This window comes from Nyctereutes procyonoides, unplaced genomic scaffold (genome assembly GCF_905146905.1).
Source record: "Nyctereutes procyonoides isolate TBG_1078 unplaced genomic scaffold, NYPRO_anot_genome, whole genome shotgun sequence".
NCBI classification, from domain to species: domain Eukaryota; kingdom Metazoa; phylum Chordata; class Mammalia; order Carnivora; family Canidae; genus Nyctereutes; species Nyctereutes procyonoides.
Window position 1 is genome coordinate 70,067,721 of NW_026575049.1, and position 139,321 is coordinate 70,207,041.

The following is a 139,321-nucleotide window of genomic DNA, read 5'->3' on the forward strand; positions in this document are numbered from 1 at the left end:
CAGATACGGGCACTGTGGCTCCGAGGCGTCAAGGGGCCACCCAAGGGCGCAGGGCGCGGGCTCAGCTGCTGGGGGCCGGGTGGGGCCCGGGGAGGGGAGGCCAGGACGGGGGCAGGGGGGGGGCGCCTGCTGGCGTCGGGGCAGCAGAGGGGGCAACGCCGCCTCCTGGCTCATCCTCCAGGGTCTATAGGGCCGTCCCCCGGGAGCTGCCCCATTTGGTGGTACTTTAGGGGAACACGGCGTGTGTTACACCGTCTTAGCTGGACCCCCTGCACCTCTTATTGTTACTTTCCCGCTCAGTGATTGGAAGCTCCAGCGCCTTTTAATGGAAATCACGCCCACGTGTTCCACGGCTCCTCCGCGGTCACGGCCTCGCGTGCAGGTGAACCGCTGCTCCCGCAGGGACGACCTGGGAACGGCCGACGCACCACATCCTCTCACCGGTGTCCCTCGCAGTCTCCGTCTCTCCCGCCCCCACACGTGCCTGTGCCGGGGCCTGCTTTTATTTTTTTTTATTATATTTTTATTTATTTATTTATGGAACTGCTTTCTTAAGCTTCGGGTTTCTTAAATTGATCGTGAAAAACTAGACGTGGCTGCAGACTTCTTTAACGGCTCACTACCATGTTGTATTTTTTTTATTTTTTAATTAATTAATCAATTAATTTTTTTTTACTGCCATGTTTTAATTCCGTGTTTCCTCCTTTCTCGAGTTTCTTACTTGTATTGATTTTCCAACCAACCGGAGGCGTGACCTGCTAATTTTTTCGCCGTGGCGGGCTCGGGATCCGCACGTGAGTAAACGTGCCTCGCGTGCTCCCCTCCTCTCAACGGCATCGAGCCTGCGGTTGACAGTCGGTGCCTCGTTTTAAAATAGGACATTTTCCAAAAAAAAAATAATAATAATAAAATAGGATGTTTTCCACTTGATGGGATGAGCACTGGGTGTTATGCTGTATGTCGGCAAATTGAACTCCAATAAAAAGAAATAAAAAAATAAAAATAAAATATGATGTTTTCCATCACCAAAAAGCCATTTTATTTCTCTATTTGAAGTACCCCCTTTTCACAAGCGGCTGGTGCCGGTAAACGGATGTTAACGGAGGTTCTCACCTCCCTCCCGCTCCCGGCAGTGACTCTGCTCCACGGGGGAGCCGGTCCCCCAACTTGTCAGGCTCGTCTCCTGCTTTGGAACCGCGGAGTCTCTACCGTGTTATTTGCTGGCAGCGGGCGCTCGCGTCAGCCTAAGCGTGGCACCTGCCGGACGGGTGTGGGTCCACGTGCAGAGGCCCAAGGGGACAGGGAAGGGAAGAGTCCTGTGTCTGCTGGTCACGCGGCGTCAGGTTAGAGGGCGGGCACGAGGCCGTGGGGGCAGCCGCCGCGCTGGGCCGAGTCCCCTGCTGCAGCTCGCGTCAGGGCGGCAGGACGGGCGGGCTCCAGGGTCCCCCCCCCAACGCCTGTCCGACCCCGGGGTCCCCCCCCAACGCCTGGCTGATCCCGGGGTCCCCCCCCCGACGCCTGCCTGGCTCCTGGTGCCGAGGCATCCCCCCCCGTGCACCTTGCAAACAGGGCTGCCAACAGCACCCTGGCACCGTGGCCTGCCAGTCAGCCCAGGCCCTGCACCCACTCCCCGGAGGGCCCGGCCCCTCGCTGCGCTCAGTGCTCTCCGGGGGAAGCTGCACCCGCTGCCACGCCCCTGCTTCTGGCCTGGCTGCCCCCCTTCCCCGCGGGGCGCTGCGGGGCCCTGGCCTGGTCTCTGCGCCAAGCGGCCCCGGCATTTCTAGAGGGCGCACGGCCCTCAGCTGCTGCCTTTGTGTGCCCCACGCGGAGTGGAGCGAGGGGGCTGTGGGCCGGGCCGGACGGGGTGATGGGGGTGGGGTCCCCCGTGAGGCAGGGCTCCCCCGCTGACCTAGAGCCGGCTTCCTCCTCTGTGTGGGTGGTGACGGGAGCACCAAGGGGGTCCATGGGGTTTACCCGAGGTGCCGCGGAGGGGACACGAGGCCCGACACATGCGGGCAGGCACTCAGCAGCTCCTGGGCCGTCCCCTCGTGAAGCTCAGGATGGGGGGCTCCTTCATCCTCTCGCCCCCCCAGCGCCCCTGCCCCTTCACCCCGTGGCCTCTGCCCCTGCTGCCCCGTGGGCACCACCCTTGTGTGTTCTCGTGGCCCCTCCCCGCCCCGTGCGTCCAGGCTGATCTTCCTTGACGAGCTGTGTGCAGGTGCATGTGGCTGTCGCCTCCCGGGGTCCCCGCGCCCGTCACCTCCCGGGGTCCCCGTGCTCGCCACCTCCCGGCCCTGCCAGAGCTCAGGCACACGCTCAGCTCCTCCCCCCGTGCAAGGGCTGGTCTCAAAGGCAGGACGTCCCCGTGTGGCTGGAAGTCTCTACACGAGCCGCCCTGGGGGCAGGGAGGTCAGGGGCCGGGCCATGGTCGCACACTGGGAGCGTTTACCAGGGTGAGTCCGCAGGTGAGACAACAGCAGGGACAGAGGTCCACCCGCCCCACAGACACGGGGGGGGGGGGCACGCGGCTTCGGAAAGTTCTCCTGAAAATCCAAGGGCAGCTTTGGTGCTCAGAGATTCAAACAGAAAACTGCACAAAACCACCCCGTAAATACATATAATAGATGTGTGTGCGCGTGTGTGTGCGCGCGTGTGTGCGTAAAGTCCCAAGATAAAAGCCCAGGAAGCTGACGGTCAGTCTGCGCATCAGCGGCTCGGGAAGCTCCCCTCTGAGGGGACAGCGAGGCCCGGGGATGGCACCCCGGGGACCGCACGGACGGGGCACCCAGGAGACACATGTCACCGCCCCCCACCAGCCGGTCCCGGCCTCGCGCCCCCTGCACACGTGCCCTCGGGGGACAGGAGCGCGGTGGGGGCCCCAGCGGCTGCGGCACGGACACCAGGGACTCGAGGAGTCCCGGGCCTTAGAGGTCAAGCCGCCACCCCGACGTCGGCCCCCGGGCATGGCTGCAAGGGATCCCCCAACGCGGTCCCGGCTGTGAGAGCTCTGACGTTCGCGGACGGACCCCTGCGTCCTGGGTGCAAGTGCTGCCGCCCGGCCGACTCCCTCAGAACGAGGTCTGGGGGCCGCGGGGGACGATGGCGGGCGGGAGCGCCGCGGGGACCCTCTGAGCTCTTCTCCCGCCGCCCCAGCCCCCACACTCCTCCTGCCCCCTGGGGGCCGCCGGGCGAGGACAGTGCGGAGCCAGCCCGGCCCGCTCACGACGGCCCCGTCTGCCCCACACGCAGGCCCCGTTCCCTCAGCGCCGGCCCGGCCTCGGGGACGTCCTCCGGCGCCGAACGCCGACTTGGCGAAACCCCCGTGCAGGCCGGTACGAGCCATGACTCCCGCACCCCAAGGCAATCCTCGGCGGGGCGGAGCGACCAGGGCTCTCCAGCAGGGGACACCCCCCCCCCCCGTGTCCACACAGCCCGCGGGACGGTGCTCACAGCCAACACGGGGCCCGCACGCCCTGGGGAGGTTGGCCAGCCGGTGTCCCGCTCGCCTCCCGCGACAGCTGGAACAGGTAAGTCGCCGACCGCGCGCGCTCCTTCAGGGGCCGCTCAGGGCCCCGGGTATCGGGCTCACGTGTGGCTTTAGGAGCAGACGGCGAGCAACCGTGGGGGCCCGTCCCCCCGTGGGGTGGAAAGCGAGCGTCTCCGCCACCTGACGCCGCTCGGCCTCTGCGGGGCTGCTGAGACTCGGGGGCACGACAGCTGCGTCCCCGGTGCTCGCGGGCGGCTCACGGGCTGGTGCGTGTGCGACACGAGCGGGGCCACGTGCTCTCCCAGGTGCTCAGCAGTGGAGGACGGCGCGCCCCCGACCCGGAGCCACAGCGGGCCGACGGGCGACCCCCGCAAGCCTCACGCAGCAACCCACACTCGGGGTTGATCTCTTCGGCGTCCGGGAGTCAGTCACGCCGCCGGGTGGTTCGCTCAGCCCCAGGGTCAGCGGCGCAGCGGCCTCGGGGGGGGTGGGCGCACGGTGGGGACGGCGCGGGCTGCCCGATGGCCCCGCCACCTCCGGACGCCGGGCGAGGGCTGCTCAGCTGTTCCCGGCGCGGCCCTGACTACACCGGCTCCTTCCCTAACCCTGCAGGCTTCTGAGGAAGGACCCGGGGGTGCCCGGGGCTCGGTGGGCGCCTGCCCTCGGCTCAGCTCGTGATCCAGGTCCCGGGGTCGGGCCCCACATCGGGCTCCCCGCTCAGCGGGGTCCTGCCTGTCCCTCCCTCTCCCTGCACGCGGCCCCCTCGCGCTCCGTCAGGTAAATAAGATCTTAAAGCAAGAACCTCTGTCTGCGGAGGAAGATCCCCATCTTCACTCTGGACTGCTGGGGGAGGCTGATTCTTCAAGGATTTATTTATTTTAGAGAGAGGGAGGGCGGGAGGGCGGGCGAGCGCGAGGGGCGCAGAGGGAGGGGGGAGGCTCTCAAGCAGACTCTGAGCAGGGAGCCCGAGGCGCTGCTCGACCCGGACCCCAGGCCACGAGCTGAGCGGAAACCGCGCCGTGGCCCTGGAGGGTGGTCGCCGCTGGCTGCGTGGGACCCGGTGGGAGGGCGGGGACTTGGGCCAGGGCAGCACGGGGCCGCCTCCCGCAGAGCTCGGCCAAGCTGCAGAGCAGGTGACAGGGAGGGACGGCTCTGTGCCCCCCGCCCCCCCGTGACCGCAGGCTGGCCCCGAGCTCCGTCCCCGGGAGCCCACGTGCCCAGCTCTATGCAGCCCCCTCCTCCCCGCAGACACCGGCCGAGGTCCGCAGCCCCCTCCACCCGGACCCCGAGGAGAAGCCCCAGCCCCCCGAGCCCGTGCTCTCGCGTGGACCACGCCCCCCAGCACCCAGCGCTGGCCTCCGAGGTGCCACCCTGCATGTGGGCGGGGAAGGGCCCGTCCCGGTGCCTCGGGGCCTCTGTGCACCCTGCCCTCAGCGCGGACACCCACCGACCCCCCGTCCTCCTGGAGGGTCCCTGTTTGCCTGCAAACCTAACTCCATCGTCACGTCCTCCAGGAGAGTCCCTCCGGCCCAGAGGACAGGAAGTCCTCACGTCCCTGTTGACCCCGCCCCTTGCCCTCCTGGCAACGCGTCTAGGCGCCTCCTGTCCTTGGACACCCGTGTGGGCAGGGGCCGCCTGCTACCCCACGACCCAGCTCTCGGGTTTGCCGTGGCGGCCGCTTGTTGGACCGCGTGGCAGGAGCACAGGGACACATACGGCGGACCCGTGGCTTGAGGTCCAGGGACGATGCTCTGGCAAGGCTCTGGCATTTGCACCCCACGAGGCCTCACGGTTGGGAAGGGAATAAAGAGAATTTGCTGAGCACAGAGCCCGTCGACGTCCCCTCGGAGCTGCAGCCACCGGCACGGGCAGCCGCGTCCTCCTGTGTCTGGTCGCTCCAGCCACAGCGAGGCAATGCCCGCCGCCCAGGGGCGCTTGACAAACACGGCGGGGACCAAAGAATGAACGTGAGATCTATTTTTTCAGAGAAGGCATCAAAGGATCGGCTTTTAAAGGCATTTCCCACATCACAGATTTTTTTTTTTTTTTTGAGGCAGCGATGCCCGCGGCCACTGGGTGGCCATCACAGGGAAGAGCGGGGCGGGGGCGGGGGCGGCAGGGAGGGTGGGCAGGACGGTCACGGTCCGTCCCCAGGGGCAGCCCGCGCTCCGGCCCGCGGCGCCCTCGTCACAGGGCAGCCTGGCCCCACCCCGGTCCCTGGTCCTCAAGACCTTCGCGTGCACGGACGGGGGAGCACACGGGGGCTCCTGCCTTCACTCCACGGTGCAGACCGGGCGGCGGCGAGGTCCTGGGCTGAAACCACCCCCCTCGGGGATTTGCACGTCGTCTAGTCATCATGACTGAAGAACAAAGGCTCCGGACCTTCCTGGAGCAAGTCGGTCGTCCTTCTGGGGCTTGGCTCCCCTTCGCGTCAGGCGGGGTTGGCATGACGCCCGAGGGTGCGACGCACGGAAAGCTGCAGGGTCTCCACGTGGAAAGTGAGGGCTCACACGGGGGACACGGGGATCGAGAACTTTCGCAAGTGCTTTCACGATCATCAGGACACGGAGGAAAAATACTCTTTGAAGACGCTGTGCTGTGAAGAGTGTGGATTGTCTGCTTCTCAGGAGCCAGCAACGCTCATTAATCGATGCCCCGCGGGAGGACGTGACAACGGCGCCAGCACCTGCGACGACGGCTGCGGCCGTCACGAGGCCCCAGACGGACAGAGAGTGACGGGCAAGGGCGCTCAGGCTCCATCTGACCCTGGCCCGAGAGCACTGATCCCGAGGGCTCACCTCATTCTCCTCTGCTGGCCCCCGAGGGAGGGCCGGACCCCAAAGCGGCCACGGGTTCGCTGCTGGTTCCCGTCGGTCTGGAGGACGGGCCGGGGACACGTGACTGCACGGGAGCGAAACAGGTGCAGCCGCATTGCTCCCGCGTCATGCAAAGCCCGGAGGCGCGGCGCTTCCCATCTCGCGCTGATCCTCTCGCGCAACCCAAGGCCGACAAGAGGATCTAACTCCCCCTGATTTCTGCCCTGAGCGTGAGACCACGTTTACCCTAAGCTAAATTTGGTTTCAGTTTTGTAGCGCCTGAGATGCGCGACTCAAACGGGCCGGTTCCCGGCTGTTGACACCCATCAAACCCTTCGCGAGCCCGCGGCGGCCTTGGGTGGCCCTCCCGCCGGCCGCTCCCCGGGTCCTTCGTCGTCCGCCGTCCAGGGGCCCGTGAAGACAGCTTGGGGTTAGCGGCTGGGGAAGTGCAAGCGAAGCCGTCAGCCCTTGGGAACAAAGATTAACTTCTGCTGGGGGGGGGGGCGGCAATGTGTCTGCTGAGTGTGCGCGGCCGGGCGGGGACCCCACGGGGAGAGATCTCTGGTTGGGGCAGCTCCGTGGGCGGGAGGCCACATGCCTGCGGGGAGGACCTGGCTCCTCGGGAGAGTCGGGCCCTGCCTGGGCTGGTCCGAGGCTGTGGGCGCCTGCAGCCCCCTCCGGCCTTCCGCCCGGGGCTCGGCGCGGTGCACGGCGTCCCCACGGGGGCGGCGCACAGCCAGGCAGTGGCGGTGGCGAGAGCACTGGGCCGGGCGGGCGCCCAGCAGACCCACGCTCCGGTGCAGGCTTCGCCACCAGCGAGCCGCGCGGCCGTGGGGGAGTCTCCTGATTTCTCCGGGGCAGCCGTAGACGGAGGGCTTGGTCGCGCGATCTCCAAGTTCGCCCTCAGAGGGTGGTCCAGGGTCCTCGCCTACCCCTCCTTGGCCCTGCGCCTCCGGGGACAGAGATGGGAGAAGGGAAGGGGTGAGGGGAGAGGGTGCGGATGGGAGCCGAAGCTGCTACCAATCAGGACTCCACCTTCTCCTTCTTTTTGCTCTTTTTCAGGAAGGACGGGGTTCGGAATTTCTTCTTCTTTTTGGAGGGAGACTTGGAGGGTGAGCCCTCCGGGGACATGGGGCCGCTGGTGACCGACTCGGTTTTGTCCTTAGAGGTGTCGACATCCGTGTCGGCCGTGGTGGTCATCTGGCTCAAGCCCTTGCTGAGGATGTCCTCTGGGGTCGGCTCGTCCTCCCTGCCATTGACCACCACTCCTTCCGGCTGCGTTGCTTCAGGCTCTGCGGTGCCTTCGCTTGTTTCCGTCTTCGCACCTTCTAGAAAAAGACCAAAAGATACGACCCATGAGAGTTCGATCGGGTGGGAGTTTCCACGCGGGGTTAACAGAAGCATTTCTAGGCGACTCTATAAAATAAGTCTAGAGCCACGGGAGGGACGGGCCGACGCCGTAGGGCCGAGGGCTGGGCAGGGTTCTCGCCCACCCCCGGGCCCCGGGCAGCTCTGACACTCTGGGGTCGCGTCTACAAACGGACACAGGTAACGGGGTCCGGAGGTGACGGGGGCCCCGCTTTCCTAGGCACAAAGTGAGGGGACAGACCCAGGTGAGGAGAGAGGCCCCAGGACCGCGGAGAGCAACTAAGAATCGCTGTGAGCGGTTCACGTTCACCAGTGAAAATACAGAAATGGCATTTTTAAAAAGCTTTCGCTTAAATTCCGGTTAGTTGAAATGAAAACGCCGGGTTTTCGTACCCGTTTCACGTCCTAGGCCAGGGAGGGACTTTTGGACAAATGGAGAGCGTCTCCCCAGGTGGCCCAGAGGGGAAGGCAGAGGGAGGATGGGAGTCCCCGCCACGCGGACCCGCGTCCCGAAGGGGAGATGCCGGTCGGCCCACCCCAGCAGCCGCCTGGCGGGCTCCGTGGATCGCGGCCGTGCTCAGAGCCGGAGCTGCTCAGACCCGAAATGGAGCTCCCGCCCGCCCTCCCCGTTCCCAGTGTCCCCTCACTCTGCTTCCCTGGAGCTTTGAAGTGTCTGGGTGGGGAGGGAGCGTGGGGGTGCACGACTGGAGAGCGGAGGAGCTGCCTGATGGGATGGGGTGGGGGTGCACCCGCCGCGCCCCTGGGGTGGGGGCACTGGATGAGATGACGCAGGAGGAATGAAGGGCTGACGGGAGGACTTCCAGGAAAATCAGGATTCTCAGGGGTAAAGGCTGGAGAAATGTGTGGTTACCTGGGACGCGGGGCAACGAGTGTCTGTCTGGGGGCAGGTGGGATGGGCTAGTTTGACTGGCACGGCCTCCCCACCCGGTGAAAGCCAGCGCCCCCGATGGCTCCCTCTCAGCCCCGACACGGGTCCTGGCCCCTGTAGGGCCGACCCCAGCCGCTCCCTCCAGGCCCCGGACGCCAGCGGCCGTGCCCCCGCCCTTCCCACCGTGGGCTCCCACGCCCCCACCCACCGGCTGTCCTCAGCGGCCCTCCGGTCGGCCCCAAGCAGACCCTGACCCCTGACCCTGAGCTTGACCGGCCCTAAATCTACTGCCAATTTACCCATTTTTCACTTTCATGTGTCATTTTTTTTAAGAGGACAGAACTGTTTGTGGTCCCCCGCAGCTCCGAGGAAGTCCACGGAGTGGCCGCAGGCGGGGGAGCTGGAGGAGGCCCAGGAGCTTCTGCTCCAAGGGTCTGGGGAGCCGCACTCCTGCGCCCTGGGCGGCGGCACACACAGGCGGTGCTCCGGCCACGTGGACGTGGAGACAGGGAGCGACTCCGCCACCCCGTGTCCCAGGGGCCCGCAGCCTCCCTGCCGGGCACCTGCCGAGCACGCCACCCTGGACGCTCCAACCGGGCACGGCCACCCAGCGGACCCCGCGGCCCAGGGTGCCGAGGTCTGGGGAGCAGCTCCCCCGCGCCCCGGGACCCAGTGTCATCCACCCCGCGGAGCGACCCACGCCTGCTGCGTGACGCGGGCCCGTAGCCTCTCACGCCGAGCGCAGCCCGGGAGGGCGACACACTCACGGGGCCAGGGCCGTTCCGGGATCATGGCTCTGCTGAGCCCAGGGACAATGCTCTGGATGGGCCCGCAAGGACCCGGGGTGGCGGCCCCCACGCCGCAGGCTCTCTAGGTGACTCATCTGTGATGGCAAAATAGTAGGCGACGGAGCCCGTGTGACACTGATGCTGGGCTGACCCTCAGGAGGCGCAGGACGTGCTCTGGACGGGCCACGGGGACAGGGGGTCAGCAGGACAGGGGCGGCCCGGCAGGTGGGGGGAGGGGGGACGGACACGCCCGACACAGAGGAAGAGGCTGGGACGGAGCGTCCTTCACGGAGGCCGAGGGGCGGGACACAGATGGGGGACACTGAGGGGTCAGCTGGGGGACATAGACGGAGGACACTGAGGGGTCAGCTGGGGGACACAGACGGGGGACACTGAGGGGTCAGCTGGGGGGACAGAGACGGGGGACACTGAGGGGTCAGCTGGGGGGACACAGACGGGAGACACTGAGGGGTCAGCTGGGGGGACACAGACGGGGGCACTGAGGGGTCAGCTGGGGGGACACAGATGGGGGAATACTGAGGGGTCAGCGGGGGGACACAGACGGGGGACACTGAGGGGTCAGCTGGGGGGACACAGATGGGGGACACTGAGGGGTCAGCTGGGGGACACAGACGGGGGACACTGAGGGGTCAGCTGGGGGACACAGACGGGGGACACGGAGGGGTCAGCTGGGGGGACACAGACGGGGGCACTGAGGGGTCAGCTGGGGGGACACAGATGGGGGAATACTGAGGGGTCAGCGGGGGTACACAGACGGGGGACACTGAGGGGTCAGCTGGGCGGGCACAGACGGGGGACACTGACGGGTCAGCTGGGGGACAGAGATGTGGGGACACTGAGGGGTCAGCTGGGGGGACACAGACGGGGGGCACTGAGGGGTCAGCTGGGGGACAGAGATGTGGGGACACTGAGGGGTCAGCTGGGGGGACACAGACGGGGGCACTGAGGGGTCAGCTGGGGGACAGAGATGTGGGGACACTGAGGGGTCAGCTGGGGGACAGAGATGTGGGGACACTGAGGGGTCAGCTGGGGGACAGAGATGTGGGGACACTGAGGGGTCAGCTGGGGGGACACAGACGGGGGGCACTGAGGGGTCAGCTGGGGGACAGAGATGTGGGGACACTGAGGGGTCAGCTGGGGGACAGAGATGTGGGGACACTGAGGGGTCAGCTGGGGGACACAGACGGGGGACACTGAGGGTCAGCTGGGGACAGAGCTGGGGGACACTGAGGGTCAGCTGGGGGACAGAGTGGGGCACTGAGGGGTCAGCTGGGGGACAGAGATGTGGGGACACTGAGGGGTCAGCTGGGGGGACACAGACGGGGGCACTGAGGGGTCAGCTGGGGGACAGAGATGGGGGACACTGAGGGGTCAGCTGGGGGACAGAGATGTGGGGACACTGAGGGGTCAGCTGGGGGACAGAGATGTGGGGACACTGAGGGGTCAGCTGGGGGGACACAGACGGGGGGCACTGAGGGGTCAGCTGGGGGACAGAGCTGTGGGGACACTGAGGGGTCAGCTGGGGGACAGAGATGTGGGGACACTGAGGGGTCAGCTGGGGGGACACAGACGGGGGGCACTGAGGGGTCAGCTGGGGGACAGAGATGTGGGGACACTGAGGGGTCAGCTGACCCAAGCAAAAGCAAGCTGAGATCCACTCGTTTTGATGAAGCCCTTCCCCGCCCCGCGGTAAGTATTGGGGTGAGGAAGCCGCCCGCCTCACTCACTACGGAGACAGGTGTTCAGAATCGGGGACCCTCTGTTGATGAAGCACAAAGGGGCAGCGATCGGGCGACGGGAGACGGCTGCCGACGCACGGTGAGGCCAGGGAACGCAGCGGCCGGGGCACGTCGCTTGGAGCCCTGGCCCCGAGCAGACGGCGTCCTCGGGCGGCACCGGGACCGCGCTCGAGGCGGCGACCCAGCCGTGGAGGGGGCCGGGGGGCTGCAGGGCGCACGGCGGTCACCCTGTTCCGGACACGGAAGATGTCATCGGGCCACCAGCCCTGTTGGGCAGCCCAGCGCCGAGTCCGGGGCCCCGGGGAGGACGGCCCCCGCTCCGGGGGGCTCACGGAGCTCGGTCGAGACCCTTGGGTAATCTCGGGGGCACAGGCCGCAGCGGGGCCGTTACCCGCCGTGCGCAGCGTTCATCGTGACCCCGGCTGGATCTTACCCTTAAGTGTTTTTATTCTTTCTTTCATTGTATTTTTAGATTCCATTTGTTACGCTCTCAACGACAGCCTCCCTCTAAGAACCCTAAGAAGGGAGAATACCTTGACAGACAAGTAAACTGAGGCACAAAGATGCTCCGATCTCCAGGCGGGCCTGGGCCTAAACGCTCTGGGCCAGCACGTGCGCAGCGGTTCTCAGCCCGGGAGGGAGCGGGGCCGGCACGTTCTCCTCTGCCCCGGCCCGGACCGCTGGGGGGGCCAAGGGGCTGCCGTGCTGGGGCCCAGGCCGCTGTCGGGGGTGGGAAGCCCCCCAGGTGGCTCCAACCTGCCGAGGTCCCAGGGCTGCGCAGGATATCGTCAGCCTAACCCGGGAGCTTCTGGAAACAGCTCAGCTCCCACCGCAGACCTTCCGCCCAGGACCTTCGTCTTCGTGAGATCCCGGGGACCCCCACCCGCAGTGAAGCCTGAGCCCCGGGCCGGTGCCCCCAGAGGGACCACCAGCAGCCTCGGGGGTCAGGGGTCGGGAGGCCGCGCGCCAGCCATCAGCTTCCTCATCATCCCGCAGGCGGGGACGCAAGTTTTAGGCCGCGATGTCCCGGCTCGTGAAGGAAAGAAGCTTAACTTTGGTGGCCCCGGTCTCAGATCCCAGAAAGCCCCCGGGGCCCCCCGCGGAGCCCGCCCGGCCGTGGAGGCGCCTGGTCCCCTCCGCTCACCGTCTGCAGACCTGGAGGGAGACACCGCGGGGCTCTTCGTCTCCGACCGCGCTGGGCTCTGGGCCGCGGACGCTGGAGCCGACCCCGGAGAGCCCGGGCCCTCCGCCGGGGTCTCCTTCTCCCCTGAAAGCACAGAAAGCCGCCTCAGGGTGGGCTCAAGCGGAGGAGAGGAGGGCAGACAGGGGACACCCACGGGTGCTTCTTCCTCCTCGCTGACCCCACAAGCCTCTAGGAGTCTGTCCGACATCCCGGGGGAAGGCAGACGGAGGAGGGAGTTGGGGTCCCCGCAGGTCTCCCAGGGCGGCGTCACCCCGACGGGACCACGGGGCCGCAGGTTTCCCGCCCACGGTCTGGGTGCTCGGAGCTTCTTTATCTGACTTCACGTTCGGCCCAATAATCCCCCGGGGATAGAAAGCACCCCGTTTTCTCCCCACTTTTTCAACCGTCACACGAGCACCCTGAGCCCGCCAGGCAGGGCCTGCTGGGTGCCCGGAAGGCGCCGAGCCCGCATGGGGAGGGGGCGTGACCAGGGCTGCGCCTGGGAGGACGCAAGCCGGCCGGAAGCTGACGTCTCCGTGCCTCGGCCCCACGTGCTCTTGAAACACGGGGCGGGTGGGGTGAGTGAGGGGGGACGGGGCTGAGATGGCAGTTCTGGGGCCGGAGCCCGGGGGGGGGGGAAGCTGTGCCAGGCGGGGACACGGGTGTGACCGCGAGCACGCAGCCGCCGTGATGGCACGTGTGGGGTCGACCTGAGACTCGGGCCGGGCTGCGGATCCCACAGTGAAGGAGGGGTGAGGGGGCCACGGGAGGCCGCTGGCGGGCGTCCCCCTGCAGGCAGGCCGGCTGGTGCCCAATGCAACGGGTCCGCCGTGGGCTCCCCTCCTGTCACCCCCCGTCACAGCGGATGCTCTGGCCCCAAGCGCCCCTGCGGCCCCGTCGCACGCCCGGCAGGCCCGGAGGGGCAGCACCCGTCACCCCGGGGCCCCTCACCGTCCAGCTCCAGCGTCTTCCGCTCCACCTCCTTCTTGTACTCCTCCAGGTCCTGGTCCGTGAGCTGGCTGAAGGGGTTGGGCGCCGTCTCCTCCGCGTCGTCTTTGGTGTCCGCGTCGCCCTGGGCCGCCAGCTGGCTCTCCGTGGACTGAAAGTCAACCACAGAGCGCGTGTCGCCCCCTGAGCGCCGCCGCGGGGCCCGGGCCCAAGCTTCTGTCCCTCCCGCAGCTGCCGGTGCTCTCGCTCCTGGAAACGGCAGGGCCCCGGGCCTGGGGCGTCCGCTCCCCCGCTGCCTCCCCCCACCCTGGGGTCTCTGCCGCGGCCCCGACGGATGCGGGGAGCCCGCCCTGTGCCCCGGAAAGAAAGGCGAAGGATGCGCCCAAGCAGAAGAAGACGCGTTTATTGCAGCCCCGCGGGTCGCCCGCGCCGTCCGCATGCACAGCCGCAGCCCCACAGCCCTGCAGCCCCGCAGCCCCGCAGCCCTGCGTCCCGCCGCCGGCCCAGCGCCACCCCCCCCCCCCCAGCAGCATGAGCCACAGCACAGGCACGAGGTCAGCGCAAGACACAGCGGCTTCAGCGTCGGTCCGGCGGTTAGTCCTGCTCCGCGCACGGCCGTAAGTCACAAGCGAGCCAAGGTCCTGAGTCCTGGATCTTCGGGGCCGGCGTCGCGGGTCCCTGGGGGCACTGCGGAGCCCCCGGCTCGGGGGAGCTCACAGCCGGGCCTCGCGGGAGCCTCCGCAGTCCTCTGACCCCTCGGTCCCTTCTAATGTGGGCCTCATGCTGGCCTTCGAGGGCGCCGTGCTCCGAAGCCGGGGAGCAGCCAAAGAGCGCAACGCTCAAAGGACGCGAGCCCCTGCAGGGCCTGCGCCGGCCTCCGGGCCACCTTCCCTGAGACGCCGCGGCGCCCCCAAGGGACCCGCACCCCGGCCCGTGTTGAGGACTCACCGCCCCGCTCTGGGGGCGCAGGAACTCCGACTCCCCACCCCGGCGCGTGGCGGCCGGTGACCCTCACGGCGCCTGCACGGCCCCTCCCTGTGGCTGCAGCCTGAGCTCAGCGGCCTCCATCTGCTCCGGGGGCGGGCGGAGCGGGTCCTGTGTCCCTCCCTCCTGGCCGCCCTCGGGGTAATGGCTTGCGACACAAGCTGCGCCTCTGACCCTCCCGCCCTTCCCTACGCACTGGCCCCGGGTGGCCCCATCTCGGCCCCGGAGCGACTCCCTACGTCCTACTCTACATGGGTGTGGGGGCTCCTGGCCAGCCTGAGCGTGCACCGTCCTCACACACGTGCCCCTCCTCTGCGAGCACATGGACGTCCCCCAGCGCCACGGCTGGCTGCTGCCGTGTCCACGCGCAGAGGCCAGGAGCACCGAGGGCAGGCCGGCCGGGAGCAGCTGGAACCGCCAGCCGCGCTCCCGCGACGCCCACTGGGCAGGAGCCGTGGGGGCCGAGCGGGGTTCCCTGGGTCAAGCTTGGAAGTCAGCGTCACTGCGGGGCGGGCGGGCGCTGCTCCCGCCCCGGCCCCACGCCGGCCCTGGTCCTCACAGCGTCCGTCCTGCAGCAAGAGCGGCAGCGCCCAAGATCACGGACAAGGGTGGGCCTGAGGACTCAGGGGTCCCGCCGCCCGGCCTCGGGCACTGAAGGCCCCGAAGGCGAGCACGCTTCCCCTCCGGGCAGGGGCGGCTTCTGCTGTACCGGGCTTCGGCTCTTCTCGGCAATGACGCTCGCCAGGAGCTGGGACTGAGGCCCCGCTGACTTCACGTCCTGTCGGTTTTGTTCTCGAATCTGCGGGCAAGGGAAGAGAGAGTGAGCTAGCGGCTGCTCGTCGGGGGCGCCGTCGAGGGCGCCGGGGCCCAGGGCTACAGCCGTCCCCCGGGGCTGGAGGCCCGTGTCCCCTGGGAGGCCCTGTCGGCGAGCGGAGCCCATGAGCGCCGGGAGCCGCCGCGGGGGTGCAGGCCGAGGCGAGGTGCACCCTGGGGGGCTCGGTCTACCGAAGCCCCCGAGGGGTCTCCTCACTGCGCCGGCTTCCGGGAGCCACGACTCTGGAGCCTGGGTCTCTCCCTGGGGAGGCACCGTCACCCAAGCCCCGCAGACGGTCCTCGGACCACCGACCACCGTCGCATCGCCGCTCCACGGGCCTGTCGACCTCACGCGGGCTCGGCTACGCCCGGAGTCTTTAACACAAGAAACAGAGCGAGCGACTCGTGGAGGGTGAGAAATAAATACAAAGGACCGTGGCACTTTGAGGATGAGCCCAAAGGGGACCGGCATAAGGTCCGCGCGGACTCGAGGTGGGCTCAGGCAGCGTCTCTAGGGCCGGGGTCGCCGGCTACCACCGCCCGGAGGGTTCTTTCTCGTCAGAGGGCCTGGGCACATCCTGGCGCTCGGCTCGTACCTGCGGGGCCTCAGGCAGTGCGGCTCGGGCGAGGGGCGGCGGGCTGGGCAGCTGCCCTTACCTTGTTCCGCATGTCCAGAACCTCCTGGGGGTCGGTATAGAGAGGCACAAACTGGTTGGGGTTCTCGATCCGTATGGGCATGCCGCTGCTGGACTTGTCCACCTCGTCGGCCTTCATCCACTGCAGACACACGAGACCGGGGGGTGAGGCAGAGGCGTAAGGTCCGCACGCCGCCCCACGGCCCACCCGAGGTCTGGCCGGGCGGCCCACGGGGATGGTCAGCAGGCCCGCGCACGGACGCTCCCCGCCTGGGCCTCCTGCAGGGCTGGCCGCCTCCCGGAGCAGAGACGGGCATGGGGGGCCCAGAGCAGAGAGGGGCATTGGGGCCCTGGAGCAGAGACGAGCATCGGGGCCCGGGGGCCAAAGGGCCCGGCCTGCGGTGGGCGGCAGCTGGAGAGCCGGCTCCGCACCCTGACCCCCGGCGTGACGGGCAGGCAGCCGCCCGAGCGCAGAGTCCGGTGACTTACCGGCTTCAGATTCTATGCACTTGCTCAGAGCGGGGCGGGGGCGGGGAGGGGGAGAGGGTCCCAAGCAGACTCTGCGCTGAGCACGCAGAGCCCGACACGGGGCTGGGTCCCTCAACCCTGAGGTCACGACCTGCGCTGTGGTCGCCAGCTGGGAGCCTGACGGACGGAGCCACCCGGGGCCCTGGCTTATGATTGCACTTTGCAGGGCTTTTTTTTTTCTTTATTTATTTTTTAACAAAAGCCTATTCTCTTTGGCTCCTAGATACTTTAGTGTCAACAACATCAGATGAAGAGCCAACGTGTCCGTGAGTGTGCAGGAGCCCGAGACGGAGAAGGGGCGTGAGCGGGAGACTACGCAGGAGACCGCAGCATCCCGCCCACCTCCTGGGTTTGCATCCGCAGTCCAAATGCTGGACGCCCGGGACCTCCCCAGAAGCCCCGTGAGGGGGGCAGGAAGCAAAAGCCTCGTGCTCCCGGGTGTTGTGCAGTGGGGAGCGAGGGCCGGTCGGCCCCGGAGGGAGCTGCTCCCCAGGACCCCGGCCCAGCGCAGAGGTGCGGGAACAGGGACAGAGCCCCGGGGGCGTGAGCCCAGTGGGAAGCCCCATGGGAATCTGACCCCAGCCCCAGGCTTAACCAGAGGCGGGGCCAGGCCCCCGTCCGCCCGCCGTCCCCCTTACTGTGGTCTTGGGCCGCGGGCTGCCCATGCTCCTCTGCACCTCATCAGCCACGTTGACCCGCAGGTAGGTGTTGGGCGTGTTGAGCCAACGGGTCTTCTCCTTCTGCTGCTTCTGGGCGTGCTGCCGCAGGGCGGGCACCGGGGCGCCGTCCTCCTCAAACACGAAGGCCGTGACGGTGGCTGGGATTTCCACCTCGCTCTTGTGTTTGGTTTTCTCTTGAACAAAGGGGTAGCGGTAGGTGTAGCCTGTTCTGTAACCCTAGAAGGGACGGGGGCACGGCCACTTACCGTGGGGAGAACCGTCCCCCCGTGCACGGCTCCCACACGCTGCGCCCCCCCCTTCTCCAGGACTTGGTCTCCATCCCAGTCTGCGCCGTGCGCCCCGTGCCCCGGCCCCAACCTCCTTCCTCCTTCACCGGGGGGCTTCCCAAGGCTGCTGCCTGCACCCTCAGAGCTCCCGCGTGCTCTGCACTGCAGGATTTTTAAGAGTTTCCAGTTGATTCCAACAGTCAGCCCTCGTTTTCCCGACTCCCAGGTCTCTAAGCCGTTTACTTCTCCGAAGCCGAAGGTCCGGCTCAGGAACACCCGCCCCCTGAGCGAGGAGGGGCCGCTGCGCACTGGGAACGGTCATCTGGACAGCTCCTGACCCGTCCTCCTTGGCTTTGCCTTTTTTGTTTTTTAATTAAGGAGGCATTAAAATATTTTTCTGATTATAAAGAAAATACAGACCTGTCTAAAAAAACCAGGCAATATGGAAAAACATAAGAAAAAAGTGGGTTTTACACGAAAATCTCATCCCCAGGGACGAGCACTAAAAATCTCTGCGGTTGGGCTGCTCGGGTGGCTCAGTGAGTCAAGCCTCTGCCTTTGGTTTGGGTCGCGATCCCAGAGTCCTGGGGCGGTGCTCTGCGTGGGGGGCTCCTAGCGTTAGGATGAGAGGGAGGGAGAGTGTATAAAAATATACATGTTCTTTTTTTTTAATTTTTATTTATTTATGATAGTCACAGAGAGAGAGAGAGAGAGAGGCAGAGACACAGGCAGAGGGAGAAGCAGGCTCCATGCACTGGGAGCCCGATGTGGGATTTGATCCCGGGTCTCCAGGATCGCGCCCTGGGCCAAAGGCAGGCGCCAAACCGCTGCGCCACCCAGGGATCCCCAAAAATATACATTTTCAATTTTAATATCATAACTGTCAATGCTCGTCATCATGGTTCCAGACTTTCCCACCATGCTCGGTTAGTTGTTTCCCAACAAAAGAGCATCAAACGTATAAATCCGTTTTTAAATATCTAGGAGTCTCTTTCATGTTATAAATTTTTGATAAATCAGGAATTCTTCTGGCCGAAAGAAATGATCTACCTTATTTATTTCCCAAAGGCCTAGCAGTCAGTCCTCCTCCTCCTGCTTCATAAGATGCCTACTTGCCCTGTGTTAAGCCCCCATATATTTAGGATCCGTTTCTGATTCTCTGTCCCACTGCTTCGCCTGTCCATCCTGCACTGGGGCTCCGCTCTTTAGTTGCTAAAACTTTTTCACGCTTTACCATGTGATGGGACAAGTATCCTCAATTACTCTTCTTTTCATAGGGTTTTCCTGGCCACTCTCAGTTCCACTTGGGAAAACATGTTTGCAAAGTCCTTCTGTGCTCCCCTATCATTGAAGGGTTACATTGAGGTCATTGATTTGGAAACGGGACCTCTTAACCCTATGGAATTATTTTTTTCCGATTTTATGTATTTATTCATGAGAGACAGAGAGAGGCAGAGACACAGGCAGAGGGAGAAGCAGGCTCCACGCGGGGAGCCCGACGTGGGATTCGATCCCGGGACCTGGAGTCACAACCTGAGCCCAAGGCAGATGCTCTACCACTGAGCCACCCGGGTGTCCCCACCTTATGGAATTTTCTAACCAAGAGGAAACTGTGTCTCTTCACTGAATTCAGGCTTCCTCTGACATCTACTGGTAAAATTTTATGGTTTCCTTTAAATCAGTTCTGCTCAATGTTTTATGGTTTTTCTGCATTTGCAAATAGGGCTATTTCCTCCCATTACTGTATTTTCAAATATATTATTATATGTTAAGATGCAAAAAAAAAAGCTACCACTTTTTAAAATGCATTTTCATAACTGACTACTTAAAAATGCACTCATTATTTCTAATGTTTTTGTCTCCGTTGACTCTTGGGGACTTTATAGGCGTGTAACCATAATACCTATACAGACAAGTAATTTTGTTTCCTTTTCAATATTTATTTTATTTTGATGCTTCACTATTTCAGATCGTGTTCCAGTATTATTCTAGAACAATATTAAAAGTGCTGACAGCAAGAATCATTATTTTGTTTCAAAATTAGTGGAAATACGTCTAGTGTTTCACCAAGATATTGGCTCTTGTCCCGAGAAAAAAAATTAATCATGTTAAATAAGTGTCCTCCTCTCTTAACAGCTATTATTTTATTATAAATGGATACATTTTCATCAAATAACCTTTTTTTAAAGATTTTATTTATTTATTCATGAGACACACACAGAGAGAGGCAGAGACACAGGAGGAGGGAGAATCAGGCTCCATGGAGGGAGACCGACGCGGGACTCGATCCCGGGACTCCAGGATCACGCCCTGGGCCAAAGGCAGGTGATAAACCCCTGAGCCACCCAGGGGTCCCCCAAATAACTTTTTTTTAGATTTTATTTATTCGCGAGAGTGAGAGAGAGCAAGCATGAGTGTGGTGGGAGGGTGCAGAGACAGCGGGAGAGGGAGAGAAGCAGGCTCCATAAGCAGGAAGCCCGATGCCGGACTCGATCCCGGGACCCTGAGATCATGACTGGAGCCGAAGGCAGACACCTACCGACTGAGCGCCCTGACCCTGTTAGAATTATGTTATGTTCCACGTCCTACTTTCATTCTCTGAAACAGCTTATTTACTTATTTATTTATTTATTCATTTATTTATTTATTTATTTATTTATTTTCCTGAAACAGTTTAAATGGCAGAAGAATTATCTGTTTCTTAAAAGATATGATAGAATTTCTGTAGGAAACTCCCTTGCCCTGGTGCTTTGTCTAGGCGTCGATTGCTCGGCACATGAGTGTTAATGGGAATTGTAGTTTCCAGGCAGATTGTATTTTTCATCGTTACAAAGTGACCCTCATGGTCACCCTGGCGATAAGGTAGGGATGGTTTGGACGGACCCGAGGGCAGGGAGAAAAAGATCAAGGACGGCAGTGACCCGGTCACGATAAAGAGGGTCCACGGCGGTGGCAGTGAGGACAGGAACACGAGTCAGGTACGGAAACGGTCCGGGGACGGGTGGCCTCCTTCACTTCTCCGACCAATCAGAGAAGCCACAGTCTCTTCCCGCACCCAGTTCCTCCTCGTCGTGCGCTCTCCTCGCCTCCCAGCTGCCCCCCGGTTATGTCATGTCACCAACTAAACTCTACACCCCAGGGACACCCGGGTGGCTCAGCGGTTGAGCATCTGCCTGCAGCCCGGGGCGTGATCCTGGAGACTCAGGATCGAGTCCCACGTCGGGCTCCCTGCATGGAGCCTGCTTCTCCCTCTGCCTGCGTCTCTGCCTCTCTCTCTTTCTCTGTGTCTCTCATGAATACATGAATTAAAAAAATTAATAAAAAAATAAACTCTACACCCCATATCCTTTAAAGCCGACCCCCGGACACGTCCCGGGTGACCCCCTCCACGATGGACTCATGCAGCCGTTACGCAGGATACTGTAGGGCAGTCCGTGTATCACGTGGTTGCTACATTCAAGTCATGAGATAAGAGAAGCAGAAGTAACTGCCCGAGAGAGAGCTGAGCCACAACATAAGACGGCATCTGCAGCCCCGGAGCTGGGGGCGCTCGGCCATGGTCTAAAAATACTCAACTCCTACTAGAATGACTCCAAACTGTGAGTCAGTCGCCAACCGACGAGGCCTTGACAGCTTAACCCCGGTGCCGCCCCTCTTGTGCCCGCCTCCTGCGTCCCCCCGACTGTCTCAGCAGACCGGCCGGGAAGGGCAGCGGCAGGGGACTCACCAGGTTGTCCAGCATCCTCATGAGGGCCTCGAACTCGTGCTCCCCCAGCCGACTCTTCTGCATGGGCCCGAAGGTGCTCCCTGCCCACTGCACGGAGCCGACCTCGTGGGGTCGGTGCTTCTCCTGCTTCAGGAGGATGAGGTTCTCCACGCCCCCAGCGCTGGACAGGGCGGACACCTGCGGGGAGGAGCAGAAGGCTCAGCCTGGTGTGTGCACACGCCTGGAGATGTGAGCGGCGGTTGGGGTTTTCCTCCCGGAGGAAACGCCGCTCCGGCCCTTGGAGACCAGAAGAGGAAGAAACCGCAAGTGTGAAGCCTTAGGAATAACGCAATACAGGGACGCCCGGGGGCTCAGCGGCGGAGCGTGACCCCGGGGTCCCGGGATTGAGTCCCGCGTCAGGCTCTCCGCATGGAGCCTGCTTCTCCCGCTGCCTGTGTCTCTGCCTCTCTCGCTCTCTCCGTGTCTCACGAATAACTAAGCAACATCCCTCTAGAACACTAAACACTACAGCAATACAGAAGGCTGGAGCGTTACCTGGGATACAGACCAACCTCAACCTGCGGTCATTTCTGGGGAAGGTGGGAGGTCGGCTCCCGAGAGGCCGTCAGCGCCCGTCTGCCCCGGCTCCTCCCCTCGGGAGGAAGACGTCTGGCGTAGGAAGGCTTTAACTTCCTCGGCCTGGGTGGTGGGCAGAGGGTGCGCACCGTGTTCTCCTTCTTCATCTTTCTGTCCATCTAAAATCTCCCTCCCTGCCTTTTTCTTGTTTAGGAAAAGCTGCTTGAAGGAAGCAGGCTGGCGTCCTGGCCCTCGAAGCACGGCGCGGCGGTGAGCGCATCCGGGAAGCCCAGACGGGGCCACACGACGCCTGGACCCCTGGACCTGGGGTGCCCGCCGCACCGTCTGGGCCCCGCGGCCAGGGGCTACGACACGCAGCTGCGGGCCGCGGGCTTCAGGTTTGAGGGCGAGAACCATGCAACCCCAGCGGCCGGGTGCACGAGCCTGACCATCTCCTTGCCTCCCGGTCCCTCCCCGGGTCCAGCGCTCAGATATGACAGGTCACGACCGGGCGTCCGGCTGACTCCGGCAGCAGGAGCGCGGTGGCTCCGGGGGCTCCGGGTCGTGCGCCCGGGGCTGAGCTGTGCCCCTGGTTGCCTCGTGCCAGCCTGTCAGCTCCTCGTCGGAAGGGGACGCCGATCACACGAACCCCAGCGCTCCAGTCTCTGCTGAAGACCAAAGGCTGCGCTTAGGCCTGCGGGCGAGCGCGCGTGTCTGAGCCCACGGGTGGGAACACGCCCCGGCCCGCGTGGGCTCCGGCAGTGTGACGAGTGCCCAGGGGCGTCCTGGAGGTCAGCCAGGCCGTCCCTGCGAGGTGACCCAGGACCCTGTGAAGGCGAGGGGCCACAGCCCTCACTTTCCTCGCCCTCCGCATCCAGGACGTGTGCCCGCGGAAGCCCGCATCCTCATCTTGGACCGATGACTCCACATCTGGCAAAAATGGGGACTCCCCGTGGTTCATTCCAGCCCCAGAGCCGGGGGCCCAGCATCCCGGGGGCAGACCTCAGCAGGGGCAGCAGGGGGTGCCGGTCGCCCCGAGTCCACGCCTACTGCCTGTTACGTGCCCTCACGAGTCCTGCTTCCACTGCTGCGCCCAGCTTCTCTGCTGCCGGCTGGGGAGCCCCCTCGGGGCCACGCATCGCAGCTGGAGGCCCGTTACCGCGCCGGGCGGACCGTGTGGCTGGGTGGTGCTACCCGGGGCCCTGGGCCCGGCACAGACCCTAGGCCGCGAGGCCTTGCGGTGCTAGGGGCCGGCCAGGGACCTGGAGGCAGGCTCCCGGTGCGAGTCCTGGCCGGCCGCGTCCTCGCCCTGGCACTCGGGCTGCTCCCTGGCCTCCCGTGCCTGCCTCCCCCTCTGTAAGACGAAGGCCAGAGGCGCTCGAGCCTTGCGAGCGTCACCTAAGCTGATACCATAAGGCGCCGAGAATGCCCGGGTGCACGGAGGGTGCACGTCCACGTTTATGAGCAATAATCTCACCCATGAGCGAGGCGACGGGCCCCGGGACCTGCCGGTCCCAGAGGAGGACAGGGCTGCCCAGGGCCCCACGTCCCCCGTCTCCGCGGCCATGGAGCACGGGGAGGGGAGCCTCCTCCCATCTGCTGCAGGCAGAGCTGGGCGCCTGTCTCAGCTGGGGTGACCCAGTGCCCAGGACCCCGAACCTACGGGGAGCGGTGGGAACACCGTCCCAGGAGGATGGGCCGGGCCCGGGGCCTGAGCCACGGAGATGGCCACAGCCGCGTGCTTGCCCGCCCAGGCCCCACCCCCAGCGCAGAAGGTGGGCCGGCGACACAGCACAACCTGGGCGCCGAGCTGGGGGCCGTCCCCAGGCAGCCGTGACCTCACCCTGGGTGGCCCATGCCCCTGCTGCCCACCTCCAGCCTGAGCCTGCCTTGCCACCTCCGCCCCTTCCAGCTTCCTCCAACACCTCCCTGCCCCAGGAGCCACAAGGAAGGCACCGGAGCCTTCCCGGGGGCCAGCTGCCTCCGTCACCCGACGCACTGGGACGAGGTGGCCTGGAGCCAGTCCCGACTGCAGAGAACGTGGCAGCAGGTGCAGCCGAGGGGCCGGGGCCTGGGGCTCCGCGCTTCCACCTGCCCGGCTCGCCCGCTGGCACTGGCGTTGGTGCGGGGCCGGGGGCACGTCGGCGCCTCGTGGGGGGCACACGGGCATCTCCCCCATCCGCTCAGGGCCCGGCTGCCTGCCGAGCGACGGGAGCCTCTTCTTAAGTAAGCCGGGGAGCTCGCAGGAGCCCGGATGGGGAGGCGAGGGCCGTGGGGCCTCCGCCAGGGGCTGCAGCTCCCGGGCCAGGGGGCGGTTGTGCACCTTCCCCACGCGTCTTCCTCACCGTCCTCACACCTGTCCCCCGGCACAGGTGACCCTGAGGAAGGGCCCTGGGGGCTCCGCGGTGGAGCGCCGCCTTCGGCCCAGGCCGTGACCCCGGGTCCCAGGACCGCGTCCCCATCGGGTCCCCGCGGGGAGCCTGCGTCTCCCTCTGCCCCAGGCTCTGCTTTTCTCTGGGTCTCACGACTGAATACGGAAAATCTTTAAAAAATTGCTCAGAAGGGCGCCGCCTGCCGCATCCCCACCGCCACTCGGGAGCATCCCAGCCCCGGCCGACCCCAGGCCAAAAGCAGGTCCCGCGCCGGGGCGCTCCGCCCTGAGCAGCCAGGAGAGGGCACCCGGAGGCCCTCCCGTCGGAGGCCACGCCGCTCCTGATCTGGGAGGCGCCCTCCTCACAGGGACCACAGCCCCGTGCGCCCCGAGGAAGCCAGGCTGCGGAAAGAAGCGGTGGGGGCGCCGATCCCAGCCGGGGAGGGCCCGGTCCTTTCAGCTTGCGTGGCCCCCCCCGGCACCCCGAAGGGAGCAGGTGCGACCTGGCTAAACTGCGGGATCTGCGTTTTCCTACTGCTCTCCCAGCAGCCCCTCCAGGGGCCCCAGATCACGGGCGACCCCCAGCCGCCCGTCTCCTATCCCCGACTGTCGGGGGAACCTGACCGTGGGCTCCCCGTCATCTCGGCGGCTCCCGTGTCCGGGCTTCCGTGTCAAGCGCCACCCGGGCCTGCTGTCCACCTCTCCTGGGCTTTGCCAACTGCGCCCTCCAGGCAGAGAGAGACCCGCCTACGTGGCGCCTGTTGGGCGTCGCCAGGCGTGACCGTTACACCCGGGACGGGTACAGGGTGAGGCCTTCGATGCCCCTGTTATGGTTTCTCCGCGGCCCAACTGATGGGCTCCCCGCCCTGGGCCCTGGCCCCCAAGAGGGGCACACGTCTGACACTGAGAGATGTTCTAGAGCCACAAAACCGACGTGAGGGTGGAACTTTCGAAGGATAAGGTGGCACCAAGGCGGAGAAACAGGGGAGGCTTTTATGTGGTGGGTCCCAGGACCCCTGCAGCCACAGCGGGGGCCTCCGTAGGGCCAGGCCAGGCCCACCCCGAGGGCCCTGCTCACCTGTATCTCACATGCAGCCTGCAGGTGGAAAATCTTGTAGAACGCCTCCTCCACGGTGTCCCCCAGGGCAACCACCCCGTGGTTCCTTAGCACCAGGATCTGCAGAGGAGCACACGGCCGATTAAAGCTCCGAGCCTTTCAAACGGTAGGTAGGGAGAGACTTTGCATTTATTCCAGGCCAGTTTCCACACCCAGTCCCAAAGCACGGCCCCAACTCCTCACTCACTGCCCCCATACCGACACCCCGTGTCGCCCCACGTGTGATCTTAACCCGAAGCCCCCTCCCTGGGAGACAGGAGACGCTTCTTAAAACCGAGACCGGAGAGCTTGGTCCGTTTCTTTGGGCAATGCCTGGGGTTTTAGGTCTCGGGGCGCTCGGACGTCTGGAAAACTGGTGGATGAAATTACGTCACACCCAATACGAGGGTCTGACCCCAGAAGCAACCTCTTGCTCCTGTGACGTGGTTGACTTAGAGATCATCAGACGGACGGGGTTTCTCCTTCGTGTGTGACACGGGAAGACGGGGACTCAGGCTGGAAATGGCTCAGGCAGCGACTGCCTTTCGAGGCCAGGCACAGGCGCCCGTCAACCCAGGCTCAGCGCCAGAACGTCCCGTGCTAAGCCGGCTATGCCTAATCCCACTGTTAAAAAATAGGTGTTTAGGGGCGCCTGGGGGGTCCAGCGGTGGAGCACCTGCCTTGGGCTCAGGGCGTGACCCTGGGGTCCCGGGATCGAGTCCCGCATCGGGCTCCCTGCATGGAGCCTGCTTCTCCCCCTGCCTGGATCCCTGCCTCTCTCCGGGTCTCACGAATAAATAAAATCTTTTTTAAAAATAAGTCTTTAGATTTAAGCCAAATGATGTGAGATTGTTTTTCTGTATGAAGTTAGCAAAAAAAAAAAAAAAAAAAAGAAGTGATAAAACACTCAAGTTTGGGGAGACCGCAGGGAAACAGCCTTCTCACACACTAGATCCTGCGGAAGGAGGGGGCAACATGCCCCTGTGACGTAAGAGCCCTTGGGGCGTGACGTAAGAGCCCCAGGGCGTGACGTAAGAGTCCCAGGGCGTGACGTAAGAGCCCTCGGGGCGTGACGTAAGAGCCCTGGGGTGTGACGTAAGAGCCCTTGGGGTGTGACGTAAGAGCCCCTGGATGTGACGTAAGAGCCCTGGGGTGTAAGGTAAGAGCCCCGGGGAGTGACGTAAGAGCCCTGGGATGTGTATCCGCAGGAACTTATCCTAAGGCGATGACCTGAGGCATATACAGGGGTCGAACCAAAAGGGTTTTCTTTTTTTTTTTAATTTATTATTTATGATAGTCACACAGAGAGAGAGAGAGAGAGAGAGAGGCAGAGACACAGGCAGAGGGAGAAGCAGGCTCCATGCACCGGGAGCCCGACGTGGGATTCGATCCCGGGTCTCCAGGATCGCGCCCTGGGCCAAAGGCAGGCGCCAAACCGCTGCGCCACCCAGGGATCCCCCAAAAGGGTTTTCATCGCTTGTTATCTACTCAGGGAAGCCAGAGGGGAGCAGGCCTCCATCGTCCAGTCACAGCACCGCTAGGGTGGCTGGCGGCACAGCCATTCATACCGCGAGGTACAATCTACTAATTTAAAGGCAGTGACTTCGAGAATATTCAGAACCACACAAAGGTGCTTCCTGGATATTGCTAAGGGGAAAAGGAGAATGTGTTTAGGGTCCTAGCTCAGGAAGCTCAGGTGAACACCCCCGCGGAGCGTGCCCCGGAACCTCAGGACAACGGGGCAGAGGGAATTCCATCCCACTATTTTGTTCACGTGCGACTTCGACACACGTCCCCTGAGCACACACACGTCTCTCACGCTGTTGGCTCCTGAGGCTCCCGCCCCAGCGTGTCTCCGGGGAACAGCGAGCGAACCTTGCAGGTGGGTCCAAGGCACTTCTGCAGGCTGACCCGGTCCTCCTCCTGCTCCATCCCGCCGTTGAAGTCGTAGTAGGCCATGTCCCCCACCAGCAGGGCGTTGTGGGACACGGGCAGGAGGCCGCACTTCATGGCTGACACCTGCCGGGGGACGGGAGGAGGGTGAGCACCTGCAGCGACCAGCCCCTGTCCTCACGGTGGGCTCCGAGGGGCACGGCCAGGCCCCACGCCTGCCCCTGCCCTGTGGCCGCGGCGCCTGGCGGGGCCTGGCCCTTGGCCGCCTCCTCTGATCCCTGCGGCAGCCACGTCAACACACGGCTCCCTGCGCGTCTCCCTGACTGCTCCTGGGAGGGCCCGTGGGAAGGAGGGCTGCTGCCCCCGCCGCCCGCCCGAGCCTCCGCCTAGACTCCCAGGAGGCAGCGGCAGTGCAGCCGGACCCCGGCCCTCCGGGCTGCATGGGCGGACGTCCTCCGCCTTGAGGTCGGGGCACGAACACGGAGGCCCCATTTTACTGGCAGCAGGGCGGTGGGAGCTGCAGGGGACGGTCACGATCCATCCCCACGCCCTGCCTTTTACTAGAAGGAGCACGGAGAGCTGGCGGAGAGCTGGCGTCTGGCTTTGTCCGCTCGCTCTGCCCCACGCGTAAGCCGGGCCCTGCAGCAGCGGACGCTCAGCACAAATACATCAGTCTTGGCCCCAAATCTGGAAAGTCTGAGCGCTCGTAACTGCTGTGCCTCGCGGAAGAAGCCCCAGGCCAGTGACAAGCCCGCTCGGCTCCTCTAGGCTTGCGGCCTGGAGGTCAGTAGGAGGGGCTGAAGCTGGAGGGGACACCCGGGGCTGGTGGCCGTGCCTCAGGGACACATGGGGAGTGGCTAGTGCCCCAGGGGACAACCTGATGCTCCAGGGTCTTCCTTCTGCTCTGAGTTTCCTTGCTCGGGTCCCCAGCGCTCCGCCCGCCCTGGGCGATGAGACGCGGCCGAGGCCAGATTCCCACTGTCCCACTGTCTATCGAGACCTCTCACCAGACCTGGGCCGGGGGCGGGGGTGCAGTGGGGTGTGTGCCGCAGGGGGGTGGGGGGCAGTAAAGCACCCTCCGCACGGCCCCCTGGGGTCCCCTAACCAAGACTCCCCAGCTTGGACAAGCGGAGAGGATTAGGGTTGGGACACTGAACTGAGTGCTCCCCCTCCTCGGCTTGGCCCGGGGACTCGGGGGCTGAGACGCCGGCCCCAGGGCGACACTCACGGCTGCCGTGGCTGGCGTGTGCAGGTGGATGATGCAGCGCACGTCCGGTCGGGCTGCGTAGACGGCCGAATGCAGACAGAAGCCCGTGGTGTCCACCGGGAAGCAGCTGCTGCCTTTCTCCACCACCTCTCCCAGGATGTTCACCTTGATCTGGGCCAGGGAAGAGAAACTTAGGGCCCCTGGGGAGGCAGAGGCCTCACAGCCTTCCCCGCGGCTGGGCCGTAACCCTGCACTCAGAGCGGGTCGCCCCAGGTACACGTGTAGGCGGAGACAACTGACACCGTGTAAGCACAGAAATGTCCAGCAGCCCCTCCAGCTAACGGGAACCCCGGGGCTTCCTACCAATCACGAGCTTCAGCCTTGCTCCAAGCCCCGCTCCCACCTTGGCGCACGACCCGGTACAGCACCCCTTCCGGGGACCAGCCTGCACCCCTTCCTGGGACCAGCCTGCACCCCTTCTGGGGACCAGCCTGCACCCCTTCCTGGGACCATCTAGCACCCCTCCATGGGACCAGCCTGCACCCCTTCTCGGGACCAGCCTGCACCCCTTCTCGGAACCAGCCAGAACCCCTTCCCGGGACCATCTAGCACCCCTCCATGGGACCAGCCTGCACCCCTTCCTGGAACCATCTAGCACCCCTTCATGGGACCATCTAGCACCCCTTCCTGGGACCAGCCTGCACCCCCTCCTGGGACCAGCCTGCAGCTCTTCCCGGGACCATCCAGCACCCCTTCGGGGGATCAGCCAGCCGTCCTGCTGCCGGTCCTCCCGCACACAGATGGCGGAGGCCGGGAGCTACCTGGGAACCTGGCTGTCGGCTCAGTGGCTCACCACCTGCCCAGCAGACAAGCCCGAACGCCTTCCGGGGCACTTACCATCGGGTCCCTATCCCCTTCCCAGCCTCCCCCCACCCACTGGGTCCATGAGCACACGCAGCCGCCCACTGTCCTCCCAGGTCTGCCAGGGTCTGGCCGGCGCCTGGCTGGGTGTAGCTGCCCTCCTGCTGGGGACACAGTCCTCTCTGCCCCGTCTCTGCCCCCTGCCCTGGTCTACATTTTCTTATCCTGTGGCTCCTGGAGGCTCAGCTCCTTCAGCATCGGGCCAGCCCACACGCTCCTGCCTTGCCCCTCCTGTTGGGCCCCTGCACCCTTGCGGGGCTCCCCAAGCATCCTGCTCTAGGGGAGCCTTCTTCACTCTGACTCAGTCATCGCCTGCCTTGTCTGCCTCCCCAGTGAGGCCACAAATGCCTTCAAGGCGGAGCGTGTGCCTCCTTGTGTCTGGTCCCAGTGTGCCTCGGCCCTGACCTCCTTAGGTGGCCGTGTGCAGGTCACTCACTTCCCTGGGCTCAGTGTCCCCTCCTGCCTGTAAAGCAGCCTCGGCAGTCAGGGTCCCACCCCGCCCAGATGCTCTGTGACTTGGTCAGCTGGCTCTCCTGCTGCACACCTGGGTTCAACCTGTATGCCTCAAGCCTGGCGGGGGCCCCGGGGGCACCCTCTGCCCCCCCGGCGTACGCACAGCAGCAGAGCCTCGGCATCTAAGAGCCACCGGGCCTCTTCTGCTAGTAGGACAGTCCTTCCCACTGCTTTCCTCCTTCCACCTAGGATCTTTCCTGATCTGGAAGCTTCTTCCTACTGTACCTAAAAGGAGCAAGAGAACCCAAAAGGACCCCAGAAACTATTGCTAATGGCACCGGTACTAGGCAACTCTTGCTCTGCTTGGAGACAAAGCACTGGCTGTTGTCCTAAAGTATTCCCCGATGCAGACTTTGCAGACTTTCCAGTATTTTGAAGACTTTATTCTCCAACTCCCAGACTTTGGGGTCTGGCCCCAGGCCCATCTCCTTCCCCTCCCTCCTACTGCGATGTGCTACCCGCACCTCACACTTGGCCTCACGGTTGGGGTGTGCTATGCTTTGGGACGACGTGCGAGACCAGAGCGCGAGCTCCACGAGGAGCAGGAGGGCAGTGGCCGATCTGGAAATGACCCGTCATCGTAGGCTGCTTTCGTGTAGGGAACGGACCGCGCGACGTTGGACTATACGTACCAGGCTGGACGCGGTGACCTCACTGCAAGAAACTCCCTTGGGGCTAATGAGGAAGTGGTCTTGCTCCTTGCTGACTCTCAGCTGGAGGGAAAACACGCGTTCTCAGTGGCAAGGAGGGGGAGGGGTCATTCCCGGGACGCTCTGCCTGAATGCCCTCCTCCCCTGAATCCATGGCACCCAAAATTCACTCACAAGAACCCTCATCTTCCCCCAGCACCGGAGAGATGGAGAGGACCTAGCCTTCATTTGGAACCGTGGCAACGGACGACACGAGGACTCCCCAGTGGTCAAGGGTGGCCCCAGGAATAGGATCCAGGGGTTCCCAGCTCCTTATCCAGGGCGGGGGCCCCAGGAAAGGTGAGCACCGGTTAGAAACCTTGGGAGGCCCAGTGCGTGGCCACGCAGTGGGCAGGGGCTCTCCCTGGGGGTTTTGTCAGGGCCGCGGGTGGTGCCCACCCGGCCCAGATGCTGTGCTCACCGTGACATAGGTGTCACTCAGCTGGGCCCAGCCGTAGAGGTCGAGGAGACGATAGACGCTGCTGATCTTGCACCGCATGAGCCGCTCCCCCTTGGCCAGGTTCAAGGAGTCGGCCGTGTGGAGGTCATTGATGGGCGTCATCATGGAGAAGTCTGCGGGGAAACAGGGTGGGGACGGGGCCGCTCAGGCCAGGGCTGCCGTGTGCCCCGTCCCTCCTCGCCCTCGCCCTCTCTGAATTCTCACTGGCACGTCCACTGCACAAGAGGCGTCTGCAGGTGGGGAATTAAATATTCTCTGACCCTCCTCCCGGGCGTATTGTGCCCAAGAAAGTCTTCTGCTTATTCAGAGAAAAATGGCGTCGCTTTTGGTCAAAAATCATGGCCAGATTCAAACCACAGAATGAAGGGTTCTCGGAAGGCCAAGCTCCCGATAAAGACGGGCACCGAAGAAAGGCAAGAGTAGGTCCCCAGCGGAGGTGCGGGTACGTTTCAGAAGCTGGTTTTGGTGAAGATGATGACGCCAAGCAGTGGGCCTGCTTATCGGCCTGTTTTAAACTAGACCACGTAAAAAAAAAAAAAAAAAAAAAAAAAAAGAACTAGAGCACGTAGCATAACTTGTCAAAACGATGACGGCTCCGTGCGGGCCCCTGGAAGGCGCCAGAGGTGTCTGAGCCCCGCACTTCCCTCTAGTCGGTGTCTAGAAACCAGTGAAAGCATCAACAGGAAACGGTTCTGGCTTAAGATGACGTCGGGCTGGGAGCCGCTGATGCTGCCTCCCCGACATCCACCCAAACCCTAACGGATTAAGTGTCCTTTAGACGCTTCTACTGCCCCCGTGAGCTCCCTGCCCCACGATGGGAGGCGTGTCCCGTGTCGTCGGGTTTGCCGCCCGCGGAAATGACGAGCTGGTCTGCGGGGATGCAGGGCAGGGGCTGCTGGGCCTGCAGGGCGGGCATGTCGCCACCGAGCCCGTGCCCGCGGCGGAGGGACACCTCCAGGGACGCGCCTACTGACCATGGTTGACTGGAAAGAGAGATAAGTGGTCCAGAGGCTCAGCTGAACCGGCAAAAATAACAACAACGGAATTCCAAAGTCAACACTTTCCAGCTGGAAGCCGCCAGGGCGGGATCCCTCCCTCCGCTCTGCCCCAGCTCCGGTGGGCTCTTTGCTTGGGCCTCGGCCCCCCTCGCAGCCACAGGCAGGTGTACGGGAGCGCGACCCCCCGACACAGCCAGGCCGGGGAGCTGTCCTTGGGAGGGTCTTCGGACCCCGACTGCTTCAAGTCCTTCTCTTACAAATAGCTGTGGAGGCCCAGGGCGCCAGGAAGCCAGGATGGGTCCAAAGCCCCATCATCGTGTCCCACGTCCCCTGTCGGTGTCCCCCCGCCCCCCACACACCCAGGCAGGAGAAGAGACCAGAAGGCTCCACAGGCCTCCCCGAGACCCTGCTCTCGGGGTTTTGAGAGAGAGAAGCTTATTCTGAGCAGCCTCACAAAAGCCAAGCCGACTGAGCGCGGGCTGATGACTCGGAGCCCACCAAGCCATTTATTCAAGGGATCCAGGAAAACACAGAAAAAGCTGAAAACTCCCTAACCACCCCAAAGAGCACTAAGACTAAAGGACACATTATTGCAAAAGAGAAACTCAAATAAAAACACAAAACGGCCGCAAAATCCTAAGGCAAACGGAGCTGAACAAAGAACAACCTATCCGTGCTTGAACTCCCGACTCTTGGACCTTCCCCGCTTCGCGTCCAGGTTCAGACGCCCCCTCAGCTCATTCCACGTCCAGGCACCCCACTGTCTTCCCGCCAGAGCTGGTCGGGGCAGTGGGGATGCTGCTTGGCTCCGCTTCTCTCTCAGAAGAAAGAGCATAAAGGCAGAGACATGAAAACGATGAGGAAGAAAGGGAGCGCGGTGGGAGACACAGGCCGGAGGGAGACACATTCAGATCCCGCACCGGCCCCACGGGACCGACTTCTGAGCTGGAAACAGACCTGCGTGAATTATAAGGATTTACTACATTCCAGAGGGGAGCGTCCACAAAGAGAAAAGGCTTGCAATTATATGCTTCCCGGCACATTTCTGAAATACGAGGATAAAGGGGAAAAGGCACCAACATCTACCAAAAGAATGTTGGTTACCTACAAAGGAACAAAAAAAATAATAATAATAGGCTGTTTCAGATTTGTCTGATATGGAAATAAATGCCAGGAGGCAACGCTATCGGAGGTCTGCCAATGGACGAGACTAAAGTGACACGAGGCAGGTAAACGGAAAAGAAGCATCAAAAGTAGGCCCAAAAAATAAACAGAGGTTACAATATTATTATCAAAGTGGAAATGAGGGAAAGCCATATCCTTCTGGAATATTCACCCTTGGTAGCAAGAAGGGAGGAAGAGCGAAGGCAAACGCCCCCCCCAGACAAAGCCAGGCAGCAGAGCCCATGGCGGGAGGGCCGCCGCGCCGGTCATTTTACAGGAACTAAACGTATGATCCATAAAGAAACTATAGCTATAAAGACCACTTACATATATAAGTAATTTCATCAAGATACAAAGCAAAAGCTACTAGAAATGCAAAGAGAAACGAACAGTAATTAAATATGCAGTGGAAGAAACACAACTCTCATTTTTTACAAAATAAAAAAAAAAACACGAAGATACAGATGAAATATTATGCCCTGGAGATAGAGTCTGTATTTACATATCATTTAAAAATGATATTATTAGGCTACAGAGAAAAATCTCAATAAATCCCCAACACAGACGTTAAATAGACTACATTTTCCAAACACAGTGCAATAAAGATAGATGTTATCAACAGGCCCTTAAAAAAATACAAATTCAACCACTGGGAAATGAGAAAACTCATTCTCAGAGAGTTCTTAGAACAAAATAAAATGAAAACAGCAACTGCAAGCTATCTAGAAATTAACAATAAAGGAAATATTGTGTCAAGATGTCTGGGATAAGGCCAAACTTAAACTCAGAGAAAAAAATCCATAGCCTAAAATGTCTTTATTATTGAATTAAAAATGAAAATAAAGCATCCATTTTATTCTACCCTATAAAAACCAAAAATAAACCAAAGAAAAGTTATGGGAAAGAATTAGTGAATAGAAAAAAACAAAATCAGTGAATTGGGAAACTAGAAAATCAGTAGAACTAATATAGAAATCCAAGAATTGGCTTAAGTGAGAACATCTATGAATAAGCCAACATCTGGATTGGCCATAAAAGAACGAAGGAAAACACAACACCAAGGATGAGGAGAGGACGTCATCTCATTTACAGCAGAAAGTTTAAATGGTAGAATATTGTAAATCACTCTAATGATTTTGAAAATCCCCATGAAATGGATTATTTAAAACATATAGTCAAAATTTACTCAAGCAGCAGCAAAATAAGTTTTTTAAAAACCCTAGACGAGGGATCCCTGGGTGGCGCAGCAGTTTGGCGCCTGCCTTTGGCCCAGGACGCGATCCTGGAGACCCGGGATCGAATCCCACGTCGGGCTCCCGGTGCATGGAGCCTGCTTCTCCCTCTGCCTGTGTCTCTGCCTCTCTCTCTCTCTCTCTGTGTGACTATCATAAATAAATAAATAAATAAATAAATAAATAATTAATTAATTAATTAATTAATTAATTAATTAAAAAAAATAAAAATAAAAACCCTAGACGAAACTGAGAAAAATAATGTCATCAAAAACGTTCCAGATCTGGATGGCTTTACAAGTAAATAATAAATCTCCAAGGAAGAGAGACTTCCTATCTTATTTAAAATCCATCAGGACAAAGAGAAGGGTGGGGATCACTCTAACTTATCTTATGAAGTTACAGCCTAAATACCAATACTAAATGAAGACGGCACAAAAAAGTGAATTTCTGACCAATCTCATTCATGAATATGCAAAACCCTGAATAAACGCTAGCAAACCAAATCTAGAAGAGTATTTTCAAAAGAATGCATCAAGACCAGGAATGATTGATTTCAGGAATGAAAAAAAGAGTTCAATATTCAGAAATCTATTAATATAATTCATCATATCAATAGTTCAAAGAAAGAAAAATCAATAAATGCCCAAAATGCATTTTATAAAATTCAACATCCATTTCTGAGAAGAACTCCTATTGAACCGGAATGAAAAGATACTTCCTCAATATGATAACGAGCTCAAACTCTTGTGATAAAGGATTTCTATTAAAGTCAGAAACCAGACAAGGATGATTACTCTCTAATCTACTATTAAACGTTATTCTGAGAGTTGTAATGGATGCAGTGAGAAAAGCAGAAAAAGAAACCAAAGGGTGAATGTTGGAATAAAGGATTGAAAATGACCATTATTTGCAGGTCATGTGATTTTTCGAGATACAATACCCAAGAGAAGCTAGTAGAACTTAAGAGTGCAACAAGAACCTACTTTCCCTGGAAGACAGCTATAACCAGAAAGAAAGCTGAATGGAGGAAAAAATCATTTAAAATAACAAAGTTATATAAAATTTCCAGGATAAACTTAATAAGAAATCAGTAGAGACCATAAGAAAACAACGGCTAACCTTTTCTAATACAAATAAGAAAATAAAATAATAAAATAGAAAAACGATTAACCTTTTTCTAATATAAATAAGAAAATAATAAAACAGAAAAACGACTAACCTTTTCTAATATAAATAAGAAAATAAAATAATAAAATAGAAAATAGAGTAAAATAGAAATAAATAAAATAGAAAATAATAAAATAAAAAAGAAAAGAAAATAATAAAATAAAATAAGAAAATAACGACTAACCTTTTCTAAATGGACATTCTTAAAAAAGGCAAATAAATAGAAGACATACATCATTTCTGAACAGACTTAAAATTCATTTATGCAAATATTTTTACAACCCCTACTCTGTGCCAGCTACTTTTCTAAGTCCAGGACACTATTCTAGGATATAGCAATGAACAGAACATACAAGTATCTTTTCCCCATGGAGCTTATATTCTAATATGAAATTATAAATTTATAAATTCTCCACCAAATTAATCTATTTATTTAAAATAATCCCAATCAAAATCCCAAAAGGGAATTTTTGAGGTATACTGGGGGTGGGGAGGGGACTTAACAAAATCATTCTTAAGTTATTTTTAAGAATAATGAAGGCAGGGACAAGTGGGGGACTCAGCGGTTGAGCATCTGCCTTCAGCTCAGGTCGTGACCCCGGGGTCCTGGGATCGAGTCCTGCACTGGGCTCCCTGCAGGGACCTGCTTCTCCCTCTGCCTGTGTCTCTGCCTCTCTCTGTGTCTCTCATGAATAAATAAATAAATCTTTTAAAAAATAAATAAGGCTATTTGTCCCATGAGATGATAAAACTTGGGGAAGGTGTTTCCGAGTACACAATCAAAAGTAACCAAGGATTCAGCTATATGGAAATTAAAGAGTTCTACAATCTAAAAACATGAACAAAAAAGGCAAAGGAGGAACTGGAAAAAAATTGCAATATATTTGACAGGTAATAGGGAACTAGTTCCACTTTATAAAGATTTGAAAACGCGTAAGAAAAGAATATGCAAGTAGGAAAACTGGCAAGGAATGCGATAAGGCAATTTACTACAAAAAAAATCATCACAGTGTGAAAATGTATCTAATCTCATTAGTGATCAAATAAATGCACATTAAAAAGTATTATTTTTTGCCTATCAAATCAGGAGGATGGAACGAATAGTATAATTCGTACTGCAATGAAGATGGAGGGAAGGGCGCTCCACGGCGCTGGTGGGAGCGTGAGCTGGTTCCGCGCTTCTCCGGGGTAATTTGGCATTACGCGTTCACATCTTTAAAACATGCGAATACTTGAGTGCAACGGTTCTACTTCCAGTAATTTGTCTTTAAAAAATGATCATAGAATAAATGGTTTACTGTATCGTTCGTAAGAGCAAAAAGTTGTAAATAACCTAAAAGCCTAAAAACGGGAAGCTGGTTAAATAAGCTACGGCACATTCAGTCTCGCTATAGGACCGCACAGCTTCACCAACCCTTTATTACAAATGATGTTCTACCGTGTGGAAAATCAGTCGAGATGCGTCAAAGCTACCCAATCTACGTGAATACTGTGATTCCATTCTTGTTTTCCTCATCTATGCGTGTTAAGAGAAAAAGGCGGGAAGGACACGCACCAAAATATTGAAAATAGTCATTTCTTGGTTGTAAGAACACAGGACCCTGATTGTAATTTCCCCTTTTTCCTCGTTATTTTCCTGATCTCTGGTCGCAATCCTGTATCTGTGCGATTGTGGGATAGTGTGTCTGTTCCTTCAAGGCTGTGGGCAGAGCTTCGGACCCAAGAAGAGGGTGTCATGCCCGGGCCTGGCTGACCTGTCCAAGGGGTTGCGACCCCCCCACCACCTGTCACCTGCCGGGCAGCGGCTCCCGGGCACCGAGGAAGGGGCGTGAGTCGGGGGCTGCCGCTAGCACCCGAGGACCCTCCTTCGGTTCTGCATGCACAGCGGGGGTCGGCGGCCGGACCCTCTCTGCACCCCGATCCTCAAGCAGAGGCCCCGTAAGAGACTTCTAGCTGCAAAGCCCCCCCTTTCACGCGACCCACGGACGAAGGGGGACGCGGAGTCACACTTGGGCTGCCCTGCCTCTCCGAACAGTGGCACCAAGTCGTTCTGCTCCCCCCCAACAGAACTAGAGACTTCCCCGTGAGCCCCCCGCCCCCCGACTTCTGGGCATCAGGGGTGACTCCCCTGTGGGTCTTCCCATGCCCTGGCCCCTGGCCACCCACTCGCCCTTCTCTACCTCGCTTCCTCCACCCCTGCCCCTGGCAGCTCCCCAGCTCCCCTCGTACTCATGGAAGATGCCGGGAAGACGGCGTGCGAGGTGCTGGCCATGAAGTCCGCGATCTGCCGCAGGGCCCAGATGTTGGAGGAGTTGTTGCCCTTCTTCATCTGCTCCTGGATGAGGCCTTCCAGCTCCTCCCTGAAAGACTGAAGCGGGCGGAGGCGCTAGTCCTCCCGGTGGCTCTCCCGCGGAGGCTCCCGACCCCATCAGGAGCCGCCCCTGCCCCGGGTCAACTGGACCAGGGCTCACAGGGCCCCTGGGCCTCAGACGGCACCAGGAACCCACGGGGTCCTCAGGAGCCCCCCCCCCCCAGCTGCTGTCGGGGAAGGCCCCTGCTGCTCCCTCTGTCCAGAAATTCAGGCCCCAGGTCCTTCCCGGGTCCCGCCCACCCAACCGACGCGCAGGGCCTCGCTTCAGTCACGTGTTAGACGGCAGAGCTGAACAGAACGGCGTGCGGCCCCGGCGTCAGCTCTGCCCGGGCTCTCGGAACCCCAGGTTCCCGGGACACGGAAGGATTCGCTGTGCTCCCTGCGGCTCCCGCCACCCCACGTCCTGCTGCCCTAAGACTGCGCCTCCTGCCCACCCGGCGGAGCCACACGGGGCCGAGGAAGAACCCGGCCAAGAGCCGAGACGCGGTCGGTACCAGCTGGGCGCCCTCTCCTCCTGCCCTGGCATCGCCGCCTTCAGTACCGCGTGTCCCGCTCCTCGCAGGTCCCCTGCCACCAAGGCCTGGGCCTCGCGCTCACTGGGCGCCCTGACCACGGTCACGCCCAGCCCACCCACGGTCCTGTCTCCCGAGGCCCAGTGGGGACAGAGACGACTGCTCCACCCTGAGTGCCCCGGGCCGAGGACTGTGCGGTGCCTGGGGACCGGCTCCACCCCGCCCCTCCTGTCCCCACCCGGCCCGGGTCACCGGCCGCCTGGTCCACTGAGCCCCTGCTTTGCTCCCGGGGCACCACTGCTCGAGGACGAGCTCTGTGTTAGCGCCGCGCAGGTGCCCACGGATCGCAGGCAGGGCAACCGCTCGCCCCCCTTTCCCTGGCCCATGGCCCCCTGCCCCCCACTCTCAGCGTCTAGGTGCTTCCGGACCCCTTTGACCCCTCTGACCTCTGCCCCCACGCGTCAACCTTACTGCCCTGCCAGGAGGTCCTCGTGGTGATGGAACACGCAGGCTCCCAGCCTGCCCCCTGCGCCCCGTGGGCCCCGGGTACCCAACATCCCTGTCGGCTCACTGCTAACTCGGGGAAAGCGGGAAACTGAGGCAGGGCCCCTGTCAGACCCACCCCTCCGGCACCTGGCCAAGCTGCCTGCGCACAAACCAGGTTTTTGCCGTCCAGCCGACTAGGGAGCGAGCCAAATCCCACGGGGCCAGGCCCGGCCTGCTCCCGGGCTCAGAACGGCCAGACGGGACCAGTGGAAGGCGGCGACCCTGCAGGGTCAGCCAGAGGGCCGGCCGCTTCCCCCCACCGGGCCGCCCCACTCACCGGGCTCTGCAGGATCATGGTGACGCGCTTCTTCTGCTCCATCAGGCTGAAGTCCTGCCGCAGGTCTGCGGCGCGGCTGCGGAGGCGCAGGTACTCGGGGTCATCGTCGGGAAAGCGGTCGAAGTACTGCGGGCCCTGCGGGGGCGGCGGGGACGCCGCGTCGGGGACGCTGTCCTCACTCATGGTCCTGGCGCGCGAGCCGAAGCCTGGAAGCCTGCGGAGGAGGCCGGAGGCTGCTCCCGGTCCGCCCGGCACCTGCAGCAGTGCTGCACCCCTGTGGGCCCAGAGCATCCAGCGGGTGCTAGCACCTGCCGGGGCCACCCCTGCCCTGCTGCCCGCCATCCCCTGCCCTGCTGCCCGCCATCCCCTGCCCTGCTGCCTGGCCATTCCTGCCCTGCTGCCGGGGCCACCCCTGCCCAGCTGCCAGGGACACCCCTGCCCTACTCCCCATCACCCCTGCCCTGCTGCCCGGCCACACACGGAGTGGAGCACGCCCGTGACGCGTGCCCGGAGTGCGAGGCTGTGCCCCGGGGGTCAGCACGCACAGAGGGACAATCGCCGGATCCGGGTGAGGGCCAGGGCGGCCTTGGGGACGCGGCCGGGACCCCTAGGTTTTCCCTCGCAAGTGTGCTTCTTTCAGGGCCTGCTGGCGATGGAAGGAATGTTCTCGGGAGCCCGTTGGAGAAGCTGCACGTCCAGCACCACCTCCCGGCTGCAGCTCGGGCCACACCCGCTCCCTTCCTGTGTCCTGTCGTGTCGTGTGGGCCCCGCTAGACCTTCCAGGGCACTGGCCTCCTTCCTGCTGCGTGATCCCCTCTCAGGGGACGACAAGCAGTTCTTGACTGAACGAGGATGAGCTTTTGAAGACGAGTGGAGATGCCAGCGAGGGCGTCAGGGGCTGGCACACCTGGCTCCCGTCCTCACCCTGCCCTCCCCCCTTCACTCCACAGGAGGCGGGGTGCTCTCCTGTCCTGCTGGGGCGCTGCCGCCTCCCGCCTCCCATCCCGACCTGCTCTTCGCCCTGGGCCCATCCTGTTCGCCCAAACCTTGACCTTCATTGCTGGCAGCAGGTCATCACGCAAGAGGCCTTGCGGCAGCCAGGAAAGCACACCCCGGGGCGGGGGGCTCCGCCCTCCCTCCACCTTACAGCCCCTCTGAGTGGGGCAGCAGGGGCGAAGCGCCAGGTGACAGGAGAGCTGGGGGTCCGCCCCCCCCATCGGCCCAGAACACTCAGATGACCTTTCTTCCTTTCCCTCTCCTTTCATTTTTCCTCCCTCCCTCCCTCCTTCCTTCTTTCCTTCCTTCCTATTTGCCCCTTTTGGGGAAGAGCAAATAGCAAAGTCCAGGGAGGGAGCACGTACAGATCCCTCAGCTAGTGGCCCGAACCCTTGGCCTGGAGCAGTGGTTCTTAAACCGAGGAGCATGTTGGAATCCACTGGGGAACGGTTCAAGATACTGATATCACAGATTTTAATGTTACTAGCGGGGGTGTGACCTGGACATCAGGATTTTTAAAAGCCCCCTGGGTGATTCCAAGAGGCAGCCAGAGTTGAAATACCCCTGGCCAGACGTTAACAGCCGTGCCACGTGATGGGAGGCACCCAGTCCGGGTGTTGGCCATTTAGCGAGCCAGCCAGAGACGGCACAAACGTCACCTTCTGATTCCACTGGCAGGTGCCACTTCTCGTGGCTGTCCCGGCCCTGTCGTCCGACTCCAGTGACCACCTGCCACCACGCACTTATCCTGGGACAGCACGTGTTCCCCAAAAGCCACCACAACCTGCTTTCGCGAGTTTGCCGAGCCATGACGTCTCCGTTCGTTCGCCGGTTACTCATCTCCTTAAGGATGCCCTCACCGCTCTCCCCCACCCAGCGCCCTGCCTACTGCCCCTGCAGACGAAATATTTGCCTGTGAGTGGTGGAGTGTGGGGGAGGCAGCTTCTGGAAGTGGCAGCCAAAAAACCCCAAAAGCAAAAAAAATTCTCTAAAGAAAAGTGTAAAGCAGATACGGCAGGTCGCTAGAATGGCTGAAGACGTACTTAGTGACATTCAAGGCAGATTCTTCATCCCAGTGGAGAGAGTCACTGAGTCCATCAGGGATGTTCCCGGGGCAGTTAGCTCCGGACTAGAAGTCCGAGTCTACACTGTCACCCTCACTCGCTCATTCTCTAGCTGCACGGCCTTGAGCCAGTGGTAATTTCCCTCTGTGGGTCTCATTTTTCCATCCCTAAATGAGGGAAAGAACAGAATAAACTCTGGGACCCCTTCCAGCTCTACACTCTACGGAGAGAGACAGATTCACGTAGAAATGCAAAGGATGGAGGATCTAGGCTTCCCAGAGCCAGAGACCTTCTTCCTGCATCCTCGCCTCCCCACCCCCGGGGCCTCTCCCTTGAGCCAGATGCCGACCGGGCAGCTGCCAAGGACACACACGACCCCCTAACATTTGCCTTGCAGGTTCAAGTCAGGCCCACGTGTGTGGAGTGAGTCACGAACCCTTCACCTCCACCATGCCCCCAGCCTGCTCCCGCAACGAGAGGCAACAAGGGGTTGCAAGGACAAAAACGACAGGACTGCATCAGAGCTGTGCAGACCTGCAGTCTCCACCCAGATCTCCTGGGCAGAGAGCCCCGCGGACATTTTCCCAGGGGCACTGCCCCCCCCACATTTTAATTATATCACTTCTGTAGCCCCAATCTTCAATGTTTTTTTAAAAACAGGCAGGCATCCTCTCCCAGGAGGTACAATGGATGCACACACGGGGATGAGCTCCCTGTGTTCCTTACGACTCCAGGTCCCGCCAGCTCCAGAGCCACCTGAACCCTCTGAGTCTCTTGGGCTCGGATCATTTTGGCCAGCACAGCCCGGTACTGAGCCTTCCTGGCCTAAATCCTTTCTATTCAGGTGGAGAAGGCCGGCCCTCTTTCCTTCCCCCTGGGATGGCTGCATTCTCAGGAGTGGGTCCGTGGAGGCTGAAGTAGCATTCCCCTCCCTGAAGCACAAGGATCCTACGAGGAAGTTCAGGTCCTGCTGGACAGGAGCCCATGCCCCCAGGCCCCCAGGCCTGCCTTCGCTTCTTAGAGTCCATCCCAAGCAGGTCACTCCAGAGAGGCTCCAATGGGTAGGGGGCAGGAGATGGAAGCCCTGACCCCCTCAGCATGACAACGGCGGCCACAGAAAACCAGCCTTCGACTTTACGGGCCAGAGGCATCCTTTTGGGCTTCTCCCCCCTTTCCTTCCAAAATGTTGCACAGGTGACCAAAGTTCTGTGCCGTGCGGCTTTGTGGTTGAAGGCATGGACTCCGGACCAAGAAGAGGACGAGTTCCAATCTTAACCACGCCTCGTGGCAGCTATGTGATTCCGCTGCGCAAGTCACCTAACCTCTCCGTGGCTCGGTTCCCCCTTGTGTAAAATGGGGGTTGAACTGTTTAGCTACCTCGTTAGGCTCTTCTGAGGATTTAGATGAGTTAATGTATGTGAAGTAGTCAAAACAGGGCTATTAAGCATTTGCCCTTATTATGTGTCATTTAGGGGCTAAAATCATCAAAGCATTAGGAACTCGAGCAATAAGAGGCTCGTGATTCAACTGTAAACAGGTGCATACTGAGTAACTGTAATTATACGTTGTGGCCCCAAAACCTAATTCAATCTTGAGCTATATTAACAAAAAGAACATCTAGAAAAAGACCGACGGGAATGACTAGTTCTCTGATTAGATACTGGGAACACGTCAACCCGGAGATCACAAAAAAAGAGGACAAGCAGGGTGGTGACCATCAGAGGCCAGTGCTCGGTGGGCCAGGTGTGACCATAAAGAATGTATCTGGCCTTCGTCCCCAGCTCCTAGCAGAACTTCCAAAAGCCTTGGGATTTCTTTCTTTTTTTTTAATTTTTTTTTTATGATAGTCACACAGAGAGAGAGAGAGAGAGAGAGAGGCAGAGACACAGGCAGAGGGAGAAGCAGGCCCCATGCACCGGGAGCCCGATATGGGATTCGATCCCGGGTCTCCAGGATCGCGCCCTGGGCCAAAGGCAGGCGCCAAACCGCTGCGCCACCCAGGGATCCCAGCCTTGGGATTTCTAAAATACCTAAGGACATCAGGAGGGTCTCTGGTTATTCATGATGAGCCCATTGCATCGAACCTGAATTTACGCCCATGAGGCGACTTACGGGGGGCCCTTCGATGGTTCAAGGGAGAGACTGGCTACCAAGAAAGGCCAAGCCCAGGGTTAGAAGGTTGGAACGTTAGCCGCGTCCCCAGCCATGGAGGACAGAGGGGGAGGGGTTGGAGGTTGAGTTCAGTCAGATGGCAGATGGGGGCCCCTGGGGGGCTCAGGGCTGGAGCATCCGCCTTCAGCCCGGGACGTGATCCTGGAGACCCGGGATCGAGTCCCACATCGGGCTCCCCGCAGGGAGCCTGCTCCTCCCTCTGCCTGTCTCTCTGCTTCTCTGTTTCTCACGATTAATTTTTTTTTTAAATCAAGTGGCAGATGATTTAAACAACTGTGCCTACTAGTACTAAAGCTCCCCATTAAAAATCTCTGGACATCAAGGCTGGAAGGAGCTTCCTGTGGTAGCTGGGATAGTGATACACCCAGATTCTGGAAGGAGGGGACGCACAAGCTCTGCACCAACCCCCCCCCCCACGCCCGGCCCTATGCGTTGTCTCCATCGGCTGTTCCTGACTTGGCCCCTCCATCGTACAACTGGAATCACAACTGCAGCCCCTCCCCTGCGTTCTGGAGTTGTAGTGAATTAGAGACGGAAGGGCGGCATGGAAACCCTAACCTTTACAGCCAAGTGAGCGAGAAGTGCGGTGGCCTGGGGATCCTGCTCGTGGCTCCTGAGGCAGGGGCAGTTCCCACTGGTGACTTTGCCTACAACTAGCGTAGTTAACTGTGCCCGCAGCTAACCAGTGACAGTTAACTGTGCGCCCATAACCAGCGTAGTTAACTGTGCGCCCTCCGCGCGGCGGGGTGTCAGAATCGAGCTGAGCTGCAGGACACCCGGTTTGCGAGGACGGGAGACACAAGGGCGCCGAGCAACCGTCTCTGTGATTACTGTCACTCCCGGGACGCTCCGCGGGGGGGCATCCCCATCACTGTCCACAGGCACAGGCACACTGGGTCTCAGGGAGAGACGCTAACTTGCCAGACACAAGCGGAGTAACGAGCGGGTAACGTGGGGTCAGGATCTCCACCAGGACTGACCGGCCCCAGATGCTGCTTGTCCCCGGACGTCTGTTGGGCTCCCACAGTGCCCTAAGCCTGGTTCCCTAACTGGTTCCCTAGGGCCTACAGGGCTGCGGGAGGCGGGGATTTTAGCTGAGGGGGCCACGCACAGGTGCACCCGCGGCAACTGCTCGGGACAGAAGGCGGGCACCTTGCAGGTGGGCACCTTGCAGGCGGTGCACCGTCTCCTTGGAGGAAGGTGACTAAGGGGGCTGTGCGAGGACTTGGGCCCCTGCCGGGGGGGGGGGTGCACTAGTGCCTTCTAAGGTCCTTCAGACTCACAGCAACAAGTCCCCCAATCCCGCCGGCGCCTGGAGGCTCGTCCTGGTGAGACGGACCCAACCGAGAAGTGTGCCTCACGCCCCATCACCACCAAAACTGCCAACCAATTACCGGGAGGCTGGACCGGCGCTGTCCCAGGCTGCGGCTTCTCAGGGCTCGGCCTGTGCACCCGCTTCACTCTCGGGGCGCCGACCGCATCTACAGGACCTCAAACATCCGGGTGGAGGCTGAAAAACACAAGCGCACGTATCAGGGTCTTGCCCGCCCCACCAGCACTCCTCACCCATCAGCTGCTGAGAGATTCTTAAAGATGAGCGTGAAGTGGAATTTGATGTCAAAGCCTGTCCCGTCTACGGAGCGGTACGGGCGGCTTCATTATCTTCCCAGGTGGGGCCGACGTTCTTTCCAAAGAGGGGAACTGGGAGAGCCCTCCCCTGAGCCTTGGCCTCTCTCCACGCGGCCGAGGGAGCACAATGCACAATCCCGCATGGCGCGGAGGCCCACGGCTGCCAGGCTGGGAGGCATAGGGCACCCCATTCCGCGCCCCGGCCCTTCACGAGGAGCCTCAGCGCACAGCCGCTGGTGGGAGAGAATTTCGGCTGCAGCCGAGGAAGCGGGAGCGGCCTGGCGCAGAGCACGCCGCAGGACAGCGCGGGGGCTTCACGGGCACGGGCCACGGGCGGGGGGTTCACAGAGATGAGCCACCGCTGGACACACCCTGCGCGGCCGGCCCTTCACGACGTTCGTCATCAGAACATTCAGACACACGGAACACGAGCGATGATGGTTCTGCGCTTTCAGCCGGGCGCGCGGGCTCAGCGAGGAGGCCTGTGTCCCCAGCTGGTGGCCCCCAGCTCCTGCCCCCACACGGCCCCGGGGCACTCCCCGGCCGTCCTTCCTCACCGGCCACTGCAGCTGCGTCCCCCACTCTGGGCAGACTCGCCGACCGGCCAGGCGCCGGGAGAGCCGGTCTCGGTAGGCGTGGCGTGTGCGAGGGGCTAGGCTCTGCGCACCCGCGGGGGCCCGCTGTCCGCCCGGCCGGCCGGCGCACGCTGGGCTCCCCTGGACCCGGTCCTGGGCTCGCGGCTCTCCGAGGGTCCTGGCCGTTGCTTCTGTGACTCTTCTCCGCGCTCGGCTGGGCCCGCTGCCGGCGGGGGTCCCCCTCCCACGGGCCTTAGTTTCAGCTAGAACAGGGTCACGGCCACCCGAGGCTGCTTCTGTCCCATGCCCACCCCCGTGTCCAGGCTGGCTCGCTCCAGCGCAGGCCCTCTGGATGCTGGTCCGTTGCAGGGCGGCCACACGCATCCCCCAACTGCCCCTGCAGCCTCATGAGCCAAGGCACGAGCTCCTGCCCTTCCGCAGCGGCCCCTGCCACAGGGGTGCGAGGTCTGTGGCCATAACCTGCCAAGACCTGGATTCTCAGAGTCTGAGCTATTTCTTGTGTCCACTGAAAGAACTTTTTTTTGCCCCCAGGAGCGACCCGCACCACCTGCATACGGAGATGGGCACCTGTCCCCCAGGTCAGTATGCACTGGACCCTAACTCCTATCCCGACCTCGGCTGCTATTAAAATTCTGCTATTAGAGGTTCATTCCTCGGGTTGTAGCGTTATCCCCTGATTAAAATGAAAATAGGCCTGAGGGGTATCAGGCAAACGTAGCCCCCCCCATGGAGCCCCAACCATCGGGGTCTGCTTGCTCGGCCAGGCGGGGCGGGGGCCCCAAGACCACAGCGGCCACATCACGCTCCACGTCCCCAGGTCCCCGCGCTCTGCAGGCTTAGCGCCCAGCTGTTCATGCACCTGCGGCAGAGCCGAGAGGCAAGGCACCCCAGGTCATGAGAAAGCAGCACCCTGCCCAGGGTGCCCGGCACCTCCCGGGGCAGGACCTGCAGGGCCCCCGCTCCCATGTCCCATCGGGCAGGGCTGCAGGGCGGCGCGGGCACGGGGTCGCTGCCCTAGGTGGTGGCCCACTGCGCTGCGACGCTCAGGGCCCTTGCTCACTCAGGTGCCGCCCGGCCACTGCAGGGGGGCCTGTGCGGGCGGCCAGCCCTGACCCAGCGCCGGGGCCCCCTCTGTGGCCGGCCCCTCCTCCCGCGCCCATGCGGCGCACCTCGCCCGTCGCCAGGGCCCCAGGTCTTGTGGCCTCGGCACCCCACCACGACCGCGTCACCATCCGGAAGGGCCACCATGCCGTCACCACCCTGCCATGCGCCCACCCGGGGCTCCCACCGCCTGGGGCAGCGTTCCTGTGCTTCCTTCCCGCTGATGCTTGCTCTTCTGGCCGAAATTCAGCCAAATTTAGATTGTAACACGGATCCTTTTTACAGCCACCAAACATAAAGGTTTAATTCTGAATTTGCCTTTTTGAACCAACACATGCTGCATGCTGGAGACCCACGGCCCCCCATCGCCAACCGGACGACTGGGGGACCTTGCTTCTGTCCTTCCCTTGCAGCTGCCACCCAGCAGAGCGGGACCCAGGTCCTCACCTCGTAGGTCTCCCAGGGCCTGCCCAACCCCGGCCGCCTCCCATGGGTGCCCTGGGCTACTCCCAGGGCCCGACAGCACCCGGTGGCTGCCTCCCCGCCTTGTCCAAGCTCACCTCTGCTCGGAGAACTGTCCTCATTTCCTTCTCCTTCGGGTCAGCAGGTCCTCCCCCCCCACACCTGGTCCCTTAGCTCCCGCAGCGCCTCTACTCCCCACTTCCCTGCACCCGCTATCTGACGGCACCAGGTTACAACCCAGGGCGGGTGGGCGGGCTGGGGGGGGGCCTGCACCTGTGCCCCAGCTGCCTCCAGACTCGGTAGCCCTGCTGTCCCGATGTCAGTCGAGCTGGAACTCCGCTGACGGTTCCTGAGGCCGCACTGCAGGGCCCTGGGGTCCCGGGGGTCCCTGGGGGGCTCGTGGTAGGTGCTGTGGACCAGCGGCCTCACAGGGAGCCGCGGGCGTTAACGGAGGGCCCGTGGCAGGCCCCCTGGTACACGGGCCTCCTGCTCAGCGACAAGCCGCTCTTCTCGGCTGCTGAGAAGCAGAAGTGCCGCGACCCACTGCCGCTCGACGGGCAGATCCAAGGTCACGGGGTCGCACTGGTTACGGGGAGAAAGGGGCGAAGGGGGACAAAGCGGGGGCCACAACAGGTGCCACAGGCCGTCGCTGCAGCCCCTGGCCGGGCTCTTACCTCCCCCTCCAGCAGCCCCTCTGCTGCCTGGGACCCTCGACTCTTCACCCAGCGGCGCCCTGAGGCTCCGCCTCGCGTGTCCCACTGTTGCCCTCCTGGGAGAGCAGCCGGGAAGGGCACCCACGCGGGCACACCCCGCCGTTCTCCGTGTCCCCCGCAGACCAGGCCACAAACCACGGGAGTGGGAACTCGCGCTCCTACGGGTCATTCCTGGCGGCTCCCGAGGAGCGGAAGGTCTGGAAGGGGAGCACGGGGGCCCACGTTGTGCGAGGAGCTGGGGCAGGCAGGCCCGTCTCCCCCTTCAGCGGGAGCTGCCCAAACAGGACGGGCCGAGCGCCCCGAGCCCGGGTGCAAAGGTGCAGCGCACGGCACCCAGCTGCCCCGGCCCCACAGCACAGCCTCCTGGCCAAGCCTCGGACCTGAAGTCGGAGCCCAAGCTCACCGACCGAGCCCCGGGGCCTCCGGGAGGCGGCGGAGGCCAGGGCCTCGCCCCGCTGCTCCCCTGGGCCCGGCCACGCCCTGCCTGGCCCCACAGATAGAGGGAAGGCACCTCCGCGGGTGCGGCTGAGGCCTGTCCTCGGCTCCACCCGGTCCTGAGCCCCCGAGTTCCACGTTAGGTATCAGCTGCCGTGACCACGTAGGACAAAAACAGTTTAAGGGAAGAAAGGGAGGAAGGAGAGAGACGGTGAAGTGTCCGCGTCCATCTCCGGAGGCCCCTCCGCGGACTGCCGCACGTCCAGAAGCCCTCACGTCCGAGCATCCCCGACGCCCCCTTCCAGCCACGTCCGCGGCATTTTAAAGCCCTTCTAGTAACGGGCCCCAGGCCTACCGGTGGGTGGGCACGTCCCCCCCACCCATCACCCAGAAGTCGCACTGCTGGGCCACGAGCCAACCTGGCCTCCTTTGTCACCACTCGAACTCGGCCCCACTCCCTCTCACGGGACAAGCGCGATTATTTGCTCTGTACCTACCGGTGGCCAAGAGTGAGCGAGAACTGGGACTGGGCAGGAGAGGAGATGTCTCCAAAAGAAAGGAGACCTGGTCCCCGCCTGCTACAGACCCGCTGTCATATTAAGGTGAAAAATACGAACATGGATACGACGGCATGTGTGCAACAAGCACCGAGCACACTCCTTGCAGGCCGCCTCTGAGATGATCGTGTCTCTCCACACACACACACGGGAAACTGCAGATAAATGTTTGTTTTCAATGCTTTTTTGGAGGAGGAGACTGGAAGCCCGAGGCCCACGTTTACGAGGACCCAAGTTTTCAGATCTTGAAGGAAGACGTTATTCCCTCAACAAGATTCAGGCTGTTACACCCAGATGGGGAGGGGCCTGCTGGGCCCTTCTCATCAGTGAGGAAGCGCAGGGCGTCCCCCGCCTCCGGCTTCCAGGGCAGGGGGTGACCTGGTCGGGGCCGCAGACCATCCAAGGGCAAAGCCTTGCTTGAACCCATCTGGTTCCAAAGCCTGTCGGCCCCTTGCATTTCACCACGCGTCCTTCTCCTCCACGTGAAGGTGATGCAAGGGGCCCGGTGGGAAGGGCAGCGGGTCAGCAAACAGCTAAAGCCCGAGGCCCAGGCTTCCTACGCTTCAGAGAAGCCCCGTAAAGGATGATTCGGCCCCTATAACTGGCATGGGGACCCCAGAGGGGATGATTCACAATCGCCTGCGAGGGAGGTGGGGGCAGGGGTGGCTTGTGGAGGGATCACGGCAGTCCTGGGGGCAGAGCTGCTGCAGAGCCTTGCGAGCCAGGGGGCCCCAGGGAGGCCCCAACCTTGAGTCTCCGGCCCTCGGCTTTAATCCACTTGTCAGGCATCTCTGCCACCAACTGCAAAACCGTGCGGGCTTCCCGCCTTCAGTGAGGGGGACGAAGGGGGGCTCCGGACGCCCCGGTGACGGAGGGACAACGCTGAGCTAGCAGGAAGCCTGGGCCCAGCCTTCAAATGCTCAGTCCCCTCAGTGAAAAGGTCAGCGGAACGTGCACACTGTGTGGATGAAAGCTCGTCAAGGGGACGGCCTAATTGACCTGACACGTCCTCTGATTCCCTGCTCCGCGCCTCCGGCCGCCCTCGAATCCGGGCACGGGCACCCCCGAGCCATCGTCTTGTCCACCTTTCACTTCCGGCCGAACCGGACCCGAGACCCACGGAGCTCTATTTTGAAAAGCGTCCCCTCGGTCAAGGTCAGACGCGGAACAGTCGGTTCTGCTTTTTGGCCTCAACTGCGGTCATTTGCTCTTCGGCAGGACAGTGAAACGTGACCCGCTGAATCACGCGGCGGGGCTTCGTCGCTCGCCATTCCCGGTTCCAGCCCGGAGACCCGGAGACAGCTAGCGAGGACCTGCCCTTCCAAGTCCACTAGGCTAAAGGGCGTCCTAGGCCACGGGGGTGGAAACAGATGCTCTTTTATTGAGCACGTTCAGGTCAGAATTGCTTTGCTGTTTTTTTTTTTTCCTATTGGTTTTTTGGGGAGGGCTTTGCTACCTGCTGGGCACAAAAGGAAATTCTAAGAGGACCTCGCATCTAGGACGAGAGCGGGCTCGGACTCCATCCGAAGCCTCCAGACGAAGGATGCGGCAAAAATTCACGGCTGCAGTGACACCCAGGCCTTGCCAAGCTGGGGCGTGGGATGAAGACCCCACGGGCCCGAGCAGAGGGGATGGTGAGGAAACGGGCTAAAGGGTGGGAGGGTCTAAAGGCTTGCATGGAAGTCGTGCTGGGCTCTGCAATCGCAAGGCAGAGACATCCCCAGAGCCTGGGAAGGGAGGCTCAGGCTGCCACGGAGTCGCTCGTCCTCTCAGGACGAAGACGGGGCAACAGGAGGCATCTGCCGGACTTGCTTCTCCTCCCAGTGATCCTCCCCGCGGCTCTTTACGGCCTGGATTTTATTGTGAAGGTGCTAAGGGAGGAACTATTTCAACTTCTCTCTGTCTCTGCGTGCGGGTGCATCGGGGTCAACGCCGCGCGCTCACTGAACCCACGTCGTCGTCTTCCTGGCGCCCAATTCCACGGCCTCCCGGCCTGGCGAGGCTCTAAGCGGAGGTGATGCGCATGGCCCGGCGCCTAGGTGATTAGGAGCAGAGGCGCCTGCTCCACACGCTTTGTCCTCTTGTGTCCCTGCTGGATGCAGAGGATCGGGAGAAATTCTGGGGCCTCGGGGATATCGCGGCCACGGACTGCAGGGGGCTGCGGTGTCACTGCAGGCGGCCCCGAGCGACTGGGGACGCTGAGGCTGCTGTCACGGCTCACGGCCCACCCCGAACGACACAGCCATGCTCTGCGGTCTGACCTCGAGATGCTTTCCTGTCGACTTGATCAGGGTCACCCCTTGTCCATACTTGACATGAATACTTAGCTGAATCCGCAGATCGTAAGACAGGACCTCCCACTTCAGGGGCTCCTGAGATCCCATAAAGTCACCGATAAAACTCGGGAAGAAGGAAGTGGAGGATAAGCGTCACGGCAGCAACTTACGGGAGACGCTGGAGACTCAGGCAGCTTCGCCTCCAGGACATCCGCTTGAAGTAGTGTCATTCTATGTGTCGGCAAATTGAACACCAATAAAAAATAAATTTATTTAAAAAAGGGGGGGGGCAGCCCCGGTGGCACAGCGGTTTAGCGCTGCCTGCAGCCCAGGGCATGATCCTGGAGACCCGGGATCGAGTCCCACGTCGGGCTCCCGTGCATGGAGCCTGCTTCTCCCTCTGCCTGTGTCTCTGCCTCTCTCTCTGGGTCTCTCATGAATAAATAAATAAAATCTTAAAAAAAAAAAAAAGAAAGACAAGATGAGACAAAAGATGGAGATGGATCCACGACCTGAGTGGTTGAAAACCACCCTGGCTGGGAGTGCTCTCCAGAGGGCCTCGCACATACTGGGTGCTCAACAGCTGCTAGTTCCCATCTCCCATGTCCTCTCTTTCAGAACCTTCCCAGATCTGCCTGCCTTTCCCCAGTTTTGGGAGAAGACAGATTTGAGGCAAACAGGGAAGATGAACAACTACCGAGGGGACTGGGGGGCGGCAAGTAACTCAGTAGAAGTCCAAGCTGTCTCCCTGCACTCAGGGAGGCGGCCCCACCCTACGGCCTTGCGGCTAAGAACTCCGGAAAGCATCAGGGGCCCGGGATCAAACCCAGCTCTGCATCTGTCTAGCTTCGTGTATTTGGGCAAATCAATTAATTTCTCTAAACCTCAGTTTCTTGGCCTGTACAATGGACACAGGAACAGAACCTCCTTAGATGATTATGCGAAATAATACATGAAAGCACAGGGCCTAGTAATCGATATGGGCTCAATACGCGTTAGGTGCTGCTATTGAATCACTCTTCCTGTGGCCTATTGACGTCGTAACAATTGGATTTCTTAAAACTGCAGCCTGGATTCCACCTTGCCAGGCAGCGAGCATACCTCTGGGCTCACCGCCCCATCAGATGTTCTCAAGGGAACGTCAACGCATCCGTGAAACTCGGCTTAATAAAATTAGGCAGATTACGTTTGCTGCTGAATTTCTGTACTAAAGACTCAGGTAGATTTTTGGTCCGTAGGCGGTTCTAAATGGTGGGTTTCTCTTTTCCATCCGAGCAGATAATCTAGAGATTCCAGTGCGGTTACCCTGTTCTCCTTGCATCACTGATGAGAATGCCTGGACTGCTTACAGGTTTTCCCAGCTAATTCCCTGACCCCCCTGACCTGGCTATTTATTACAGACACAGAAAGCTGTGCCCAGACATCTGACATGCCTTGTGCCTTGGGAGGACTGCTGGCCCTTCCTGGCAGTCGAGCTTGGGATTAGAAGAAAGGGGTGAGGTTTTCAGTCTAGGAAAAATACAAGTGGCAAAGGGCTGCAAACCAAGGCAGAAAATCATGGAGGGTTACAAAGTGAGTGAATACAGGGGGAGGCCCCCCCTTCTCACCTCAAAAAACAGAGGCATTTAAAGTAAATTAAATGAAGTTTTGCACATGGTTAGTAAGCAAGATAGGATACATACTGAAACATCCCCAAAAGGCCTAAACATCCCCCCAAAGGCCTAAACATCCCCAAAAGGCCTAAACATCCCCCCAAAGGCCTAAACATCCCCCTAAAGGCCTAAACATCCCCCCAAAGGCCTAAACATCCCCCTAAAGAGCTCTCTGATAATAAACAGCCATAAGGCATTTAGCCAGGACAAGCTGTGTCGTGGGAAAGTGCACGTATCCAGTACTAAATGAAAATGCCTTGGGGTGGAATAAATAATACCTGGAGGGCCCCCCCCCAACCTCCAAACACTATAGGGTGGGGGTGCGATAGCTGCCCACACTGCATCTTTGCCTTCTTTGTGCCCAGCCTCCCTGGGAAGTGGGACAAAGGGCCGTGATGCATCTCCCTCCTACACCTTTGAACCCTGTATAATTTCAGAAACATATTACATAATTTCAGAAGCATCATCATATGACAAAGCACACAGATTCTGGCGCAGACTGGTTTGTGCCCAAGGCTCACCTCTGCTAGCTGTGAGATTTTAGGTGAGTTACTGAGCCACCCCATGCCTCCGTTTCCCCATCTGTAGAGGGGGGTGGTGATTATGATAGCAACCCCAAAGGGTTGTCGCAGCCAAAAGGATTCATCCCTGGAAAACACATAGGACGCGATCTGTCACGGAAGACACATCCAAGAATGCTGCTATTATTTGGCGACGGTCAGCGGCGCGAGTGAACCGAAACTCCAGGCTGGACCACTGAGGCGGGGGAGCACTGGCATGCGGCGTGGAAGCACAGACGTGTCCGAGGGGGTCTGTAGTAGGTCGCACAGTGGCACCGCAAAAAACACGTCCATGACCTAACTCCCAGAACGTGACAATTGGGGCTTATTTGGAAAATGGATTCTGAACAATGAGATTAATTTAAGAATCTCACGCTGAAATCGTCCGAGAGTATCCAAGTGTGCCCCGAATCCCAGCACACATCCCTGGCGGGACGCACGGACAAGACGGCCCCAGGAGACGGGCAGCTACGGGCGTGACGCAGCTGCAAGGCCAGGAACGCCAGCAGCCCAGCGGCTGGAAGAAGCAAGGCAGGATTCTTCCCCTGGAGCCTTTGGAGGCCGCGCAGCCTCGGTTGTGCACTTCTGGCCTCCAGAGCGTCTGGGCGCTACTTTAACCTTCACGTGCATACAACCTGCCGAGGGATCTACCAACCTACAGGCTCTGGTTCAGTCGCCTGGGGCGAGGCCGGAGACGCCGCACTTCTCCAATGTTCCTAAGTGATGCCATTGCTCACGGTCCACAGACCGCGCTCTGAGTAGTGAGCGCGTAAGAGCATATTGTCACCGGCAGCCCCGTGATGATAAAGGGGACGCGTGGAACAAAGGGCCGGAGGTCGCAGATCCAGTCAACTGCTACACTTGGCCACCGTGACAGCGAAGCGCTGGAGGACAGAGCGCAGAAGCGGGGCGCGGGCTGGGGCGGCACGGCTCCCCAGGCCCGGTCGATGCTTCTGAATTGAACAGCAGCTCACTGGGGCGGTACTAATGGGTTCCGACGGCTCCTGTTCATCACTCTCTAACAGGGTCAACCAAGAAGTGGTCTCATCCTTTTGGTTGAAAAAAAAAAAAAAACCAACAGTAACAAAAACGAAATAAGATCTCCTTATCCCGGCTTACGAGGGCCCCGAATAATTCCTAGGAGAATGGAAATGCTGGTGATCGAGTCCCTGTTTCCCACCTTCAGTGAACCTGACGGAGACTTATGCATCAGCACTTGTGTTTTTTTAAAGATTTTATTCATTTATTTATTTTGAGAGAGAGAGAGAGAGAGGAGGAGGAGCAGAAGGAGAGGGACAAGCAATTCCATGCTGAGCGCGCAGCCCCACATGACCCTGAGATCATGACCCGAAATCAAGAGTCAGACGTTTAACTGAGCCAACCAGGCAGCCCTTCCCTATTGTTTTTACGGAATGGAAAATGCTTGGTCCAAGAGGCAACGAGAACTCGCCTGTCGTGTAGCCTGGGCTCTTCGACGTGGGAGTGGGTGTTGAGAAGCTCAGGCTGGTCAACGACAGAGCAGAGGCCACCGGTACGTCTCAGGGTGGGGGCAGGAGTGGGGTAGCTCACCCACTAAAACAGCCTGGGGCTAAAAAAACAAAAAAAAGCTGGTCTGCCAAGGGCAACGTAGGCATGGGCAGAAGAGGCGGACGCCCCGTTGGCCTAGTTAAAGAGAAAACCAGCAGCCCCAAATGGAGTCGTGACGCTAGGCCAAGTCACCACCGGGGCTCACTGTCTAAGGTGACTGCAGTCCAAGCCCCGCGCCCCCCCGCCAGAAATGTCATCTTGAGTGGCCTGTAGGAATCAGGGGTCACGCAGAACCCGTCCTGGTCCCTGACAAGGAGGCCATCCACCACCAAGACCCCCCGCCCCGAGGACGAGGAGGCCATCCACCACCAAGACCCCCCGCCCCGAGGACGAGGAGGCCATCCACCACCAAGACCCCCCGCCCCGAGGACGAGGAGGCCATCCACCACCAAGACCCCCCGCCCCGAGGACGAGGAGGCCATCCACCACCAAGACCCCCCGCCCCGAGGACGAGGAGGCCATCCACCACCAAGACCCCCCGCCCCGAGGACGAGGAGGCCATCCACCACCAAGACCCCCACCCCGAGGACGAGGAGGCCATCCACCACCAAGACTGCCCGCGCTATCCCCTAAGGGCACGTGGCCTCTCCTGGAACATTCCTGTCCATTCCTTTGCTAAGTGTCCGGCCAGGTCCTGCCTGTGCAGCCCTTCCCTTCCGTCAGCTCCTCCCAGCTCGCCCAATGCGCAATTACTGAATAAAAGCCAACTGACCTTCAAACCTTCTCAAATTTTGTCTTTAACAACCTCACTACGTTCGTTTCCCACGGATCCCTCTCCAGCGCCCACCTGCGATCCAATCCACATAGACGGTTTTGTCCCTAAAGCGGGTCACAAACCCGCGGCATCGCCCGCGTCCGGAGCCACGATGGCCGTGCCCTTGGATCACGCGGCAGCTCCCGCGTTCTGGAGGCTGCAGACAGACGCCCTCTGCGCTCGGTCAGCAGGAGGGGAGGCGGCTTCCGGGGTCAGCGTGGGCGCAGGGCAGGGGCACCGGGCCACGTCTTCCCGGGGAACAGGACCAAGTCCTCTCGGCCTTCACGCCTCGGCCAGCGTGTCTGCAGGGAACGCCCGCCCCAGACACAGGGCCACCCTCCAGCCCGCCTGGGCCCAGCTCTCCCCTCCCCTGGCCAAGGCCGTCCCATTCCCCAGCGCCTGGTTCTCTGGCACTTCCTGGCTCTGGCACCTGAAGTTTGCCACCAGGCTGGGGTCTTTTCCTGCTATTACTCACCCCTGCACGTGAGTCGGGACAAAGACGACTACTGCGTGGGTGTTGCCAGCTCTCCGCCCCGCAGCCTCGCCCCCCTGACCTCCAGGAGGAGCCCCCTGGCCTCAGTGGCTCTTCCGTGCTTTGTGGGGTAGGATGGACGGGGAAGGGAGCTGAGAGAGAACCAGGGGGACCCGTGTCCCCAGCCTCCCTCCAGCCTCCCCCCTCCCCGGCAGAGTGGCCTCCCGCTGGGCGGGTCCTGGGCGGCCCCGGGACCGTGTCACCTCCTGTGGCCTGCGCAGACGGCCCGCGGTGAACACCCTCCGCCAAGGAACGTCCGTCCTCGCGAGCTCCCGACGGACACACAGCCCAGCTCCCTGCTCTCTTCACCGAACCCTGAGAAGACGGAGGCCGAGGGCGTGTGACTTGTGCAAGGAGGGACCCGGGGATAGCCTGGCCCGGCGGCCTGGGCTCCCTGGCTCTGCCCACCTCACCCCTGCGGAAAGCCGGGGGGCTCGGTCTTTGCATTTGAGCCCCATCGTGTGGCTTCCGGGGCCCAAGCCCCATCCCCTCACGTGCCCGCTGGACGCCAGGAGCCACTCAGGCCTTTGCTCTGCGAGGTGCACGCTCGTGCCTTAGCGTAGCCGGCCCCGAGCACAGCCAGCCCCGTGGGCCTCTGTGCCTCAGTTTCTACGTCCAAGGGAACCAAAGTGACCCCAAACCATCACTTCCAGAGACATTTAAGCGGTTCTCTCAGTGCATGAGGCAAAACTCAGCGCCTTAGATTTTGGAGCAGACGGAGTCTCAGCTCTGCGAAGCAGGCTTGATCTGATAGTTATTTAAAACCACGCATCTTAAACACGCGGCGCTTCTGCTAATTAACGCCTCGCGGTTTCTCAGGAGTGCCACCTGCGACCGTCGTGCGGCGGAGGGCTGCGTCCCGGGAGGCGCCCGTTTCCTCCCCGCGCTGCGGCCCGGGTGGGGGATGCGCGGGAGCTCAGCCGGCACCTCGCTCGTGACGAGGGTGCCCCCCACCCAACCCAGGGCGTGCGACGGGGTAGAGGCGGCACCGCGGGACCTCGCGTTTCTCTCAGCCAGACTCGCCCTACGAGAGGGCAGCTGTGCCGCCCAGGACCCTGACGGAGGCTCTGGGGACTCCGTGCCCCGCATGTCGAGGCCCCGCCGGCAACGAGGCTGCTGCGACTCCGTCGGAAGTGGTCCCGCAGGAAGAGCCAGGGGCCTGGTCCTGCATCTCGCACCGACCTGCTCGGCGATGAGAACAAGCCCTGGACGTCCTTGGGCCTCTGGGCCCCCGTGGGCAGCCTCTGAGATGCCCTGCGACCTGGCGCCCGGCAGTGCCCCATGGGTCAGAGGCAGGCTCGCCATCTCCCTGGCCATCCTCGCTGGCCCTCAGACGTGCCGGGAGCGTGGATGCAGGACAGGGTCTGCCGGGACCCACAGGGTAGCAAGGTCCTGGGGCGGGGAGGTCGCCTCCACGTAAAAAGCCCAGCCGAGAATGCTCCTGTGAGGGGGGCCCCCTGCCTGCCTGGGGGGTCGGGGTCCTCCTTTTGGGGGATGCAAGAATCAGAGGGCCTCGCGGGCGGCTCCAGGAGGCTACAGCTCACCCTTTGCCTACTGGGAGAGGGGGGCAGGCGAGAGCAAAGTTTGAGCCACAAGAGGAAGGACTTGCCCAAAAATATCCCCGGAAGGTACCGGGTTGTGGCCCCCGCTGCCTGTCCGTGCACCTGTCCGAGGGGCCTTCCTCTGCTACTTAGCTCCCATCCCATCTGTCACTCTTGGCCCACGGGTGCTGCTCACAGTCTCCCATCTAACCCAGCCGGCACCCGAGTGCTGTGCACCGACAAGACACGCGCAGAGTAAGGCGGATTGGAACAGACGCGCTGCTCGTGTGAGCTCAGGGTCCCGCGGCCACGTGTGTCGCATCTGCCTCGGGCTACGATGCTGCAGATCCTTTCCCCACATCTTTCCGGCAGCAGATGCTGCCGCTTGCGGGAGGCGTGAGATCGCCCTGGCCTGCCTTCTCCCCTGCGACCTGCAGGCCGCTCTTTGAGGAAGGGGGGTGGTGCACGAATTAAACAGCCACCGCGCCCAAGACAGGCTGCCTTGCCGTCGGCCTGGGGGCCAAGCAAGCTGAACCTGTGGGCTCGCATCAGGGAAGGGCCTGGGTCCCAAAGCCTGTCCGGAGGATGCCATGTGAGCCAGCGTCAGCCTGTCGGGCGCGGACTCCCCGACCGCCCAGCTGCCTGGCCACGCGGATCACTTCTAGCTAAAGGAGGAAAAAATGCTTTTCATGTGGCCGTCCAGAGCGCCGGGTGAGAACCTACCTACTGACGCCTTAAAACGTGTTATCAAGGTGTTGCTGGTAAAATACGTCAAGGAGCAGAAACAATGCGGCGGGAAGCAAGGGAGGACGCGACGCTTGGATGCCAGCGCGAAGACAGCGTAACTGATGTCGCCGTGCCACCTGGGACGTTTATGATATTTTTAAAATACAGTAAGAGTTGGCGAGTTTTCAGGACCGGGCTGCTGCAGTGATAAAGAAAGGATCTCCTTTCTTGTCGCCGAGGCCCCGCGCTCTCCGCAGACACACAAAGCCCACCCCCAGAGGCCGGCGAGCAGACTTCATCTCTGTTGTCAAGGAAACCAGTCTGTTCTCAGCTCCAGAATTAGAAAGCCAGGGCCCAGCCTCAGCACCGCCTTCTGCCCACTTCTCCACAGGGCCCGCCACCTCCTCCCCACTGGGGACCCCGAGAGCATCACAGCACCAGGAGCACCGACCGGTGGAGCAGGGGCCCCTTGCACGGCCCGAACCAACGCAGCCGACGGGTGCACAGCCCACACGAACAAGTGCACCGGGGGAAATGAGTTGATCTGTAAAGGGAGAGAACAGTTGACAAGGGACAAGCGACTGACCCACGTGACTGGGAATGGCTTAGGGAAGTAGGATTAACCCTCCAATGCCACCCAGCACTTTTTTCTCCAAAACACCCACCCTCGCATTTCTCCAAACGGGAGAGTCAGCCCACTGGCATCTACCAAGGGCTCAAACCTGGTGCGAGGCGGGGAGTGGGGCCCAGGGGAGCCAGGGAAAGACCGAGGGGAGGGGAGACGATGGCTGGTACCTCCCAGGATATGCTCTGCAACACCCGAGCGCGGGCAACGGGGGCCTGAAGGGATACACGTTAGGGTCGGTCCTGCCCAGAAAACCACCACTGTGCTTGATGCTCTGAACTCCCTGAGCCACGTTGTCAGAAGTGAGCGCCCTTTACCTCGCATCACCCTATGTGGACACGTGCTTTATCCATCCTTATAAACCAAGAGTCCGGGCAGCCCTCGTGGCCCAGCGGTGTAGCGCTGCCTGCAGCCCGGGGTGTGATCCTGGAGACCTGGCATCGAGTCCTGCGTCAGGTTCCCTGCGTGGAGCCTGCTTCTCCCTCTGCCTGTGTCTCTGCCTCTCTCTGTGTCTCTCATGAATAAATAAATAAAATCTTTAAAAAAAAAAAAAAGAAAAAGAAAACCCAAGAGTCCTGCAGATGCAGTCCCGACCCATCTCTGTCCTCCGCAGCCCCGGAAGGACCCCTTGCACGTATGAGGCCTAGGCGTGGCTCTGCGGAGCATCCGTGAATGAAGGCTTCTTCTAGACCCTGGGACATCACCCACAGAAAGCGCTCACAATTTTGAAGTCAATTAGGAGAAAGAACTTTAAGATTTTCGACTCCCGAGTTCAAAGAGGGGTGGTTGGGTTTTCAGCCCCTGCGGTGCTTTCTCCGACTCTCCCAATTATCGCGATTGCCTCATTACGACCGATAACACCACTGATGAGGGTGAGCCTCGTCACAGGAAGCCCACAGTGAGATGCGGGAGCAGGGAAACAGGGAACGAAGGGCACTCCCGGGATTAAACACTAAGAGGGCACAGGGTGCCGGGGATGAGTAACGAAAGAGGAACTGAGTCCTTATGGGGGGGAGGGGGCCAGTCCTGGGGACACGGTTCATGCAACACAAAGTTTAAAATATCCCAAATCCTTCGCGTGGATTTCTCAAGCGCTGGTAAGAATAGTCTCCAGCACTACTTTTAATTCTTAATTTTATTTTTTATTTAAAGTCAATTAGGCAACATAGAGATCATCACTAGTTTCAGACGCAGTTTTCCATCATCCGTCCTTCCCCCCGCAGTCCTTCCTAAAATCTCCCTTCTCCTCCCCGATGCACGGCACTCGCCTAAGGCAGCTAGACAGGCCTTTCCCCTTCGGCTCAGCCTAGTCTACCCTTGGCCCCCTTCTTTCTCCTCATCCCCCCCCCCATAGCTTCACCTCCATTATGCAGAAAACTCACTCAATTTGTCTTCCTTTTCTCCTGCCCTGCCCACCCCTCCCTCCAGGCCCCATCCCTCTTCCCCCACTGTGCACCCCAGAAGCCACGGAACAGGCTTCATTAGGCAGTCCTGCCTTCCCCCTCGGGAGGGTCCCAGAGGGCAAGGGAAGAAGCCGTGTACACAAACCGGAGTCGTCCTCAAGCGTCCAGGGAGCAGAACAGAAACACCGAGAACAGTCAGCTGGACGGCGATGACTTCTGCTGCATCCCCTGCAGAAGGACTGCGTCCAGAGGAAGGCGAGCCAGGCCGGCACGAAGGCACAACCGAGGCTCACGGAGCAGCGCGCGGGGTGGGCCAGCCGGCCGGAGTCGGAGCACTGCCCACCACGCCGCCCTAACGCTAGTTTCTGTAGAAATACAGCGTCAGGCAACCACATTTTCATAGAAACGACACGGGCTGGCTGAGGTTTCTATAGAAGACTCCTCACATTATGGTGAAATTAAAACTGGGCAGCCCGGGGGGGTCAGTGGTTAGCGTCTGCCTTCAGCCCAGGGCGCGACCCCGGGATCCCGGGATCGAGTCCCGCGTCAGGCTCCCTGCGAGGAGCCTGCTTCTCCCTCTGCCTGGGTCTCTGCCTCTCTCTCCCTCTCTGTGTCTATCATGAATAAATAAAATCTTTAAAAAAAAATAAAATAAACAAACTGCTTTCTGTGCCACAGAAAACTGATGACGGCTCCTTGACTGTGCTGACCCACAACATTCAGGTGGTTTTGCAAAATCCCCTCTGGGCCTCATGATGCAAGCATAGCAGTCCCCTGAGGTCGGTCCCCAGGTTCAGCCGAAATTTCTAAACAAAGAAGACGAGACAGAGAGCTAGGGACTGGGAGAAGCTATTTAGCCTGTTAGGGAACATCTAGATTTGCTCCTGTGCCTTTCAAGAAGCTGCCCAGTTCAGAAAATCTTATTAAGATCTGTAAAGAATCTAGTTTTTTCCATACTTGATTTAAACAAACAAACACACAAAAGTTGAATGAAATACTCGAATCATAGCAGCCTGGAGGGCGGCGGAAACACTTAGCCCAGCTGGTATGCTCCAAGGGCTGCGTTAGGGGAGGAAGGTCACCCCTGTTATCAAACGGACACTTGGGGCTTCGTACTGTTTTGAGACGTTTAATTCATCCAAGCGATGTTCTGATTCCACCTCCCTGAGAATTCTTCTGCGGTTCAGCTTCTCACATCCGTGTGAGGCCCAAAGACAGAAAGTTCTGGCAAACATGCCATAGATTGCCTCCCATCTTCACCACCGCTCTTTAGAGCAGAAATTGTTATTCCCATCTTACAGACGGGAAACTGAGGCCTGTGGCATTTACGTTTCTCAGAAACACAGCTAATAAGTGGCTGAGCTGAACACTCGCCGTGGGCTCATCCGATTCCAAAGCCCAGGAAACCAAGAGGCATAGCAATTGTTTCTATAGCTGGTTTATTTAAAAAGAAAATTAAACACTAGTCGAGAGACTTATTTATAAATGCAAACAAAAATCTGGTCATGGGTGACCAAAAATGTTGTAAATGATGACAAATATTATAAGAAACGGCAGTTGAGGATGGTGTCTACCTAATGATCCATTTACTCACTCTCCCTCGACTTTTCACTAAAACCCCATGTTGAGTCACACGTTAAATCAGATCATGACTCACAAAGACTATTAGACTAGAGCCAGAGCAACGATGGGCGTTTATTCATCACGAGACCTAAGAGATTAGAAGGAGAGGCCCAGGTAGTGACTGACAGGCACCTTTCTTTGTCACTTGGAGGAGACCAAGCTCAGTAGATGGCGGTGACACCTTCTTCCTCCCCCACTGCCTGCCTCCCAGCTCTGTCCTCCCCAGAAACTTCAGCAACCTTCCCACCAGCACATGGAAGCGGTTCCTTGAGAGGCCAGAGCTGCTCCGCACCTCTCGTGAGCATCTCCTGCCACATGCGGCACCTGCACCAGGACGGCAGTGCTCGTCCGCAACGTGGCCAGGGGTGGGATGGACTCCAATCCCACGCTGCAGCAAGGGACTGGAAGACACAAATAAGAAGCGACGATCACAGGAGGTGTGTGGGAACCAAACAGAATCCACCTCTGGGAGGGGATCCCTGGTGGCTCAGCGGTTTAGCGCTTGCCTTCAACCCAGGGCGCGATCCTGGAGACCCGGGATCGAGTCCCACGTCGGGCTCCCTGCGTGGAGCCTGCGTCTCCCTCTGCCTGTGTCCCTGCCCCCCCCTCTCTCTCTCTGTCTATCATGAATAAATAAAAAAATAAAATAAAATAAAAATAAAAAAATCCACCTCTAGGCTGCTTACAGAAAGATATGCGTATGTCATTCAACATGATTAGAAATTATTAGCTATCAAAAAAAAAAAGAAATTCTTAGCTATCCAGGAAAAAGTAAATGTAAACAAACAACATTCATACCAAAGACAACAAAACTCACGGTAAAAACCTCTAGACAAGGCAAAGATTGTTTTTATATTTGAAAAGAGTAATTCCCACAATGAAAATATCATATTGAAGGACTGATGTTATGCATCAAGTAACATAGTATTAGACTATATATATTTTGATGTATATGTATATACACACATATTCGTTATAGATACATATAGGCTACGTACACAAATACGTATAATCAAAAGCAAATGAGAATTAGTTAGAAAATAATGGGATCAGGCAGCCCCAGTGGCCCAGTGGTTTAGCGTCGCCTTCAGCCCAGGTCGTGATCCTGGAGACCTGGGATTGAGTCCCACGTCGGGCTCCCTGCATGCAGCCTGCTTCTCCCTCTGCCTGGGTCTCTGCCTCTCTCTCTCTCTCTCTCTCTCTCTCTCTCTGTGTGTGTGTGTCTCTATGAATAAATAAAATCTTTAAAAAAAAAAAGAAAGAAAAGAACGGGATCCAAAAAATAATGGATGACATTAATGCACTTCTCAGTTCATAACAAATTAAAAAGGTTAAAAAGTGAGGGGAGAGGGTACAAAAGCCTGAATAGGTCGATCAGTTAGGCTTAAATGTATCCCTCGATACCCACAACTCACAATACAAACTCAGGAACCAATAGGTTTGGATGACAAGGTATATATTGAACATAAACTTATAGAAAGCAGTTTCACTGCATGCATCGAGAGCAGGGCAAAATGCCTGTTAAACAGTCAGCAAGGCATTTCTTCATTCTAGAAGCATCATTTATCTTGAGGGAGATAGTGCGGTTTTTATGTTTTTTGTTTTATTTTTCGGGTCTAAGAACTTTTTTGATGGGCCTCTTAAAAAAAGGAAAGTGAGTTCCTGCCTCCCTTGCTGTGAAATGAGAAATATATATATACTAGTCTCTGCCCCTGGTTCCTGACACAGAGCTCCTAAAACCCTTGGAATTTTCTGGGTGACAGGGAGGATAGGCGTGTCTTATACAGAGTTCTTAAATCCCTTGGAGCTTTCTGGATTATAGGAGCATCTTTTGTTTTAAAGAAGTGACTCTTGGTGGGCTTTAGGATGGAGGCAGGTCACCAGAAAGACCTAGAACTTTCAACCCTATCTTCCATCTTCTAGCACGGCGAAGGGGGTTGGGAACTGAGCTAATAATAATTGATCATGTCTCTGTGATGAAGCTGCATAAAAATCTCTAAGATGCAGGATTTGGGGAGCCTCCAGGTTGGTGAACGAATCCACATGGGAGGAGGGTGGCCCACCCCAACTCCACAGGGACAGAAGCCCTGTGCTTGAGACCCTTCCAGACCTCACCGTCTCTACCTCTTCATCCGACTGTTCATCTGTATCCTTTATCATTTATTATATAATAAACCAGGAGACGTAAGCAATTCCCTAAATTCTGTGAGCTGTTCTCGCAAATAAGAGGGGTTGGGGAACTCCTGATTCACAGCCAATCAGGAGTGTGCAGAGACCTGGGCTTGCAAGTGGCTCCTGAAGTGAGTGTAGTCTTGTGAGACTGAGCCCTTAACCTGTTGTATCTGATGCCAACTCCTGCTAGGTCGTGTCAGGATTGAATTGAATTCTGGCATTATGGAACTGGTCAGTGTAAAAAAAAAAAAAAAAAAAAAAAAAGCTCACGCATTTCATGTCAGAAACACTGTGGGCAAAGGAAACAAGTCCCTTTTACCTGCCAACGCCTACCAGCCTTGATGTGGATGAAGATGGGGAACGAGGGGATTGACAGCCTTGCAGAAAGAGTAACCAGGGAATCAGAAGTGGACACCAGCAGCAAATGGGGAAAGGTGGGGGGATGCAGGAGTAGGCAGGTGCCCTGGACAGGAACACGGCCGGAACAGGGGCCTACAGAAACACACAGGCAGGAATTAGCCGTGATGGAGAACGGCCGATAAATCTCAAGAGTCACCAATGCCGAACTAAATTTCAAAGTCGTTTCCAGCCGGTTGCTGTAAATACCTTCTGTGAGCCTGATCCTTTGGTCCGCAGCCTGACAAGCACAGAGCCTAGCGCTACTGGTGCTCTGGGAGGAGGAAGGCGAGAGGACAGTGTTTGGTGAGGGCAAATGCATGACGCACAGGGAGCTCCTTGGGCAGGACGGCCACGCCTGCTCCCGGGATCTGCGTCCTCTCCACTTCCGGGTACAGAGGAGGATGATCCTTTCCCACCCGCGTCCGGCTCAGTACTGCCTGTGTCTTCTTGTGATCAATGAACTATGAACAGAAGCTCGTCTGGGAAGAAGCGTTTTAGAGCCCATCCCCCTGCTGCAGCCACCCGCACTTTTCAGATGGTGACAAATCCATCAGCTTAAGTCTCTAAGTAAGGGAGGCGTGGGACAGGGCCCCCCTCCGAAAAGTAAGAGACCTGCAGCAGGAGCCAGTGCAAGATCTCTCTTGTGCTCAGCCCCTGAGTCACGGAGGGGTTTGATGCTGCAGCATGGCAGGTCGGTCACAACACGGTCTGAATAAGGTCCTGGTCTATAGTGTAGACTAAGAAGTAGACCAAGAAATGCAACTTCCTCCACCCAAAATGTCTTGGGTAGGGGCACCTGGGAGGCTCAGGGCATGACCCCGGGGTCCCGGGATCGAGTCCTGCGTCGGCTCCCCGCAGGGAGCCTGCTTCTCCCTCTGCCTGTGTCTCTGCCTCTCTCTCTGGGTCTCTCAGGAATAAATAAATAAAACACATTCTTTTTAAATGTCTTAGGGAATCTGTGAAAGGCATGGACCTTCCTACAATTTGTGGAATAGAGGTTTGAGCCATTTTGGTTACGTGTCAAAAGAAAGGTAAACTGCGTATCAAAAAGGGATTAGAGATCTTAGAGACATTTGGATAACACATTGATGGAACATTTATAAAAATTTACTACAAATCAGGACATAAAGCAATCTCCAACAAACCCTAAAGATTGAGAAAGACATATTCTCTGACCACAAAACATTAAAACTAGGCAACACATTTTTAAAAACAGAAAACTGCCACTTAAAAACAAAACAAAAAACAACCACCACCTAGAAATCTTAAAACTCTCCCCTAAATAACATTTGTTCACAAAGGAAATCTAAACTGTAATTGCATATTTTTTAGAAAATTACAGAAAAAAATGCAATATGCCAACCAACCATCGGTGGCTGCAGCCAGAGCCACATTTAGAAACAAAATACGTCTTACAGCCTTTGAGGTTTTTATTAACAAGACTGAAAACAAAACATCTAAGCACTCAACTTTAAAGGTTAGAAAGACGGGGGCTCCTGGTGGCCCAGTGGGTTTAGCATCTGTCTTTGGCTCAGGTCACGATCCCAGGGTTCAGGGTCAAGGCCCCAAATGCGCCCCCCGCTCAGCGGGGAGTCTGCTTCTCCCGCTGGCCCTCCCCCTGCTGTGTGCATGTACGCTCTCTCTCCCTCTCACTCACTTTCTCTCTCGCAAATAAATGAAATCTTAAAAAAAAAAAAGAAAAGAAAAACAGAGTAAGTTTAAGGAGAGAAGAAGGGAATGAAGATAACAAAAATCAACAAAACAACTAATCCAAGAGGTGGCTATAAATAGGTATATTCTTGGCACCTCAATAAGGAAGTGGCTAATACATGAAACTGGGAATGGGAATATATCACTTTATAGAGGGAGAATGAGCATCTATGAGGACAGGAGCACAGGCAGCCCAGCCAGGGGGGCTGGGGAGGTACCGAGGGGAGGAAGGACTGTGTGATGTTACTCAGCAATGACCCTGCTTTGGAAAACGGCTGCCTAATTGTGTTACCACTTGATCTGGCAACTTCCAGGGAGAGCCGTATTTGCAACAAGCTCCATGCATGAGTTACAAGAAGCACAATTCGCAACATAGAGAACAATCCAATTCTGGTTTGCGGGTGTTGGGAGGGAGGGGACATCCTCATGACTAGTCCATGGTGCCTCTTCACATTTCATACTGCCCTGGATCCAGATGGGTGCCTCCCCCTAGGACCAGCTCACAAAGTACCCCCAGTTACTGGAGACGTAGGAGGGAGCCAAGTCCACCAGGAGAACAACCTGGCGCCAACATGCGGTACAAGAGGTGTGTCTAGACTTCTGAGGGTGGTGACGGTCAAGGCCTTCCCTCTCCTTCGAGGGCCGGGCCAAGCCCCTCCTCCAGCCTGGGCCCCTACTTACATCTGCTTGGTGAGGGTGGGCCCTAATGTAAACTACGGACCTTGGGTGGTCGTGTGCCAGCGTAGGTTCCTCCATTATAACACACATACCATGCTCGCAGGGGTGCGCACAGCGGAGGAGGCTAAGCAGGTGTGGGGGCAGGGAATATATGGAAACCTCTGTAGCTTCTGCTCAGTTTTGCTGTGAACCTAAAAATGCTCTTAAAAAAAATCCTTTTACAAAAATCCAAGTACCGTTTGCAGCTCTGACTAGGCAACCACCACTTATCGCCCCTCTTTGGCATTTCCTTGCTTTTCTCTCTCTCTCTTCTCTTTCTCTTCTCCTTCTCCCACTTCAGACCATCTGACCGCCCTGGAGCCAGGAGGCCAGGGTCATAATCCCAACTCCTCCCAGCTGTGGACTTGCAGGCAAATCAATCAACCAGTTTTGACATCTCTCCAATCAGCAGTAAAAGGAAGACGTTTTCGGGATCCCTGGGTGGCGCAGCGGTTTGGTGCCTGCCTTTGGCCCAGGGTGCGATCCTGGAGACCCAGGATCGAATCCCATGTCGGGCTCCCGGTGCATGGAGCCTGCTTCTCCCTCTGCCTGTGTCTCTGCCTCTCTCTCTCTCTCTCTCTCTCTCTCTCTCTCTCTCTCTCTCTGTGACTATCATAAATAATAAATAAAAAAAAAGGAAGACGTTTTCAAAGTATCCTGAGAACGCTCAAGGTTCTAGAGAAATGCATCAGGCATTCTGTAAGCATCTGATTCCATCTGTTCTTCTGGAAAGACTATAATAAACCATGCCTTTAATATCACTAATATAAATATGTCTCAGACTACCGATCCCTTGTGCCAATTCTTCTTTTCCATAACTGCTTTTCCTTCTGCAGACTGGAGAGCTGCCTAAAACTTGTCCTGGGACAAGAAAGTTCTATTTCTGAGCTTATGATGTTTTTGAGAGTTAACGCCTAGGCATGTCTGCTCACACGAAAATGTGCCATCAAGTGCATCACCCAAGACCGTGTGCACCCGGCCCAAGGAGACGCCACGGGCAGCTCAGCTCCACCTGTGCCGGGAGCCAGCTCTTGATGCGGCAAGACTAAGTTTCAGGTAACCCCATCTAACTTTACTTATACGTGGTTTCTTTTAGGGGAAGCGGAATAGTTGAATTTAAAAAGAGAAACGGGACTGCTGGTTTGAAGACAGAGAATTTAAAAAGAAAACATGATGATGCCTGTGACCAAAGTGATTAAATTCAAGGCGAAACGCTGAGCCAGACTCAGCTGGCACCTACTGATCCTTCCGCTTTTTGGCTACGGAACCGCAGTGCGTGAAACAGGAGGAAGACCAGGAAAGACAAGAAAATGGAGTAGCTATTACCTGTCTTCAGCACTCACCTTTCAGGACAAGATCCATTCAAGCTCTTGATGTGCTCTGTAGCCAGCTCTGGCAAAATGAGCTTTGGGGGTGTCTGCCATAGAACATGTACCTAGTGAGCCTAAAAATGAGGTCCTTGGCTACACTCAGTATAAGACAAACATCCCAACGTGTTTTTTTCAGGTTATGCAATATTGAAGTCTGACAGTGCACGTTTAACATCGCCCAGGAGGGAAGAACACATGCTCTCCTGTAAAAGCTTATTAAATCTTACGCTGTAGACCTTGTTACATATGCATCAACTGAAAAGCCTACTTCAAAAATATGGTACTGCTGTCAGCACAGTCCCCCCCGCACCCAAGTACCCAAGACTGTGCATTTAATGACTTAAGTAAATAGGTCAAAGTCATCACCACAAAGTTACATCTTGTGATGGATTAGGTTCCAAAGTCCATTAATAAGGCCGAAATTGGTTAAAGTCAAAATTATCCCTGGACATCTCAATGGCCAGGAAAAATAGAGCAATAGAGCACGATGGTCGATGTGTCGCCCCACACAGTAATGTGCATGTGCAAGTAAGTAATACGTGCATTGTGATGCCTGACTCACAGAAGAATACATGCAAAATGTAACCTGGTCGCACTTTTTACGGTTTCTCTGGGAGCTGGATTACTGAAATACAGGTGAGCGCGAGGAACTTCTGCTCTACAGGAAACGTTCAGAGTTTCACTGATAGAAAGGCAGGAACTTGTGGTTCTCGTTATGCTGCTTCTTGGACATTATAATCCCTCAGGTAATTAATAAGGAGAATGCATGCTTTGGCACACGTAACATTGACACGGGAAGAGGAGAAAATGTCCTCTCTTCTCAGTGAGTATGTAAAACCTCAAGTACATTTGTAAAATTTGGAAAGACTTGTCAGGTTTATTTTTAAATAAATCTGTTGGGGTTTTTTAAAGATTTTTTTAAAGATTTATCTATCTATCTATATCTATCTGTCTGTTATTTATTTATTTATTTATTTATTTATTTATTTATTTATGATAGACACAGAGAGAGAGAAAGAGGCAGAGACACAGGCAGAGGGAGAAGCAGGCTCCATGCACCGGGAGCCCAAAGTGGGACTCGATCCCGGGACTCCAGGATCGCGCCCTGGGCCAAAGGCAGATGCCAAACTGCATGAGCCACCCAGGGATCCCCTGTTTTATGTTTTTTTTTTTAAGATTTATTTGTTTGAGAGAGAGAAGGAGCAGGAGGGACAGAGGGAAAGAAAGAGAGAATCTCAAGCAGGCTCTGAGCTCAGCACAGAGCCCAACAGGGTGCTCCATCTCACAACCCTGAGATCACGACCTGAGCCGAAACCGAGAGTCAGTCGTGTAGCCAACTGCACCACCCAGGCGCCCCTTAAATAAACCTGGTTTTAAGAACCCAGGGGTAGAGACCTCCCAAAAGCATGGTTATAGCTTTTTTTTTTTTTTTTGGTTGTAGCTTATTTAAAGCCATCCTTGTACATGGCAAAAATACGCACAAGCTATTAAGAAGTAGGAATCCCTTTCAAATCAAGGTTTTAACGTGCCAAGCAAATTAAGACCTTGTCTTTAAACATTCCCTTCTCAGAATTCCTTGTAATATTTTGGGGCATGCATTCCAGAATATTGGTTTTCCACTGCAAAGTTTATTACCTGTTCCAAGGCAAGGTGCCGATATAAGTATTTCAAACGAAGCAAGAAATCATTCTGCATTTTTCTGACGAGAAGCTCACTAGATACCTCTGAAACACAACAAGAATACCCTGGCTTGCCCATCTTGGTGATATTTTTAATAAATCAGCTGAACTTAATTTGGCAACGTAGGGTCACAATATCACCTGCTTACACATCATTCAGCGTTGAAAATGAAAGCATGCGTCTATTTGAAAACTCTGAGTAAGCACCTGATAGAAGTAATAGCTGAAGAAAAATTTAATAGAATTGTTGGACATTTTGCAGTAATAAAAACACACTGAGAAGACTTTTCTACGAAACACTAAAGATTTAAATTGGCTGAGTGGCTTGTTCAATCAACTCCATCCAAACCGAACGCTTGGAGGAAAGAGATGAGTGCTGTGGTTAGATGTTGTCGGTGATTCAATTGAGGGAAAACAGCACATCCAGCAAATGCTGTGCAGAAGGTAGGCTGGTGAGCAAAGCCAGGCCCCATCCTAGCAAATACGGAAATCACAGTTTGGTGCAAGAAACGGGCACTGGCCAGCCACACGGAAACCACTGCACGTGTACCTGCGATCACTGCTTTTGAGGAGAGACACAATCCTGCCGGGAATACCTACGGGGGGAGGATTCACCCACGGAGTAAACAGGCCTGAGCCAGCCTGCCAGGGGACGACACTTGGACTGATCCTCCAAGGAAGAGAAAGAGCAAGGAAGAGAAAGAGTAAACAATGAAGAAAGGAGAAGAGAATGAACCACAGAGCCTGGGGCCAGGGCACAGCAGGAGTGGGGAGGCTAGAGGCCACTGCCCCGTCCAGAGGGCGTGATGAGGAGCAAGGGGCTTGGACTCGGGCGTGGGGAGGCAGTGAGAAGTGCATGGGTTTGAGAATGTTTAGGAGACAAAAAAAAAAAAAAAAAATAGAAATCAAACAGGACTTGATAGTGACCTGGGTGTGCCTCTGCCTCCCTCCTTTCCTCCTTTCAAGCTTTGGATCAGTTAATGGGACTGAACCTAAAATTCCAAGGTGAACTATTAGGGGTCCCTCCCTACCCCTGCCATAGATTTGGGTTTTGTTTTGCTTCTTATTCCCACACCATTTTCCAGGCAGTGCCACCAAGTACGGAACCAGAGACCGAGCAATTACATGCCGCGGGGAGAAGGTCCTCAGGGAATGGAAATGACGCTTTGATGTCCTGGGGTCTGGTCTCCTCCTGAGGCACAGGCCGCACCCCGAGGTTAGCTCGGCACTGCTAGCATCCCAGCACAAAGCAGGGAAATGCCATGTGCTGATGGCCCCCCACCCCCCACTGCAGCCTATGGCCTCAGGACACATCCCCCCGGAGGAGCAGCTGTCTTGCTGCCTGGGAGATCGCCTGCCCCTCCCTCTTGAGAAAGCACAGCAGATGCTTTTTATATAATGCCCAATTACTCCAAGGAATGTCATCATATTTATGATTAATCAGTTGCACACACTCAGGGACATATGTGAGATGGATATTCAAGGGCAACAGAAGACCCTGCAGAGAGGAGAGAAACGAGGCCAGCATCTGTAGCCAAGAGAGAAACAATTAACCATATACACTGCACAAATCCCTCTCGGTGGAGACTATTGCCAAAACAAGGACTAATCTGATCTAAAATCACTGTGAGGCAAATCTGCTTTTTAAATCTATAGGTTATGCAAATAGCGGGGGAAAGTCGTAAATAATAAATACCCCTCGTCAGAACTCAAGGGGAACAAGCAAGGGAGCCTGCAACTGCAATGATCGCTCCCAAGACAGCCCCCAGTAGATCGGGTTCTGGCGCCGGAAAGGATTCTTTCAGGAAGGAATCGAATCAAACGGGAGCCCCCTAACTTGCTTTGTAAGGCCAAGCTCCAAGGTCAGCGCAACGTCCCGGCCCCTGCGGCCCTGTCGCAGGCGGCGGGACTGTCCCACTGTCCGTGGGGGGAGTCCCTGGGGCTCTCTTCCGCTCTAGGACCCAGCACACGGCCCCGCCCGTGGGGGGGAAAACCACTGGCCTGGGAGTCCAAAACTTGGGGTCAAGGCCTTATGCGGTGTCCACTTGCTGTGTCGTCCTAGGATGTTCACCGAGCTCCCCCGCCGGCAGATTTCCCTGCAAGCCCAGAGTTCAGTCTCCTCCACTCTCCCCTCTAAGACAGCGACTGTCCCCTTCATGGCTGCACTTCCCACCACTGTACACAGCCTGTAGCTACGGGATTAGCATCTGACCCAAAAGCTTTTGCTGAAACAAATGTTTTTGGATGGACTTATGGGGCATCCTTCCTTTCCGGGTGTCCTTCCCCATCCCACAACTTTTTGGCCTAAGTGCGGGGAGACAGCAACGGTTCAGCAAGTAGGCCCTACTTGCAAGGTGGCAGCCGTCTCCCACGCGGCATCACGGCCAGTCTCCGACCTCTGGTGAAGCCCTAGACAGTTAGAGGAGCGAGAACTTCACCTGGCACCAGTCGGACTGATACGTCAAAGTTAAGCTCAACAGGCAGAGACCCAGAGGCACGGACAATAGAGAGCACAGAGCATTCAAGAGCCACATCTTGGTGCCCAACACTGGCTACGGGAGCCACAAGAAAACACATCACATGCTGCCCCGTGGTTTCCAGAAGTTCCTAGTCCACAATGTCAAGGAGCTTGAAGCCCTGCTGATGCGCAACGAATGTGTGCAGAGACTGCTCACAGTGTCTCCTCCAAGAACCACAAAGTCGTGGTGGAAAGAGCAGCCCAGCCGGCCCTGAGGGTCACCAACCCCAACGCCAGGCTGCGCAGCAGCAGAGAAGATGAAGAGACAGCATATGCACATATCGTATTTGTGTTAATAAGACCATAACACTCCCAAACAAACAAACAAACAAAAAAGGTTTAGCAAAAGTTTCCTGCGCCCCAGAACGCAGAGACCAGCAATGGAGTCAAACAAGGAAGCCACATCTTGAGGTATAATCCAGAGCTGCAGGGCAGGTGCGCACCCAGCACGCCCCAGCAGTCACCCGGGTGGGAGAAACTCATCCTGGCTTCTGCTACATTGCCCCCTCCTAGAACCTTCTAGACTCCTTGCGTACTCCAGGGACAAGATCCATGGGTCAGTGGCTTGGGAACCACTTACAATTTTTAGTGACCTTTCTGAGACATTATTCTGTGATAAATCATTTCCTTTGCACTTGGGGGCGGGGGTGGGGGTTACAAATTGAAAAAACAATTTTTTTCTGACGAGCATGTCAACCACCAAAACAGTACAAGGGCACTTGTGCCTTTGGATAGGAGGCCAATGTAACTTGTGTTTTTTTTTTTGGAATGCATAATAATGGCATAAAGTTTAATCGTTTTTGAGAAATTGTGACATGTTTTTGCTGAAAGGAAAAACAGGTGTTTTGACATCCCGGAGCGGTTGGGTTGCCTGCACCCGGAACGAGGGAAAGAGCTTGTGTATGTACGAGGAAGTGGAGACTGGCCCAGTGTCCGTGGCTGTTGTCCCCAAGGCATTAGGCCCTCACTTGCAGAGAACATTCCTGCTCTCAGGTTTGATGACCTGGTTGCCTCACCCTGTGGCTCCTTCCTCCTCCTCACCGCTCTCCAAAGGCAAGATTAGAAACACCACATATCCGAACGGAGATCAAAAGGAGATCTTTTACGGAATCTGTCGAATGTCTCTGTACCTTTCTCTTTGACGCTACCACCGTGCGGCGCCGCGGCGACCAGCCTTCTTTCTCCTGGCCTCTGTGCTCTCCGTGACCACACGACGTGACAGCGGGGGAAACCAAAAAGAGCAGCAGACCCTTTCGGCTCCTCCTGCAATGTGCTTCACGTTGCAGGTCCCACCTGGGGATGGAGGCTTGCACGTTGGAGCCCTTGGTGATTAGATAAGTGACCACAACAGTGATCATTGACGACCCTGGCATTTATCAAGTCTCCTAAGTCACAAGGTGACCTCTGTGGTCTCTGAGAAGGTGGCAGTTTGTCTTTCCGCTGCTTTAAACGTTGGCCGGAAGAAACGGCAATGCTTCCATAACGCATTCCAAATGTATTACTCTAAACATGGCAGCTATATATTTAAGGGATTTGGAGTCAGGGAAGCTCCAAATTCCATTAGAGCACATTAAAGAAGATGAAATTAGCTTAGGAATGCAAGCACACATCAAGCCATTAAATAATTTAAAAAGCACTTAGGGTAGCATGGAGCCATTCAAGCATGGGCACTTCAAACTTCTTGAGTGAACTGAGCTAAATGTTTGGGCGGGGTGCCTGGGTGGCCCAGTGGTCGGTTAAACACCTGCCTTCAGCTCAGGTCACGGGCTCAGGGTCCTGGGGTGGAGCCCGCATCGGGCTCTCTGCTCAGCAGGGGAGCCTGCTTCTCCCTCTCCCTCTGCCCCTGCTCGTGTGCTCTCTTTCATTTACTGTCTCTCAAATAAATAAAATCTTTAAAAAAAAAGTGTTTGGTAGGATTACACCTGGGAGGCTGGTGAGAAAAACCTGGCACTCTAAAGGAAACACTCTCTTGCGAAGCATGATGTGGAGACATCTTTAACAGGGTGATCTCTCGGTCACTAATGCCCTGGGAAATTATGTGTGGCCATCCCTTTCTTCCTTCCTAACTGAACCTCAGTTTTGTCCAATGTCCCCAACAAAAACCCTGCACTTGTTAGGCTTCCCTGAAGCTGGAAGCAACTCTAGGATACAGTCCTCGTCGATCATGTGCAAACAGAAATCTGTTGGGAATTTCTGGGAAAGTTGGATTTCCTAACAGAAATGCTACCCCTTCTCCATCACTCCTTCCTCCTCCTCCTCTCTGGCTGGAAGGTAGTTGGAAGATTGGAAATGGAGTTTCTGGTTTGCAAACTTTCAGGAGAAAGAATACCACCTGCTGAGCATGACACAGCAGAGAGCTAGAAGGAGCCTGATACATGGGGGCCACAATGGGCCACCGTGTCAGCCCAGACTCTGACCTCTGGACTTTCTTTTTTATTTTATTTTTTAACTTTTTTTAATAAATTTATTTTTTATTGGTGTTCAATTTGCCAACATATAGAATAACACCCAGTGCTCATCCCGTCAAGTGCCCCCCTCAGTGCCCGTCACCTCTGAACTTTCTAAGTGAGGGAAATAAATCCCTATTGGGCTAAGGTACTGTGGTCGGGTTTCTGTCTCATGAAGTGGAGGCGACCCTTAGTCAATATAGAGCCAGAGACAACAGTGCTCTCTATCCAATAAACTTTGGAATTGGTAGGATAAACACAGGTCCTCCTAAGGACTTCCTCAGCCCTTTATATCCCAGATGCTCCAAGATGCTTCGAGAGGAGGGAGGAATACAGTGTCTCCCAAATTCTCTCGACCATCAAGACTTTTATGTTTCATGTTACATTTCTTGAGGATATTGTCCTACCAGATACAGTTCGGAAAGTAATGTTTCAGGTACTCTCTCTGTCTGTCTGTCTGTCTCTCTCTGGACTAAGAACACACGTGCCTCTCTGCAGCATACAAATAGAAGTTCTTAGCAAAAGATGAAACATAAAAGCACCGTGACTTTGCATACTGGATTGAACGGTATCTCCCCAAAATTCATGTCTAACTGGAACCTGTGAATGTGACCTTCTTTAGAAATAGGGTGTTTGTAGAAAATTAAGAAGTCATAGTGGAATAGGATGGGCCCCAATTCCACTGGTGGGGGCTCCTAAGGAGAAGGAGCTTTAGATATAAAGAGACGCAGAGGAGAAGCCTATGCGACGACGGACGCAGCGACTGGACTGATGCGGCTATAAGCCAAGGACTCCGAGGATGCTGGTAACCCGAAGGCAGGACCAGGCAAGGAGGGGTTCTTCCCTTAGAGCCTCCGGAGGAGCGTGGCCCTACCAACACCTTGATTCTGGACATCTACCCTCCAGAACTAGGACAAATAAATCTCCTGTTGCAAGCCATCCAGTTGGTCGTATTTTATTAAGGCAGCCCTAGGGACCCAATGTACTTTGGGACATTGTAATGAAGTGTAAATCATTATAAGTTTTTCCCCCACATCCAGGATGAGGATTAAGCATCATCATGGGTGGAGGCCTGGCTCAGCCCCATCTGTCTCTTCTACCATATTTAAGATTCTCGTAAGCAAACTTCTATTCTTCCCATCTCTTTTCCTTGAAACCAAATTGCATCTTGAAAACTCTGACATTAAAAAAGGGAGAGGTTGACGTTTAGAAAGAAATGTCCTAAAGAATAGCTTTTCAGGAACCCTAGATTTGCCAGTAATCATGGCCTTGCCTGGGGTGTCTTGTCCTCTCTTGGCTTCACCTGTCTGCTGTCTGTAACTCCGGGGGTGGACTGGAAGGTCTGCACGGCCCCTTGCACTCCGACATGCTGGAATTCCAGTGAGTGGTCCACATGTGGGACATCTGACACAGGCTCCTCGGAGACATAAAGAATGGCAGGCCCTTGCTAATGCTCGGGGCTCCTTTTGAGCTTTCCTGAGTTCATTTATAGGCAAGAACCTTGCTTCCTAGGATATTTGAACTGAACCAGAGAAAGAACTGCAGTGTCATGTTTGGTGTAATGTTTGCCTCGGCGTATCGTAAGTTCTGAGAGAGAGGAATGGTTCTTTAGAGACAGGTGTGATAGAAATTACTAGCATAATGATGAATGTGTGCCTCCTTTTCCCACCTGACAAACTCACACTGACAAAGCCAAGTAAATTACTCACATTACAAAAGATGTCTTTATGGGGCAGCACCTGGGTGGCTCAGTCGGTAAAGCATCCAACTCTTGGTTTTGGCTCAGAGTCACGGGAGAGTCGGGTGTTGGGCTCCATGCTCACCGGGGAGTCTGCTTGAAGATTCTCTCCCTCTAACCTCTCCCCCGCCCCAATAAAATAAATCTTTTTTTTTTAAAGATGCCTTTATTTTACCAAGAAGATGACTAAAGATTTCCTTTAAAATGAACACTGTAGCCAAGTAGTGGCTCAACCTGTTTTCTAATCTAAACAACCCCAAATCCTTGAGATTTTTCTTCATTTGAACTACTTTCCATCTATTAGACCATGTAGGTTGCCTTCTCCCGAACCCCGGCCGCTCCCTCTCGCAGGTTGTGTGATAACCAACACGGAGCGCCACGCTCTTGAAACTGACCGACGCCGATGAAGCTTAGCCAAGGAGCACATCTTGGAGCTTAAGGTCGTGTTCTCTGTGCATCCTATAGGTTACGGGAAATGCAGGAGTGAAAACAGAAGAATCCCTGCTTTGTACAAGGACGCACACGATACAGTGTCTTTGTAAGGTGCATCACGGTATTATAATTATCAGACATAAATATTTTTAATGTTTTAAGTGCGTATAGCCCTTGCCAAAAATGGTTTGAGAAAGCTAAAGAGACTATAAATCCTGTGACATGCACACCCTTTGGACATTTGCCTATGGATATCTGCAATGTAATCTGTACTTAGCAAGGACACAGAAACTTAAGATCGTACCTCCCTAGTTCTCCAAGTATATCAATAGCCCTGTTGACTACCATATTTGCAAAAGAGGAGAAAAATAAACCAAAAGAATGAATTGGGTTTTTAAAGTCATAAACTGATCATTTACATAGCATTGCCTAGAAATAAGTTCTCCTCATCTAAATAATGAGATTAATACTACCGTCCGCCTTACAGGGTTGTTGTGATCACTAGACTTTTAATACATATAAATATAAACGTACCTATATGTGTTAGCTCAAGCTACCATAACAAAATATTATCAACTGGGTAGCTTAAAAACAACAGAAACTTATTTCTCACAGTTCTGAAGGCTCAGACGTCCAAGATCAAGACACCAGGGGATCTGGTATATGCTGAGGGCCTGCTTTCTAGTTCATAGACAGCTGTCTTCTCGCTGTCCTCCTCAGAGGACAAGGAAGCAGAAGAGACAAGGAAGCCCTCTGAGGTCTCTTTTATAAGGTCATTGATCTCATTATTGCAGAGCCCTCATGACCTCATCATCTCCAAAGTCCTCAACCTCCAAATACGATCGTATTAGGGATTAGGTTTCAACATATGAATTCTGGGGAGACATAAATAGTTGGTCTATAGCAAATGATTAACACAGCCTGGTATGTAGAAAGTGCTCAATAAACGTCAGCTACTACTATTATGATGGAGCCAAGTGAAATATTTGGGATACGTTTTAGAGGATTAAGCCAACAGAATTTGCTGATAGGTTGGATGGGAAAGTGAAGAAACCAAGGACAGTTCCAAGACTTTTGGTTTGAGCAACTGGGAGGATGATGTAATACAGAGAGCTGGTCTGAGGAAAGAAATCAAGACTCTACTAGGGTCATGTTGGGCTTGGTCTGAATTATCTAGGAGACATCCATGCAGAAATGTCAAGGAGGCATTTGGGAATACAAGTCTGGAGCCCCAGTGCCCAACACTACTCTAAATATGATTCCAGGCCCGTAGCCTCAGCATCACCTAGGAGCTTGTTGGAAATGTAGAATCTTAGGCCCCAGCTCAGATCAATGGAACCAGAATGTGCATTTTTAGCAAGATCCCCGTGATCCATATGCACAATACGGTTTGAGTAGCACTAAGCTAGAGTTCTGAGAAGAAGAGAGACTAGACACATTGGCATATAAAAGAGTCCAAAGCTAAGGCCTGGATGAGCTCCCCTGGGGGAGTGTGTAAAGGAGACTAGGTAGCCCAGGGTAGAGCCATGGGCCTCTCCCACATTGAGAAGTCTGGTAGGTGAGTAGGACCTCACAGAGGAAGAAGAGGAACAGCCGGTGAGGCAAGGGGAAACCAGGAGAGTGAAGGGGCTCAGAAGGCCAGACAATAGATTATTTCGAGAAGAGGTCCACGTGTTGAAAGCTGCTGATGGGTGAGATAAAAACAGAGAAGACACCATTAGATTTAGCGGCAAGGAGGTCACTAGTGACCTTGACAAGAGCAGTCTCCGTAGCATAGAGAGGACAGAAGCCCACGTACAGACCACGGAGGAGAGAAAGTGAGACAGCGAGCAAGGCAATCCTTGCAAGGAGTTTTGCTGAGAACCCGGAGAGGCGGGGGCAGTCGCTAGAGAGGAGACCCTAGAGGATGCCGGAATGGCAAGGGGAACGCTGCGGTAGAGAGACAGAGACGGAGGCGGAGGGAGAAAGAGACAGGGCCGGCGAGCAGAGAAGACAGTGACCAACTGCTGGCGTGGTGATTTTGAGAAGGTGAGAGGCAACGCGGCCCAGATCCCAGAGAAAGGGTGGCCCCCGATAAAAGCAGGGCCGCTCTGCTTATTGCTTCCGTCTCTCAATGAAATTGGAGGCACCCGGTAAGGTGGGTGGGAGTGGGAGGAAAGGAGATTGTTTTAAAAAAAAAAAAAAAAAAAGAGGAATCAAATACTTATTTTGGAGAGTGGGAGAGTAAATGCTTCAGGACTGCCACGTGGTGCAGAATGCTTCCTTGAGATTTTGGGCCAGGCATTTAAGAAACCCCACACTTCCCCGTAACATGCTTCATTCCTCCACAGCGTCCTGTTCTAATGCACGAACATGGATTTTGAGAAAGCGCATCTTCTCCGAAAAATCTTTATTTTTCATGTCACAGTTTATTTTGTTAAAGGTTACCACCAGCAGAGCCAGGCTAGGCAAGTGAGGCATCTCAGAGCCACAGCAAGACGGTGATACGGAGGCACAGAAACCTCCTGTCCCCTCCGTGAGATTTATGGCTGGGGGTGACGCGGGCATTAATGACATAAAGACACAAGATGCCGCAGGAGAGGAAGCTCTCCTTCTCTTCTCACAATGCACCAGGACTGCAAGGAGGTCTCTCATGAGACCGGTACTTTTGTAAACAACACCAGATACTGTTAATTGCCTTTAATTGAGTTTTGAATAAGCCCAAAGTCTATAACGCCTCCTCGGTTACCCTCCTTCCTGCTTAGAAACCGATCTCATCAACAATCCCATAAATCTTTGCAGGATTCCCTAATCCTGCTACATAAAGCCCATTTCTGTGACCCAAGAATAAAAAAAAAATCTAAAGCCTCACTCTCCTGAGCTCATTGTTCTCTCAGAGCACACATCTCCTAGAGTTGGGGCATTGGCACCATGTCCATAGCCTCCGTGTGCCCCACAGACATGTCCATCTACTTCCACTGCTTCAAAACAACCCATTGCCTTGAGGGCCCAAGGCTCCCGACTAGACAGACGTCCCGTCAGCCCCGTTGTGGCTATCCCCCACCACTCTGCTGGTCATTCCCCTCACTCACTGATGACTTGACCGTCTTGCTCTCCTTTCTCATTCCTGATGACGTCAACATTCACACCCATGCGGTGATCCACCCAACACCCAGGCTCAGTCGCCCGCACCCATAGTCATATGCCCTAGACTTCGCCGTCACCAATACTATTACCACCTCCAACATCTGCATTCCCCATCCTCTTCCTTGACCAGCCCCTTCCAGCCCACCTACTCTAATTCCCCAATGTCTCCGAGACCTTTTACTCACTTTTCACTATCTACCACCAAAGTCCACTCTTCACATCCCTCCTTACCTGGCTTATAGTCCAGCTGGGTAACAATCCCCTTGCGAAGTACCTCTAACTTCTCTGTTTCTCTCCCCTCTACTGTTGTCACCACTCCCACCTTTGGCCAAACACTATAAGACCTTGCTCCCGGTGTACCACTGAGTAGTTGACCCTTGCACACAGCTGTGCAAACTGGACCTATTTCAAAACTCTCTCCAAATGATTTCTGAACATTACCAAGCAACCTTCCTTGGTGTAGGCTCTTCGAGAGAATCATTTCCCACCTTCTCACTCTCTCCTCAAATCCCCACACCCTCCTTTTCTCCTCACTAGAGTGTGATCTCCTAGTTCACAAAGGCACGCCCAGGACCTGGAACAGTAGCTGCGTGTAGAGGTGTTCGGTTAACACCGATTGACATAGTCAAACATCACAAACTTACCTACCATCACGATACATTATTCATTGTTGCTGGCACATCTCAATCACATTAAACTTTCATTGCTATAAAATGCACATAGCATAAAATTTATCATCTTAGCCATTTTTAAGTGCACCATTCGTAATGTTGTGTAACCATCACCAGCATCCATCTCCAGAACTCTTTTCATCTTGTAAAACTGGAACACTATGGGGCAGCCCGGGTGGCTCAATGGTTTAGGCCACCTTTAGCCCAGGGCGTGATCCTGGGGACCCGGGATCGAGTCCCACGTCAGGCTCCCTGTATGGAGCCTGCTTCTCCCTCTGCTTGTGTCTCTGCCTCTCTCTCTCTCCTGTGTATCTCTCATGAATAAATAAATAAAATCTTTAAATCTTTTTTTTTAATTTTTTTTATTTATTTATGATAGTCAAGGGATCCCTGGGTGGCGCAGCGGTCTGGCGCCTGCCTTTGGCCCAGGGCGCGATCCTGGAGACCCAGGATCGAATCCCACATCGGGCTCCCGGTGCATGGAGCCTGCTTCTCCCTCTGCCTGTGTCTCTGCCTCTCTCTCTCTCTCTCTCTCTGTGACTATCATAAATAAATAAAATCTTTAAAAAAAGAAAAAAAGCCTGGAACACTATGCCCATTAAACATTAAACAATTTTCCCCACCCCAGCCCCTGGCCACCACCGTGCTACTTCCTGTCACTATGCCCCTCATGTAAGTAAATCGTACAGTACTTGTCTTTCTGTGACTGGTTTATTTCACGCAGTGTATGTCCTCAAGGCTCATCCATGTTGTAATATATGTCAGAATTTTCTTCCTTTTTAAGACTGACCATTATTCCATATGACATACACCACCTGAATGTATATCCATTCATCCATTGATGGGCCACCTGAGTTGCTTCTCCACTTTAGCCATTGTGAATAATGCAGCTATGAACATGGGTTATTCAAATATCTCTTTGAGTCCCTACGTCAATCAAATTTAAATATACGTTTTCCTGAATATTTTTTTATGTAACGCTCCTTTCTCTTCCACCCAAAAATTAACAGAAGGAGTTATCTGAGCCAAATATCTATTTTAAAGAGATACTTATTGAACTAAGGATGTAAAGACCAGAATTTGGAGTAAGCACATTAAAAAAAAATGAATCAATATTATAGCTGTGCTGTTCCATCCCTCTCTTACTTCCTAAGGGAGTAGCTCCTCTTAATATAAACCACACAATCCTCCAGAAAAAAGCTCCGGAAGCAGCCTGGGCAGGAGGGAAGGATGAGATACCCCAGTTCCTGACTTCACCCCCTACACCCTTCCCATGTTACCTTCCTCTTAGGCAACTCTCCCTACATCCCCCTATAGAGCTCCCCGCACCCCCATTACGCTTCTGCTCCCCCTCTGAGACTATCTGAGACTAAGGAAATACCCCTTCTGTGGTCTGCCTCAGGATGGCAGAAACTCGCAGACATTTCAAAGACAAGAAACCACCAAAAAAGAGATACGGTGGCATTCAAGCTCCTGAAAAGATGCTCAGGGACACCGACATTAAGGAAGTGCAAGTTAAAACCACAGTGAGATACTACCCCACACCTATCATAATGGCTAGAATTAAAACAAGCAAACAAACTAGCAATACCAAGTTCAGTGCAACTAGAAGTCTAATACATTGCTGGCGGGGATGCAAAATGGAGCCATTCTGAGAACACTCCGGCAGTTTCTTATAAAATTAAGAATACACACACCATAAGGCAACCCCACTCCTAGGTATTTATTTACCCAAGAGAACCAAAATACACAAAAATTTGTATGTCATTACGTACAGTGGCTTTAGTTATAATCATCAAAAACTGGAAACAGCCCAAATATCCTTTAAGGGTGGATACCTGAACAAACTGGGACAGTCACCCAGAGAAATATTACTCAGCAATCAAAAGAAAGCAACTACTAATATTTGTAGCGACGTGGATTTTTTTTTATATTTTTATTTATTTATTTTTTATTTATGATAGTCGTGCACAGAGAGAGAGAGAGAGAGAGAGAGAGAGAGGCAGAGACACAGGCAGAGGGAGAAGCAGGCTCCATGCAGGGAGCCCGACGTGGGATTCGATCCCGGGTCTCCAGGACCGCGCCCCGGGCCAAAGGCAGGCGCTAAACCGCTGCGCCACCCAGGGATCCCCTGTAGCGACGTGGATTAATCTCAAAAACATTATACGAAATGAAAGACGTCGGACACAAAAGACTACACTGTATGGTCTCATTTATAGGACATTCTGGAAAAGGCAAAAGCAGATGGGCGGTTGTCATGGGCTGTGGGTGGATAAGGGAGAGATTCACTACAAAGGGACACAGGGAACCTCCTATCTTGACTGCAGTAGTGGTCACGTGAGTGTATGTATCTGTCAAAAATCATAGAACAACATAATTACGAAAGGCGAACTGTACTATGTGTGTGCTGTATCTCGGTAAGCTTGACTTCAAAGACCATAAGCAAATAGAAAGTGACCTTTTTTGCATAATACAGGGGACATGATACTAAATCACACCAGTGACACAACAGCAGCAGAACAAATAACTTTCAAAAAACGGGCTTCTGATCCTACAGAAGCAGCACTCCAGCCTTGGAGAGGCCACATCTGATTACAGTACCTTGCATGACACTCCCAGGCTCCTGGCAGCCCCTCTCTGAACAGGGCACCAAGACCCTCACTCCAAATCCACAACCACGTGAGCCCTCTGATCGGCAGAAGCAAGATGCCTGACATCCTAAAAGACGGAGCCCACCCCTGCCGCCTCATGGACGCACCCCGGGCATACCTCCTTGCGGGCCCAGAAGCAAAAACTTCACTAAGCCATGGGACGACACAGCATGGTAATTAGAGAGCAAGAAAGGAGACCTTCTTTCTCAAATTCTAGGCAACTTTGAAAGACTATTTTAGCAGGTAAGAGGTAATGAAGAATCTCACATAGGAGAGACGCAAAGATAATTACCGATCGGTAGTTATTATTGCTGACTTGCTCTGCAAATAGAAATCCTGCTTTCTTGGGAAATGAGCTCCATTTCCCAGCAGACTCGACCTTTGTGGGGATGCACCCGCCCACCCGTAAAAGCCTGACGAACCCAATCCACAGAGATAAAAACAAGGCCCTTTTGCAGAACTAAAGCTAGAGATCTGCTTTATAACATTGTCGACTTAATTAAATATTGCTTCCTGGGTGTCCCAGTTGCAGAGTCCATGGATTTTTGTCCCATTAGTATAAATTAACTTAATAGATTTGTTCTTTGACAATATTCTCTTGCTATTTTCATTTTGTATTTGAAGTTGACTATTGCCTAACATCATGTTAAGGTGAAAGTCTCCAATTTTAACAAAATAGCAAACAGGATAAAACAGCAGACAATTTAATGATGGAAAAATTTGCAAATATGCAAAATTAGGAGCCTACCCTATAATGAAGCCCAAGTACCCATCATCTAGCTTCAGAATAGACTGCAATTTTCCCAAGAGGGTCGGGGTCATGCCTCTTGTTCCAATGCAATTATTCATAGTACCTCCTTTCCCTCTAAAAAGTGCCAGTTTAGATGTTATACCCAATCTCAACAATTACCAACTTGTAGTCCATCTCAATTCACTTCAACCCCATTCATCCCCAGCAGAAAAAGATTCTGTATCATTTCATCCATAAATAGAATAGGTTTTGAAAAGCAGATTTTAACTCTTCAACGTCCTAGAACCTGATACGTCTTCAGTTCAGAACCAAGTATAACAGGTACAGTCTTCAAAGCTGGCCACAGTTTTTCCAGCCTTTAACAGTTAAGATACATAAAACAGGAGCCCCAGAACTCTCTTCTGTCTCGGTGACCATTGTTAAGGCCGAAAATGAAGCAATAACCTGCAAATTAGATGGAAACGTAGAGGCAACTGGAACTTCTTATGTTACGTCCGTATCTCCAGACTTATTGCTGAACAGAGCTCCATGGGCGCCCACGAATCCCGCCTCCTTATCCGGGAGCCCCCCTCCCTCCGGGGACACAGGGTGTGAACCCACTAACTGTCTCTGTTGGCTGCTCCGTTCTGGATCTAAGTCAAGTGCCGGCAACGCTGACCGATGATCTCCGCGGCACACGGCCAGTCACTGCGGCCCAGGTTCCCCGGAGAAGTTTCTCTTTCCCCTTAACCCCTCATCCCATCCTGGGCTCCTGCACACTATTAACCAAACTCTTCTGATTTGCCAACTTGCACCTTCCTGAAGAGAAACAGCAGTTTGCTGGATTGCACATAAGCCGCAAGGCATTCGCGGCGACCACACCGTCGGGGAGAAGATCCCGGGACTGCGTGGCCACGGGCGTCCCGGTCCCACCGCCCACCTCCTGCTCTCTCCTTAGACCTCATACGGCGGGTCATCGGGGAATAAACGTGCATAGAGCAGGCCGTCATCGGAGCAGGGTTCAGCGAGTTTCTGCAGGACCAAAAGCAGGTGGGAACTGGTGACGAATGTCTGGGGCCCAAGTGGCGTCAGCCCGGGCTCAAGGAGGAAGATGTGGGAGCCAAGGAGCAGTGCCCGGCGGGCCGGCAGGCACCGTGGACGGCAGGAGGGAGGGGCTGAGCAGAGGGCTCCCCGGGTGCTGAGCAGAGGGCACCGCTTCGCCCCGGCCCGGCACCGGGCTGCAGCCACCTGCAGGCCCGGTAGCGGGGCCTCGGCCGCTGCGCAGCCCACCGGCGTGGCCACTGGAGGGGTCCTCGAGGAGCCGCACACCCCGCCGGGCGGGCCGGGGCAGGCGTGACGGTGCTGGGGCCCTGGGCCACCGTGCGAGGACTTCCGACCTAGGGCCGAGGGTTGAGAGCCGGGAGCCGGCCGAGGATATGAAACCCTAGCATGTGTTACTTGTGAACGTATCAACCCAGATAATGAACAGGTCAGAACTTTTCAGCTTTTAACATCACTATAATTACAGACAAATCATAGGAATCAACTACGGCCAACGGAACAGAATGAATATTTTACCGAGGTCGATAATGCAAAAGTAAAGCGAAGCTGGAGGGAAGAGGAAGCAGGGTAAGGAGGGGTGCTGATCGCCTTGTCCTACGCGGAGCCGGGGGTCGAGGGACCCAGTCAACAGGCCGCGGACGGAGAAACCTGGTTTTAACAAATGCATTGCGTGGAGCCGCAGGGATGACCAGAGAGAATGAGGAGATGCAGGGATGATGTAACCAAACGACGTCCTTGGCTTTCACAGCAGGTCACTAGGTGAGATCGAAGCTGATGAATTCAGAGACGTTACCGTAAGCATAGGATTTCGAGATAGGACGGTAACTGCAGCAGGAGGGAACCGCCAAACGCGGCTGACCGGCTGACCTGGCCGAGGCCTGGGCTGGGCAGACTGCTGCTTTCTGTTAGAAGCCCTTCGGCCTACTCGGCCTACTCGGGGTATTAACTATGCACACGCATTACCTTAAAGCCAGCAAAAAAACCTGAGGCGGTGGCGGGGTGGTGCGGAGGGGGAGGGAGAAAACGAAAGAAAACCGGTAGGTCTGATGGAAATGCAAGAAAGGATCGTCAGGCACAGTAGGGCAGGAACAAGCAGGCAAGGGGTTAAGCTGGAAACTGCATAACTATGGTAACAGATGTAGCTAATTTGGGACACAAATGAGGGTGTTGGAAGGATCTAAGAGAAATGTGGTGCTAGGAGGGAAGAAGGATAAATTCTAAATAAAGGGATGTTGAGACAATCAGTAAGGATGCTCTGGCATCTGACACAGTCAAGGAAGGAAAGAACCAAATGCACCCTCACTTTTGGGTGTCTTTTCACCGTCCATTTTCGGAGAGATTTTATTTATTTATTTGGGGGGGAGTGCGTATGATGTGGGGGAGCGGGACAGGGAGAGAGAACCCCAGGGGGCTCCACGCCGAGCATGGACGTGGGGCTCGATCTCATTACCCCGAGATCATAACCTGAGCTGAAATCAAGAGTCAGATGCTGAACCGATTGAGCCAACTCAGTGCCCCTTCACCATCAATTTTTTTTTTAAAAGCAGAAGTCGAGAGACCTTATATGGGCTCCACGCCGAATAAAGGAAGCAAACATAATGAAACTCAGGCTCGATAAAATAATTTAGGCTGAAAACCGTGTCCACTGGCAAAAGAAACTGTCTTCATAAAGTCCTCACGCGCTTCAAAGTCTAATAGTATCATTTCCTCTTCCAGCAAGAAAGATTTATTTTTTTGAAAGATTTTGTTTATTGATTCCTGAGAGACAGAGAGAGAGGCGGGGCGGGGAGCACGGAAAGCAGCAGAGGCCAAGGCGAGGAGCCTGGTTTTCATCCTGGGAGCAGGGGCAGGTGGAGATTCAAGTTCTGTTTCGGAAAGATCGTCGCGGGGGGTGGGCCAAGGGGGGCTCGGGGTGACCGGGTGGAACAGCACAGGCAAGACGGAGCCAGCTCGTCCCCGCGGGGTCCAGCTGAGCCTCACGGAAGCTGCTGGAACTGCCATCACTCGGCCACCTCCGGAGTTGGCTGGCGCAGCAGGGGATACCTGTCACCGCCCCGCGTCTGTTGTTTGGCTCTTGTTTGGTGTCTGCGCAGCCTCTGTTCCCTGCGTGGCCCAGTGCAGCCACCAGCCCGAGACCCCAGGTCCTCACCGTCCCCTCTGTCAGCTGCTTGGGGGCGTGGGGGGGGGAGTCGGGGCGGGAGCGTCCATGGGCCCTGGAGCTGCCGCTGCCAGACGCCAGAGGCGCGGACGCCTGGGCCCAGGGACACTTTTTTCCGTCCTTAACTCTATTTTCAGCCGCGACCGTTGGGCTGATCAGAACGGACCTGGTTCAGAGCCCTGCTAACGGCCGGCGTTCCCGGGGGGCCTTACTCAAGGAGCTGATAAAGGTCCCAGGGCCGCCACCCCTCCCCTCATCAGGCCACAGCCCACCCGGGCCTGCTGCAGCGAGCCTAGGATTCCAGGAGCCAGCGGGGAGGCCGATCCTGCTTCTGCGGGGACGACCCTTGCTGCTCATGGCTGGCCAGCGCGGGCTGACACCATCCCTGCCGTGGTCTAGGGCGTCCTCGGCGAATCTGGGCCCAGGTTTGTCGTCTCCCTCTTCTCGACAACCTAAAGACATCTCTTCCTGTGCCCGCTGTGTCCGGGCTTCCGCACTCGATGTCCCCCCTCCCAGGAAAGCCCTCAGTCCTTGGCAGCCGGGCCCGAAGGAACCCAGCGCCCAATAAAACCCGTGCGTAATACAGCTGCATGCACTGCCCGGTCTCGGGTGGGCACACAGCGAAAGGAGAGCGTCAGAAGCACAACTAAACCGGGAGACCGGCCTATTTTGCTTAATCCTTGACAGATCACTCCGGCGCAGAGAAAGCCTAAAAACAGATTTGAACGCTACAACCAATACACTGACTTTAATCTATAGAAGCGAACACCGGAGTCCACAGAGAAAAGGCTTTCTTTTTGCCGTGTTTAGTGACATGGGCGCCTCTCACCTGTGGCTTATCACGGGCGTCAGGCCGGGACGCACCTGTCCTGGAAGTGGGCCGCTCCGCGGGTGCTCCCTGGGCCTGGGGGACTTTGCCGGAGTTGTTGAAAACAGAGGCAGTTTTTGGTGTTACGGCCTTAAATTTCCTTCAAGTTAAAACTACGGTGCTCGAGTATATAGGTAAAATATTAGAGCGTAATGTCTCTTCCAGAGATTAAAAATTCTGTTCCAAGAATCTTGGGTGTGTCCTTGTACACAGCGCAAAAGGCTTAAAGTATACAGAGATCGCTTTTGGAGAAAAAAAATTTCTCACGGACCCAGGGATGACCTAAGTCATTTTTATTAAAATGTATCTTAGGGCAGCCCCGGTGGCGCAGCGGTTTAGCGCTGCCTGCAGCCTGGGGTGTGATCTTGGAGACCCAGGATCGAGTCCCATATCAGGCTCCCTGCATGGAGCCTGCTTCTCCCTCTGCCTATGTCTCTGCCTCTCTCTTCGCTCTCTCTGAATGAATAAATAAATAAATCTTTAAAAATAAATAAATAAATAAAATGTATCTTAAATACATATACTCATTAAGACCAGTTCTAAACACTCAGGCATTATAGTTCTATGTTACTAAAATGCCAAAAATTGGGGATCCCTGGGTGGCTCAGCGGTTTAGCACCGCCTTCGGCCCAGGGCGTGATCCTGGAGACCCGGGGTTGAGTCCCACATCCGGCTCCCTGCAGGGAGCCTGCTTCTCCCTCTCCCTGTGTCTCTGCCTCTCTCTCTATGTCTCTTATGAATAAATACATAAGATATTTTAAAAAAAAGAGAGAGAGGGATCCCTGGGTGGCGCAGCGGTTTGGCGCCTGCCTTTGACCCAGGGCGCGATCCTGGAGACCCGGGATCGAATCCCACGTCGGGCTCCCAGTGCATGGAGCCTGCTTCTCCCTCTGCCTGTGTCTCTGCCTCTCTCTCTCTCTCTCTCTCTGTGTGACTATCATAAATAAATAAAAATTTAAAAAAAAAAAAAAAAGAGAGAGAGAAGAAGAAACTGAGATCAGAGAGGTTGAGTAACTTGCCCAAGTTTCACAGCTAGTGAGTAGAAAAATGAATTTGAGGTCAGACAGCCTGGCCCCACTCAGTCATTACACCGAATTGTCTCGTTGCCTTGGACACAAGGTAGTAATCGGGGGTTACTAAATCTACGTTAAATGTAGACCTAATCCAATTATTGCTGAAACCAGCAACAGCAAGTCTGTCATTGTGTTTTCACTACAACGCCTGCTGCTAAGTCGCTGCAATTCAGTGCATGTGACTGTGGGAACTAGCATGAGAGCATCCCTCCTTGCCAATATGGTGCTGATCCCAGGAATTGTTCTTTTGAGCCTGACAAGCCTGTGCCCTGTGTGGACTCAGCCTTCTTGCCAGGATGCTCTAATTAGTCTCCTCTCTGCCTCATGACCTAAGCAACCAGACCTGCCCCGGGCTCACAGGGGAAGATACAGAGGCAGATACAGGCCCCACCCACTGGCTTTGGGGTTGCCATCAATTCAGAATAGGGACGCCTGGGTGGCTCAGTGGGTTAAAGCATCTGCCTTTGGCTCAGGTCATGGGATGGAGCCCCACGTTGGGCTCCCTGCTCAGCAGGGGAGTCTGCTTCTCCTTCCCCCCAGCTTCTGTGCACTCTCTCTCTCTTTTTCTGTCAAATAAATAAAGAAAATCTTTAAAAAAAAAAAAAGAGATAATCCAGGGGGATCCCTGGGTGGCTCAGCGGTTTAGCACCGCCTTCGACCCAGGGCGTGATCCCAGAGACCCAGGATCGAGTCCCAGGTCAGGCTCCCTGCATGGAGCCTGCTCCTCCCTCTGCCTGTGTTTCTGCCTCTCTCTCTGTGTCTCTCATGAATACATGAAAAAATATAAAAAAAAAAAAAGATAATCCAGAACACACTGTTTTAAATAATAACTTAAGATTATCACTGAAGTAAAACTGCTAACTTTAGAGAAGATACAGATCTCTCAAAATGTGTACGTCCCCAGCACCTTGGTGGTCTGAGAGACCCGTGGAGTGATGGAAGCTCACACTGTAAAAACAGCGGCGCGAAACCCTCCTCGCGTCTGACAAGGACGTGACTGAAGACATCGGTCAAAACACTGTGGTATTTGCAGAGTTCCTTGCTGCTCTTAGAATCAGGAATTGTTGTGCTTCTCTTGAGATGTTTTTATTTTGTGTTTTATGTTCTGGACACGTGACGTTTTGTGTCTCATACTTTGCACAGCTCTCAACACTACCCGAAATTGTACCCTCACTTATGGGGTTTCCTGACGAATGTAGGCTTTTCGCATTCGTCTGTAAGGCTGTAGGGGCAGAGACCATGTCTGTCCCTGCACCCTTCATAGAACCCGGAGCATAGCAGGTCCTCACTGAGTGTTAAATGAACAAATGGGTGAGTGAGTCAATGAACAAATAAAATATATGAGCCATGGGTTGGTCAGTTCTTCTTTTTCCATGAGATGCTAGAAAGTTTAGAGCTGGATTTGTTTACCCTCATACCAACTATAGAGGGTCTCACACGTGTATTTTTGCATTAGCTTCAGTCTTTTTTTTTTTTAGCTTCAGTCTTAATGCCATTTTATAACTCTACCCTTAGTCTTTCTTTCTCATTGACTTCTAAGTTAGTCTCCCTTGCTATGTTCTATGAAGCCCGATAAACTGTCTCAGATTCCTTGTAGAACAAGGTTGGTGATAAAAATATCCATCAAAGGGTTTTAAAGATATATTTAAAATCTTAATGCTAAACTTTCTCCCATCCAACATATTCGATCACCTGTAAACTCTTAAGAATAGCTGTGATTTGCTAATTCCAGCACCGTCTTAACGTTTCAAGCAAATTCAACCCAAAGCCTGGAAACCACACATGCTGCATCATTTCAGGCAGTGGTGTATAGTTTGTGTGTAATAAGCAGATTTCTAATAAGGTTGGGCAACTGGACACGAAAGAACATACTGCTTGCCACAAAAATGTATGGACTTGGGATCAAAGAATGATTTATCTTTTGTGGTTCTGCAAAATATATTGAAATTACAATAATAATAATAATAATAAAAGGTTAGCTATTGGGGATGGGGAGAAAAAGTGGTGGGTCAGGGGACAAGCAGGGCTGGGCAAGATCCGGGTCCATCGGCATTGACAGAAGTCTGATCACCTTACAGAATGAAGGGCGAGCACCATGAAGCAAAAAACGTTAAACGGTCTAAATCCCTCTGTAAAATCTCTACTGTATACTATCCATATGCCAGCGGCCAGAGTGACTTGCAAGTCTGAACCTCAGTTAACTGCTCTCATTCATTTACAGCAATTTCATTTCAAACGTTTACCAATTCTCTTTTAAAATGAAACCCAGGGATCCCTGGGTGGCTCAGCGGTTTAGCACCTGCCTTCGGCCCAGGGTGTGATCCTGGGGTCCCAGGATTGAGTCCCATGTCAGGCTCCCAGCATAGAGCCTGCTTCTCCCTCTGCCTGTGTCTCTGCTTCTCTCTATCTCTCATGAATAAATAAATAAAATCTTAAAAAAAAATAAAAATAAATAAAATGAAGCCCAACTTTAAATCCCTTTAAGGAGGCCACCCCTCACTGTACAAGTTAAAGACGCAGCTCATGCCCCTCGGCTATAGATGGGAAAGGAGGTGGGTCCACCCTCCCCTATCGCTGCTCCTGCCAGGATGTCAGACCAACCCCACCTTTGGGCTTAGAAAGCACAAAATGTCCATTTACCAAACCGAGAACTGGTTTCTATTATTTACAAGGCTCATTTGAGTCCGGGGAACCTTCGACAACAAACTGCGAGAGGCAAGAGTGGGTGTGAGGAAACAGATGGGTAATAATCATGTGTCACAGATAAATGACAATTTTTAAAAGAATCTGATAGGGTGTGGGCTGGGTCCCCCCCCTTCCCTTCTGTCTTTCTCTCCGTCTTTCTCTCTCCCTCTCTCTGCCAAAGGGTGGAGATTACGGAGGAAAGGGAAGGGGGAGAGAAGGCAAGACAATGGGCAGGCCGCGCCTGAGCCTGAGCCGCATCCTAAAGCAGCCGCCCGCCCCCACCTGCGGGTGCAGGGTGCAGGGTGCAGGGTGGCCGCCCCCGCGGAGGGGGGGGAGGAAGGGGCAGGGGGAGGGGGAGGAGGGTGAAAGCGGAGGCAGCAGCGGCTGGCCGGACCTCTGAGGGACACCGGCCGGTTTTCCCTCCAAAGTGGTGGCGGCGGAAAATCCAAATCCACTGGGGACTTGCTCACGTGCCGGCTCCCGGCTGCAGCGGCGGGCCCTGCCCACGCCGCCCCCCTGCCCCGCAGCTGCTGCACAGGGGACAGGAGGGGGACACGGAGCATCCCGCAGGCGGGGGGGGGGCACGGCGGGGCAGGGGAGGGGAGGGAACAAGGCGGGGCAGGGGTGCCCACCCCACGCAGGGGAGGGGAGGGGAGGGGAGGGCGGGGCAGGAGAGGACAGGGGAGGAGAGGATGGGGCACGGCAGGGCCGCCCACCCCCAGGCAGGAGAGGGGAGAGAAGGGGAGGGAAGGGAAGGGAAGGGGGGACACGGCGGGCAGGGCCAGGGCGCCCCCCGCCAGGCAACGGAGGGGAGGGAGGGGAGGATGCGGCGGGGCAGGGCCGGGGCGCCCATCTCCAGGCAGGGGACGGGAGGGAAGGAGGGACACGGCGGGGCAGGGCCGGGGCAGGGCCAGGGCCAGGGCCAGGGCGCCCATCTCCAGGCAGGGGAGGGGAACGGGGGACACGGCGGGCAGGGCCAGGGCGCCCCCCGCCAGGTAGGGAGGGGAGGGGAGGAGGCGGCGGGCAGGGGCCCCCATCCCCAGGCAGCGGAGGGGAGGAGGGAGGAGTGGGGGACGCGGCGGGGCGGGGCGGGACGGGGACGCCCCCCGCTGCCCCCTGCCCCGCAGCCCCGGGGAGGAAGCGGCACCTGTCAGGCGTGGCGCCCGGAGCCAGCGCGCCCGCCCCCGCGCCCGCCCCCCCCCGCCCCGCGCCTCGCCCCGCACCTCGCCCCGCGGAGGCCGCGCGTTGCATCATCCGCGGAAGCCCCTGGGCGGCGGGCGCGGGGCCCAGCGCGGACCTGCCCCGCCGCGCGGCTCTCGGATTCCGGGGAAACGACCCGAAGCCGCGGCGCCCGCGGGGCTCACCTGTGCGCGGCCGCTCGCCGGTCCCTGCTCTCCCCTCGGGCTCTGCTAACGGGCGCCCCCGCCGGCGCGCAGGACCGCGCGTCCCTCCATCCCGCAGCCGCGCGCTGCCCGCCGCCGGGGCCGCGTCTCCGCTCCGCCAGCCCCACAAAGGGCGGCCGCTCCCGCCCGTCCTCGCCGCCCCGCCGTCGCGATCGAATCCACTTCCCGCACGGGGCGGGCGGGCGGGAGGCAGAGCTCCCCTGGCGGCGCGCTGACAAAGGGACGCTCGGCGGCGCCCACAGCGCCCCCTCCAGCGGGCACGGCCCCGCCGCCCCGGCCCGCTGCCGCAGCGCCCGCCCCGCCCCGCCCCGCCGGCCCCGCCCCGGCCCCGCCCCCAGGACCGCAGCGGCCGCGCCCACCGGCCCGGCCCCAGTCCCCGGCCCCAGGACCGCACGCCCCCGCAGGCCCCGCCCCCAGGACCGCAGCGGCCCCGCCCACAGGCCCGGCCCCAGGCCCGCACGCCCCGCCCCGCCCCGCAGGCCCCGCCCCCAGGACCGCAGCGGCCGCGCCCACAGGCCCGGCCCCAGTCCCCGCCCCCAGGACCGCAGCGGCCCCGCCCACAGGCCCGGCCCCAGGACCGCACGCCCCGCCCCGCCCCGCAGGCCCCGCCCCCAGGACCGCAGCGGCCCCGCCCACAGGCCCGGCCCCAGTCCCCTGGCCCCAGGACCGCAGCGCCCCGCCCCGCCCCCAGCCCCCGCCCCCAGGTCCGCAGCGGCCCCTCCCCCAGGCCCGCGGAGGCCCAGCATCACCACGCCCCCAGGCCCGCAGCGCCCCCCCTCGCCCGCAAGCCCCGCCCCCAGGCCCCGCGCCGCAGACCCCGCCCAGGCCCCGCCCCCAGGACCGCAGCGGCCCCGCCCATGGGCCCGGCCCCCGGACCGCGGCGCCCCACGCAGGCCCCGCCCGCAGGCCCGCAGCGCCCCGTCTCGCCCCCGCGCCGCAGGCCCCGCCCCGGCCCCGCCCCCAGGCCCGCAGCGGCTCCGCCCACAGGGCCCAGCCCCAGTCCCCAGCCCCAGGCCCGCAGCGCCGCGCCGCGCCCCGCCCCCGCGCCCCAGGCCCCGCCCACAGGCCCGGCCCCAGGCCCGCAGCGCCCCACCCAGGCCCCGCCCCCAGGCCCGCAACGGCCCCGCCCACAGGCCCGTCCCCAGGCCCCTGGCCCCAGGACCGCAGCGCCCCCCGCAGGCCCCGCCCCCACGTCCTCAGCGGCCCCCCTCGCCCGCAAGCCCCGCCCCCAGGCCCCGGACCCCCTCCCCCCAGGTCCGCAGCGCCCCCGCAGTCCACCCCCGCACCCCTCCCCCCCCCGCGTCCACTCTGTGGGTTCCGCAAGGGCAAGGGCCGGGAGCTACTAGGAGGATCCTGCTACTGGAAGAAAGTCTGACACGTGAGCTTCCTTAACGGATAGATCCTCCCTGGGATTAAAAAGGGGGGAAAAAAGTCTCTGTGGTCTGGGAAGATCTGCCTTTAGAAAATTAACTCTCGGGATTGCAATGGCGATTGTTGACCGTGTGAACACGGTCTGCCCCGTCTTCAAGGACAGCAAGTGTCGGGCCCAGGCTCGCCTCCTCCGCGCTCCCCTCCCATCCCAGGAGGCAGGTGCTCAGGGACCAGGGAGCCGGGTGCAGACCCGGACCGCCTGACTGCAGCCTTAGACCTGCCGCTAACTAGCTGTGTGGCCTCGACCAAGTCACTTAACCCTTCTGGGCGGCGGCGTCCTACTCCGTGAAAGCACCGTGTACCTGGAAGTGACCCCACAGGCTCCAGCGGCCCCCCCACATCAACATGCCTTCTGTTCTCTTTCAACGTGGATTGCAGGGCAAGGATGGCTTCCAGGAAAGCTGTGGTCACTTCCCACGCCCGGATCAGGGCCCCGCTGCTCCTCTTAGGTTGTGGGCACCGAGGCCTTTAGATACTCGCATAAAATCACCAGGCCCCACCCAGTGCTGCTGCAGAGCCAGACTCTGAGTGGGCCCAGGAATTTTGTATTTAACAAGTGTCCCTAGGAAGTCCTTTGGGCTGACCTCTGAGACACGCCAGTGTGTGAGTCCTAGGGCTCCAGTCTCAGTCCTGGTGACTGTGTGGGCTGAGGAAGAACTGACCCTGGGGTCTCACTTCCCAGCTGGAAAGTAAGGGTAACAGCCCTGGCCCTCTGCTATGGGCTGAACTGTGCTCCCCTGACCCACCTGCTGTCGCCAGTTGCTATGTTGAAGTCCTAACTTCCAGAACCTCAGAATGTGGCTATTTGGATATGGGATCTTCGAAGAGATAATGGAGATAATGAATGACATAATTAAAAGATTAAAAAAAAAGTAGGTGATAAGGGTAGGCCCTAATCCATTAGGACAAGTATCTTTATAAGAGGAAACGTAGACAGTCTGGCACACAGGGAAGATCACGTGAAGACACGGGAAGAAGTCAACTGCCAACGACCAAGGAGAGAGGAAAACCAAACCTCTGGACACCCTGATTTCTTGATCTCTGGTAAACTTCTGTTGCCCAAGCCACCCACTCTATGCTACTTTGCTATGGCAACCGTACAAAGCTAATAGTCTCCTACCACCCAGGGTTGTTGTGCAGACAAAACAGGACACCAGGTGTAAGTACTCACAGTCTTATTACTGATTAGAATGAGACAACCAGCAGCCATAACTCTGGCCACACAGGGTGGGGTGGCGAAGCAGCGTCCGCAGCTGGTGGAGCGCCCCAGACTCCAGGGAAAGGCAGTCCTGGCTATAAAAGTGGCAGAGAACTTGGCCAAACTGTGTCCTACTGCTTTGTAGAAGGTAGAACTTACAAGTGATAAAATTAGATATTGAACAGAGGAGATTTCTAAGCAAAATAGTGAAAGGGCAATGAGGGTCCTTCTTACTACTAATAGTAAAATACAAGAGGAACGAGGAATTAAAGGAAGAATCATGAAACACAAAGGAACCAGAGTTTGAAGAATGGGAAAAGTCTCAGCCCATCTATGCTGCAAAGGGGGGCAGAAAAAGCAGGACAGGATGAAGGAAGACTGTCGAATTTCTTGGATCCTGCATGACGAAACCACAAAGCTATTCGGGTCCAGATGTGCCCTGCTCTTCCAGGAAGGGGAAGAACGACCCCAAGGATGATTCAGGGATCATCAGGGCTGCCATCCCAACCACAGGCCTAGGGGTCAAGTTGGCTTCGTCCTGGGCTTCAGAGGGCAGGGCCACCGCAGAGCTGCCTGGGGTGATGCTCCCACCGCGGCGGGCCTGGAAGGTAGGGTACTGAGCCAAAGAGGATTACTGCAAAGGCTGACCATATAACGGAATTGGCCTCGCTGGGTCCGGGGCTTCCTTGCAACCCACCGCCCCTTTCTTCTGATTTCCTCCTGTGGAATGGGAAGGTCTGTCCTACGCCTGCTTGCCCTTGTATTTTGGAAGCACCTAACCTGTCCGGTCTCACAGGCTCATGGCTAGAAGAGCATTTCACCTCCGGATGAATCATACTCAGGTCTCCTCCATACGTGATTTAAGAGAATATTAGAGGAGACCTTGAACTTCAGACTTTAGAACTCACGCTAGAACAAGTTAAGACTTTGGGGGCCGGGCCGTTGAGATGAAGCATATTTTGCATATGTTAAGGTCATGAACTTTTGGAGTTGGGGGCCAAAGGCCAGGGATTGTGCCCTGCCCCCGAAATTCGTAGGTTGAAGCCCTAACCCCCAACCGCAACGTGACTGTACTTGGAGATAGGGCTTTTAGGTGGTTGTTAGGGTTAAATGAGGTCATAAGGTTGGGGCCCTTAATCTGACAGGATCCATGTCCTTCTAAGAGGAAGGGGGATAAGGGTTTGCTCACTCACGCACGCACACACCACCTGTTCTCTCCTCATGCCCACAGCCCCCTGCCATGCGAGGCCGCGGAGAGAAGCCTGCAAGCTGAAAGAGCAACCTCGCCAGAAACCAAAACCCTTCTGGCCTTGACCTTGGACTTCTCCAGAACCGCGAGAAATAAATTTCTGTTGTGTAAGGCACCCAGTACAGGATTTAGGTTGTGGCCGCCCACGCAGATACGCAACCTCTGCGCCTTGGTTTCTCCACCTGTGCAGCAGGGAGGGACCCTGATGCCTATTTCACAGGATTGTTGTGAGAACAAGGTAACGTGTGAAGCGTAGGAACAGATACAGCATATCTAAGTGCTGCATATCTAAGTGCTGCGTCTTTGTGAGCAGTTGTTATAAAGATGAAGACTGTCCCCATGCTGAAGGTGCCTTTTTCCTGAGCTGGGTATCTAGACAGGCTTGAAAATTGTCGCCACCAGTGGCCGATGATTACCACTCCTTACTCTTCTAGCTTAAGTTTATATTCCAGGCAGCCCCAGTGGTGCAGGGGTTTGGTGCCTGCCTTTGGCCCAGGGTGTGATCCTGGAGTCCCGGGATCGAGTCCCATGTCAGGCTCCCTTGCATGGAGCCTGCTTCTCCCTCTGTTTGCGTCTCTGCCTCTCTCTCTCTCTCTCATTCTCTCTCTGTCTGTCTCTCATGAATAAATTTTAAAAAATCATTAAAAAAAGTTTATATTCCTATTAAAGGTTAATTTCCCCCAGGAAGGGGAATAGGCACTTATTCGTCAAGTGATGGAAACAGAGTGAAGGATATTATACAGAAGTCCTGAAAGGATGAGGATGGGAGCTGCATAGGGGTTGAGGGGTAAGCAAAAGGGCTGAAGACCCTGAAAGCCTACTTCTTCAAAGCATGAATTTAAGGAAAAGGAGTTGAGTAGATGTGTGAAAAGTAAGGCCATTTAAAGAGTAATTGTTAAACTTTGAAATATCACAATTTTTAAAGAGACTCCAAAACTTTCAAGAGTGTGTTTATTTGTCTCCAGAAGATCGCCCTGGGTGGGGCCTGTTCATTTTTCATACTTGGGGGAGCCTGTAACAGAGAAGAAAGTCCCTTTTAAATGGCTAAACGCCAAGAACAGACCATTCCCAAAAGATCTATATAAAAAATGTTTCATTAGTCATCAAAGCTTTATAAGTTGAAAGATAGCATTTTTTTAACCTTTTGAAATTTCATTATTTTAATACATCCCACTGTTAGCAAGGATATGGTGAAATCGGCACTCAGAGCTGGACAGGTTATAAAGTGACCCCATGCGTCAAGCCATAGATTGTACCGACCTGTGACTCAGGACTTCCACTTCTAGGAACCTACCCTAAAAGACAGAAAGACATAAACACATCAGGCTGTTTGCCATATTTATGACAACGAAAGCCTGAAAACAACTTAAATGTCCAAAATTAGAAAACCATTCCATTTAATGGACCATTAAAACTTGTAGTAGCCTCTAAATGTGTCAGTGATAGAATAAGAAGAAACAGAAACACGGTGTTGTATACGCTGTGATAGTTTCTTGATTCTGTTGTATAAGAATTTCTGAAGCACTTTAGTATATTTTCATCAGTAGTTTCACTAAGATGGTAAGATCATTTTGGGTCTTAATATTCTGAAATCTCAACTTGAAGAAAAAAACTCACGATGAAAAATAAAGTCACTGCAGTCAATCACTGTGGATAATGAGGTACTATAGTCACATGCCCTGATTCCATCCTTCACTGACCTATCTGGATATTGGGCAAGTTCTTTAACTTCTGTTCTCTAGTTTCCTGATATGTAAAGTGGATATAATTATACAGCACAGGGTGGTCATGAAAATTAAATAATACATATAACACCACCAGGAATGGCGCCCAGCACAAAATAAGTACCAATAACTTCTGATCTTGATCAAGTCTTTCCACTATACATGTGATTAAGTGAACATTAATAGTTCAAATTTAGGTTTAAAAGTCTCATTTAGATCTTTAAAAAATTGTCACATATCCAGGGTGTGCTAAAACCTAAAAGGCAAACTCCAGTATAACTGGGTTTACCCAAAGAGTTAAAGGATAATTTAACCCTGTAGCCTAGAGTTGTACCATCACCCAACTAAGATCATCACCTTAGTTTGGTTTTAAGCATTAGCTAGAAAATTCCAGGAATGTAAGTATTTAAGTATCAGAATATGGAAACTTGCTGAAGATTATTGATGTTGCTATAGTTCATTTTTTTTTTGAAATGCGTGTTGGCCTCATTTGAATAGTTGAGGGTCTAGGAAGAGGGTGGTCTCGGAAACAGACTAGCTTGCTGCTCAGTCCCCCTAATTAGGTGGGTATGTGACTTGTTGGCTGTATAACTGTATGGTTTGTCATATCGTTCAATATGCCTTTCCCTCCCCCCGCTGAGCCAAGGCTTGGGGAGGGGGCAAGGAAAGACGTAGCTAGATACCACCCAGAAGCCCTCGCTCAGCTTCAGATTTCAGTTCTCAGCAACAATAGTCTGAAAAAGCAAGGCTCTCATTTGAAAGAGGCTGACTTTGTTGGAAGGGAGAATAAGCATGTGCGTTCTGGTGGGCCGGCGCTCACCTGGCAGCTCAGGTGGTCACCAAGCAGGGAGGAGGCAAGCGTGTGATGGGGAAGACTTCCTACAACCAAAATGGAGATGACGGTTGAAACAGCAGGAAGTAGTTATTCAGAGGGGACAGAGCTAGTTTGTAGAAGCTGCCGCATCCCTGGGAGGAGCCCTGTACCACGTCATCCTGGGCCTCGACCCGGGGATGGGGAGGAGTTACATGAGGGAACAGAACCCAAGAAAGGTAAAGAAGGATCTAAGGAGAGCAAGGATTTGTACCCACTTCTTGGGAGTTTATGACCACGTGGCTGAGGGACATCATCAAGTAGGTGCCTGAGGGCAGCGGCATGGCCCGTCTGGAAGCGGGAAAGTCAAGGGGACCAGAAGATGCCTGCCTGCGTTCTGAAGGGAGAAGGCCCAGAAAGCCTGGCCTGGAGAAGAGAAGCCACAGTGGGGCCATGGACATCCAAGCAGATGTCAGCTCAACAGGATGGGGCCCAGGAATAGCTGGGGAAGCGCACATGAGCACTCCCGCTCCAGCCCCGTAGTACGGACAACCCTGGCTGCACCTAGAGGAGGACAAGAGTTCTCCTAGGGGAGATGGCGTACGAGGCAAAGAGCCCCATAGGGAATCTGAGCATTGAGCAGATACAGTATTTACCCTTAATGGGGTAAGCCAGTCTTCCCACCACCTGAACCATGGGTCTTACTGGGTTCTCGAAAAACAAGTAGAAGCCAGTGTAGAAAGTTACATTCCTTTCCCTCTAAACTGTGCTCATTATTCGTCAATCCTGCTTTGGTGTGTGAAAGCCCAGCGAGGACCCAGAGATCAGAACCCAGCACTGCGACCTTAGCCTTGCCGTCGCACATCTCCGAGGAGGGCCGCATGGATGGTCTTCCAGCAAATGAGCTCCTTTATAACGAGCAGGGCTTTGGCCACCAAGTCTTTACCCTTATGGCCTGTCTTTTCCCTTGGGGGCCTGTTCCAAATTGTATGATGCAGGAAAACTCTATTCCTATGTTCTCCTCACCTCAGAGCACCCCAACGAGGCAGGTGCCCCAGGCCCATCTTCCTCACTGGTGTTGCAGAAGGATACATTCTTGGGGACAAACATCTTCCAAAAAGGGAGTGACCCAAAGAGGACTGGAAGAATCCCCCAAAACAATCAAGTTGTACTTATAGCCCCTACCCTCCCACCAGAAGATCTACCGTTAACACTACGTCGTTAGAGTCCATCTTATTGCTAATCCATTCCGGATAACCCACAGATTAGAACAGGCCGAGAAGGTAGAGGGTGGGAGGACACACTGACCCCCCTCAGGGGCTAGCTTCTGTGGTTCTAGTACTCGATGGCTTTCTACGAACCCAATGAGACGTCTATAAGGGACGTCGGTAGCACGTCAGAGGAGTCCTGCCTCGACCTTTGAGGGGGGATTTTCCTCTGTATCCATGTGGAACCAACAAGACAGGCCTTTTATAAAACTCCTATAAATATTCCCTCCAGAAGTCCACTAGAATAGATGAGGGCTTACTTCATTAACTTAACCACCCGGCCCATCATATGTCAGGGAAATAGAAGTTATTGGCTTGTTGAGTTGTGCTCGGCTCACGGACAGAGTCAGAGCACATGGTAGGTAGAGATCTTATTAAACGCACCCAACTTCACACACGTTCACCAAACCCGCTTTTGTGATTAGTTATTCTGCGGGGACGGAAGACCGAGAGTCACAACAAAGGAAATCTCCCTCTCTTATTTTCATGAAGAAATTCATCTCTCCTCTAACATTTTCTCCTCATCCCGCTCAGACTGAGCCTCAAGGGCCTTCCTTGAATGCCGCTCGCATCTCTTCCTGAGCAGCTGCAGCCCGAGGCACCCTCCGATAGAGGTGCCGTCACTCCCAGGTTGGATGGATCCTGTCCCGTCTGCTCTAGACCTCACCTTTCCGAAGTTCCAGGGAGAACAGCCGACATCCGTACCATCGCAGCACCAATCCCTGAACCCCCAGACTTGAGAAGACACAGCAACACCCTGAGCCAATGCAACCACTAGAGTGGCCTGCACCGGGTCCTGGTACCCTTGGTCCAGGCTTGCAGAGTTTAATGCCGAAACCAGTACTGCAGCAAAGGGGGGAGGGGCTGAGGAACCAGACAGCACCCACTCCATCGAAAGAAACTTCAAGTTTTGAAAATACTCTGCTGGGTGAACTCATCAGAACACGCCCGGTAGGCTACCAGCGACCTATGGTTCCCAGGGAGAAGCCTGAACCACCCCGCTCCGAAGGAGGTTTCCTATCACACACCAGCGCCCGGGGGAAGTGGGAGATGGGAGGCAGGGCACAGGTGCTCAGCACCTTCCCAGGGGGCTGATGAACATCCCAGCTGGCTAGACCACCGCGTTTCAGAGCTTAAAGTGCTAGTAGAGGCAATGTCCCCGGGGATTAGCGTCACACACAGATCACCTCCCGCAGAGGCTTCCGTCCCTCACCAGCCCTTCCAAGGCGCGCTCCCACGACAGGCCAGCACATCCGGGCCCTAACAGGTGCTCACGTTCATCCACATACTCCCTTCCAGAGCCCTCTGACCCCAGCAGAGTTGGCGTCTCACCCCAACACGAGGACGGGCTTTGTCCAGGGAAACGGCCTCTGTAGGAACTCAAGCGACTCTGAATGTAAGTCAGAGCCTCGCAGGATATGAAATGCCCAAGCCACCAACACAGGTGTCAAAATAAGCAATGGGGGGTCGGTGAACATCCTGCCACCCTGACCGATGCCAAAACAGCAAAATCCTATACCTTGAAAGCCCAAATCTTTTTTTTTTTTTTATTCATGAGAGAGACACAGAGAGAGGCAGAGACACAGGCAGAGGGAGAAGCAGGCTCCATGCAGAGAGCCCAATGCAGGACTCGATCCCAGGACCCCGGGGTCACAGCCTGAGCTGACGGCAGATGCTCAACCGCTGAGCCTCCCAGGTGTCCCAAAAGTCCAATTCTAAACGAGCCTCACCAGGACCTTGACACTGACCCCCATTCCTGCCACGGCAAGTGCAGCGGCTTCATGCAGCTTGTGGCCCTCTCCATTTGCAGACACGCTTGCTGATTCAGTCCCCAAGTGAAGCTGCTCTGGCCCAAGAAGTTAATCTCCATGCCTGCCATCAGCAGATTCTTATGTACTTCATTTGGGATTTTTGCCTCTCAGGAATGTTGTTGATCTTGCACAGCCTGCTCTGACCCCATCCTCAAATCCCCAAAAATTCCCGTCTCTGCCAGCACCAGGATTCCACTCCTCAGGATCCTCTCCAAGGGCAGGAGGAAGGGTGCCATGCCTGCAAACGGAAGCTGGAGGTGGCCTGCCTCCCAGACTCTAAGCCCCTCTGTACCTAAGCATTTCAGTCCAATGAGTCCCATCAGCTATCTCCAGGTTCCCAGTTAGGGTGTGTGGCCAGGACCCCGAAGCCCTGTAGAGTCACCTCTTCAGGTAAGCTGCATACCCTTATGAGAATTGTTTGGCAAACAAAGGCCAGGCTGAGCTTAGTTTCTCTGGACCCCCTCACTCCATCCTGGTTCTTGATAGTAAAGTGCAGGCCTTTATAAAATTCTTAACTATGATTTTGGATACCTGCTCAAGCCACCTGCTTAGCTCACAGTGAGGCAGCGGGACCCATGGTGGCCCTAAGTGCTGGAGGCTAAGCAGAGTGAGGATGGCCTCCATACACGGAGATGGCCGAGTCCAGGGTGTCAGAGACCAAGCAGGTACGGGACGTGCCCGCGCGGGGGGGGGGGGGGGGGGCAGTGCAAAGAGGTGAAGTCCAATCAGCAGGAGAGGGGCCTTGAAGGGCAGCTGGCATGGAGGGTCAGACCCAAGCCGGGTAAGAAGGGTAAGGGGCACGGGGAGAAGACACCCATGCCAAACCCAGCAGGCCTGTGTGCGTTAGGTGACCTCACGTGGTGAGCCAGAGTCCAAGCAGGTGAGGAGGCGTCCCTGTGTGGGGGAGGGGTGGCCTGAGTTGAAGGTCAGCACCAGGGAGAGGGTCCTTACGGAGGGGCAGCTTGTCACGGGTGCTGTCACGGGCTGAATTATGTCCCCTCACAATTCACATGCTGAAGCCCGACCCCCCACACCTCAGAATGCAACTGTATTTGGAGACAGAGCCTTAAAAGGGGCGACTGAGTTAAAATGAAGGGTGAGGGAGGTGGGGCGGGTGGGCGGGATGGGTGATGGTCACTAACGAGGCCACTTGTGATGAGCACGGGGTGTTGAACGTAAATGATGAATCACTGAATCTACTCCTAAGACCAACACCGCTCTGAATGTTAACTAAAATTTAAATTAAAAAAATAAAATGGGGCAGCCCGGGTGGCTCAGCGGTTTAGCGCCTGCCTTCAGCCCAGGGCGTGATCCTGGAGACCCGGGATCGAGTCCCATGTCGGGCTCCCTGCATGGAGCCTGCTTCTCCCTCTGCCTGTGTCTCTGCCTCTCTCTCTCCGTCTCCTCTCTGTGTATTCTCATGAATAAATAAAATCTTAAATAAAATAAAATGTAATGAAGGGTGGGCACCAATCCATGATGATTAGTGTCCTTATAAGAGAAAATTGAGGCACACATATGCAGAGGAGAGACTATTTGCAAGCCAAGGAGAGAAGCAACCAAATTTGCCACCGTCTTGATCTTGGACCTCCAACCCCTAGAACTGCGAGAAATAAATTTCTGTCGCTTAAACCAAAATCCGTGTATTTTGTTATGGGAGCCCTCACAGACTCATCGGGGTGCTAAAGCCCAAAAGGGGTGAAGAGACGAGCCACCGCGCGGGGGAGACGGCGGAGAGAGAGGAGAGGTGAGTCACACGTGGGGTGTCCCTGATGAAAGAGCCATTTCAGGCCCGGGGATGGGAAAGTGCATGACGCTCAAGCTCAGAGCATCTTCTGCCCGAAAGGAAGTGGTCGAAGAAGGAGAGTGACAGGTCAAGCAGAAAGGTGGCCCATCTGAGGGGCTTTCACTGGCCACAATGAGGACAACTTGAGTAACAAAATAAGTCATGAAACGCTGTGATATCATGATGATAAAAACTGTGACACATCCGTCCCGTGGACTAACACTCAGTGGAGAGAAGGGGGCCTGGACTTTCAATACAACCCCTGGGATGATTTAAGGGCACTGCCCTACGTAAAAGTCCAGACCCTAAAGGGTACACGGGACTTCTCTGGATTACCTTTGTAACTTCCTGTGAATCCATAATTATTTCAAAATCGAAAGTTTCACAAATACAGAATGTTGGATGCAGAACGGGACGTAGAGATGGCTTCACCACGGGAAGCGAACGGCTGAAGCGAATGTCCTTAGTAATAGAACAAATCAGAATGCACCCCACCCCGTAGGGGGTGATCTTATCCCCCCCAAAGATTCATGTCTGAATCTAATCAGGAGGAAACAGACCCAAATCAAACACCTGACAAAACTGGGCTATGATCCTCCAACACGTCAAGGTCATAAAAGCCATGGAAGGACCAGTGGAGTGTTCCGGACGGATGGCGGCTAGAGGTGTGACAGCTAAATGAACTCATGCTTCCAGCTGCACCTGACGCTAGAAAGGACAAAAAATTTAAGTGTGTTTCTCCCCTTTTCAAAGAAAGTTCCAGTTAGGACTTTTCTGCATCTTACTAGAAAGTGTTAGTCTCCACTTTCAATCTACTTACTAGCAATGGCCTATTTCCAGGATCAATAACCCTTGGAAGACGAGGCCGCCCTATAGATCTTTGCTGCCGGCGTCGCCCAGCCCAGTTCACGCCCGTGCAGCCAGGCGGCTCGGCACAAGGATGACGTGCGGAGATCTCCCCGCCAAGGATCGGTGAGGACTACCCGCAAGGAGGGGTCTTGCCGTAACACCCGGAACCCATGAAGACGTCTCTAACAGAGAGCCAGGTTCGAGGTTGAGCTTAGGTCATAGCTTCACCCTGACTTTTGCTCTCGGCCATTCTCTGTGAGCTCCTGTGGTAGCAAAAGGAATTCTGCTTCCCAAGCGTTGACTGGAAGGGAAGGCTTGGTTGTAGGGAGGTCGGGTGACCGGAGTATGAACACCTGAAACGGCGCGTGTGCAAAAGTACAATCCTCAGGACACAGTAATCAAGTCAGAAGCGGCAGCCAAGGCCAGCCGGTCTGCAGGGAGCCTGCAGGACCCCACACCCGAGGAGAGCACTATGGGGCCAAGGGAACAAACCAGAGCACTTGCTACAGGCAGAGCTAGGATCGACCTCCCATCGATTGTGCAGGTGTACGCGCACATGAGCACCGACGGGCCAGCCACTGCCCCAGACACCTCTGTGACACGATGCCACTTGAGTCGCACAACAGCCTGATGTACAAGGTAGGTATGATCACCATTCCCATTCCACAGACGGGAAAACTGGGGACTAGAGAGATTTGGTAGCTCAGTGGCTGTCCCACAGCTAGCAAGGGGGGATGCCGGCATTTGAACCCCACACTCAGCTGCTATCTGAACGGCCCCCACCGGCGGGCATCACGCGTGAGTCCCCGGCTCGCGCGGCCGCTCAGGTCGCACCAGGCGCCTTCCTTGCCACGGCTGGCCTGGCTCCGGTTCCACGCGGTCGTGCTGCGGGGTGACAGGGGGGCTCGTCAGAGTAGCACAGACACTCACGGGGCGAGGAGTCCCCTCAAGGACTCGGGGAAGCAGCTGCTCCCCTGTCTCCCAGCTTCACCGCTTTGGCAAAGTAATAAGAGCTACTCTGGGATCCCTGGGTGGCGCAGCAGTTTGGCGCCTGCCTTTGGCCCGGGGTGCGATCCTGGAGACCCGGATCGAATCCCACATCGGGCTCCCGGTGCATGGAGCCTGCTTCTCCTCTCTAGTCTCTGCCTCTCTGTGTGTGTGTGACTATCATAAATAAATAAAAATTTAAAAAAAAAATAAGAGCTACTCTGATAAATTCTTGTTTTTACCTAGAAAATGCTGCCTTCCTATAGGAAACAAACTGAGGGGCGCTGAAGGGGAGGCGAGGGACGATGGGGTGCCTGGGGGACGGGCATGAAGGAGGGCACGTGACGTCGTGGGCACCGGGTGTCACCTGCAACTGGGGAATCACTGACCTGTGCCTCCGAAACTAATAATACACTATACGTTAATTAACTGAATTTAAATGAAATAAAATTTTAAAAAGAGAAAATGCTACTTTCCAACAAAGCCAACTCAAAAAAAAAAAACGAAAGAAAGGAAACTGTGCCTACACGCGTATTTGGTATCTGCGCGTGCTGCTTCTTTTCCTGGAGACCTCAGAGTCAGAAACTTTTGAGAAATAATTAGGGTCATAAGAAAGCCAACTCAGGTCTGTCCTGAGTCATTGGGGGGGGGAGGGGTTGCCTTCTCCTTGAGTTGCTGAGACTTAATAGATTTTTTTTCCAAACGACCAGCCTTCACTTTCCCACCGAGGCACTTCCACAAAACAGTCTTATTTCCGGTCCCTTTTAGCATGGAAAATTGCACACACCTCAGGGAAAGTGCTTTGAGGTCTTGACACCTATGCGGCTACTTAGGAAGAAACACTTCACCGGACTCCCGGCTGGGGAGAGAACTGCGGTCGCAGACACCAGGCTCGGGGACAAGCGCGAGACTCACCGCTGCCGCCGTCCGCCCAGGGCCTCTCCTCCTCGCTCTTCAAGCCCACAGGGCGGCCGGCGTGCTGCCCCAGGTTCCTCGGCACATCTCCAGCCAGCGCTACGGGTGGTTCGGGAGGGCGGTTGCTATAGTTCTGGTGACCTGGATTCTGTCTCTAGAAACCATGTTTAGCAGTCAAACAGTGCAATACGACAATCAGACTTCGAAGACTTAATATATTCCAAGAATTTTAATCAATGTGGCTTAAGCGACAAAGGCAATCTTAACTGTGGAGAGAAAATCATTGCTCAATGGGCTGTATCCATTCGTCTAGGACCTTAACGTGTTGTGCACTTGGCAGCTGCATTAAAACTATTATCCCCTGGAGCCTATCCCGTGTCTTACAATGAATGTAGCACAAACAGAGCACGTCTGCTACGCGTGCAAGGAAAGGCCAAGGCAGCCGCCTGTGTGTGTGCAAACCCCGTGGTCACGCCACGAGCCAAGCATCCAATTAGCTAACAGGACAATCCGTTCCTGACTGCAGACTGCTTCCCCTCAGGAGTCACCCACGTAGGACGAGGGCACAAGGGGGAAAAATTAAGTACCATCAGATACCTGGAGATTCCTGCCCTAAGTCTCTAAAAACGATTGGGTTCCTCTACTCTCCAGGGCCTGTCCTCTTCTGTCCCTAAACACAGTCACTCTGCTACTTAGGAAAGACTTTCACTGATCTAACCACTTTTCTTCTTTCATCCTTTTGCTCCTTCTTTCCGACCTCAGATTTCCAAGTTTGATGGACTTTGCCATCACGCTCTGCCTGGACTTCAGACACCACACACACGCAACCTCCTGTAAGTGGCTTCTAGCCCACATCTCACATGCTGGGCCTTTCTATAGCTTCCTGCACTGCTTCCCACCCTCAGATTCCCAAGAGTCTCCCCCGCCCGCCTTTAGGTCCCATCTTGCTTCTCCACCTTTCCTTCTCTCATGGTTCCTTCTCCCCTCAGGCCAATGGTGCCACTTAGGGCGTATTTCTAAGGCCTTTCTCTCTTCCTATCTTACCTCCTCTGGTGACCAACCCACTTGCAAGTCTTCACGGCCTGCCTGACCATGCAGCAAGCCCATATAACCAGCCCACAGCTTCTACTGCCCAAGGGACACTTCTCAGCTGTGCACCCGGATAACGGTGGTGACAACTATGTGCTCACAGTTTGCCAATTCATTTGGACACCTAATATATTTTCTATTAAGTTCAGTGATTTCATCCAATGGTTTGTATCGAATCATTGCAAACCCCATGAGACAGGCATCACAACCATTGCTGAGCATTCCACCAGTGTGGTCTATCCGGGGCAGGGGGGCTCTCCAAGGAAAATGCCTCTTCCTTCTTTTTTTTTTTTTTTTTTTTTTTTGCCTCTTCCTTCCTGAGTCCTGTCCAGTGGAAAACCACACCGCAGGGTGGGCTTCCAGAAGCCTCCTCTCACTCCCTAGCTATCAAGAAGCTAGGTGCCCTGGACGGTGACAAGAAGTAGAGAGATGGGCAGCCCGGGTGGGCTCAGCGGTTTAGTGCCTGCCTTTGGCCCGGGGCGTGATCCCGGAGACCCGGGATCGAGTCCCGCATTGGGCTCCCTGCATGGAGCCTGCTTCTCCCTCTGCCTGTGTCTCTGCGCATGCGCTCTCTCTCTCTCTCTCTCTCTCTCCTCTCTCTCATGAATAAATAAATAAAATATTAAAAAAAGAAGAAGTAGAGAGATAGATAATCAGGAACTCTGTGCCAAAGCTCACACAGATCTGGGTTCAAAGCCCAGTCCTGACATTTCTTAGCTGTGTGGCCTTTACCTGTATCTTGGTTTCCTCTTCCCTAAGACACGGATCATAAACAACCCACAGGATTGTAACAAACAGCTAGAACACAGAAATTGCCTGGCGATTACCTCAGAGACTTTGGCTCCTTCCAAGACATCACTGAGAACTTGTATGTATTCGGTTGCACCTTTAAGGATGTCAACTTTGCTAGGCTTCCTGCTTTGGGGGAGAAAGGGCACAAGTGCCTTCAGTTTGGCAAAACCACGGTTGAGATTTTTTATCTGGAAAACAAAAAAGCACAGTGACAGGCAGAGAAGCTAATTGATACAATATCTCCCCCCAAACCCCAGAAGAAGGTTGTGAGGGCTTGTCTGGGGGGTGAACCTAAGCGGGTGTGGGCCTGGGCCGCTGCTGCACCAGCAGCACAGTTCCTGGCGACCGGGAAGGGGTGGCATGAGCTCAGCCTGTGTGGGTGCACGGGCTGGAAGCGGGGGGGGGGTCTGTGTGCTTGCTGAACCCCCTCCTCTTCCTTTCACCGTAAGCCAACATATTCAATTGAGTGAGAGCCCCCTCCTACTCCAGATCAAAGTGAACAATGGACACAGTCCTCCCATTACAGCAGGACAAAAGACCAATAAATATATGAAAATGTGGAACTTTGACAAAAGAACTACAAAATAGAAATTAGATATCAGTTTTCATGCGCCAAGCTGGCAATATTGCTTAATTATACCTAGCACTGGAGCCGGACAAAGGAAAGAGTTCTATATGCAGTAAGAAGGGATGAAAATTAGTAAACTTCTCTAGAAAGCAGTTGGGCAACTGGTATCAAACGTTGTGAGGTTGCGCACATCCTCTGTCCCCGTAATTCCATCTCTAGCATTCTATTTGAGATCAATTATCAGACATGCACATAAAGACCAGTAAAAAGCTGCAAAAAGCACAAAGACTGGATATTTTTGGTCCATTTATATAACAGACTATGCAGTAAAAAGCCGTTCTTAGAATGAGGAAATCCCAAATCAAAACCACAATGAGATCCCACCTCACAGCAGTGAGAACAGCGCAAATGAACAAGTCAGGAAACGACAGATGTTGGGGAGGATGTGGAGAAGGGGAACCTCTTACCCTGTGGGCGGGAACGCGAGCTGGTGCAGCCACTCTGGACAACAGTGTGGAGGGGCCTCGAAGAGTTGAACACAGAGCTGCCCTATGACCCAGCAATGGTACTGCTGGGGATTTGCCCCAAAGATACAGATGCAGTGACCCAAAGGGGCACCTACACCCCAATGTTCACGGCAGCAACGTCCACAAGAGCCAGACTATGGAAAGGGCCCACATGGCCATCAACAGACCAATGGATAAAGAAGAGGTGACATACATATAATGGAACATTACTCGGTCATCAAAAAGAGTGAAATCTTGCCATTTTCAATGACACGGATGGAACTAGAGGGGATCATGTTAACTTAAACAGGTCAGGGAAAGGCAATTATATGATGTCGCTAATATGTGGAATTTAAGAAACAAAACAGAGGAGGGGGGAATAAAATGACAACATCAGAGAAGGAGATGAACCATAAGAGACTCTTAATCACAGGAAACAAACTGAGGGTCACTGGGGGTGGGGGCAGGGGGACGGGGTCACCGGGGGACGGGCATTAAGGAGGGCAGGTGGTGTGACGGGCCCTGTAATGAGCAATTATGTAAGACTGATGAATCGCTCATCTTTACCTCTGAAACTAATAATATACTATATGTCCATCTTTTAAAAAATGAGGAAATGCTTTCGATACTGTTAAGTAAAAAACCTAGAAAACTATGTACCCCCCTCACAATTTCATTATATAAATATAACACACACACACAGAACTAGGAAAAGAGGCTGCGAGGTTCTACGCAAGACTTAGTTCAGGGTCGTTAGGTCTGTGCTCTGTTCCCTCTGTTCCCCGTCGCTTCTCCGTTTTTCGGGTGTTTTAATTCTATCCTTGTCAAGAAGAATGAAGGTCATTAGCTCGGCCCCTCCCACCTCCCGCCCCAGGGACCCTGCGCCCAGGCCGGCGGGGGTGGACCTGGCGGGGGTGGACCTGGGGGCCCGGCTGCCCTGGGAAGTACTGAAACCACCAGTACATGCCCTGGGAGCTCCGGCCTCAGGACCTTGGGGCCTTGTCGCCGCCCCTGGGACACGGGACATGGGCCGGAGCGGGAGCCGGGCTCAGGGGCGCCGTGTTTCCTTCCTCCAGACAAGAGAAAAGAGCTTCATCTAGGCCGCCTCGCCCCACCCCTGCGTCCAGACACAGGTGCGGAGGGGACCCCGCGCCCCACCCCTGCGTCCAGGCAGAGCCGCCGAGGGGAGGGAAGGCACCAGAGCCCCGTGGGCCCCAGCACTTCAGCCTGCGGAGCGGCCGGGAGGGAGGTCGAGGCACCACTCGGAAGGGAGACGTCGTGGACGTGGTCGCAGGTGGCGCGGGAGGCGCAGGTGGGGCAGGGGGCGGGGGGGGGGGCGCAGGTGGGGCAGGTGGCGCGGGAGGCGCAGGTGGCGCCGGTGGGGCAGGTGGCGCGCGTGGGGCAGGTGGCGCGGGTGGCATAGGTGGGGCGGGTGGCACGGTGAGGTGGGGCGGGGGGCGCGGGGGGGCAGATGGCGCGGGTGGGGCGGGTGGCGTAGGTGGGGCAGGTGCGCGGAGGCGCAGTGGCGCGGGTGGGGCGCAGGGGGCGCGGGAGGCGCAGGGGCGCGGTGGGCAGGGGGCGGGTGGCGCAGGGGGCGCAGGTGGGCGGGTGGCGCAGGGGGCGGAGGCGCAGGGGGCGCGGGAGGCGCAGGGGGCGCGGGAGGCGCAGGGGGCGCGGGTGGCCGCCGCGGAGCCCGTCCCAGGGCCCGGGAGCGGCGCAGGGGGCGGGCGCTGCGTGTCCCCGCGGGCCTGCGAGGTCGCGGCCGGGGCCGGGTCAGGACGCTCACCCGCTCGCGCTCCTTGGCGTTGGCCACGCGCCGCCGCTCGAGCACCAGCTGCAGGTCCTCGGTGGACGAGTAGCCGCCCGACGGCAGCCGCTTGAGCCGGCAGATGGCAGCCAGCTGGGGCAGCGGCCCGAACTGCTCCCGCAGCACGTCCTCCAGCACCTCAGCGGGCGCGACGCCCAGGATGGCGGGCTCGGGCTCCATGGCGGGGGCGGGGCCTGGCGGCGGCACCTGCGCCACGTGGGGAGGGAGGGCGGGGCCTGACGACGGCACCTGTTGCACGTGGGGAGGGAGGGAGGGGCCTGGCAGTGGCACCTCGGCACGCGGGGCGGGGCAGGGGGAGGAGGGGCCTGGGGGCAGCACCTGCGCCACGTGGGGAGGGGGAGGGGCTGGGTGTGGGGCCTGAGGACGGCACAAGCTCCACACAGGGCGGGGCAGTGGGGCGGGGCCTGGCCTCGGCACCTGGGCACGCGGGGGGCGGGGCCTGGACCACCTGCGCCCCCCCCCCCTTAGCCCCTTCTGGACCGCCCTGCAGAAGCCAGGCCCTGGGGGCCGTGGCGGGGGGCAGCCCCGCAGGTGACGTTGGTGAACGGGCTTGCGGACGTCACCTGCTCTCACATTGGGCCGCACCCTGGATTCACCCGCCCGCCTGGTAGAACCAATCCCCCAAATTCCGTCGGTCAATGCAGGTTGCGGGCTGCGCCCCTGGCTACAGGGAGACACCTGTAGGCAAATACACGCACGTGCGCGTGTACACGGACCAGACAGATTCGATGGCTACACAGAAAACTTTTAAAGTTCATTTTGAAACAAAGTTGCAAGAACAGTAGCAAAGAGGTCCCGTAGCCCCTTCACCTACACCCCCTGCCTGTTAACTGTCTTCCCCTTTACCCCGTTGACCTTTTTCTCTTTATGAATATTCGCATTTTCATGGCTCTTTTTCTAAACATGTCCTAAGTCCTGTCCTGTCTTCATGGCCTTGACGGTTTCAAGGCCTTGACGTGTTTCATTCTAAGGCCACCCTGCCCCTGGGGGCTGCCCACTGTTCCCTCCTGCCCCCCTGGGCAATCCCTTGGGGCCGGGCCTGTCTCAGCACCTCCTGGGGGACCGGTGTGAGGCTGCCCATCCCCGTCCCAACACTGGGGAGTTAACCTTGACCCCGTCGCGGTGGTGGCTGCCCGGTTCCTTCACCATAAATGGACTCATTTTTCCCTTTGATCGATGAATGTCTTGTGAGGAAACCAGTATCTTTAGCATCCTTTGCCGACTCCTGTCTCGACCGGCGTTTTGTGGCCAAATGGTCACATCCTGTCATGGGGAAGAGCTTTTCCTTCTCCTCCATTTATTTATTCATTTTGTGTTTATGTCACTATGAGCTCGTGACTTTCTATTTTATTTAATAAGATGTAATTTATTCATATCACTATTTCAATGCTCAAATGTTCCCAGATTTGGCCCGTAGGAGTCCTTTCATGCTGGCTTCTCCGTTCCTGATGTGACCCCGTCGCTCTTGGTGCGCTTTCTCAGTTGTGCCAAAAAGGAACAACATGTTCCAGGCTCATCTTGAATTTTCCCAGCCCAGCCGTGGAATCAGTCAATTCTTTTAGTAGAAGATGGAATTTAGAAACAAAGATTTGGATGCTTGACTGTTCATCCCTTTTGGGATATGATCCTTCTAAGCCCTTTTAGCGGGTAGGAAACATCCGTATGGACACACACGAGCACGCACACGTACAGCCATATATATATTTCTGCATAAATGGAGATTTAAAAAGCATGAGTTCACACTAAAACCTCCAATTCCAATCCAATAGCTCAAATTTCTCTCGTCTCTTGTTGCTCCTTAATTTCCAACTCCCGTCTCCAACAGCGAGAAACCTGACTTCTGTTTTCCTCAACGTATTTACTTAGTTATTCACTTAACTCCCAGAGAGACCCAGTTTCCTAGCCTCACCGGCCACCTCGTCGGCCTCACCTGTGCTCCGCTCCGCCGTGGCACTGCCTGCAAGGGAGGGGCAAGGGAAGGGGAGAGGGTGCACCAAATGCGTTACTGGGGTTGCTTGGGCAGGGGGCCTGGGGATGAGGTAAGATCTGCGCCTCTTACCTTCTCTGTGTCTTACGTTTTTCACAATAAGCAGGGGTCACGTATGTATACACATATTTAAGAAGGAAAATAATTTTGCTTGCCCTAAGTTTATATGGTGTTGTCTGCTGGCAAACAGAAGGCAAAAGAGCCAAATGTGTGGAAATAGAGCTTAAAATGGGGCTCACTTACCCGTTTATTTAAATTTCCCTGAGCATCAGAAAGGACACTATTGACATTTTCTATTTTATTCTAAACCCTTGAGTGGACAAGCCGGTGTGTAGCAGGAACCCAGTGTGAGGCCCCAGAAGTTACTCCTTCATACTTGCTCCCATCAGTCAGCTCCAACCGTAGCTTTCTAGCATCTTCTCCATTAGACTCCTACCTTGAGCCAGGTGTTCTGAAGGAGAGCAATCACGTGGACTCACCTGAGCTAAGATGTTACACCTGACAGCGACTTGGTGCCACTGTCTCGTCATTACCCGGAGGTGCAATGGCCTTGTGAGCAGAAACAGTGAGTGTTTCTCTCCTCCTGCGGTGAGAGGGTTAGCTCAGCAGGGCACCTCTGCTCTCATGGTCACCGGGGGACTTGAGCTCCTTCCAGATCATTGCCCCCCCCCCCCGCCCCATCGTCGCTCCTGAGTGTCATTTTCAAAAATGCAGCTGTGCTGTCAGAGGCCTGTGTCATCACTGGTGCCCCGAGCAGCAAAGGCCCCAGACCATTCACCCCAGTCACGATTCTGAGCAGGATCAGAAGTGCTTCCAGGTATTCCAAGCAAATGCCAAGTGATTTGATTTGGGGATCCAGGTGCTTCACACAATGGCCAGGAGGTCCAGCGGGGCAGGAGGGGTTCAGTGTGAGAACACAGCCCCGAAGCTGCTGCTCAGCCCGCGCAGCTGCGGAAGGGCCCAGACGCTGGTGCAAAGAAACACCCAGGCCCCACTCCCGGGCTTGTCCACAATGGAAGGACAGGGACCTGAGCTCTGCCCGATGTCCATGCTCACCATCTGACACACCTGTTTCTTTCCTTTTTTTTTTTTAAGATTTTATTTATTTATTCATGAGAGACAGAGACACAGGCAGAGGGAGAAGCAGGCTCCATGCAAGGAGCCCGACGTGGGACTCGATCCTGGGACTCCAGGATCACGCCCTGGGCCGGAGGCAGTGCTAAACCGCCGAGCCACCCAGGCTGCTCCACACACCTGTTTCTAAGGAGGTCATCCTAATTGGCATCTGGAACCCTGGGGATATGGGGTTCTGGAAAATGGAATTTCACCCCCCTGCCTGTGCGATGCCGAGAGGCACCCAAAGGAAGGGAAGCAGGCGGGAAGTGCAGGTGGAGGGGGTGGGAGCAGGAGGATGCCATCCAAGCTGGCTCTTGCTCCATCTTTGGCTCCAGCACGTTCACCTCATCAGCCGTTCCTGCTTCCTACCCAGGGGCCCAGCTAAGAGGAACGTTCCCCACATCTGCCCGGGGCCTGGACAGCCCTTCGTCACACTCCCCGGCTTGTGGCTCACAGTCCCCATCATCTCTGCTCAGTCAGAACATGAGAGAGCTGCTAAAAACCAGCTTAATAAGGGAAGGCAAAGAGGGACATCTGAAAAAGGGATCAAAACCTATAAAGCGACACATCTACATGGCCCACAAGTCCTATCTAAATCAATTTGGCAATTTCCTCTTATTACTCATATTCATATAAATTCATGTTGTTACTATGTATTATCTTGATTTTTAAATAATAAATTTATTTTTTATTGGTGTTCAATTTGCCAACATACAGAATTAACTATGTATTATCTTATTTCACCGTATTCCTGGGAGCTGGACCTTATCCCCCGGTACAGAGGAGAAAACCAGCACCGGGGACGTTGAGAGACTAGGCAAGGCTGCACGGCCGGTCAGGTTCTCCTCGAGATCTGAATGCCCTCTATCCCAGGGTCACCTCCAGCTGGCCTGTCCGCGGGCACACAGACCCTGCCTGCTTGCCATGCCCTGGACTTCCCTTCCCTTGAGGCTCCTGCTCCACTCCCACTGGGCACGAGCTGGGGTTACTGTCTTGGCCACATCACCAGCAGAGTTCACCATGGGTCAGATGTGCTTCTCCACCAAGAACAGAGAAGGGGAACAGACTCACAGGCTTTGTCCCTAAGAAGCTGGTGAAAGCTCATTTTATGGATTGACTTTCTTAATCTGCACACGAGCCTCAAGAGAGGGACCCTGTACTTTTTTCACAGAAGAGGAAATTGAGAGACAAAAATCAAGCAACCAGCTTTCCCAGCGAGGCAGGGGCAGAGCTAGGACTGGACCCAGGCAGTCTGGCCATGGAGCCTGGGTCCCTAAGCACCAATCTCTCCTGCCTCCCATGATGCCCACCCCACTGTAAGTGACGGCTGCAAGAGCAGTCATGACGTACGAACCAGATGCAATGTCCACAAACTTGGCGATTACGCAGACAGGTCATGGGTGACCCAGGCAGAGGGTGTCGTGAGCAAAAGTGCAGAAGCCGCGATCAGAACTGGTTGGGGAGGGATCCCTGGGTGGCGCAGCAGTTTGGCGCCTGCCTTTGGCCCAGGGCGCGATCCTGGAGACCCAGGATCGAATCCCACATCGGGCTCCCGGTGCATGGAGCCTGCTTCTCCCTCTGCCTATGTCTCTGCGCCTCTCTCTCTCTCTCCCTCTGTGGCTATCATAAATAAATAAAAATTAAAAAAAAAAAAAAGAACTGGTTGGGGAGACACTGAGGTCCAGGGCCGGGTTCTGGTGATGCTGTAGCAGGGATGTCATGAAAGGTTCATTGGGGCCCCCTTGAAGAGGGCCTGGAATCCCAGTCCTGGGACCGGCTGCAGCGAGAAATGCTTGTCAGGTCTAAGAAGGATAAGATTGCAACAGAAGCAGGGCTTTGAGGAGATTCGAGGGGAAGTAGGCTCCAGGCTGCATTGGGGAGGGGAGGGGCACTGAGGCACAGCTGTGTGGTGGCCCCCCTGCTGCACAGGGCCTGTCCCGCAGGGCAAAGCCTTCTTGGGGCCCAGCCAGCAGACCCTCTGCTCTCCTAAGCCACCCCTCCTGAGAGCAGCCCAGGCCCCCTCACTCTCCCGTAACTCTCACTGGGGCCTGGGGCTATGCTGGTACTGGGGTCCCTGGTCTTGGTTGGCTTTGAGCTGTAGGAATTGGTAGCGGCAGATGGCGGTAGAGCCACTTACAACTGGTCCTTAAATGTGAGAGCAACACAAAGGGAGAGGCTCTTTCCGGGAGGCGAGGCGTAGGCAGGTCGGGAGGCCCAGGCGCAAATCTGGGCTGTAAGACCTGCAGAGTTTCGGGGCATCGGCTGGCGGAGGACGCTCAGAGTCGCTGACTACAGCGCAGGTAGTGATCCCCAAAAGGCTGTGGCATCTGCTTCCACAATGTGCTTTCTCCTGACTGAGAAATCGTTCCCTGGGCCTAGAAAACCGAGTCTGGAAGGTCGTTGCATGACAGCCAGAGGGTCTGTGCCTTCTTCTCCGTGTGCCAGAGTTGGGCTTTCCCCCAACCACCCTGCGCAGACTCAGCCTCCACTGGGCCGGGTCTGGCGCTGGGAGGAAAGGCTGTGGGCATCCGGGTGCCAACAGCACGCCCCACGTGGCGCCAACTGTCACGGCCTAGGTCTCTCACCAGTGCGATCCCTGGTCACCTGCGGTGGCAGCTCTACAGCGTCCCCACAGCAGAGGCGGGGTGGGGCAGGGACTCCAGGACGACGAGCTGACCACTTCCCCCAGGACAGCGGAGCACTTCAGTCTGTCTCCCCAGATGGCTCCGCTCAGTCTGTAGAGAAGTCCATTGCCCTGCCTTTCTGGCTCTCTCTTGCGGAAACTGCAGCTTTCAGTACCTTCTCTGCAGAGAGAACGGGCCAGCCCAGACGTGAGAATTGACCCGGGAGCATGAGGATGTTTACCCGTCCCTGTTCCATTAGCTCCAGGCCACAGACCAGGTTGGTTAGACGGATAGCCAGCAGCTGGCCGCTACTCCGGAGTGGCGCCACTGCCAGACTTCAGGCCCCAGGGGACCCTTCCTGGGGCTGTGAGCAGGGACTGGGTGTCCCAACCACCTGTCCTCCCTACTGGAGTGCTGGCTTGGAGCCGGGAGGGGCTTTTATCTGTTGTTCACTTTGGGAGGGTTTATTTTTTAAGATCTTATTATTTATTTATTAGAGAGAGAGAGAGAGAGTGGGGTTGGTCAGAGGGTAGAGGAGAGAATCTCAAGCAGACTCGCTGCCAAGCACAGAGCCCAGCATGGAGCTCAGTCTCAAGACGCTGAGATCGCAACCTGAGCTGAAAGCAAGAGACGGACGCCCGACCTCCTGAGCCACCCAGGCGCCCCTGTTTCCTTCACTTTCGAATCTTGAAAACCTGGAAAAGTGCCTGGTCCATGGGAGAGGCACAGGAAATGATCCTGGATTGCATGGATATTGGTAAAAAGTAAAAATCTTCAAGGAGGCTTTATGATTATGAAGCTTTAGACGTTAAAGTAACACTGAAATACACAAATTAAAAGCTATTAGAAATACAACATGAGGGCAGCCCGGGTGGTTCAGCGGTTTAGCACCACCTTCGGCCCAGGGCGTGATCCTGGAGACCCGGGATCGAGTCCCACGTCGGGCTCCCTGCAGGGAGCCTGCTTCTGTCTCTGCCTCTCTCTCTCTCTCTCTGTGCCTCTCGTGAACGAATAAATAAAATCTTTAAAAAAAAAAAAAGGAAAACCCTAAGACAAAGAATAGAAATACATAAAAAGAGAACAATAAGCCTATCCGTAAATATCTACATTGCCACAGCACAAAAGTACCAAGGAGATTCAGGAAATCAGATCCAGTAACATATGTAAGTCTAAGAAAAAAACAAAACTGTAAACGTACTAGAAGAAATACAGCGAAATGTTATCTCAGTCCTGCGGTAGGGGAGGAGTTTCTAAGACTGAAGAAAAGCTAAGAAGCCATAAAATAAAATGCCACAGGAGAGCCAAAAAAGGGAAACAAACGAGTTAAAGTCCTGTTCAGCCACAGGTACCACAGCAGGTAGGACCGGTGGCCACTTCTGGTCCCAGGGGAGCAACGGGACTAGTCCTTTTGCTGTCAGCAATGGGAACACTGGACAAAATTCATGAAACCGTTGATGAAACAATTGCTTTCAGACATCAAACAACTGAAATCCGAGTTCCCGAGTGGGGAAGCAGACAGCTTGAGCCTCCAGCTGCCTGGGATTCTTCGTGGAGGCCCTTTCCATATCCCAGTGCAGGAGGAGCAGCCACACGCGTGGGCTGAGCTCCCCAGAATCCTGAGCTGCCAGGGGTTTGGGGAGGAGCACGGAGGGGAGGGAGTCGTGCAGGCCGGGGCCCCAGAAGCCTGCCCTGGGCTCCCAGGCTGTGAGTCCGTGGGGCAGGGCCCCGAACTGCTCCGGGGATTCTCGTCCTACACTCCAGTCCCTGGAAGGGGGAGGGGCCCCAAGAAAACACCAAAGCCAGAGAGAGAGAGCACCCGAGGTTTGCAGCCAGGAAATGAGGGGGGCTACCACAGGATGAAGCCGTATGGAGTGGCTCCAGGGCCTCGCACAGTCCAGCGCCAGCGCCCGGCCACAGGGGAGGTGTCAGGTACCCGGGATGCCCTCACCCCTGCAGCCGGGGAGCCTCCGCAGCTCTTCCCTGGGCCAGTCAGACCCAGAAACCTGGTTCACGCTCAGGAGGGACATCGAGGGAGGAGAAGCGCGCCAGGGGGAGAGGGTGCGGCGGCCCTCGCCAGACGAGCCGGAGCCCTCGTGCACTAGTCAGTGTTTATTGGGGAGCCGCCGTCTCAGGCCCACGCTGGCAGCTGAGGGGGACGCGGGGGCACAGCAAGCCCTGGCCTGGAGGAGCCCTGGGGCCCCCCGGGTCATGCGACGTTAGCAGGTGTGCAGGGCTAAATGAAAGGGCGAGCAGGGGACACAGAGGGCCGAACGGGGAGCCCCGGGGAGCGGGCTGGGCGCAGCAGTCTCCACAGGGCGTGTGTGGGGGGGGCCAGGGCTGGCAGTGGCCGTGGCCCTCCCTCCTGGCCCGCCTCAGGCCACGCGTTGGCCGGTGGGCTTCTTGCACACCCAGTGATAGGGGGTGTCGCAGAGCATGTCGTTCCACTTGTTCTGCATGTGGACGCAGTCCTCCGTCCGGCCGTCCTCGTGCTGCCAGTTGTCTGGCTGATGGCTGCCCCAAAACCTGGAAGTAGAGGGCTTGGCTCGGCCAGACGAAGAAAGGGCCCCTTTCCCCGACCATAGCATAAGGAGCCGGGGTGATACGGGTCCCTCGTCTCAGGGAAGCCCTGGGTGGGATGCAGCTGGGCCAAGGGAGCCCAAGGGTGGCCCCACCAAGGTGGTCTGTGGTTACCGGGGGTCAAGGGATGGGAGGGTGTCTGAAGCTGTGCGTCCCCCCGCTCCGAGGCAGGGCCTTCAAAGGACATAAGAGGGAAAGAGCAGGGGTGGGGGGGCTCAGGCAGCGAAGCGTCTGCCTTCGGCTCAGGTCATGATCTCAGGGTCCTGGGATCGAGTCCCACATTGGGCTCCTGCTCAGCGGAGGGTCTGCTTCGCCCTCCCCCTCCGCCCCCTCCCCGCTCATGCTCACTCTCTGAATCTCTCTCAAGTGAATAAATAAAATCTTAAAAAAAAAAAAAAAAAAAGGACAGGCAAACAACAAAACAGCAATGAAAACACAGGAAGACCCGCTGATAGGCTGCCTGCCGGCCCAAGGCCCATCCCGCCCTGAGGCCCCTCTGTGGAGGCGTCCACGCGAGGACCACGATCACGCCGCCGCGCACACACGGCCGCCCGCGTCGGACCCACGGTGTGCCCCCAGCACAGCACAGCGGCGTGTAGACGGCCAGGCCCGAGCGCCGGGTCGCTGCCAGACTCACACCGGGCTCCGGCCAGCACTGAACGGCGTCCCGTCTACCCAGCGCCAGACGCCCTCGTGGCCCCCGTCTGTGAGGCCGATCCAGTGGTGGGACACGCTCGTGAACTGCGTCAGAAAGGTCTGTGACAAAGGGCAGGGCCGTGAGACGAGGGCCAGGAGCCGATCCCCAGCCCCGTGGAGGGGAGCTCACTGTCCCCTCCCTGGCGCGGCGTGAGGCCCGCCGCCCTGCAGGCCCCGGGGTCCGTCCCCTCAGCCAGGCCCAGCCTCCCCACGGGACCCTGAGGACAGCTTCACCGGACAGCACTGACCCGGCCGTGGCCCAGAAGCATTTTATTTGAAAAAACATCGCATGTCCTTCGACAGACGTACGAGGAGGGTCTCCGGAGAACCACAGCGGGGGCAGCTCCAGAGATGGACCAAACAGCTTAGGGCCTAGAGAACTCTGGTAGGGCCGTCGGCAGAGGGCCCCGGGGCCCACAGCTATGCTGCCTTTGCTGGTCCTCAAACTCTGTGTGCGGCTGTCCCAAGGGGCTGGGTCCCCTGCTCCTGGGCCTTCCACGGCCACTGCCTTAACGGATGTCACATCAGGACTGACACCCGAGCAGAAGCTAAAGGGAGAGGGGGGAAGGGAGGGAAAGATGCCCCCAACATGCTAAGGACAGTCCCTAGTGCCCTCCCTCCCTGTGGGCACCTGTGGGCTCTGGGTGCCTCCCTCATTCTCGAGGACAGCAAGGTCGGCTGTCAGTCCTTGTACCTCCAGAGCAAGACACCCCTGGGACCTGAGTCACCGGGAGTCCCCTGAATGACATGAGGCACGCAGGCCTTGCACCAGCTCTGGGAGGGGAGGAAAGCTGGAGCCCTGAAACCCTCCCACCCCACCCCTGCCCAACAGTCGCACCCCGAAGGTGCACGCTGACCTGCTCCTCCTCCGACGTCACCGAGGCCAGGTGGGCTCCCTGCGACACACAGAAGCGCTCAGCCTCGTGCCAGGACTTCTTGACGTGAGAGAAGTAGTACAAGCTTGCGCCGTGGGCCTTCCAGCCTTGCAGGATCAGGTGAAGAAGCTGATCTGGAGCGGACATGACGCCAGTCGGTCGGTCGGTTGGGCAAGCCAGGAGCTCCGCCACCTCTCCCGGGACAGGCGCCGGCGCGGTGCTTAGGCCCAGGGCCCCAGAGGCACCGCGGGGAGGCTGCGCCCCCAGTCCCAACCCAGTACCCCTGTCCCCGGCCGGACACCAGACTGCACTCCGGGGTGCCCTGATGGCCTCGCTGCCCAGACTGCTGCCCCCGGCTGCCGCCCTCTTGTACCACTCGCTGCCATCACTGCGCAGCCCCCTGCACCTCACACCCCCTCCCCACCCCTCCCTAAGAGGCAGTACCTTCCCCCACCCCACCCCACCCCCCGCTACACCCTCACCCCTGCACCTCCCCTCCTCTCCCTTACCTAAGAGGCGGCGCCGCCCTCCTGCTGCACCCCCACTCCCTTCGCTCACCTCCATCCCCTGCGGCTGCCCACACCAGCACCGACTCCCGGCCTGCTTCTATCTGACCCCCCAATTTCAAGCTCTGAAAACTTACCCCGTGAGCACAAGCCTCTTTCACTCTCAGCTCGTCCCTCCCTCCCCACTACAACACCCTGTTTTTAAAAAATTTTTTACTTAAACTCACTTAATTGACATATAATGTATTACTCATTTCAGAGGTGGACTCATGCAGGAAGTGTAGATGGGCACCTGGTGGCTCCGTTGGTTGAGCCTCCAACTCCTGGTTTCAGCTCTGATCTCAAGAGCATGAGATCGAGCCCCACCTCAGGCCCTGTGCTCAGTCTCTCCCTGTCCCTCTGCCCCACCCCTGCCCCCCCCCTCTCAAATAAAGAAGTCTTCTTAAAAATATAGAAATGTTCATGGATATACAAGTGGTTATTTTCTCATCATTTTCTTTTTCAATCTCTGCACATTGTCTGTTGTTAATACAGAGTTTTTACGATGTAAATAGCAATGATATGTGTATTTTACTCCCTCCCTCTGCCATGCCATGCCCCACCTCAGCCTCATCACGCTCCTCTCATTCACACCCTGCTTAGGGTTCTCTGCCCCCAGGGCCCACCCTACTCCCCACAGGAACTTCATTCTCAATGACTTATTAATTGCCCAGAGTTAGTGGGCGCATATGGGTTATCTTACGTGAGCTCATTCACCAGCACTAGCCACCACCTCCTCAAAATTCTCTCCTTCTGTAGCCTCCCCAACTGCACATCCCCTGGTTCTCCTTCTCCTCTAAGACTGCCTACCTGGATAGTCTCCTCAAAAAACACTGCTTTCCCTTCTTGCCACCTGAAGGTTGACTTCCTGTTTCTGCCCTCAGCTTTCTTCCCATAAAGCAATATGTCTCCTGCACAACCCCCCACTCCCACTGCCACAACCAGAACCAACGAACCCAGGGCTCCCCCAGCTGCGTCTGCAGCCAGCGCCCGTCCCCTACATCCCAAACAGCCTCCAGATGACGGCCACTTGAATATCCCAAAGCACCTCAGGCTCAGCATGTCAAATCTCACTGTTCGTCTTCCTTCTTTTCTCCCCTCTCAGTATGCAGACCCATCTGGTCAGCCTTCTTGAAGCCCTCCAATAGACCCTCATCTCCTAAAGGATAAAATCCAAACTCAGAGGCCTTCCACATCCATCTGGTGTCTCTCCAAGTCTACCTTTCTAGCATAGTGATTTTCAAAGTACAATCATGAACCCATTCATGGGAAGTTTCAAGGTGTGTTTTTTTTTTAATTAAAGAATAGATTATAAAATATCAGAGTGGTAAAAACTTTGGCTTTTGAAATGTGTGTGTGCAACACATAATTATATCGGGTCATGATATAAATGAATTGTGGGTTTCTATTCAAAACAGTGTGAAAGCCACCATTCTGGCCCCTGCCTCCTATCCTCTCAGCCTGCACTTCATCATCACCTGCCCTCTTGGGCACAGTCTAGTCAGACTGAACTGCTGGAAGTTTCCTGAACCTTATGGTTTCATATCTTCATGCCTGTGTACCTGCCACCCTCTTACCCTACTTGTTTGGCAAACACCTACTAGTCCTTCAGGACTCAGTTCTCCACAAAGCATCTTTTGATCCTGCCTCCCCCAAAACCTTTCTCCCCAACTCCAAAGATCCCTTTCTCTATCAGAGGACGTCAACCTTGGGAGGTCCTTTCTCTCCCTTCTTTTTGTTCCCCCCCCCCGCCCCGATTTCTTAGACCTGCCCCTTATAAAACACGTCTTATGCCTCCCTGCATGCCTCCCACACATCGCTCGTTTCTCGAGTGTTGTTTTGTCACTCTGGCCAAATGACAAGCCATTTGAGAGCAGGGATGACTGCCTTATGCTGCTTCCACCACTGCCTAGGCACACTGAGCCTATTCGGGTGACTTCAGCCCTTCTCCAGAACCCATCCTCCTTCCCGGGGGGAATGCATGAAGTAAGTGAAAGGCTGAAGGGACAGAAGACTGTGCCCGCCCAGAGGCCACCTCCCCGGCCACACTCTCATCCCACTTACTTTGGGTCCTCTGTAGCTGCTCCTGGGAACCTAAGGCCTCACGGATTGTCTCCAGGCCATTCTGCTTCTCCTGGATTTTCTTAATTAGCGTTTTGGTGTTCTCTAAATCCCACTTTAACTGCTGGTTCTCGGCATTGGCCTTCTGCAGATTGCTCTCTAACATCTGGGTCTTGGAAACTAACGATGCAGCAGCTTCCACTCTTTGTTTTAGGGTCTGTATCTCACTGCTGGCATTTTTCAGATAACTGCTTAACACCTGAATCTTGGGATCTAAGGCATTGGCATTTTCAAGCTCTGTTTTTAATAATTGGATCTGAGCATCTGTCTGCTCCAGATGGTTGCTTGTTACCTGGGTCTGGGCAGTGATTGTTTCCAAATCTCTTTTTAACAAGAGAATCTCATCCCCAGTCCTTTTGAAATGACCTCTTAATAACTGAATCTCCGAGCTGGTGTTGTCTAAACTGCCTCTTAGAAAAGTCTGGGTCTGGGAGTTTAAAGCATTGGCATTTTGCATGCTTCCCTTGACCCTCTGGATCTCAGCATTGGCTCCTTCCAAACTGCTTCTTAAAACCTGGTTTTCAGCCCTTAAATCATCAACACTAGCCAGTTGGCCTCTCAAAACATGGATCTGAGCATTAGCATTCTTTAGACTACTGTTTGCCCACTGGGCCTGGGCATTTGCCATTTTCAGCCCTGCCTTCAATATTGCAATTTCAGTGTTGGTGTTTCCTAAGCCTCCACTCAGCATGTGGAGACCAATGCTGGCATTTTCTAAACTGTTTTTTAAGAAACTATGGGTCTGGGAATTTAAAGCATTTGCATTTTCCAGATCTCCTTTTAGTTTCTGGATCTCTGCACTGGCCCCCTCCATCGAACTCCTCAACATCTGGGTCTGGAAACTCAAGGTATTGGCATCCTGTAGAATGCCTTTTACCATCTGGATGTCAGCACTGGCATCTTCCAGATGCCCACTGAGCACCTGGATCTGAGAACTGACATTGTCCACTCTGCAAGTCAACATCCGGATCTCTGTGCTCCAGGTGTTGGAATTCTCCACATGGCTTTTAAACATCTGGATAGTCTCTTGCAACTCTGCCAGCCCGTCAGAGCGGTGGGGATCTGGAGGGAGGAAATGGAGAAGGCAGCCACAGAGGCCTATTACACAGGTAAGCATTCGTTATATGGGCCAACTATTGTGTTTTTACATTTTCTAAGGGAAACGTCTAAGGCACAGCCCTGGTGCTCAAGCAGCCTCCTGCTCACTGCAGCCACCCAGACCCTGGGAATGGCCACCAGAGATTTTGAGCCAAAAAATAAAATAAAGGTCTACTTAACTGTCCCCCATGAACTGAGGGATGGAAGGATTGAAATACCTGCCTCCTGTAAACTAGCTCCCACTAGAGTCACGCTGGTCAGGCTTGTTATTTTGCCATCGTAATTGAACTTGAAGGTAATTTATTACATCATTGAAAGCGACTGAAGTAGAACTCCACTGAAATGTCACCATTAAATAGGCCATTGTGAAAAAAAATCAGGTATGAATAAAGCCCACGTTTAGTGCTCCCCTGTAGTCGTACACCAAGCACGAGGCCTCTTGATTCACCACCATCACTTCCTGAGGACCGTGTAGACCACAAACAGAGTTTTCTGATCACAAAGTCCAGAAAGTAAACCAAATAGGTCCCTGCAGAGGAAACACTGAGCTCAGTCTGCACCCGGGCTGTGGTGGAGGCCCTCCAGGTGACCCCAGACCCTGGAGCGTAAGGGCCTTCTAAAGGGTTGGCACATCCCATGTCACATAGAGCAAGGGGCCTGACACAGTCGCTTGAGGATGGAGACCTGAGTGAAAGCCCTGGTCACTAGGGTCGTTCAGGGAACTGGTAGCTCCTTTCACCTGCTTGACTGTCCCTCCGAGACCTACCGCAGCTGCCGCGGGTCCGCCTAGCACCCTTCGCTCACCTCGCAAACTGAGACCTTAACTTGGACATTTATGGTCTAAGACTCTTGATTCCAGCCTTCCCTCAGGGATGGGGAGAAGAACCTAAGTAGGCAGGGACCCTTTCTGGAAGATTCCTGCCCCATTCCTCATGCCCTATCTAAATAAACGTATGAGGTCTCAGCCCCTAGGCTGAGGTAAGGCCAGGTGGGGCCAGGTGGCCCTTGAAGATAAATCCAAATACTCTGTCTTGTAAAGATAGACAAATACATCAGTGGAACAGAATAAAGAATCCAGAAATAGGAGGGATCCCTGGGTGGCGCAGGGGTTTGGCGCCTGCCTTTGGCCCAGGGTGCGATCCTGGAGACCCGGATCGAATCCCACATCGGGCTCCCGGTGCATGGAGCCTGCTTCTCCCTCTGCCTATGTCTCTGCCTCTCTCTGTGTGTGTGTGTGTGTAACTATCATAAATAAATAAAAATTAAAAAAAAGAATCCAGAAATAGACTCACAGATAAAAGGACAACTGATTTTCAACAAAGACACAAAAGTAATTCATGATAATCTTTTCAACAAATGGCGCTGCAACAACTGTTATATCCACAGGTGAAATAAAAATTAACTTCAGGCTTCACACCATAATATAAAGCTTAACTCAAAATTTAATTATAGACCAAAATGTAAAAACCAAGAAGTGTAAAACTTCCCGGAGGAAACGTAGGTAAATGTCTTTGTGACCTTGGGATAGGTTTCCAGTGTGGAACTATATAGTACAATCCATAAAAGAAAAAAAAAGATAAATTAGACTTTATTTAGATTTAAATCTTGTTCAGAGAAGGAAAAGACAAACCATTAACTGCGAGAAAATATTTGCAGATTACATGCTGATAAAGGGCCAAAAAGTGTACATAGCACTGGATCCCTTTTATATAAAACTCCAGAAAAAGCCTACTAATCTCTGTTACTGCAGGTAGGTAGGTGGTGGGCTGGGGATGAAGAGAGGAGGGGAGAGGGAAGGAGGACAAAGGGCACGAGTAAACTTTACGGGGCGGGTGACAAATATGCTCATATTTACCTTGACTGCGTGAGGCTTTCACGGTATACGCAGGAGGCAAAGCTCATCAGAGTGTATTAAATACTGTACTTTATTAGGTACCAGGGACACCTCAGTAAGGCTGTTTTTTATTAATTATTTTTTTTTTAATAAGGCTGTTTTTTTAAAGAAGGTTGTATCTTCTTGTGAGAAAACTGGAACCCGTGCAGGGGCAAAGGAGGCGCCAGGGAGAGGCTCCTGCCGGCCCACCCGGCCCTACCGCCCTGTGCACTCACCGTGCGGCCCCGCAGGTAGCTGCTCGGCCGCGGCCTTGTCTCCCGGAGTCGCGGCTTGAAGCTGCTGAACGGGCTCCAGCGGCGGGGATCCTGGCTTCTGCAGGACTGAGACACCCATCGCTGGGTCAGCACTCCCCGCACGAGGGCTGCGGAACAGGCCGCCCCAGCCCCGGTCAGGGCTGCAGACGGGGGCGATGGCCCCCTTCAGACTTCACTCCATGGCTCTCTGCTCTTGGGAGACTCCCCTTGGACGGGGCCTTGGCGGAGTCCCAGGTAAGATCTGGGTCAGGCCTGGAGCCCCAGGGAGCCTGTATGCAGAGGGTATGCGACTAGCGTGCGTGGGGCCCTTTGCAGGAAGACAGAGAGAGTCAGTGGGGTTCAGGTCACCTAGGAGCTTACCCACAACAATGAGAGCCACCAGCGAGGAGACAAGAGTCACAGCCATAACTGCAACGGTGGTCTGAGCGAGCCTTAGCTTCCTGGGGGCCACGGGAGCCCCCGCCGCCGAGTCCAGCCCTGCGAGAGAAGCCAGCGTCCGCCCCAGAGCGGGTGCACAGGGCCAGCCCTCGGGCTCAGTGCCCTGGCCTGTCTGGTGCGGATGAGAACTCCAGCCACGCTTACCACGGAGATGGGGAGTAAAGCACGTGGCGCGGTGGCAGCACAAGGGCAGTGGGAGGTCACACAACCCGGAGGAGGGTGCAGAGGGTGCGGGGCACAGGGCGGCAAGGAGGGCAAGGGCAGGGAGTTTGCATGGAAGATGGAAGGGGGGATGCGGGAGGGACAGAGCAGGGGCCGCCCGACCTCTGAACCCCGGGCCCGGGCTTGCCCACGAACCGTGACCAGAGCAGGACTCCCGGCCCTTTGGCTGAGGGGGGTCCCGGGAGCCCCCAGGTTTGCAGTCATCTGTGCAGAAGTGGGGCTTGCCTTCAGGTGCCACCTGAATGGGGGGCCACCTCGTGGGATGGAGCCCTTACCCTACGGGGCCCGTGCTGACCCCCAGGGAAAGGGTCTGGGGAGGCCTCACGCAGAGACTGGGGGTGCACCAGGCTCTCCGCCCCCACCGGATTCACCTTCAGCCCCTGCCTATGATTCTGGACGCTGGGCTGGGGAGGGGCCGAGACCTGCCTGCCGGGGGCTGGCGGAGATGCCGAGGGCTGGGGGCCAAGCGCGACGCCCCGATGAGGATGCGCTGACACCCCCGTTCTCTCACCTGGGGCGCGCAGGGACACCCTCTGGCTGCCTGTGCAGAAGTGCACCCTGTCACCACCCATCTCTCCCTCGGCCTCCGGCGCTGCTCCCCACCGCGCACCCCCCATGGGCAGGCTGTGCGGTGTGCCCGGGACAGGGAAGTGAGGCTGCGGCACCCCGGACTTATACGCCCCGGACTTAGGGCCTCCCCCCCGCTGACTCTGCAGAAGGGCCCCAGTAGGGTCCTGTCCTTCCGGGTCCCCAGGCGCCGGTCAGCCCCGGTCCTGGCCCCACTCCCTCGTCACCAGCTCAGCACGGCCCCAAAGCCAGCCTCAGCCCCGGGGCACAAACACTTCAGCAGCCACTCGGGAGGCGGTGGGGTCCTCCTCAGCGCTGCAGAAAGACGTCTGTGTGACCCGTGCCCGACTCTTAACCACAGCCCCAGACGCTCTCAAGTTAACAGGAGGTCAGGGCGGGGGAAGCCAGGTCAGCGTAGCAGGAATCTGCAGACCAAAGGAAGGGCTGGGGACTCTTGCTAGGACCTAGCATCATCACCTGTAACAGTGAGCATAGTGTTTTCCTGGGTTCTTTGAGTCATTCTAGTGAATTTTCAAAGCTGAGGGGGGCTCATGGGAGCCCCCAGATTTGTGGTTGGCTGTGCAGAAGTGTGGGATGCCTGGAGACCCCACCCACAGGTGCCATCTGCAGTGGGGGCGATCTCATGGGCTTGAGCTCCTAACCTAGGGGGTCTGTGCTAACTCCAAAAGTCATTGTGAGATTTGACTTGATGCGTAGACCACACAGTTGATGTCAGAGAAGTGACTGGCGTCAGAAAACAGCAAACAGGCCCCAATTTGATACAGTTTAGCCCCCTTAGCAGCTTGGATCCACGCTCCCTTCCGTTGATCCACTTTGGGACTAACTAAAAAGAAACTGAGGGGTAAGCCCCGGAGCTGCTTTGCAGTGAGTAACTTCCCTGCTTCGGGCCGGGGGGGGGGTCCCTGCTGCTTGTGGGCTTGGGCTTAGAAGACAGGGAAGTGAGGTGTCCTGGTGGAGCCATGTGAGCCCAGAGTCCCCAGCCCCCAAGGGGGTAAACAGATGAACAGAATCAATACTTCCCCAGGGGTGGGGGGGCGCCTGGGGGCTCAGCGGTGGAGCATCTGCCTTGGCTCAGGTCATGACCCTGGAGCCCCGCATCGGGTGGATGCCACCGTCAACTCAGCCAGCAACCATCTGAGTGCACAGCTGACTGTGCAGGAAGGGGGTGGTTGCCTACACCCGGCTCATGACGCCACGGCAGTGGTGTGTGTGCATGTGTGTGTGCGTGTGTGTGAGTGTACGGTGAGCACCCATTGGCCTGCTACCTCCTGTCCGTTGAAATCTGACCCAAGACGAAAGGACGCAGGAGGAACGTGAAGGCACCCATTTCTGGAGCAGTCAGCAGCCCCTCTGGATGCCCCAGGAAGTCCAGCAAGCCCCTTCGCCTCTGGGAAGAGGCCCTGGGGTCGCAGAAGGAAAGCAGGAGCCTGCCTTGGTTTCCATTTCCCCACAATGGGGAAGGGCCAAGGCCAAGCCCACCCAGGAACTGCCTCCTCCAGGGGCCTCAGAGCTGAGGGATCCTGTAAAGCAGAACTGGAAGGGCAGCCTGGGCCGGGCGAGGACACGGTCCCACAGAGGTGGTGGCCTCGCACGTGACCAATGGGGCTCCCGATCCTGCCCTACTTCTCTGTCCTCGTCCTCCTCCCAGTCACAGGCTCCCTGCTCCTCTTTGTGCTGCAAGAACACCGTCTGCCGGCAGCAAACACCCGAGGTGGCCACAGCCTTGCCGAGAGGCTCCGTTCTCTGGACATGTTAGACGTGACTACCAGAGCCACCCATCCGCTGGCACCTCTTGCACCCTGGCTTCTCCTGACCTACGGAAGGGCTCAGGGCCACACCCCTAGAGGCTCAGACCCCTGGTGCAGAAGCTTCTCAGTCACCCATGTCAACCCTAATGGCACAGGGAGGCCAGCTGTCCTCCAGGATGTAGCTAGATCCCGCAGTTTGGGTGGAAGGGGGAGGCCTGCAGCCTGCACCCTGGGCCTTAGCAGCTGAGAGCTCGGTCTCCGGTCAGCTCCCCGGCATCCCTCTCTGGGCCTTCGTCTTGAGAACCACCCTGCCCTCCTGCTCAGTCTGTCCAGTAGAGGGGAGGCCAAGCCATACCCAACCCCAGCCCCAGGAACGAGCTCGCGGCTGGATCAGCGTAATCCAGCCCCCCGATGCCCGTTCTCGCTTCAGGCCAGGGCATGTGAGCCAATGCTGGACTTCTGTGGGAACCGTCAGGAAAGGGACTTCGCGCCTCCAAAGCTGCAAAGCTGTGAGGTTGTAGGCCTGGAACTGCTGAGGCGGCTCTGGGGAGGATGGTCCCGGCCCTCCCTCTGGGCTCGATGGGCATGAGGGGCCAGAGACAAGCGGCTTCGGGGCATGACGTGAGCGGCCAGCCGCACAAAGGGTCCCAACTCTGCGTCCCACAGCAGGTCCAACAACAGTGACAGTCCCTCCCGTCGCAGCCCCAGGGCCCCGTCTCACCCGCTTTCACCCGATTCGTCTCCTAACTGTTCCCCCTGCCCCCAGTCTTGCCCCCATCAAGTCTTGTCACCACACGGCCGGCGTAATGATCTTTGAAAACATTGGGCAGCCCGGGGTGCCCGGGGTGCCCAGTGGTTAGCGCCACCTTCAGCCCAGGGCGTGACCCCGGGGTCCCGGGATCAAGTCCCGCATCGGGCTCCCTGCATGGAGCCTGCTTCTCCCTCTGCCTGTGTCTCTGCCTCTCTCTCTGGGTCTCTCATGAATAAATCAGTAAAATTTAAATAAATAAATTAATTAATTAATTAATTAATTAATTAAACATCAGGTATCCACATACACATTACCTAGCTCCCCCAGCCAAGAGGAAGCAACAACACCCCAGCTGCAGTGGCCACACATAGCGCTCAGACCTTGGTTTCTAATATCATTATAAAAAGAAGAAGAAGAGGAAGAAGAAGAAGAAGAAGAAGAAGAAGAAGAAGAAGAAGAAGAAGAAGAAGAAGAAGAAGAAGAAGAAAGAAAGAAGAAAGAAAGAAAGAAAGAAAGAAAGAAAGAAAGAAAGAAAGAAAGAAAGAAAGAAAGAAAAAAGTTGAAACCAGGGCTTTTTGGAGAAACAGCTGATTCTAGGACCAGGGCAAGAAATACACAAAATGAACCTAGAGCATCATGTTGTACCCGAAAGTAAAGAGACGCTTTTTATTTTATTTTTATTTTTTAAAATATTTATTTATTTATGATAGACGTAGAGAGAGAGAGAGAGAGGCAGAGACACAGGCAGAGGGAGAAGCAGGCTCCATGCAGGGAGCCCGACGTAGGACTCGATCCCGGGATTCCAGGATCAGGCCCTGGGCCAAAGGCAGCGCTAAACCTCTGAGCCACCCAGGGATCCCCAAGAGATGCTTTTTAAAAAACTGATGAAGAAAAAATAAATAAATAGATAAAATTAAAAACTGATGAAGGAACATCAAAAAACACGCAGGAGCCATCTGGAAGCGCTCCTATTTGCCAAATCTGGGAGAATTTGAGCAAGAAAATGAATAAGGTTGTATTGCACTATAACCTAAAGTACAAAACCCCATGAATCCATACTGACAAAATAAATATTTGGATAAATAGACAACTACATATATCTCCCGTGCAGAAAAAATTCCAAATAATTCATGTAGATACTCGATCTTCAGGAAAGTGGAGCATAACTCCCCACTCCTGCCGTGCGCTGCCACGGGGATGGCTGTGGTCTGCACGTCTGTGCATTGAAGTAATAACATCTGTGTGTGAAACACTAACCCCCAACCCGATGGTGTTAGGAGGGGGGGTCTTTGGGAGGGATGAGGCTGTGAGGGTGGGGCCCTCATAAGTGGGATTAGTGCCCTTACGATAGAGGCACTTGCTTGTCCCTCTTCCCACGTGGAAGGACACCGCAGGACGGCGTGTCCAGGACCGTGCCTACTGATTCAGGAAGAAAAATCACCACGATCCAAGAAGTCTACAGGCTGGGGCAGCCCGGGTGGTGTGATCCTGGAGACCCGGGATCGAGTCCCACGTTGGGCTCCCTGCATGGAGCCTGCTTCTCCCTCTGCCTGTGTCTCTGCCTCTCTCTCTCTCTCTGCATCTCTATGAATAAATACATAAATGAATCTGAAAAAAAAAAAGTCTACAGGCTGGATGTGACAAAGGTCTCACCTGTCCTTGGCTCCCAACTTTCCATCTGACAAAGGAAAATTCCTAGAATTTCATTAGGAGTGTTATGGTGTCCGTGAGCCAAGGAGCCGGGTGCTGAGGATGCCCACCCACACCGGAGACAGACACCGAAGTCCATCATCTAATTACCTCCTACAGGCCCCACCTGCCACACATCATGTTGGAGGTTAGAATTTCAACATATGAATTTTGGGGGGACACAAGCGGTCAGCCCGTAGGATCGAGGGGGGTCTCCTGCCCTACACAGAGGAAGCTGATGAAACAGATGACGTCTCACACCAAACGGGGAGGCTGACAGTCGTCTCTTAGTTGTGATTCGCGGGCGGGAGGAGGAGGCCACCCCACACTGGGGGGCCCACGGGGCTACACCCGCGAGCATGGTGGACCCGCAAGGACCACGGAGGCAGGCGCGGTGGCGACAAGACGACACAGTGGCCCTGACTCCTGCAGGGGGATATGCTTGGCTGTTGGGGTGGTTTCCTGGGTAGGTGGGCAGGTGGGTGGGCAGGTGGGTTAGGGGAAGCCACTAGGCTGAAGGCTGGGTGGATGTCGCTGGCCCAGTAGCGAGACAGGGTGACGTCGGCTGAGAACAGGGGGCTCTCGGTTAGTTAGGGGAAGGACGGGCACTACGGCACAAGCTTCTGAGCCGGCAGCCCCCGGGACAGGTGCCACCTGGGGGGAGGGCACAGTAGGGCCGCGTGCTTCTCACATGGCAGCCCAGGCCTCAGGACTAAGGCGTCGGAGGGCAGCGCGCCGTCGGAAACACAACGGGAAAGCTTCCTGGCAGCAGCTGCTGTTTGGCTTCCGCATCAGCTCGAGCTCCGGCCGCGGAGCCGACCCCGGGAGGGGGCTCGGTGCTCCCCGGACTGGCTACTTGGAATCACGAGTAGGAACGAGATCGTTCTTGGTGAACGCGTACAAGAGTTCTTTGTCGCCCGCAGCCGCCTCGGCTCGCCCGTCCTCCCTGGCGACAGGCCCGAGCCCTCAGACCCCAGCAGTCTCTGCAGCTGCCCGCAAAACTCCTGCGTGGACACGATCACGCCGCCCATCCCTTATCCGTGGCCGGATCTTAGAAATCCCATTTAGCCCGTGTTTCTTCAAGCTTCCTCCGAATGCCTCTGCCCTGAGCCTGACCCCTTAGAAGCCAGGACACGGCCCATTGGTCCCAGTAAAAGAAAAACGTCCTGACCGGGCCCTGCTGAGGGCTTGCCGAGGCCCTAGGCAGACGGGGGCACCCTGCGGAGCCACCCCTGTGCTCACCCCCCGTCCTTCCTGCCCCCTCTGCTCCTGCCCTGGCGGCTACGGCCCCGCCTGCATCCCCGCCTCAGCCCGCAGAGCGGGTGTAGACCCGAAGCCCGGGAGCAGAGTCTTCGTGAGGAGGGCGACGCTGCTGGGCCTTCCCCGGAGCAGAGCCAGGCCACGGAACACGGTCCAGGGAGCATCGCAGATGGAAGACCTCCGAGGGGGTCGAGACGCTGCAGAGCTCGCGCTCCTTTATTTCAGTAAAAGCCACGGTATGCACCGTCATAGTGTGCAGCATTTCGCTGCTGCCTGTCCGCCTTGAGCTCCCAGCTCTTCCTGGGGGTCCCCCAGAGCTTCGTGCCCGCAGAGCCGGTGGTCTTGCCCGCGCTTCCCCGGACAGCCAGGGACCCGCTCACAGGGACAACACGCTGGATTCTGATACGGCTCCCAGGTGAGCCCTCTGGGGACAGGGGACCTCTTCCTCTGCACCCGTGGGGCGGAGACGAGATGCCGCAGGAAGGGGATGTCGGGAGCTGATGCAGAGGGGTGCTCGGGGTGCACAGGGGCACGGGGGCACGGGCGGCACAGAACACAGGGCCGGGCCACAGAGCTTGCCCAGTGAGCGGGAGCGAGAAGGAGCGTGGATACTGGTCCGGCTCCAAAGGGGCCTGTTTCCCACGCCAGCCCCCGACCTGAACCAGGTGCCCCCGCTCAGAGAGGGGCTCACACGTCAGGGGACGTGGATGCAGAGGCAACGGGGACGGGGCCCGGACGGGGTCACCGGGTGCACAGCTCTTCCCGCTGAGAACAGCACGGCCCCCACGCAGCTGGGAACTCTGTGGGACCAACTGGAAAAGTCCTAGACATTGTTTGCATGTTGTGAAGCCACTTTCATGTGATAAAACTGCGGCTTCTCTGAAGGGACCTGGAACCCAAGACCCCGATCGCCGTCCTGGGCAGTGTGACCTTCTAAATCCTCTCCGCCCTCCTCGCCCTTTATGCCAGCTGCCTCGATGGCACCGACCGGAGAGCTCCCAGCCACAGCCGGTGACCTCCAGGGTGCCTCTGTGCACAATTCCGAAGCCAGAAAGATGAAGGTGCAAAGTCCCCCTGGGATTGGAAGAAAGAGGGGCGTTTTCTCGAGTTTGACAAGCATTGCAGCTGAACGCGCCAGCTTGGGGCCAGGCCCGTCATGGTTCTGATGGGCTGTAGGGCCGTTTACAGATGAAGAAGAGCGTGCTGTCACAGGAGACGTCATTCCATGACTGAAGCGAGGACACCTTTATATCAGCACAGTGTTCATTGTTCTTGTAATTGTTGGGCTCACCTGGAATCCAGAACCTGCCAGAGGGGAAAAAAAAAAACAAAAAAATGTTGTTTCCGACGAAGAAATGAGGGACCTGAGTCCCAGCTCTGGTCCTGGGGGGAAGCATCACGTTTTTGCACGCATGCCTGAGAGGAAGGGGGCTGGTGAGCTGTCAACCTCTAAATGCGTGGTCACTCCCCCAGGGGAGGTCACTCCACTCCCGAGGAGGCCACGGAGAGGCCACGGATTCGTCCCCAGTCCCACAGGCAACGAGTGGCACAGGTGCGCTGGATCTCAGCTTAGTGCTCCTGCCGCCCGAGGCCAGGGAAGGACTACAAGCCCCGGAGTCACCCCACCTGTGCGCCCTGGCCCCGGCCCAGGAAGGGCAGGCTGGGAAGGAGCCCCCAGGGCTTACCGTGCACTCTGGACCTTGTCAAATGGGGTATCATCTACCCAGGACCAGTCCCCCTCGCTCCCAGCTTTGGTCAGGCCGATCCAGTAGGAAAGTCCACCTGCCGTCCTGTACAGGAACTCCTGCAGGGGGCAGGGGGGAGGCGCCGCTCCGCTCAGCTGGCACGTCGGCCCCTCGGAGCTCCTCCGCCTGTCCTCAGGGACCGCCCCACACACCACACACTGACCCCTCTCAAGTCCCTTCCTAGCCCCAGCCAGAGTCCACCTTCCAAATCCTGCTTTGTTTTGGCCCCACAAGTAACAGACTCAGGCTCTTCTCAGGAAACAGGTGCCAGAGCACGAGAAGGACTCAGCGGAACCCCAGAGCAGGGGCCCCGGGAGAAGGGCCCAGATCACGACGCCTGAATGCTCTGAGCGCTTGGCACCTACTCAGCGGTCCTCGGTCCTCGGAAGCAGGGACGTGTCATGTGCGTCTCGCTGATTAACAGGCGAAGCTCGAGAAGTTAGGTCAGCGGCCCGGGGCTCTAGGACCAGCTATAGGCAGGGCTGGGCTCCAGATTCTGGCTCGAGAGCACACCGCTTTGCTGCTCTCCCAGCCCACCTCCCCGATGAAGGGGCTGGTTCAGTGTCCCGCTGGCCACACAGGACACTTCCTGGCTTGCGTGGGGCTATTAACCCGGTTCACAAACGTGTCTGTTTCCTGGGCACGTGGGAAGATTGCCCCTCCCCGCCCTCCTGAAGCTGGAACTACCGCATCATTCACTCTGGCCGATGAGCTGTGAGCAGACGTGTCTGTTATTTGCAGGCGGAAGCTTAAGAGCCGACATAGGGCTCGCCGCGTTCTCTTTCCCTCCTTCGGAATTGTGGGGACACGCGCTGGGATGATGTCCCTTTCGGGACGCATAGGTCCGTGTGGAAGCACATGGGAACAACCCCTTGCAGGCTTCTGCTGGACAAGCCGTGGAACTGAGAAGCAAGCCTCCACTGCTAGGTCGCTGACACTTGGGGATTTCTGCCACTGCACCCTAATCTTGCCGATCCTGCTTATACAGCTATTAAGGCGCCCCCTTCCCAGAGCCTGTTGCTATAGCACTCACCTGTTCACTCTCTGAGGTCACTGAGGTCAGCTGTGAATCCCTGGACATACAGAACTGCTGGGCACTGTACCAGGTCTTTGAGACTTGAGAAAAGTAGTAGAAGTTCCCCTTGAAGTACTTCCAGCCTTGGGAAACCATCTGCAAAATGTCATCTGGAGAATAAGGGCGAGACGTGAACACGGGCATCCGTGTTGGGGGTGGCTCTCAAGTGGGGCAGGGAATAGGGCTGGGTCCTAGGACCCTGGGGTCCTGGGGTCCTGGGGTCCTGGGGTGCAGGCTCAGGGCCCCTGCCTCACCTGCCGAAGCCCTGGCTGAGAGCGGTCGAGTCTCTGGGTTCTGATAAGGGAGAGGTAGAGACACTGATGGAGAGTCTGTCTCTCCCCCGAGGGGAAGCCGTTCTCTGCGGGGCATCGCACGTGGCTGAGCCTCCAGCTTCGGGGAAGGAACTTAACGGGTAAATGGCCAGTTTGGGGGCAGAACAGAGACTCCCTAACGCTTTCACCCTCGGCGCGTTGGTGTGAGGGCCGTGCTGGCGCCTGGCCCTTCTCTGCCCGTAGCCCCTCGTCCTCCGACCCCACCGCTGAGCGCTGGCCGCCTGCTCGGGCCCGACCCCTTCCCCCCACGAATGCCCACCCGATGGCCTCGCGGAGGCTGCTGAGTCTCCATGGCCATGGGGCGGCTTTCAGCTGCTTTTCTTTTCTTTTTTTTTTTTTCAGCTGCTTTTCTGAGTCACTTACTTTGCTGTTTGAGCAACTTGCTGATATTCTCCAAACTGCTTTGGAGTCCCCGGACCTTTGCATTTAAAGAACTGGCTTTGTCCAACTCTCTTTTTAACTCTGGAACTTGGGCATTTAAATCATTGACCTCCTCCCATCTTCTTGCTAACACCTGGATCTGTGCATTGGCTTCCTTCACGCCGGTTTCCAGCCTCCGGACCTGAGAACGCACGTGATCCAGGCTGGCATTCGCCATCTGGACCTGAATGCGCGTTGCCTCCACGTCGCCTCTATTCCTCTTAACCTCAGAACCCAGAGCGCTGATGTTGTCCACGCGGCCTCTGAGCAACTGGGCATTGGTCTTCACGTCTGACATTGTGCGCATAAACCAGGGATCTGGATTTGAGAAAGTCAAGAGGTCAGCCGAGGGGATTCCCAGGGACTGGGGGTGTTGTCAGGATGATAAAAGGAAGGGAAAGGAGGGGATAGGCTCAAGCTACCCAAAGACCTGTTGCTCACCCTGCATTCATTCATAATGTGCTCAAGTCAACACACATGAAACGGGCGCCCGGCCCTGGCTGAGAACTCTTGCAGATGCAGATAATGCAGAGACGACTAAAACAAGACTCTGTTGGAGGACCTCCCGGGGGAGCAGAAGTGGGAATTAGTACCCAGTCCTAAGTTTTCTTTGCATGTTCAGGGCACAGAGGGTGCCCTAGATGCCCCCTGGTTGCATCCCGGGGGGCTCCATCTCTTGCAGCCCAGCTCTCTCCTTTCAGAGGCCCTGCAGGGGCGTCAGCTAAGGCAGCACCCTTCCCACATCTGCCCACAGGCCCCTTGTGGCCACGATGGGGCCAACCATGTGGACTTCCAATCTGGAAGTGGCTTCTTCTCCAGCGAATATGGAAAGAGGGAATTAGGAAACCATTTCTTCCCTTCCCGTGTCCCACCCACCGTCGTACTCTGCTAGGTCACGGGCTTGGGTGCCACATAGGAGAGACCAACAACAACCCAAGAGGAAACTCTGCTCAGAGGCTCCAGGTCTGAGACCAAATACATCCCAAAGCCTTGA

General features: G+C 56.1%; 4 protein-coding genes across 7 annotated transcripts in view; all 4 read right to left on the bottom strand.

Annotated features, from left to right (window-relative positions):
* Positions 1-5,449: 5,449 nt before the first annotated feature.
* ADD2 (adducin 2) lies at positions 5,450-93,685 on the bottom strand. Of its 2 annotated transcripts, none has more exons than XM_055329392.1 (16): positions 93,422-93,685; positions 44,474-44,589; positions 38,848-39,061; positions 37,371-37,509; positions 30,539-30,690; positions 30,061-30,141; positions 28,016-28,165; positions 26,770-26,913; positions 24,877-24,975; positions 20,873-21,049; positions 16,838-17,095; positions 15,694-15,813; positions 14,933-15,022; positions 13,243-13,390; positions 12,253-12,375; positions 5,450-7,631 (listed from the first exon to the last, which is right to left on the bottom strand). In XM_055329392.1, the coding sequence occupies exons 3-16, from the start codon at positions 39,028-39,030 to the stop codon at positions 7,327-7,329; spliced, it is 2,169 nt and encodes a 722-aa protein (XP_055185367.1). In that variant the 5' UTR covers positions 39,031-39,061; positions 44,474-44,589; positions 93,422-93,685; the 3' UTR covers positions 5,450-7,326. The 2 variants fall into 2 exon arrangements, with proteins under 2 accessions (XP_055185367.1, XP_055185368.1); XM_055329393.1 differs by having other exon boundaries at positions 38,848-39,121.
* A 4,616-nt stretch (positions 93,686-98,301) lies between these two features.
* Positions 98,302-112,431, bottom strand: FIGLA (folliculogenesis specific bHLH transcription factor). The gene is made up of 5 exons (XM_055327824.1): positions 112,231-112,431; positions 109,406-109,558; positions 107,490-107,643; positions 98,599-98,633; positions 98,302-98,350 (listed from the first exon to the last, which is right to left on the bottom strand). The coding sequence occupies exons 1-4, from the start codon at positions 112,429-112,431 to the stop codon at positions 98,629-98,631; spliced, it is 513 nt and encodes a 170-aa protein (XP_055183799.1). The 3' UTR covers positions 98,302-98,350; positions 98,599-98,628.
* A 3,075-nt stretch (positions 112,432-115,506) lies between these two features.
* On the bottom strand, positions 115,507-129,357 carry CLEC4F (C-type lectin domain family 4 member F). Of its 2 annotated transcripts, none has more exons than XM_055327892.1 (7): positions 129,231-129,357; positions 128,420-128,536; positions 128,021-128,125; positions 124,757-125,875; positions 122,130-122,281; positions 121,216-121,332; positions 115,507-120,522 (listed from the first exon to the last, which is right to left on the bottom strand). In XM_055327892.1, the coding sequence occupies exons 1-7, from the start codon at positions 129,334-129,336 to the stop codon at positions 120,109-120,111; spliced, it is 2,130 nt and encodes a 709-aa protein (XP_055183867.1). In that variant the 5' UTR covers positions 129,337-129,357; the 3' UTR covers positions 115,507-120,108. The 2 variants fall into 2 exon arrangements, with proteins under 2 accessions (XP_055183867.1, XP_055183868.1); XM_055327893.1 differs by having other exon boundaries at positions 120,228-120,522; positions 121,214-121,332; positions 124,757-125,911.
* A 6,549-nt stretch (positions 129,358-135,906) lies between these two features.
* The window catches only part of CD207 (CD207 molecule), a 4,367-nt gene continuing 952 nt past the window's right edge, over positions 135,907-139,321 (bottom strand). Inside the window, exons 1-5 of one of the 2 annotated variants that reach the window (XM_055327767.1) lie at positions 138,769-139,321; positions 138,271-138,645; positions 137,534-137,685; positions 136,441-136,559; positions 135,907-136,060 (exon numbers count right to left, since the gene is read on the bottom strand). The exon at positions 138,769-139,321 is cut by the window's right edge and continues 655 nt beyond it. In XM_055327767.1, the coding sequence (XP_055183742.1) occupies positions 135,910-136,060; positions 136,441-136,559; positions 137,534-137,685; positions 138,271-138,645; positions 138,769-138,775 (804 nt within the window). In that variant the 5' untranslated portion in view covers positions 138,776-139,321 and the 3' untranslated portion in view covers positions 135,907-135,909. The remainder of the gene's footprint in view (positions 136,061-136,440; positions 136,560-137,533; positions 137,686-138,270; positions 138,646-138,768) is intronic. The other variant, XM_055327766.1, reaches the window with a different exon arrangement.

Bases quoted from the DNA above. Each gene is read 5' to 3' on its own strand.
- CLEC4F (XM_055327892.1), bottom strand. From the start codon at position 129,336: ATGGGGGGTGCGCGGTGGGGAGCAGCGCCGGAGGCCGAGGGAGAGATG. The intron at 122,282-124,756 runs GTAAGTGGGATG...TGTCCGCTCCAG, and splicing joins GCAGCTACAGAGGACCCAAA to ATCAGCTTCTTCACCTGATC. The intron at 120,523-121,215 runs GTGTGAGTCTGG...CTCTACTTCCAG, and splicing joins TCAGTGCTGGCCGGAGCCCG to GTTTTGGGGCAGCCATCAGC.
- FIGLA (XM_055327824.1), bottom strand. From the start codon at position 112,431: ATGGAGCCCGAGCCCGCCATCCTGGGCGTCGCGCCCGCTGAGGTGCTG. The intron at 109,559-112,230 runs GTGAGCGTCCTG...TTTGTTTTCCAG, and splicing joins ACGCCAAGGAGCGCGAGCGG to ATAAAAAATCTCAACCGTGG. The intron at 107,644-109,405 runs GTAATCGCCAGG...CATGGTTTCTAG, and splicing joins AAGGAGCCAAAGTCTCTGAG to AGACAGAATCCAGGTCACCA.
- ADD2 (XM_055329392.1), bottom strand. From the start codon at position 39,030: ATGAGTGAGGACAGCGTCCCCGACGCGGCGTCCCCGCCGCCCCCGCAG. The intron at 37,510-38,847 runs GTGAGTGGGGCG...CGCCCGCTTCAG, and splicing joins CCATGATCCTGCAGAGCCCG to TCTTTCAGGGAGGAGCTGGA. The intron at 24,976-26,769 runs GTTCGCTCGCTG...GCTCCTCTGCAG, and splicing joins GCCTTGGACCCACCTGCAAG to ATCCTGGTGCTAAGGAACCA.